This window comes from Lactuca virosa, chromosome 4, assembly GCF_052849685.1.
Source record: "Lactuca virosa cultivar CGN04683 chromosome 4, Lactuca_virosa_CGN04683_v6, whole genome shotgun sequence".
Taxonomy (NCBI): Eukaryota; Viridiplantae; Streptophyta; class Magnoliopsida; order Asterales; family Asteraceae; genus Lactuca; species Lactuca virosa.
Window position 1 is genome coordinate 110,631,391 of NC_136429.1, and position 144,179 is coordinate 110,775,569.

Here is a 144,179-nt window from a genome sequence, read left to right on the forward strand (position 1 = left end):
CATCAAAAGCCTCATTTGGGTTGGCGTTTCTCATACAAGTATAGAGCAAAAGTCCTTAAAGCATCCATAGCCTTCAAATTTGCACTTAGCCATGTTTACCATGAGTTTACGGCCGTAAACTCCCTTGGGCCATAAACCCATGGTAGTAAACTCATGTTAGTGCCATTTCACTTTCCTTTGTTGAATGACATGTGATTCCAACACTTGGTCAAAGTGTTTCCTAGTCCCGGAAGGTGTTTCCTTTCATATAGTTGTTTATAAACACTATATTCATGTCAATATGTGTCCTTATATGTCATTTAGGACCTATTGTGTCTCGGGACTTCATTCGTGTAACTTCTCATCCTTACACGCATACCCGTTTGAATCACCCACATCAGGTGAGTTCATACCCCGTAATGAATCTTTTAACTGTTTTAACTGTTTTAAGGGGGGGAATACAAGTTGAACACAATGATAATTGTGTAAATGTTTGTTATAAACATCTTTCAAAATGTTACTTATGTCAGTTATAAGTTGTCAAAACATTTCAAAAACTCTTTTAAAGTTATGTTACTTTATAGTTATACAAAACTCCGTTTTTAAAGTACAAACATAACTTAGTAGATAAATGAGTCTTTTCAGTAATAGTCCAAGTAGAACATTAGTAAACTATAATAGGTATAGTTTAGGAGAATGTTATTCATTACTTCTAGTACAATGAAGCACACAAAGAGTCAGTTCTTACATGAGTCAAACACACAGTGAAGAGAAACAAACAATACCATACAGAGAGAACACACAATTATGAGAAACAAACAGAACGTACAATATACAGTATAAAACAAACAAGTTAGGTTTCTATAGCATGAGAACACACACAGGATCTAAGTATACCAATTGATCACTAACTCATTGTTTTAAACAAAAGGTGATAGTTATATTGGGTATACATGATCATATACCAAATGTGAATTACACGGCTTGCAAGAATTTGCAGAGGTCGCGTTTGTTTCCCTTAATCTCTTGACAGGGAGAACGTTTAGTAGGGGTTCTAGCCATCACATTATGACCATATTAAAACAAACATGTTTTTAGGTCATTAGTACATCCGCATGTCATTATAAATGACAACTGTGTACTTACATTTCCCATTACTTTCATAAAGTAACAGTACCACTTGAAAGTCAAAATCAAACTATTTTCGAGTCAAGATAGTTATAAACTAGGGAAAACATACATTTTTACAAACGACAAACGGAACAGTCGAGTCTAGCATAAGAGTAGATGCCTTGGTAGAAGGCTACATTTAACAGAAGATGCCTTGGTAGAAGGCTACGTTTAAAAGAAAGGACCATAATGCTAGTCTTATGATTCCTTAATGTATACATCACAGGATATATATATACCAATAGGTTCCGTAGGTAATAGGATGTGTGCTCTCCGCTTCACTTCCTGTTCCTTGTTTGGTTGTGGGCTTGGAACGAATTCGCCCAATCTATTTTCTATCCGATTCTATATATATGTATGCTCAGTATACATTAAGTCATCATAAGGGTACCAGGTATGGGTCAGGTTACAGGACACAGAGTCAAAGCACAATTTTTCTAGTACAAAACATACTTTCCAAAATCAGTACTTTTGGTATACAAAACTAGAAACTTCCCAGTAAAGGGTTTAATCCATTTTATTAAACCAGTACAATTTAAAGGACCTTAGGTGACTAACTCTATAATACCTTAGTTTATACATCATGTTTATATATAAAACTAATACCTAATAGGTAGTTGGATGTGTGCTTTCCGCCTTACTCCCTGTTCCTCGTTTGGTTGTGGGCTTAGGGCAGATTCACTCAATTAACTTTCTATCCGATATTAGATTATATATAGCAGTATAAACTAAGCTATTATAAAAGTAGTCACTGTGGTCACCATTTTACTATAAGAAATATAGGTTTTCTTAAAGAACTTCTCATTAGATATAAAGGAACCATTACAATTAACTCCATGAGTAACAAGTGAATACACCAGGGTTATATATGACAATGATCTAACAACCAATGGGATGTGTTCTATCCGCCTTAATTTATGTTCCTCGTTTGGGGGTGAGCTTAGGGCAGATGCGCACAATCGATTTCTTGTTTACTCTGAATATTGTATAACTTGTACCCACTTAGTACCCATAGAAAGGGTTGTAGTGTCATTTTTACTTAAACTTCCATCAAAGTAGGAAATATAGGATTTTCTAGAGGAACAGGCGAACTTTTCAAAACAAAACTTACAACTTACAACATTTTACAACTACATGTTACAACTACATTTTCAACACCATTTTACATCTACATTTTCAATAACACTTTACAACTTACTCACATCACTAAAATCTTATGAACTCACCAGCTTAATTGCTGATCAACTCTTTCAAATAACTTGTATTCTCAGGAGACTATTAGACAGGTGCTCGTGCTGGGGATTCAGAAGATGGAGCATTATAGCTTCAACTCTTGTTTTGTTATTTGTGTATGAATTCTATGTTTTGTGAACACATACATTGTAAACACTTTCTTTCGAAATGAAATGGTTGTTCATTACTTGCTTACCATATACATATCTCGTGATACTAAACATGACGTCCTCCACCCCTGAACGATTCCGCCGTTCCGGTTTTGGGGTGTGACACCAAGGCCGACCCATTTTATGATATGTGGTACACTAGTTGATGTAGTGTTATGTGTCATGTTAGTTGGTATATGCTAGGTGGTATGCTAGTTGTATATGTGGTATACTTTCATGAAAGACTATGGGGGGAGTCCATGGCGCTTGGATGTAAGACAATGTGGGGGAGCCCATGGCTTTTCAGGTAAAGACCACGGGGGGAGCCCATGACACTTGGATGTCAGAACATGTGGGGAGCCCATGGCTTTCCAATTAAAGACCATAGGGGGGCCCATGACACTTAGGTGTAAGACCATGTGGGGTGCCCATGGCTTCCTGGAGCATGACCCTGGGAGGAGCCCACGACATCCCTATATGTTGTATGCATGGTTTATGTAGCTTTTATAGCTAATATGGTTTATGTGATTATGTGGATTAAAAGAACTAAACAACGAGAGTCTCCACTTCGTAGAAGAGTCAGTATAAATCACGGATAGAGAAATTAAAAGAACTAAACAAAGTCGCATGCCCATTGTGAAGGTCCGTTCAAATGCCAAGCGAGGACCTGAATACACCTGGGAGCGCGAAAGTCAGAAGAAATAATAATACCCGCATCTTTTCCCTAGTCCATAAAATACTTAATTTAGAATTAATTTCGGGACGAAATTCCCTCTAACGGGGGGATGATGTGACAACCCGATATTTCAAGACAATATAATATTCTAAAGTCAAGTATTGTAATCTATTTTTGATATAATAGAAATAGCGTCAAAAATTAAATGTTCAAGAGTCTCAATTGGGTTACATAAAATGTTAGATATCGTATCAAGGTTCACAGAAATATAAAGAACACAAAAATTCGAGTTATAACAAAGAAGTTATGACCAATCAAAGAATCGCGACAAAACCGATAAAATACTGTTAAGTATAAAAAGTGAAATTTCAATAAAATACTTTTTAGCCTTAGGTATCTAAACGAAAGTCGTAGATTATGTTAAACCGTGAACGTGCATAAAAAGAACGTCCAAATCTGACTCTGTATGAGGAAGTTATGATTTTTCTAAAGTTTCGGATACAGCAGTAGACAGCTAAAAACTCGAAATAGAGATCGAGCGACTTTTAGCCGACGCAACCTTAACGATAATCGAAGATCCCGACAATAGTAATACAACGGTAAAAAGACAGACGAAAACAGGCATCAGATGAAGAAGTTATGAATTTTTAATGGATTTTTCCTGTCCCGACCTACTAAAAATAAATATAATAAAAATTAAAGTCAAAATTAGCCAACGAAGTCTAAACGAGAGTTGTAGAGCATAAGCTCACCTACGCATCGATATAAAGAACGTCGAAACCGAAGTTCGTATGCGAAAGTGGCGCGAACCCCGACCCTATGTCAGAGTTCACGACGTGAATACAGTGTTCATGACGTGAACCCAGTATTAATGACTTCTGGAGCCTGACAGACGCAAGTTGCGATGACGCACCTGATGACGACTGAACTCACGACGTGAATATTTGAGATTCACGACGTGAATCCTGAAATTGCACCCTATAAATAGAAACTGAGGGTTTCGATTTTAGTTGCTCATTTCTATCCCCTCTCCCACTTTTACTCTGCGTTACGCACCCCGAGACGACCCCGACACTCCGGTTACATATCCAGACCCTGACGAAGGCCCGAAACTCCGAAACGCCCGAGAAACTTACCACTTTCTGGTCGAAGTACTGCCCGCGTGAAGCTCTTTTCTTCACCAGAAACCCGCGGTTACGTCAAGAAAGATCATTCCTAGAAACGACACACTGCCCGATTCACCACTTATCAAGTGAGTTCATACCCCTACATTTTCACGTATTTTTCATGTTTTAGGGGGGGGGAATACAAGTGAAACACAAGAAAAACTTACGTTGAAATACTTATAAGTTTAAATGTTTTACCTACATCTTATGTATAAATGTTAAATACATAAAATAACGTAACTACTAAAGTTAAAGACTACTTTTCATGCAAGGTTGGTAATACACCAAGGTTTTTCATCCTAACGGAACACCCTTTTTAAAACTATAATAGGTATAGTCACGAGATATTCATGATATTTTTACATACTATAAACAAAAGAGGAAATACTTATATTCACAAGGAAAATGGACTTTTCATACGTAAACCTGTGATACCAAATTTTGTGAGATATCTGAATTCATCGAACCGTTCAGTTCGCAGATTAAGTCCTGTTTTATAAGCCATAATCTCTTGTAGGGAGAGCGTTATATTTGTGTATAGATCTATATGAGACTGACAATCCCGCACCTAAACTGTTAGCTACAGTTAGACCGGCAGGTCTGGGGTGACAAACGTCATATCCTTCCTACGCCTAACGAACATTGTTACAGGCAGTCTGGGTCAATAGCACGGTTATAAAAACTCACATGGGGTATTAATACATCTCGGTTTACGGGGATGTTAAACGCCTTAGTGATTATATATATTTATATAAATCTACTTATACTGTTTCAAGTATGGAAAACACTTATACATTCAGTCTTTTGGAAATTTTTCAAACTACCACACATATATGGAAAATATTGGATTTTCTAGAAACACGCTCAGTTATTTTACACTAAAAAGGATACTATTCTTATACAAAAACGCTTATGAACTCACCAACTTAATTGTTGACACTTTTTCAAAACTACTTGTATTTCTCAAGGATTCAGTAATACAGGTAAATCATCAGCTTTTGGAGAAGGGACGCTAAGACGTCAGTCTTAAAACTTATTAAATCATCATATTGTAATTTATTTTGAGACATGTATTGTATTCAACAATTAAACTTTTAAATTATATTTATGATGGTTGTGTTTACTTTCTTTACAAATATTCAACTGTTACGATACTACATGAAGTCATCCACCCCCGAATGTTTCCGCCATTCTGGTTTGGGGGTGTGACAGTAAAGTTGCCAACTTTACGTGTTAAGTCACCATTTAGGATCAGAGAGTTTGGCATGATGGCTTAACTGATTAAGTGATTAATGGGTTGGGTTAGTCATCTTTGGAGTACGCGGTGGGTACCCAGCTCGTACGCTGTGCGTACTGGCCTTAGTAGGAGTATGCTGAGCGTAAATCTGAGTATGCCCTACGTACTTAGCAATTTGACTTTCGGTTGACTTTCACGGGTTTGGGCCATATTTTGGATTTTTAGGGTTTGGGCCTTGTTGAGCTATTGGAATTCTGACTTTGGGCCATTTCTAGGCTATGGGCTTTCTTGGAATTAGGCCCATAATGGGTTTGGGCCCAATTAGGAAGTTGGGTGATATTGGGCTTTTGATACTATTGGATTGGGCCTTATATTTTAGGCCAACTGAAGAAAGGGTAAAATGGACTTTTACCCTGAGGGATGGACTTCAGACTAGGATTTCAGTTTTGGATTATGGACCAATTATTAATTGGATATTATTTAAAGGTGTTAGCGCGGGGATTTTTCCGGATCAGCAGTCCGAGATTTTATTGAGACTCAGCAGCTTGAGGTGAGTTTCCCCACTGTGTTTGGCAGGTTGAAGGCACCAATTTTGGCCCATAGGTTATTATGAGTAGGATGCTATTTACCTGTGTGACTCTTGCATGTATGATATCTGATATGCATGTCGGGCGGGGCCTGATGATCATATTGTTTGCTATTTATCCTTGTGATTATTGCATGTGTTTATGTGTTTGTATGTATACCGGGTGGGGCCCGATGCCATGTGGGGCCTGATGACTGACAGATATGTTCTGAGCAAGGCTCGATGTCGGGGGGGGGGGGGGGTGGACTGATAACGGGCAGGCCCCATTATATGTTTGATATGTATGGTATGTGGTATTTTGGGGAAACTCACTAAGATTTGTGCTTACGGTTTTCAGTTTATGTTTCAGATACTTCTGGTTTGAATGGGAAGAGCTCGGGATGATTGCACTACACACACACACCACATTGTTATACATTTTACATGACTCTGATGTTTTTGGATGTTTATTGATATACTCCAATTTCACTATGGTTTTATAATATTGTTATGGATAATGGTTTTATTAATATAAAAGTCGAAATTTTTGGTCTTAATTTTTAGGGCGTTTCAGGCTAGTTCTGAAATCGTTCCATGTGTTAACCCCAAAGAGTTCATTTGTTTACTACCAATTGAAGGGACATTGGAATAAAAGCTGCCCAAAATACCTGAAAGATCTTAGAGATAGTAAAGTCAACTCGTGTGACTCTACTTCAGGTGCATTCATTATCTAACTCCATTGTTCTATAGGTTCCAATTCATAGACTCTTAATACATGTTGTGATGATCACATTTGATGGTATTATAGAAGCTGAGAGAAATAAAGAAGCTTGAGCAAGGTGAGCTAAATCTGATCATGAGAAATGGACTTTGGTCACATGGTTCAATGATCAGAATTTGGAGCTACTACTAAGGAGTTGAAATAATTTAATAGATTGTTATTACTCTTCGAAGATGTCTAGAAACATAGTTTTCATTTTATGCGTTGTAAGTAAAAGTTCAAACTTTTCGTTTATTTTTCAATAAAAGTGAAATTTTTGTTTATCTGGTTACCTCATTTTATATATTTCCTTGAAATGGCATTTGTGAAAGTGTTGGTTACATTTCTAATATTAGCAATATTAATTGTAGATTTGATTCTTATGATATCACTTATGGTATTGTCATAATTAACCAAGCTAAAAGAAATCTCATCACCAACTGGACAGATACTTGGTGTTATACAAGTCGTATTGTATAGTATATGAAAATCTTGTTCATTGGAAATTTATGACTAATTCATTGATCACATGTTTATGTGAGTCAAGTGAAGGAATAATGGATTTAGTACATGTTGATATGGACTATTCATATTCACCACAAAGGACGATAACTCTATTCGTTATGATTTTCTGATGTTTCAGTAAATATGTTTTGTTCATAAGATTGAACAGAATTCTACTACTTTTTAAAAGGTTTTCAAAGAATAGCAGAACGAATAGAAGAATCTATTAGGGAGAAAGATAAAAGTTTCTCCATTATGTGAAAGGAAAGGAGATTACTTTGACGTCATGTTTTATGATCATCTTAATGATTGTGGAACTATATCACAATTGATCCTCAAAGAACATCTTAGCGCAGTTGTGTGACTAAGAAGAGAAATTGGTTTTTGTTGAAAAGTAGTTCAATCAAGAGATGAGTCATACTTCGTTTCCAATCAAGTTTTAGATCCATGCTCTAGTAACTACAAATCGTATCTTGAAAATCATTTCAAACTAAGAAAGTTGGAAACACCTTGAAATAAGTGGAGTAAAAATGTTCTTCTTAGTCTAGCACATATAGCATTAGAGTTGTGATGTTTTTCGTTAATCGAGACACAAGGATAAACTGAGACCTATTCTGCGAAGTGTTTTCTTTTCGGGAATCCACACAAACTTTGGAATATTTGTTTTAGCTTGTCAAGGAATGTTCCTTGAGAGAAAAACTCATATGTTAAGAAGTCAGTGGGAGTTGTATTTATCTTGAGAGTTTCAAGATTCAAACGATAATAAACCTTTTAGTTATCACTAGCACGCGACTTGAGGTTGCTAACCTATCGTGTTTGGTTGAGACATTCTTATTTCTGTGCACTTCTAGTTGAGTTGGCAATGCTTATGAGTTCTATGTTTTTCATTTAACTACAAAAACAAAGCGTGTTGGTTAATGAAAGTGTATTGATCGTTATGGTGACTTGCAACATGGAAGCAATGGTAGGCCCTTGAGCTACCGGAGGGCAAGAAATTTAGAATAGAAAAGTTCAGTCGATGAAGGAAAGCTAAATTTGAATTTGGTTTTGTCCTAAACCTAGTCTTATGATTGTAGGTTGGAAATGATAGATTCAAATGGATGGGAACGTATACACCATAAAATCTAGGTGGCAAAGTTTTCGCTCTTATTCCTGAGAATGATCATGAGAAAAATTCTTTCGCTAGTAGATTTTAAAGGTTTTAGTAAAGATCAGCATGGATATTGGTTGTGTTAATTGCATTCTCAAATTCACAATATGATTACGACATCCTTCTTCATATTTCAAAGTGTGAGGAATGGCAAGGAAATGTTTGAACTTTCAAGACTTATAGTTATAAGCAAGGTTGTAAAAAACGCTCGACGTTAGCTAGTCGCTGGACTGGGGTTAAGGGATTATTCGATTAGGCGGGGATTAATCGAGGACCATTAATTGCTAACTCGTTAAATTTTTAAAAATTAAATATGACTAATATCATAACAAAGTTCATAAATACTAATATCTTAATAAAATAGGTTAATATGATAAATACAACATTAATCATTCCTCAAATGGTTTCTATTGAGATAGAACTTGTTCAAAGTGTTAAAATTTCATTGTTTTGTACTATTTTAGTCATTTTGTAGGCAGGGATTAATCGCTAGGCGTCCTCTAATCGGTCGGGTAGCGCCTACGGATTAATCGGAGATTAATCGGGATTTTTACAATACTGGTTATAAGTTATGAAGGGTTTAAACATACACATATGTTATCCAATGAAGGTGTATAAGCAAAAGAATTCTAGTTGGAGACTTATCGAAGCATCGTGTAACAAAAATATGTACTTCAGTAAGAAAGTCAAGAGTATTGATTTCTAGAAGTCCAGTTGATTTGTAGGTACATGTCAACGCTAGTGGGAGCATAACTGTTATGTTGGTATTACATGTTGACAATACTATTTGTCGGGAACAAAGTTTTTAATTTTCAAATTGCAAAGTTTGGGAATTGTTATGCTATAGTAAGCTTAAGGGAGAGGGCACTCATACTTTGTTTCGAATCGAAAGGATTAGATAGTATAGTTTAATAGAACTTAGTCATAGACGTATATGAATATCATGTTGAAATAGTACAACATAGGAAATTCTATATATAGAAATATTATAGCAAGAGACAGAACATATATCAGATCCTTATGTAAGACATAATGAATCGATTCTCATATACTTCGGGTATAGGATCGATTACATATGCTGTAATATTCACGTATTCTGATTTTTCCAAATTCCTTGAGCACTGAGAGGAAAAGGATTAGAATTTATTTGTGTGACTAGAGTTGTTAAACAACTATCAAGAACATTCTAAGGTTTACTAAATATTGGTTGCTTGTGGACAGTTGGAAGTATGATATTGTTTGGAAGGACCATAGTGACATGTTTTAGATTAAGATGATTCTTGGTCAGAATTGATGGTCGTATGGAAATATGGAAATGTTTCCATAATGGGAGTTGATTTTGAAATTTTAATGCAAGAGAAGTGTTCAAGGATCGTGCCTTCAATTTGAAACTTCATTACCATGGAATTGTTTCTAGTAACAAAGTCCCAATGGAACATTTTGTAATATCGTTGGCTCGGTCTCAGTGACTTTGAAGCCTCGACATCACAGAAGTTTAATTCATGTAAAGTTGAAATTCCAATACATTTTAGATAGTGACAAGAATTTTGAATTGTGAAATGAACATCATTGGAATAATGTCTAGTTAATCTCCTTACAAAGGAAGGACCATATAGAGGCATAGTGTGCATGTGCATAACATGGCATAAATGATGTTATTTAATTCAAGTGGTTATTTGATTACTCAAAACATTCTACAATGAATAAATTCGTAATTATTATGGTGATTAAAGAGATTTATTTATTTTCAATTGGTTTGAGACCATAGTTAATTAGTTTATTATTGTGTTTCACTTTGCATGTTTTACTTCCTGAATAATTTGATTATTCGAAATTCCATAGTTGCTCATACTTTTGGAAGTAAGTGGTGAATTAAGGTTGTCATGAATTGAATTTTAGATTGTCTATGTAGATTAGACATTGCAATGGTTGCTGCAATATTCATGAGTGCTTAGAAAATGGAGATTTTGAGTATTGGATAAACCCACTTTCAGAGAATTACTTCATGGATTTTAACACGAGTAATTATGAGAAAATAATATCTTATATTCTTGAAACATAGATATATGAGTTGTAATTTACAAGTCGGTTTTGCATTGGTGTTGCGAAAACGCATCAGTAACATGATGTTATAAAACACAGTGTCATGTATGATTTGGTGAGTAAAAGATACAAGCATATGAGTCAAAGTTTATTCGTTACTTTTTTTTCTAACAGGAAAAGTGATATCTTTGGGCCCCTCAATGATTTGATGTCGACATCTAAAGTGCTTGGCCGAGCCCGGACTGAATTGATATGTTCAATTAGTAGTCTGAATTCAGTCGTCATAAATCGGGAAATCGAGAAACAAAATTTTGGACAATGAGATTGATTTCAATCCATATCTCATGTCCATATGATATCTAGAAGAACGGATGAATATTTGATCACTTATCTAAAGGACAAACATTTGATAGGATCAGAGTTCGGCAATTGCTTTGGAAAGCACATTTTGCTGTTTAATTTAGAAGTTATACCTGTAATTTAGTTTTAGACTTATCCAAGTGGGAGACTGTTGGATTAGGTGTCTAAACCAATAACTAAATTAGTATAAACTTGAATTATTAGCAAAGTCCTTTTGGGTTGCCCTCAAACCTAGTAATTGACTGGATTGCTATTTGGAGAGAGAGAGAGAGAGAGAGAGAGAGACCGATTTATTAATTTATTATATAGTTAATAAATGAATTAGAAATCAAAATAAATGATTTATTAATATATTATGAGAATAATATATTAGTTAGAAATAGTATTTTTTTTTAATAAAGAATTAATTTGGGGTTAATTGGAATTAATTTTGGGGTTAATTAGATTAATTAAAAGTGGAAGGACTAAAGGTGACAATGTTCAAAAGTTGAACATTGACCAATTCTAGAACCTCCATAGGAGTAGGGATGAAATTCTAGTTGGTTATAGGGTTTCTAGATGGTTTCTAGAGATTTTCTTGAGCTCTAAGGAAACTTGGATGCCTCGGGGGGGGGGGGGGGGGGGGGAGCAAAAAGGATAATGCTTATATAAGGAAACTACATTATCCTTAGCTTCCCTATCACCTATATAAACCCTCCTAACGGTTCAAAATTTCGTTAATCCCTTCTATAAGAGGTAGAAACGAAAATCCTTCCTCTCCTCCTCTCTCTTCTTTAGCCTCCAATTTGCTAGGGTTTGGGTGTGAGCCATTAAAGGCACGAGACTTCTGGTACTTGCTTTCTGAAGACCAACAAGGAAAGATTACTAGTTTATTTGCTATAAAAAACTAAGGTAAGTATTTTTCTAATAACCCTTTAGTAATTTCAAAAATAGCAATATACTTCTAGGGTTCTTGATATTCAATAGTTGTTTGCAAATCATAGTGAGAACATAGATCATTTAAGGTGCATGTGAACTTAGGGTTTATGTTTTCTGCCAAAAAATAGTTTTTTTGTAACATATAAAACTCATCAATATATATATATATATATATATATATATATATATATATATATATATATATATATATATATATATATATATATATATATATATAATAAACTCTTGATTATTTAGAAAAACATGGTTTGAAAATAGAGAATTAATATTAAAAATAGAGTAATAATAAATTTAATGTATTAATTAGAAAAGAAGTTGAAAAGTTGGGGATTTCAAAAGAATGTGGTGATAGGAAAATGATCTTTTTTATAGACGATATTATGCACGTTGTGCAGTTATAATTAGGGTTGGCAAATATGTATCATGGAGAACCAACCAACATGTTACCAACCGAACCATTAAAATTGATAGCTAACTTGTTTTGTAGCCGATATGTTTGGTTGGTAATACCATATCAATTAAATAGTCTAGGTACGGTAACAGTATAAAATTTTGAATACCACGGTTGTACCGTACCAACCAATATATATATATATATATATATATATATATATATATATATATATAAATTCTCATATATTCATCTTTTAATTAGAATAACAACTAACAAGTCTTGAAATTACTAAACTAACACATCAATTGACAATTTTCTTAATACTTATTTTTTAAACAACGTACGATAGGTGATACTAAAAATAATTACTAGGTTAGTACATGATGCTAATGGGAATACTAACTTCTCATTGTACTGTTTCTATTTGTCTCTTCTATCAACTTGCTAGGGTTGGCCTCTTTTAATCCTTTTAGTCGTTTCCAAAAGAAAAGGAATACTAACACAAGCGAGTGAAACGACGACCACATGTCTATAAATTCAACTCACATTCACGTATTGGTATATATAATATATTTGTTAAAGTTTTTGGTATATACCAAATACCAAGATGTACCAACCAATTTTGTTGGTTGCCAAATTAGTTGATACAATACTAGTAGTTAGATTCCTTTATCAACTATAGTTGGTACGGTACACGGTTTGGATGGAAAAAACTAAGTACCGTACCAATTCCACCCCTAGTTATAAATAAAAATATACAAATATATGTTATTGAAATAAATATATTTTTGTTAGTAACTTTAAATTAATAAATCAATTTATTATAAAACATTCTACATATTTTAAATAAATGATAACATATATAAATATTAGAGTCGCATCATCTCAATAGCCGCTACCAGTAAAAATAAAAACAACTCAATTTAGACAGACATATTTTATGTGATTTTATTTTAGAGTAAATTACCCAAATGGTCCTTATGGTTTGGGGTAATTTACGCGCTTGGTCCCTAACTTATTTTTTTAACTCGGGAGGTCCCTACTATTTGTTTTTGTTATGCGTTTGGTCCCCACTGTTTGTTTTTGTTACGCGTTTGGTCCCAGTCTTACCTAAAAAGACTATTATTTAAATAGGGAAAAATGGTGGGGTAGGCAAGGTATGGTGAGGGGGGTGGGGTTGAGGGTGTGTTTATTCAAATAAATTAAAAAATCAAAAACAAAATAGTCTTTTTAGGTAAGACAGGGACCAAGTGCGTAACAAAAACAAACATTAGGGACCTTCCAAGTTAAAAAAATAAGTTAGGGACCAAACGCGCAAATTACCCTAAACCATAGGGACTATTCGTATAATTTACTCTTTATTTTAATGAAATATATTTATAGGTTGTGTGTGAATTTGAAAATTTGATTTAGGTTCTATATCTAACATTTTATTTATAGCTTTATTATTTTTAAAGAATTTTAAAACTATCTTTTGATGCATGTTTTATATTTATCATTATAATTATATTTAATATTTTAATTTATTTAAAAATATTTATTTTAAAGAAAAAAGACTTATTATGAAAAGTAATTTTTAATCAGCTTTTTGTTAATTTAACTTTTGATTTAGGTCTTGTATTTTAAATTTTTAACTATTTAGAAAAAATAGGTTTTGAATATATTATATGATTTATGTTTTGAATTTAGCATCATATTTAGATTAACAAACTAAATATATTATATTGAAAATAAAGAATTAATATTGAAATTACAGTAATAATGAACTTAATGTATTAATTAAATAAGAAATTAAAATGAATGTGGTGATAGGAAAATAGCTTCTTTTTTATAATATAATAATAATTATATAATAGATAGTTTGATTGGTTTTTAAAAGCGTTTTATGTCATCCAATTAAGTACCCGATTTTTTACTTATTTCATTTTAAATAATAAATAATAAATAACCCATCATTTACTTATTTATTCTAGTTGGTAAATAATAACTTACCATAAAAATATATTATTTATGTTAATATCCAATTTAATACTCTTAATGTGTTGTGCATATAATTAACATTTTTGAAATCTATTTGTTTCTTGTAGACTATATCTAGGAAGATGATATACTTGACATGATTGTTTCTTAAACATATTTTTAGTCTTTTTCATAAAGTCAAAAGTAAATTGGTTTGGTTAGTTACAAAACCTTAAACTTTCTATTCATTTTTGTAATGTATTTTTTATATCTGGCACACTGATAGTTAATAAAAACTGGTCGTTTAAAAAGAAAATTATATAAATTTCCTGATAATATAAAAAAATATGAAGAGGTCAATAAACCTTCCATTTTGAGCTAGGATATAACCAATTTTCCACTTGGATGCTCATGTTTCTTCAATTACACAAAACATATTTTAAAATTGTATACCATTCCACTAACATACATTTAACATACGGATATCTAAATGACACATATTGTTAAGGTTTAAGCATTTTAACAAGCGGTAGACAATTTCACATAGAGTAATAATGCAAAGAGAAAAAAACAAATACATCATCAATTTAAATTGATCACACGATCATGATGATCAACTATGTCTACGGGTGAACACGAGAGAGAGAGAGAGAGAGAGAGAGAGAGAGAGAGAGAGAGAGAGAGAGAATTGTTGTTTTAGCCAAATGAATTTCTTATACAATAGGTTATACGAATTCAAAGAGTATAAATACTCATAAGTTGACCTAAAACTGACAATAAAACCAAGCCTGGAAACTCTGACAAAAACTGGCTAATGAACGAATTTGAAGGGATCTGAGCGGGGCTCTAAGTTTGGTCCGCCTAGCAGCTATACGGTCAAACTTAACACCTACACCTACTTTTAAGAATATACTATTTAGAACGTGAATTTCTGAAATACACATTACACACACACACACACACACACATATATATATATATATATATATATATATATATATATATATATATATATATATTCTAATGTCTAACCTCAAGGCGATATCAACTATCCCTAAGCATCATATTTATATCAGATTTCATTAAATTGATACAATTAGATTTTTGGTCATTTAATGACCTGTGTTAAGAATATTTTGGTGTTTTTGAACCAAAATATTAAATTCTTCAAGCCTTGACCTCTTAAATCCTATGTAGCCTTTTCAATAATATAGTGATGGTCTTGGCCAGCATATGTCTCCTGTGGAGTACCGAACTATCCTTCGTTACCGCCTCATGATTCCCCTATTCCTAATTGACGAGATATGTCAAGTTTGCCGCAAGACATGTTTGGATACCTTTGGGGAACACGCGGTTCATTGTAGAGAGATTCCTGGTTTCAAGTACAGACATGATGTGGTTCGGGATGTTCTCTTTGATGCTTGTCGGCGTGCTGGTATTTCTGTGAAGAAAGAAGCGTCAGTGAACTTTTTGACGGACTCGCAGGATGGAAGGTCTACACTTAGACCGGCTGATATTTTGGTCTTTGGATGGATAGGAGGGAAGCATGCGTGCGTGGATCTTACTGGGGTCTCTCCTCTCGTTGGTTTGGGGAGCGGGAGTTTCACAGCGGGGCATGTCGCTTTGAAAGCCGTTGCGTGCAAAGTGATTAAGGACGATATGCATGTATAGAAAATCAACATGTGTTTGTACCTTTGGCATTCGATACATTTGGTTTTCTCGCACCAGAGGCGGTGGAGCTCCTCAATAGAGTCCATCGGGTCATGCATTTTAATGTCATATCTCCTAGATCCACAAATGTTGTTTTCAAAAGAATTGATTTTGCCATCCAGAAAGGGCTAGCGACACAGTTTGTTGTCCGTTTGCCTTCAATCGATATGTATTGAACGATAAATTGGATCCTATTAATTGATTATAGTAAATTGTTGGGAATAACATTGTACTTTATTCTCACTATCAATATAGGCAATACAGTTTTGTTATTATCAATAACAACAATGTAGATATATTTCCTTACAAATATTAGGGTATGTAACAGTAACATGTTTACACTAAAAACAATATTTTCGTTTTTTTACGGATAATAACGTATGATATGTTTTACGAGTATTGAATTTAATATAGGAAAAACGAAAGAAGACCATTGTATGAAATGATACAATTGACAATATTTTTGTCGTGTAATGGGATTTTCGCAAAGATAAAAATAAGTTGGAAGCAAGTAAATGACAGCATTGACCTTTGGGTGGGTCACGTGAGATCATCCTTGAACGCACGAGGCGGTTGAAGCAAGCGCCAATAACTTGTAGCATCTAATTTTTCACAGCTAATAATCGCTAGTCCCCATATCATTAAAGCACTCATTTAAATAATTTATTAGAAAACAATATCTTCAAAATATTTTATTAATATATAAATATGTACAATCACCTGATACAAATAATAAAACCAAAATACCATATATTATTATCATTATCACAATGTTATATTTAAAAGAAATTCTTATTAAAGTATAATATTATAAAAGTTATATTTTTTAATAGAAATGATCAATACATCATATTCTAAAAAGTCTATTCAAATAGAACAGTAAAATCATATTCTAAAAAGTCTATTCAAATATATAACAGTAAAGTTACTTTGTATTTAATGTCAATTGACAAGATTATATTCATTTTTTTATTTACAATGCATTATTGAAGAACAAAGATAATATCATGTATTCAGTGAATAAATAAAATATATTGCTATTTCTACTTAAATATATACATTTTAAAACAAAGATTACATATGATTAATATTTTTTTCTTACGAAAAATGGGTTACGTTATCTTTGGTTTATAAAGTTTTTTGTTTTATTTTTCATACAAGTTATGTATTTTGCTAATAATAAACATTATTGTTAAACTATGTATCAACCTATCAGTTAAAATATTATGCTTATATTTAGGACAAATGGGATAATGTCTACGAAAAGTATTAACATTAATATTCGATGCATCTACACTTATTAGCACCGATAAGAATGGCTTTTAGTGAGTTAAATAACTACCGTCTAATTTAAACATTTATTTAATAAAATAATGTTCTATTATCATTGTTTCTTTCTAAACAAGTATTAGCTTTTTTTTAGTATGCATCTTGTAATTACTTATACATATTGATCTGTTCTTAACCTTTTTTAAACTTGTAATAATTTAGTATTTATCATTTTAATTTTGTTTAACATTATAAAATCAAGCATTTTGAAATTAAGGTTATGCACCGTGCGCATATTAATTGCATGGAAGGAATATTCTTCTATAACTCAAATTTTATGGAGTATATCACAAGTGATTGACTGATCGGGAACATCTAAACTAAAATATAAATCACATAAAACAATAAAGCTAATAAATAATCATTGGGTCAATGTCATTGATGCTCAACAAAAATTTCTCAAATTGTTTTAAAATGTTTCTTAAGATATTTTTTGGCTTTCTAGAATGATAATGTGAAATTTATTGGGTTTAAAAGACCCTTAGTGGAAATTTGAAGGGGTAAACTGGTTACTCCTTGTCATGCCATAAAATGAATTGCCATGTAGTTGCCTTCCCGTACCACATTTGTATTGATCCTACCCCATGGTGTACATATTGCCTGAACTCAGCTCTCATACTCGATCGATTTCTTTTTTAGAATGCCTAACGAAGCTTGCAGACTTAATTACGACTTCCCCAATCATTAATTGCCAGAGCTTGAAGATTCTATGCAACAGTTTATTGAAAGAAACATTGACTTTTGAATCGATTTCACTGTTTTACGTTTTTCCACTGAGGAGATTGAGAGGGCACATGTTTCTTACCTTGCGAAGAGGAAACCCTAGTTGTCGAGGTAGAACTCTGAGGTGATTGCCCTTGATTGTAACATCCCAAAAATCATGATAAAATTTTTTATTTTTAAAACCATATCAAAATCCATAAATCATAAAAATCATAGTTTCCAAAAGTCATAATCACAAATTAGATTATCCCAAAATCATAGGTCAATATCGAGGATGATGTGCACAATCACGCCTTCGCCTTGCCCCTATCCTCAGATGTACCTGAAACCATAAAATCAAACCGTAAGCCAAAGCTTAGTGAGTTCCCCCAAAATAATCCACACAATAAAAACAAGTACAATACATGCATATAGGGTTTGTTGGCCCATGACCTCAACCCAAACGTCCAGGGTTTATTGGCATATTGCCTCAACCCAACAATCCAGAGTCTGTTGGCTTATAGCCTCAACTCAACTATCTCGGGTTTGTTGGTCTACCGCACGTAGCAGTACCACCTCAAACCACCCATCCAAGGTTTGTTGGCCTCCCGCCTCAACCCAACTACCAATATGTCGACATATACAACAGATAACAATAATCAACAGGTATAGGTAATCATATAATTCTACCAATCTAATAGGTTACTACATCATAACAACATCCTATATACCAAGATACATAACACAATCTAGTGGGCCGAAATTGGTGCCTTCAACCCACGAGTATAGTGAGGAAAACTCACCTCATAGTTTGAAAGATAGCTGAGCTGATCACTGCTCTAAACACTGTCTCTACAGATCACCTATACAATAAACAGGGACGCAGCCTCAATCTTACCATTCAAATTACCCCGACTGTCCTAATGTCAAACTTGGTTAAAGTCAATGGTCAATTATCAATGTGAAAAAGTCAAAATTCAACATTCAGACCGAGTACGCCCAACGTACCAGCTCTACGCCCCGCGTAGAGCCTTAAATGGAAAACACGGGGAAATTTAACTTTACACCCGCATAAGGGAAGTTACACCTTGCGTACTCCCAAGAACATCAACCTCATCATTAAGTACTTAATACAGGAAGATACCACATCCAACTCTCAGATCTAGTCTTAATAGACGTCCTAAGTGATAAAGCTCCAAGATTTATGTCTTTGCATGGCTTATCAAGGCTCAAGAACAAACCCTAACCTTATAACATCTTCTAAGGATCTCAAACTCATGCATGGATGGTTGAATGTGGCCAAGATACTATTTTTATGACTTCATACACTCAAATACATCTGGAAATACACTCTACATGGTCTAGAGTAGATCATACTCAAATGCATCAAGATAATGGGACAAAAAGGCATAAACTTGACATCCTAGCTGAATCTAATCAAATAAGTATAAAGTTACAAAATTTATACCTTCTAGATAATGCTTATGAGATGTAAGTTCCAGATCCACAAGGCTTGAAACTTCCCAAGTGCTCTCCAATGGAATCCTTCATTCAAACATAAACACAAAGACTCTCAAATAGCTTAAAACTCGATCTCCAAGTATCCTTTTACGCAACATGTAGACGGCTATCTAATCCGACTTCGACCTCGAAGTTTGTTGCTGCAAATAAATCTAGGTAAGGCTCATGCATCTCTGCCTCGGGTTCCCAAGTCCACTCGGAACCCTTCTGATGCTTCCATTGGACCTTGACTAAAGGTACCACCTTGTTGCGCAAGGCCTTCGTCTTCCTGTCTAGAATCGTCACCAGTGTCTCCGCATAATTCAGGCACCCATCAGCCTTAATTTCGTCCAAGGGAACCACCACCGAATCGTCAACCACACACTTCTGAAGCTGAGAAACGTGGAAGGTGTTGTGCATCTGACTAAGCTCCTCATGCAGATCCAATCAATAAGACACCTTGCCTACTATGGCGACTATTCGGAACAGCCTGATAAATCGGGGACCAAACTTGCCCCTCTTCCTGAAGCGTATAACACCATTCCAGGGTGATACCTTCAACAAAACCATATCTCCCACCTGAAACTCTATCTCGAATCGTCGTATGTCGGCATAACTCTTCTGTAGGCTCTGGGTTGTGTGCAATCTCTACCTGATCTGCTGAATAAGCTTCGTAGTCTAAAGGACCACCTATGTCCTACACATGACCCTGTGGCCGATATCTCCTTAACAAACTAGTGGACGACACTTTATTCCATAGAGAAGCACGAAAGGCAATGCATGGATACTAGAATGATAGTTGTTATTGTAAGAAAATTCAACTACGGGAAGATAGGAGTCTTAACTCCCACCAAAATCAATGACACAAGCCTTCAGCATATCCTCGAGTTTCTAAATGGTCCGCTCACTCTGTTCATAAGTCTGAGGATGATAAGCAGTGTTGAAATGCAGTCTTGTACCCAACTCCTCATGAAACTGTTGGATTAGGTGTCTAAGCTCATAACTATAATTGGTATGTACTTGAACCAAGAGTAGCATGGTCCATTCGAGTTGCATATCACCAGGACAATTTGTGGATGGATTTTTGAGAAGAGGTTATTTATGATTTATTAATATATTATAAGTTCTAATATATTAATATAAAATCATATTATTTAATTAGTATTGATCAAGAATTAATTCGGAATTAATTTCGTGATCAAAAGAGACTAATTAAATTAACGGGGACTGATTATGTAAATCAATTATATATATATTGTTTGGGCTAATGATCCATAATGGGCTAAGTTTATGTAAGTTTCCATGAAGAGTTAGCCCACATGAAATGTGGATCATAACCCAAAATGTATGGATTAGGGTTTACCCATGACTTTTGGATTCATATATATATATATATATATATATATATATATATATATATATATATATATATATATATGTACATAACCCCATGGCTAAAATCGGAGCCAACAAGTGTTCTTGGAGTTCATAACCAATTTGTGTGCCTAGTAATCTCTCTCAAGTCATCCAATTGTTCAAGGGTGTGTTGTGAACCTTTTGAGGTGCAACATTTGAGGCACTAAGTTCTTAAAGGCTAAAACTCCAAGCTACAACAAGAGGTAATTCTATAACTCATATTTACGTTGTTTATATCAATTGTATGCTAGTTGTAGACTTCATGCTTTGGAAACAATATTGCATGTATAATTAGAGAAAACATAGATCCAAAGTATTTAGGGTTGTATGTGCACCATAGGATGTTGTAGTATACTAAAACCCAACAGTTGTATCAGAGACATGGGTTGTTTTCTATTATATTTGATGCATAGCTTAATTTTTAAAGCTGAAAAAGTGTTCTGACAGCACCTACTCAACGAGTACATGACTGGAATCAACGAGTAGGTTGTTTTTTGTCTTGAACTCGACGAGTCCATAGTTGGGCTCGACGAGGTGGATGATCAGACAACAATTTTTCGGGGTTTTTGGCCTGTTTTGGATTAGGATCATCACCACAAAATGTTTTAGTTTATCAAATTTGATTTTGTTGGTATAGTAATGATTATACTCATCCAATCAAAAGATAATTGTCAAAATTTCAAGATTTGTATTAGTTTATATGAGAGGATAATTTCTTGTAAATTGTTTTTATGAATTGTCTTGCCTTATGAGTTAATTTAGAACATGAAAATTATATGATAATTTTTTTATTTGTTAAAATATTGATCTAAATGTTCTTTAAAGTCCTCCATAACTTGTCCTCTAGTCATGGAACATGAAAAGGTTTTCCATAAAAATCACATTAAACTCATAAGTATGGAAATCAAAGGTTTTTCAAGAGTTACAAAACTTGCCCTCAAGTTTTTGTATTTGAAAATTCTCAAATTAAGAAACTCTTGTGATTAAAAAGGTGTAACTCTTGGGTTCATAAATTAAAACTTTTTAATTTTGAATTTTTTTTATATTTAGAACCTTGAAGTATTTGAGTAGTTCAAATTACACCTTATGGAATTTATTAAATTAATTAAAGTGTTTAATTAAAAGAGATTAATAATTCCATAATGACATGGTTTAAGTTTAATTAAATTAAGAGTATAATTTATAAATAGATTGAACCATCTAGTATTTTAAAAGTTTAAAATACACCTTTATACTATATAAAATTAAAATTTTAATATATTATATATGTATAAGTAAAAGGTCAGTCTTACCGTTAGTAGGCCTCATTCATGAAGCCGGTCTATAAGGCGGGGTATAAGGTTACTGCCTATAAAATGGTGGTTTAATGGGTGTCCACTCTCACCCACCGCTTCCTTAACTGGTGGAGGGTCGTTAGCCGAACGGATAGGATAGGACACTAATTCTGATTAAAAGTATAATAAAAAATACCAAGTAAATAAAACACTTATAAATTCGCAATCTTAGTTACTTAGGAAAAATGTGAATTTGGTGCTAACCCATGAAATTGCACTTTGCACCTTGTTAATTCGTTAGTGGAGTGTGTGTGGTTAACCGGAACACTAACTTGGACTAACAAGGGTGGCAAAGGGTAGCTCGATGTTTGTCATAGGTCAATGGAGGTTGTGTGGTTAACCGACACATTGATTAGGTGATAAATGACATTGAGAGTACCAAGCTAATTTGCATGGTTATTCACACCTTGTTTGTGATCCTCGGTATCCCAGTCACAAACTTGAAGGGCACAATTGACATTTAACATGCCATTGAAAAGTTCAATGAATCTCAAAGGATCTAGGAATTTCAATTCATTTAAAACTTAATAATCAATTTCGTTTTTCATGGTGGAAATTGGTAAATCGTCATTTACCAACCTTCAAATATTTTGCAATTAGATTACGGCATCCCTCTTCCGAATTGTAAAATATTGTGTTGGGTTCTAGCCCTAATATTTCATTTGGGTGTTATATTAAGGACTTAAATCAACCAGCTTGAATTTTTCCCTTTTAGATGTCTAGTTCTGACAACTATGATCTTCCCGAATCTTTTGAATATTCCTTATAAAGATGATATTCCACAAGACGATCAAGGTGAAAGATTAATCCCTTCTTCGTGCTGTAGTGGAACTTCACTTCTTCCACCTTCTCCAATAATTCTCCCTGACCCACAAGTTCAAAGACTTGAAAAGTTCAAGGTCACTCAAGCCCTATTGACTAGAAAACACCAAGATGGAAGGTCGGTGTGTGCACATGTCTTGGAGATGAAGTCACACATTGACAGGCTGGGAATGTTAGGTATCGTTGTTTCAAGGAAGTTGGCTGTTGACTTGGTTCTTCAATCACTTCCTAAGTCATATACATCGACTTCTTTAAGGATTACTATATGGGAGATCACGACATGACCCTTATTGATCTAACATATTTGCTTGTTGCTGCTGAATCAGGAATGATTTGGCGCACCGGTAATGCAAATTTGATTAGAAGATCTATTTCCCAAACTTCCATGGACATTGACAATGGTAACATTGGAAGTCCAGAAAAGCTTTCTATTCCTAATGGAAAGGAATCGACCATGGTCAAGTCATTAGACCAAATGTTAAAGCGAAAGGCTAAGTCTGAGATAGTCCCATGTACCATTCCCAAAGAGTCCATATGTTTCTGTTGCCAAAAGAAGGGGCATTGGTTGCAAAGCTGCCATATTTACCTGAAAGATCGCAAGGATGGTAAAGTGAAAAAGTTTGACTCTACTTCAGGTAAGTCCACTATGTAACTCTATTAAGTTCCTATTTGGATATTCTTAATACATGATGTAATGTAATTACATTTTGATGTTTTGTAGGATCGAAGAAAAGAAAGGAAACTTAAAGGAAGAGTAAGCTGATTCTGATCGTGAAGAGATGGATTTCGATGATCAGAAATTTGAGTTGCTGCTTAAGAGTTATGATAGATTGCTTAGGAATAGATAACAACATGGTTTTCATATGTATTTGCATTGTAAGGAAAAAATTTCCGCAATTTTAATAAATAAAATTTGATTTTATTTTATTTTAAGTTTCCTTACAATGACATTTGTGAAAATTGTTGTTTATATGTTTCCATTGATAGCAATATTGGAAAATGGATTTGATTCTTTCGTTTGTGGTAGTGTCAAGATTTACCAAATAAGGAAAAATTCTTATCACCCAAGTTTCAGTTGGATAGAAACTTGGAATCATGCAAATTATATTGTGTGATGAATGAGAACCTCCGTCTTTCGGAAATTAAGACTAATTCATTGTTCACATGTATATGTGAGTCAAGTGAAGGACTAGGGGATTAGGTACACTTGGTTGTGCGCTGATCAGGTCCACCACAAAGAACGATAAGACTATTTGTTATTATTTACTAAATTTTAGTAAATATGGTTATGCTTACAAGATTAAGTGTAATTCTGAATCATTGGAAAAGTTTTAATGTATGGCAGAACGAATAAGAAGAATCAAATTAGGCAGAAAGATAAAAGTTTCTCCAATCTGAGAAGAAGGGAGAGTACTTTAGTATCGTGTTTTATGATCATCTTAGTGATTATGAAAACATATCAAAATTGATCCTCTAAGGACATCTTAGTGCACTTGTATGGCTAAGAAGAGGAATCGTGAATTGTTGAAATGGTTGAATCAAGAAGATAAATCATACTACGTTCCAAAATCAGGTCTTAGAGTCATACTCCAAGATTGTAACTTGAGTGACATGGTCTTAAGAAAGGTTTATAACACTCATTAAATGTAGAGTAAAAGGTTTCTTACTCTTGTACATTTGAAATTGGTAAGTTGTGATGTTTTGGATAAGACAAAGACCAACTAAGACCAATTGTGTGAAGTGTTTGTCTTGATAAGAAACCGCACTAACTCTTGAATATTTGTTGTTAAGTAATGTTTCTTGACAAAGAGAATCTTATATGTCAAGAGGTCAGTGGGAGTCTTAAAGATCTTGAAGAGTTTCAAGAACTAATCAAGAGTAAACTTGTTGTTAATCACTAGCACACGACTTGAGGTTTATAACCTATCGTGTTGACATACTCTTGTTTCTGTGCCCATTCCAGTTAAAGTTGACTATACATGTGAGTTCTATGAGTGCTCAATTGTTTGCATAACAACTTTGAGGCAATGGTAGGCATTTGTGCTGCCAGGTGGCAAGAAATCAAGATTGAACAAGTTTAGTCCATATGAGTTTGGATTTGTCACTACCCTTGTCTTGTGATTATGGTTTTGACAAATTCACATGGATAGGAACACATACACCATAAAATCTAAGTGTTATAAGGTTTCTCTCCAATTCATGAAAATGATTGTGAGGAAACGCTTTCACTAAGTAGATTTTAAATAGTTAGCAATTGTGATATTTGCATTCTCAAATTCGATTATGATTACGACATCCCTTTTCATAGTTTGAATTGTGAGAAATGGAAAAAGGTCTAAACATTTGAGACTTATTACTGTAAGTTCTGAAATTGTTTAGACACACATGTGAGTTATCTAAGGAAAGGTGTATGAGTTTGAGAAACTTAGATAAAGGCTTATCAAAGCATCTCGTGTCAGAAATTTGAACTTTGGTAAGAAAGTCAACAAGTATTGATTTCTAGAAGTCCAGCTGATTTTTGGATACATGTCAAAGCTAGTGGTAGCACAAGTGTTATGCTAATAGAATGTAATTATTATGCTAGTGGGAGCACAATTATTACGTTAAGTGTTGCGAGTTAGCAATGTTAATTATAGAAAACAAAAGTTTCAATTCGCAAAGTTGCAGGGTTTGAAAAGTTGTTTTGCTATAATTAAGGGAGAGGAACTTATACTTCATTTCAATTCTAAAAAGTTTGGATTGAGCCTTTAATCAAATTTAGTCAAGGATATATATGAATATTATGTTGAAAATATTCGACATAAGGAAATTCTATATATGGAAATATTATAGCAAGAGAATGGTAAAGTATCATGTCTTTATGTAAGACATGATGAATCGTATCTCATATGCTTCGGATATAGGATCGATTGTATATGCTATAATATTCATGTGTTCTGAATTTTCCAAATGACTAGGGCATTAAGAAGGAAAAAGGACCAGAACCGGATATGACTAAAGTTGCTAAACAATTGCTAAGAACAATCTAAGGTTCGCCAAAAATTGTTTGCTTGTAGGCAATTGGAAGTATTGTAATGGATGGACCATATTGACATTATTATGAATAGACAAGATTCTATTAATAATGAGTTGTCATATGGAAAATATGGAAATGTTTCCATAATGGGAGTTGGATATTAAGAATCTATCTGTAGGTTGGAAACTTTTATGCAAAAAGGATGTTCAAAGGAATGTACTTGAGACTTCGCTTCCATGGAATTGTTTTGTTGTCAATCTCCAGTGGAATACTTTGTAATTTCATTGTCCAGGTCATTGTGGCTTTGGTGCATTGACATTACAAAAGGATCATTGCATAAAGGTTAGAACCTAACACATTCTAATAGTGGCAAGTATTTGGTATTCTTACACTTGCGATAAAGATTTGGAGTTGTGAAATGAGTTTCATTGAATTTGTATTCAATTGATCTATTTCACAAAGAAAGGATCATAGGTAAACATAGTGTGCATTCTTGGAGCATGGGATAATTGTTGTTTTAATTCAAGTATAAAGTTGACAAATCGAAACTTTATACAATGAATAATGTGTAATCAATATGGTGATTAAATAATAATTGTTTTATTTATATTCATAAGTTCTGAGACCATATTGGATTCGATTATTCTTGTGTTTCACTTTGCATGTTTTGACTTCCCGAATAACTAGGTTATTCAAACCATCCACAGTCAATCATACTTTGGAGGTGGGTATTGAAGCTAGACATTCATGAATGGGTCTGTAGATTGTCTAAAGGCGTTTAGACATAGGACAAGTTTGCTGCAGTGTTCATGAGTACTCTTGTAATAAGATTTGAGTATTGGATTAAACCCACGCTCATCTGAATCACTTCATGGATTTTATCACGAGTGATTGTGAGATCATAATATCTTATATTCTTGAAACCAAGACATGTGAGTTGTAGTTTACAAGTCGGTTACACATTGACATATGTAAACGCATCAGTAACTTGGTGTTATAAAACATATTGTTGTGTGTGATTTGATGAGTAAGTACAAGCAAGCATTTGAGTCGAAGTTTATCCATTACTTTTTCATTAGAGGGATAAAAGCGATATCTATGGGCCCCACAATGATTTAGTGATGACAAACCTAAGTGTTTGGCCAAACCTGGACTGATTTGATTTGTTCAATTAGTCGGTCATCATAAATCGATAATCGGGAAACAACAGATGGACAGAGAGAATGATTATAATCCATGTCTCAGTCCATATTATATCTTGTAGAATGGAGGAATATATGATCCCTTATCTAATGGACCCGTCATTGATTAGGTTAGAGTTCGACAACGACTTTTAAGAGCTATGATTGCTATTTGGGTTGTGGAGTCGTGCTTGCAATAATATTTATTAGACTTATCCAAGTGGGAGACTGTTGGATTAGGTTTCTAAGCCCATAACTATAATTGGTATGTACTTGACCCGAGAGTAGCATGGTCCATTCGGGTTGTATATCACCAAGACAATTTGTGGATGGATATTTGAGAAGAGGTTATTTATGATTTATTAATATATTATAAGTTCTAATATATTAATATGAAATCATATTATTTAATTAGTATTGATCAATAATTAATTTGAAATTAATTTAGTGATCAAAAGAGACTAATTAAATTAACGGGGACTGATTATGTAAATCAATGATATATATATTGTTTAGGCTAATGATCCATAATGGGCTAAGTTTATGTAAGTTTCCATGAAGAGTTAGCCCACATGAAATATGGATCATAACCATAAGTGTATGGATTAGGGTTTACCCATGACTTTTGGATTCCTACATATATATACATAACTCCATGGCTAAAATCGGAGACAACAAGTGTTCTTGGAGTTCATAAATGATTTGTGTGCCTAGTAATCTCTCTCAAGTCATCCAATTGTTCAAGGGTGTGTTGTGAACCTTTTGAGGTGCAAAATTTGAGGCACTAAGTTCTTAAAGGCCAAAACTACAAGCTACAACACGAAGGGTCTAGTTTATGGTTTGGGCTAGGTTATGTGATGTATAGGTCTTAATGGGTATTTTGTCATGTAATAGTGTTGTTTGGAAGTGTTTACGGCCAGAAGTCTGTTTACGGCCGTAAACCTGTTTACGGCCAGCCTTTCCCCTATATATAGGGCTTGTCAGAGTTTGTCAGTTGTTGTTGTCGAGTGATACAATTTATGGTCCATAGTGTGTGTGTACAAGTTGTACCTGACGTTTCTTTGATATAAACGTGTGCAAAGCTTGGTTTAATCTTCTTCTACTCCATTCTAATCTTCTTTGATTGTTTTTTGTTTGATCACTGGTTCGGATCCTAGATTTCAGGGCCTTACAATTGGTATCAGAGCCAAATCAGTGTCAATTGGATCCTCGTGAGTGTACGGTTGAGCTCAGTTGAAGGTGTACAGTTGCAGGTTGAAGGTGTACGGTTAAAGGTTGAAGGTGTACGGTTGAAGGTTGAAGGTGTACGGTTGAAGGTTGAAGGTGTACGGTTAAAGGTTAAAGGTGTGCGGTTTAGTGTACGGTTAAGAGTGTGCGGTTGAGTGTACGGTTACGTGTGTGCGGTTGAGTGTACGGTTAAGAGTGTGCGGTTGTAAGTGTGCATTTGAGTGTACGATTGGGAGTATACAGCTGCAGTGTACGGTTGGAAGTATACGGTTGAAGAATGTGCGGTTGGGAGTGTACGGTCGTAAACTCCTTAGCTGCTTGAACTTCTTAATTTTAAGCATCTTTCTTGTTAAGTTTTCTATCTGTTCATTTTTGAAAAGCCAAAAACAAAATCAACAAAAATGGATTCTCAAAGCCCAACAATACATCATGAATTGGATTCAATCATGGGAACAACCACTCGCATTCCACGATTGTTATCTGCAGAAGGTTTCCCAGAATGGAAATACCAGATCGAGAAATACATCAAGATGAAAGATTTTAAGGTTTGGCGAAGCATTCTCAAAGGTCCAGTCAGAATCACTACTACTCTTACGACTGGAAAAATAATTGACAAAGTGTATGCTGATTACACTTATGAAGACTTCGAAAAGGTTGAAGAACAGGAAAGGGCGTTGGCTAGTTTAACTATGGCTTTATCTCCTGATATTGCTCAATGATTCAGAGAGTATGATTCAGCCAAGGCATTGTGGGAAGCTTTAATTGAGGTCTATGAGGGTAATGAAGACATGAAACAGAGTCGCCAAGACATGTTAAGACATAAATTCAATATGTTTAATTATGTTCTTGGAGAAACTCTACAAGCCCAGTTGCAGCGTTTTACCACACTCACCACTGAAATGAGTTTAGCTGGGATTTATGTGACTAAGTCTGAGATAAACAAAAAGCTGTTGAATTCACTTCCAAAGGCGTGGGATATGAACGTGGTTGTCATCAAGAAGACGAAAGATCTCAATCGTCTCAGTCTTGCTGAAACTATGGCAATCATCAAAGCCTGTGATCTTGATGATAAGCAAAGATAGATCAATCATGTGAATTCCTACTCGACTGCAAATCTTGGGATCTCTTCAAATAATGCTTTTTCATCTTTTACCTCCTCTCCAAGTCAAACTTTTTCCGTTCAACAACCTCAAAATCAAACCTTTGTTGCTCCATCAGTTGCACCATTTGTTGCTTCATCATCTATGTCTCATCCACAAAGTTAGTCTTTTGTTGTTCCATAAGCTGTTTCCTCATCCAAAGCACCAGTCATGGTTCCTGCTCCCAATCCCAAAGAAAGCGATGAAAACTTAGCTCTTGCCACTGGACTTGTCAATTGCTACAATGCTTTTGTAGCTGGAGAGCTTCCACCTCAACTCTCATTTGCTGAGCTGGATCAAATTCATCCAGAAGATGTGGAAGAAATGGATATAACTTGGCAGATAGCAATGACAATGTTCAGGGCAAAGCAATTTGCAAAGAAGACGGAAAAGAACAATTGGGGGATGAATGCTGACAAGAAGGTTGGGTTTAACAAGGGCAAGCTTTGATGTTACAATTGCCACGAGCCAGGTCATTTTGCTCGTGAGTGTCCGAAGCCAGACAGAAGGATAAGCAATGATAAAACAATGGTTCCAGTGGGAAATAGTGTTGGAAGTACTGCTATCAACAGTGAGACTACTAATCTGGCCGTGGTTGCTCAGTCCTTTGACTGGGAGGACTAGATTCAGGCACTGAACATTTCAGGACCTGAGAGTGCTCACGTTGCTCAAATCAATGATGCTCCAGAAGAGAAAGCTGAGGTTGATCCTGAAGAAGAGATGATGGAGTTGCAGTTTGCCTTTATGGTATCTTCTACTCCAGAACCTGAGAAGAAAGAGATAAGTCAGTCTTCCTGTTCTCAATCTTGTGAAACTACTATTAAATGTCTTCGTGAACAAATTGAGTTACTAAAAAGAGAAAAAAAGGACCTAAAATACGAAGGATATCAACTCAGGAAAGGATAGAAACCTCTAAAAGCACAATTAGAAACCAAAACAAAAGATTTTAGAAAACTTCAAGAAGAATACAGTAATAAATGTGCAAACTATAGATTTGTGACAGAACCACTTGCTGAGTTAACTGCTGAACTTGACACATTGAAAAATAAGTTTGAAAATGCAGATTTCAATTTCAGAAAATTTGATGTGTCGAGTGAAGTAGTTGCATCAATGATGGAAAATAATTTGAGATTTAAAAATAATCAGTCAAAGGGTTTAGGGTATGATAAAGTGCCTCCTCCTTTTAATCATACCTATCAGTATAACCCTTTGACAAAAGAGGAAATGGACAGAGAGCCACATCTTAAATATGGATTTGTATCAGAAGGTAGTATTAATGTTGAAAATACTAATGTTTCTACTTCCTATGCAGATCAATCTTTAAGTGAATCAAAGCAAGAAGCTGAAGGATGTGTTTCCGAAAATAAAAATGTTTCTGAACCTGCTGTTTTAATTTCAAATGATAACACTTTTGTTTCTGATGTTAAAATAAATGATGTATCTTGTGATGATTCTGCATCACAAAATGATAACTCAAACTTTTTCGATATATTTGATGATTTGTTTGACAATACCGATGTTTCTGCTTCAAGCACATCCACTTCACTAATCACACAACATGGTTCACCCTCATCAATCACACAATCTGATTCTTGCACATGTTCTTGTGGGAAAAGTAAGGGTGTCAGTAAAGAAAGTAAATCAGACAAAGGCAGTACCAGTTACAATAATAATAAGCAAATTTGTTTTAACTATGGTACTGCCGGTCACATCGCAAGGAACTGTCCTAATAGGAAATTTGTGCATTTTTCGTCTCAAAGAGGAGAGAACGAGTCTCGAGGAAGGTCTTTAACTAGAAAGTCCTCGAGATCTCGTCCTCGAGATGATGATTGGAAGGCTAATCAAAACAAGCAAAGGGTAGTTTTTCAAAAGAACAAACAGGTTTTCAATAATAAAGTCACAAATAGTTGGAAGGCATATGACAGGAGACATCTCCCAGTTGAACGACATTCAAACTTTTAATGGGGGATTCGTTTCCTTTGCGGGCAGAGAAGGCGGAAAAATCACTCAGAAAGGAACTGTGTCAAATGGAGTGCTGAGTTTCGAGAACATCAACTATGCTCCCGAGTTAAAGCATAGCCTGTTGAGCGTCTCCCAGATTTGTGACAAGGGTTATTCAACTCACTTCACTGATAAGGAATGTCTGATTCTGAAGCCAAAAATTCTCATCCCGGATGAGTGGATTCTTGTTAAATCAAAGCGGGATGGAAATGCATACATCATCGACATGAATAGCAACATTCCTGAACAAGTCACCTGCCTCTTTTCAAAAGTCTCAGAACAAAATGCTATGTTGTGGCACCGATGACTCGGTCATGCGACCGCTAAGAATCTGAATCGTCTTGCTAAAAATGAAATGGTGCGTGGCCTACCTGTCAGAGACTTCATAACATTTGAAAAATGTGTGTCATGTGCCCAGGGAAAGCATCACAAGAAACCACACCTGCCAAAACAGGTCAATTCAATCATCCAGGTGCTTCAATTATTGCACATGTATTTATTTGGTCCGGTCAATGTCCTAAGCATCAACATAAATTCATACTGTCTAGTTGTGATCGATGACTTCTCGCATTTCACGTGGGTCTTCTTCTTATCCAACAAAGTTGGGGTATCTGATCTGATCTAGAAGTTCATCGTAATGATAGAGAACCAAACCAATAACCGGGTGAAGGCGCTTCGAACTGATAATGGAACCGAATTCAAGAATGCGGTTCTTGATCACTTTTGCGCAGAAAAGGGAATCGTGCGTCAATATAGTTCCATTCGCACGCCTCAACAAAACGGTGTTTCTGAACGGAGGAATCGAACATTGCAAGACGCTGCAAGGACGATGCTGTGTGACTCAAAGTTGCCAGTTTTCTTTTGGGCTGAGGCGATCAACACAACATGTTATGTTCAAAATCGTGTTCATATCAACAAAGCTCAGATGAAGATTCCGTACGAAATTCTATATGGTCACAAGCCATCTGTCAGTCACTTCCGCGTATTTGGCTGCCCTTGTACCCTTCTTCACCTGGAGTCCAACCCGAAGTTCAATGCCAAAGCTGATGACTGCTATTTTGTGGGGTATGCTGCTCGCACTGCGTACAGGGTCTACAAAAAAAGAACAAAGGAAATCGTAGAATCCTTCGATGTGCGCTGGCTAGACGAGAATGAAACGGATGCTAGAGTGGGTCCTGATTGGCTGTTTGATTACACATCTTTGTTCCAATCGTTCAATGTGTGTTCAGATGGTTTATCTGGTTCTACTTTTGGTTCGAAGACTGTGCCTGAAGAAGAAGACGAAGAAGTTGTTTACAGACCGCTGACAGTGTCTTCTGCAATTCCTACGGTGGAGTCATCTGTTCCAATTACTTGTCCAGAATCTTCAAGTCAACAACACGCTCCAGATGCTGATGCCACACCTCTTACTCCTGTTGAAAGAGAGTTCATGTCCAAAGATGTTTCCACTGCTACTCAAACTTTTATGGAACTTCTCTTTCCTGAGCAAATTGCTAATGAGTTTGTGGCAAATCCTAACTCACGAGACAGGTTCATCTGAAGCGGATCATTCGGAAAATGATGGAGTTATCAACATTCACAATCTTCCCGTTTCATTCAATGACAGCAGCCAGGAGATACCTTCTCGTCTTCAACGCGATCATCTGATCGAAAATGTCGTTGGCCAGCTAGGTGATGGTGTTAGAACAAGAAGTCAGAATGGAGATGTTAATACATGTCTCTATTCTTGCTTTATCTCTCAAATTGAGCCAAAGAATGTTGAAATGGCTTTGAATGAGCCCAGCTGGGTAGATGTTATGCACGGAGAGTTAAATCAATTTGAAAAGCTCGGGGTTTGGACGCTGGTTGAACTACGTAAGGGAAAAAAGTCTCTTCACACACGTTGGGTATATCGCAATAAGCAGGATGATTCCTGAGTCATAGTGCGCAATAAGATGAGATTGGTGGTTTGTGGGTTTAGACAGATCGAGGGTCTTCACTACACCGAGGTTTATGCTCAGGTGGCTCGCTTGGAGGCTATCTGTATCTTCCTTGCATACGCTTCCTACATGAACTTCACGGTTTACCAGATGGATGTCAAGACAGCCTTCTTGTATGGCAAGGTGAAGGAAGAAATCTACGTTGATCAACCCCCTGGGTTTGTTAACTCGAAGTTTCCCAATCATGTCTACAAGTTGGACAAGGCGTTGTATGGGTTACATCAAGCTCCTCGAGCGTGGTATGCAACTCTCACAAAGCACTTGCTTGAGCATGTATATTCTCGTGACACTATCGATCAAACATTGTTCATCAAGCATGTGGGTAATGATCAGATTCTAGTTCAGATCTATGTTGACGACATTATCTTCGGGTCTACAAGTCCGAAGCTATGCAAGGAGTTTGAAGGCGTTATGAAAAAGAGGTTTGAGATGAGTTCGTTGGGTGAAATGACCATGTTTTTGGGGCTTCAGGTCCAACAGAAGTCAACCGGAATCTTGCTTCATCAAGCCAAGTATGTGGACGATATGCTGGAGAAGTTCGGGTTCCGAGACGCTAAACCTGCATTGACACCGATGGCCGAAAGACCCATGCTGCATCCGGATACTGATGGCGAACCCGTAGATCAGACTGACTACAGATCGATGATCGGATCGTTGATGTATCTAACTGCAAGCAGACCAGACATCATGTTTGCAGTTTGTCAATGCGCTCAATACCAGGCCAATCCTGAACTTTCACATCTTATTGCTGTCAAAAGAATCTTTCGGTATCTCAAAGGCAACCCAAAATTGGGTATTTGGTATCCGAAAAATTTTGAATTTGATTTATATGCTTTTGCTGACAGTAATTATGGAGGCTGTGAGATTGACAGGAAATCAACTTCAGGAGGGTGTCATGGCAGTGCAAGAAACAGCACACCGTCTCAACCTCAACAACAGAAGCGGAATATGTCGCTGCCTCTGCTTGTTGTTCTCAAGTTATCTGGATCCAACATCAGCTGTTGGATTACGGTTTGAACTATCTAGAAACCCCTATTTTTTGTGATAATGAGGCTGCAATTCATATTGCTAAAAATCCAGTCCAGCATTCGAAAACCAAGCACATTGATATCAAAATTCATTTTATCAAATATTGTTCTGAGCGTTCGCTCATTCGGCTGGAACAATTTCCCACTGGTAATAATGTGGTGGATCTGTTCACAAAGTTGTTTAACAAAGCTCGATTCGATGTGCTTGTGAGCTTTTTGAAAATGATACGTTTTGAGGACTAATTTTTACTTTAAGTTAGTTTAAATTTGTGCATTTTAATTTCATTCTCTCCCATGCACAAATTTAGGGGGAGAAATTAAACAAAAACCAAACAAAAATTCAAAAATTCAAAATCCAAAAACATTAGAAAATTAGAAAATCAAAAATGTGTTGCTAATAGTTTTTGTTTGTAGGTGATGTGTAGGGAAGTGATATAATCATGTGATAACAGGCAATCTGAATCTGTGTAAGGTACCAAAGTTGAATTGTCTAAGCTCTGTGTTCGATGCGCTGGTAGGCACGAAAGTTTGTAAAATGGACTTGACTAGGATCAGATGAACTTAAGGAATTTAGAGACCTGACAAATTTTGACCTAGATACTTTCCATTTGGCCTGACAATACGACGCTTGGGTAGGTTGAGCAGAGAGATATACATGGGAATCTGCGGATACATTAAATGGTCTGTATCTAGAACTATGGATTAAATTTTCCTCGATGTGCGGACTTTATCCTTAATTCCGGTATTGACGGGGCAACTGAGGAATTCCGATAATTTAGGTCTGTAGAAAGTTATTTTCTTTCTTTCTTACTGTCAGTCACATGTTACCTCCTCTGCGTGATCGAAAGATCCAACCTGGACTGCAACATATGCAATTCTGTCTCTCTGCATCTTCTTATATGCTATTCTTTCTACCTGTTAGCTATATGATGTCTCCTTTGCGTGATTAACAATCCGACCTGGTACACAGCTGGAGATCAACCCAAAGTCACCGTTACTGATCTTGAAAAGAAAAAATTTGGACACAAGTACGGTGATAGATCAGGAATTGTCTCATGGGGCTTTCATGACAGGTTAAACATGCGGATAATGAGACGCAAAAGCTCAAACGTGGAGTATTACAAAGACTTCCATGATTTCAGTTCATGGACGAGGGTTGATCTTTCAGAACTATCCAATGCTCCATTTGCAAATCCATCTGGTGATCCACGGGCAACTCATTTCAAGCTTTATTTGGAGAACCAAGTAAAGAAGGGATTTCCTAACATGAAGACTGCTGTGTCCATCATTAAAAGATTCCCTGACATAATGGATCCCAATACAAATAAGCTTTTCCAGACTACGGTGTGGCCACCGACCAACCAAGTTAGGCAGATTCCTGTGTCACAGAACTTCTGTGATGGATCTCTTGTGAATATGCTTTACTGGGTGTATGATGAAACCACTGCGACTGCTATCATTACGTTTCAAGATGGTTGCTTTCGCCTGTTCGACAAAAGAGACCTACTTCAATTCGGAAGGTGGGATTTTCATGATTTGGCTCAACATCAAATCAAAGTGGCTGAGGAGATCTTCGAGAGTGCTGCTAAAGAATACACGTCAATGGTTGTGGAGATCATCACAAAAGAGATGTGGAGTGGCGCGATGGGGGGGGGGGTGTCCGATGTGCTTATCGTTGAAAAGGACTAAGTTAAAGCTAGCCTCAAACCAAGGGGGAGATTGAAGGGTCTAGTTTATGGTTTGGGCTAGGCTATCTGATGTATAGGTCTTAATGGGTATTTTGTCATGTAATAGTGTTGTTTGGGAGTGTTTACGGCTAGAAGTCTGTTTACGGCCGTAAACAGGTTTACGGCCGTAAACCTGTTTACGGCCAGCCTTTCCCCTATATATAGGGCTTGTCAGAGTCTGTCAGTTGTTGTTGTCGAGTGATACAGTTTACGGTCCATAGTGTGTGTGTCTAATTTGTACCTAATGTTTCTTTGATATAAACGTGTGCAAAGCTTGGTTTAATCTTCTTGTAGTCCATTCTAATCTTGTTTGATTGTTGTTTGTTTGATCACTGGTTCGGATCCTAGATTTCAGGGCCTTACACAACAAGAGGTAATTCTATAACTCATATTTATGTTGTTTATATCAATTGTATGCTAGTTGTAGGCTTCATGCTTTGGAAACAATATTGCATGTATAATTAGAGAAAACATAGATCCAAAGCATTTTGGGTTGTATGTGCACCATAGGATGTTGTAGTATAATAAAACCCAACAGAAAATTCTACCAAAACCGAGAAGTAAATTGCAGATCTCGGTCGGAGATGATAGAAATCGGCACCCTGTAGCTAGCAACGATCTCATGCACATACACATCGGCCAATTTCTTGGCCGAAGAACTCTATCTGATGGCGATAAAATGGGTACTCTTGGTCAAACGATCGACAATGACCCAAATAGCATCAAATCCTTTGGATGTCCTTGGAAACTTGGTGATGAAATCCATGGTGATCTGTTCCTATTTCCATAAGGGAAAATCTAAGTGATGCAACTTTCCATGCGGCCTCTGGTACTCATCCTTGACCATCCGACATTTCAAGCATCTCTCCACGTACCATGCAATCCCCCGCTTCATTCATGGACACCAATAACTAAGTCTCAAGTCGTGATACATCTTTGTGGCTCCAGGGTGAATCAAGAACTTGGACTTATGAGTCTCCTCCAATACAATCTGTCGGACCCCGCCAGAAAATGGCACACATACCTGACCACACCAGGTCAAAGTTCTACAACTTTCGGTTGAAAATTTTTCAATCTCACCTCTGATCCTCTCTTACTTCCAATTTTCATTCTTAACTCCATCGGCATGAGCCTCCGTGATCAAATCCAGAAGTGGGGAGTCGATGGTCATCCTCAAACAGTGCTCTCGAGTAGGAGTACTAGTCTCCTTGCGGCTCAAAGAGTTGGTAACCACATTGGTCTTCCCTGGATGATAGAGAATCTCACAATCATAACCCTTGACCACGTCAAGCCATCTACGATGCCTGATGTTCATATTCGGCTGATCCATAAGATATCTCAAACTCTTGTGATCCGTGTAGATGGTACACCGGACCCCATAGAGATAATGTCGCCAAATCTCGAGGGCAAAAACCACATCCCCTAACTCCAAATCATGCATCAGATACCTAGCCTTATGAGGCTTCAACTGCATGGATACGTAAGCTATGACTATACCTCGTTGCATGAGAACCACCCATAAACATGTGATCGACACATTACAAAATACCACAAAATTCTCAACACCCTCAAGAAGGGCCAACACTGGGGCCTCACATAGCTTCCTCCTTATAGTCTCAAATGCAGCCTGTTGCTCAGGCCCCCAATGGAAATCGACACCCTTCTTCGTCAGAAGGGTCATAGGAACTGCAATCTTGGAGAAATCCTGGATGAATCTCCGATGATAATCAGCCAATCCCAGAAAACTCCTAATCTCAGACAGGGACTTCGGGACCTCCCACTACATCACAACCTTAATCTTGTCCGGGTCAACTAGAACCCCGTCCTGATTGATGAGGTGTCCCAAAAATCGGACCTCTCGTAACCAGAATTCACACTTAGAGAACTTGGCATAAAGCCTATCCTGTCTTAGTACTCCAAGTAGCTATCTAAGTTGCTCCTCAAGCTGCTCCCTAGTCTTGGAGTAAACCGGAATATCATCTATTAAAACAATAACTGACCGGTCAAGCATCGGCCTGCATACCTGGTTCATGAAATCCATGAACATTGCAGGTGTGTTAGTGAGCCCAAACAGCATCACGACGAACTCGTAATGACCCTAACAAGTCCGGAATGTTGTCTTCTCTACGTCCTCCTCTCTGACTCTCATATGGTGGTACCCCGATCTTAGATCAATCTTGAATAACCAAGATGCACCCTGCAACTACTCAAAGTGGTCATTAATCCTAAGGAGTGTGTAACTATTCTTCACTGTCAACTTTTTCAACTCCTGTTAGTCTGTGCACATGTGATGAGACCCATCCTTCTTCTTCACAAATAGAATCGGTCCTCCCTAGGTTGAACTGATCGGTATGATAAACTGCTTACCCAAAAGCTCCTAAAGCTGAGAGGACAACTCATGCATCTCTAGTGGTGCGAGGCGATATGACGCCTTAGCAATCGGAGCCACATCTAGGATCAAATCGATCCTGAACTCCACCTGCCTCACAAGAGGCACACTGGGTAAATCCACTGGAAATACATCTGGAAACTCTCTAACCACTGGCACGTCTGAAACTAAAACACTCCCCTCATCCCGAGTGTCGACAACATATGCGAGATAACCCAAACACCCATGTTGAAGATACTGCCGAGCCCTGGAAGCTGAACAAAAGGTCGAACCAACCCTGTTACCCTCGCCATAAATAGTCAGTTCTCCCCCACTTGGGTTTTGAACTACCACCACATGCCTCTCACAGATGATTATGGCACAAAATATACTCAACTAGTCCATCCTACAATCATGCACACATCTCCCATAGGGATGGGAATCAAGTCGATCGGGTAAGATACCCTATCTCCAAAGTACAATCTCGAAAAATACTCGAAGCAGAAACCTTGTGTTCGTTTGCGATGGAAACTTGCAACAGACAGTTCAAATCTCCAAGAGTCATACCAAAATTCCTACTGAAGGACTGTGATACAAAGGACCGACTCCCACCTGAGTCAAAAAGCATAAGAGCAGGCAAGGAATTCACTAAGAAGGTACCTATCAGGGATGCAAGCATAAGCATACAAGAAATAACCGAATAGAAAAAAGGAATACATAGCAAAAACGACGTCAGGCGTCACCCTGGCCTCTTCTGTTGTGAGCTGAAAAGCATGAACCCTAGCCTTTGGGGCCTCGACCCTCCCTTGGTATCCATCTATAATCCGAAGAGTCAATAGGGTCGGTGCCTGCATGGGCCTAGCAGCAAGTAAAGGACATTGGGCCTTTACATGAACCCCCTAATCAAAATGATAACACATACAAGCTCCTGGTGATGGGGCCTATTGTTGCGGCTAACAACACTCCCTAACAAAATGGCCATTCCTGCCACGATTATGGGACCCAGTCTCTGATCGACATGCACCCTCATGAACCTTTATGCACTTGCCGTAAGTGCGGCCCCTATGCCCTTCAGATCGTGAATCAGTGTGTTTGAACTGCTTCGCTGTTGGCTACGTCTGAACCGGGATCTGCCTCTTTTCTCTTGTCTGGTTTTCAATCTCAATCTCTCTCCTCCGAGCGAAAGACTGCAGCTCGCAAAGAGAGTTATACCTCTGTGTCGATACAAACTTGTGGATCTCTGTATTGAGCATGCTCAAGTAACAGGACATCTGGAACTGCTCCGAAGCAGCATACTAAGGGTAGAAAAGAGCTCCCTCGGTAAACATCTTGGTGATCTCCATCACCGACTATGTCATCTGCTTCAGCAACAGATACTCCTGAGCTAACCTCTCCCTCTCTACCAATGGAACATACTCAGTATGGAACATCTGCGTAAATTTATCCCATGTCACTGCGGCCTTCTCCGCAGGAGAATAAGCACCAGTCACCAGATGCCACCAGTTCTTTGCCCCCAGACGAAGAAGGTTCAAGGCAAACTTGACCTTATGGTCCTCTGGGCACAAGCAAGTGAAGAAACAACCTTCCACATAAGATAAACACTTCATAGCAGCGATCGGGTCCTTAACCCTGTCGAACTATGGGGGCTTCATCCTAAAGTCCCTATACTTAACCACCCCTCTCCCCTGGAGTCCTAAAGTGCAAAAACTGTAGTGGTTGTGGCAGCAGTAACCTCAGTAACAATGGTGTATTTCTCATCAAAGAGATGAATCATCGCGGTCTTAATAGACCCAAACATCTTCGAGATCACCTCTTTAACATCCATGGTCACTTGAGTGGTGATCATCTCATGAATCTCATCATCAGTCAATCATGGCCTCTCCGGGCCATCTACTCCAGATCCTAAACCTCTCGTGATCACCATACTGAAAGCAAATTGAAACATATCAGAAAAGCCACAACTCGTACTACATCAACATGGAAACATTAAATCATCATGGGCCATGACTTCCTTGATACACGTACGGGACTTGTGCTTCCAATAGTATGTGTATATACTACCTTCCACACCTACCCGTATTTGTCTCAAATATCATCACGGACCACCCGACCACCAAGCCCCAGAATACTAGGATACACATACATCCTATACTTACTCTCTAATGAGTGGCTAATCTTTCCATATACTGGACTTCTACGACTCTTACTCACTCATGGAACTTCCACTAATCCTATAGCCGCTCGTGCATGCTAATCATACATAACGTTGGATTCCATAGATAATTGAATACTTGATACTACCCTAAGCCCGCAACCAGACAAAGAACAGGAAATAAGGCTAAATCAAACATACTCAGGATATAAAATCTTAATTATGTAAAACTATGGTGCACAAACTAAGCAACCACAATAATAATGTCAATTCCATATAGCATAACGAGAGAATTCTCATGCGCTACCAGGCATCATAAATCAGGCAATTCTATCATGCAATTCCTAAATCTCTAGCCTATCAGGCAATTCTATCATGCAATTCCTAAAGATCTCTAGCCTAGCATGCAATTCCTAAGGATCATGCACACATCGCATCCTCTTTGTTGATAATTTTAGAGTTAATTTGAAAATTATTTTGCAGATCCTTAGTTTGAGTCTGGAATCACACGAGTGTTCATCCAGTTCTCTGAAACCAAGGCTCAGATACTAAATTGTAACATCCCAAAAATCGTGATAAAAATTTTCATTGGCCCATGACCTCAACCCAACCGTCCAGGGTTTTTTGGCATATTTCCTTAACCTAACAATCCAAAGTTTATTGGCTTATAGCCTCAACTCAACCATCTCGGGTTTGTTGGTCTACCGCACGAAGCCATACCACCTCAACCCACCCATCCAGGGTTTGTTGGCCTCCCGCCTCAACCCAACCACCAATATGTCGAGATATACAACAGATAACAAAAATCAGCAGGTATAGATAATCATACAGTTCTACTAATCTAACATGTTACTACAGCATAGCAACATCCTATATACCAGGATACATAACAAAACCTAGTCGGCTGGCATTGGTTCCTTTGACCCACGAGTATAGTGAGGAAAACTCACCTCACAGTCTGAAAGATAGTTGAATTGATCACTGCTCCAAACACTGTCTCAACATATCACCTATACAATAAACATGGACCCAACCTCAATCTTACTATTCAAATTACCCCAAATGACCTAAAGTCAAACTTGGTCAAAGTCAACGGTCAATGGTCAAAAAGTCAAAAGTCGAAATTCAGACCGAGTACGCCCTGCGTAGAGCCTTAGATGGCAAACACGGGGAAATTTGACTCTATGCCCTGCGTAAGGGAAGTTACGACCTGCGTACTCCCAAGAACTTCAACTTCATCATTAAGTGATTAATAAAGGATGATACCACGTTCAACTCTCAGATCTAGTCTTAATAGACGTCCTAAGTGATAAAGCTCCAAACTTTAGGCCTTTGCATGGCTTATCAAGGCTTAAGAACAATCCCTAAGCTTATAACATCTTCTAAGGATGTTAAACTCATGCATGGATGGTTGGATATAGCCAAGATATTATTTTTATGATTTAATACACTCAAATTCATCTGGAAATGTACTATACAAGGTCTAGAGTAGCTCATACTCAAATTTACCTAGATAATAGGACCAAAAAGGCATAAACTTGACATCCTAGCTAGATTTAATCAAAGAAGTATAAAGATACAAACTTTATACCTTATGGAGAATGCTTGTGAGATGTAGGTTCCTGATCCAAAAGGATTGAAGCTTCCCAAGTGCTCTCCAATGGAATCCTTCCTTCAAAGATGAACACAAAACACTTAAATATCTCAAAAACTCTCAAATAGAGATTAGGGTATCGAGGTGGCTGCTTAAAGCGAGTGAAGGCTTATAATAGAAGGCCTTAAGAGAGTTAGAGCTCTTAAATAGGGCTCAAAACTCAGAAATTATGGTTTGGGCCCTGGCCAAGTATGTGTTGCATACACAAACATATGCCTTACGTAGGTCATCAAAACCCCGTCTCGAAGTATCCTTCTATGCAGCGCGTAGAAGGTTATCTACACCTTGTGTAGATCAAAATCCATCACTTTGACTTAACAATTAAAGAAAGGAATTTACCTGCAAGGATTGGGTGTTACATTTATTCTGGTGAATACACTACCTAGATTTGTCGTAATAATTCAATGGAAATTATGAGGGTGGGGGTGGTTACAACCGTACCGAGCTGAGTTTTTATGTAATATGATGAAATAAAATGTTTTTAGGTGAAAAATAGAAATGGCCATAAATGAAAAGTGTGTGACAAACTAGTGTTCAAAATTATAATATGACACTAGATGTTTTATTGACATGTATAAAATGTATTCCAGATGTTCGGATTGGAATTTGATGCATAACGGTGCATATATATGCTAGTTGGTACCAAAAGGGTAATTTGGTCCAATTATGGAAAAAGGTATGAAATTTGGAAATATTTTAGTAAATGTCAATGAATATGTGTTATTAGATGTTAATAATCTTAGTTACATGATTTGAGCCTATGAATTATGTATTGGAGCAATAAAGGGTAAAACAGGGAATAGTGATATTTTGGATTTTTACATGTATTAATGAATTAAGTTATGTATGAATTACCTCAAAAATAATTGGATAGAATTGTGGGGTTTGTTAAGAACTTCGTGTACATATAAAGATCACTTAAAACATGCTTAGAACAAAGAAGTTATGATTGTTTGCAATTGGAATGGAAATGTGGCCAAAGCTGGAATGTAATATGTGAAATGTGACACCACGATGCGGTTAGATGGTTACCACAACACGATCATAAGGTTAATACCGGTCACCACGATTCGTTCGCGGTGACAAAAAAAATATTTAATCTATTAAACATCTTAACTCAAACTCGTTTCACAAGATTCGATCCATGGATCTGTAAGAGCGATTTGTAGGGAAAAGAAGTGTCCACGAGTGTTTGGAAAGTAAGATAACAAAGAATTAGCCTTCAAATACACCAAAAGGTATTATCTTCTTCTTTGTTTAAGCTTTTTATCTTTTATGAAAATGTTCAATTCATGTTAGAAACTCGAAATAGCTTATGAATAACTCGATTATGATGTTATTCTCAGAGTTTAGAAGCTAATTATAAGCTTTATATGATGTTTTCATGGTTGAATTCATGAATTTTGTTAGTAAGGGTTACGAACCCTAAACAATGAAAATGATGAAATTATGAAATTGAGTATAAGACTTAATGAATTAAGTAATATGGAAGCTTAGTTCATGGAGCTTAATCATTTTCTTGACAAATATTTATCAAGTTGTTAGTTTGGGACAAAATACAATTTTTGTTGAAATAGAATGTTATTAAGATCCTAAGGGATTAAGATGATTTCTAAGTAACTTTATATGTTATGTGAATAGGTATTTGGCAAGAGATTGATCACGCTGGTCTATTGGAGATTTGAAGCCAAAAGTGGTAGTTAGTCTTCACTAACTAAACATGTGAGTACACGTGAGTTTTCCCATTTATATACATGACATATGAGTAATGATTTCCATGAAATATTTGAATATGATTTATGAATATTCCTTGTTTGAAAAGAAATAAGTTTTAGCTAGTGAATAAATGAACTCTTTTGCTAAAAGAGTAAGTAAAAGGTTATGAAAGATAAATGCTTTCAAACAAATGAACTCTTTTATGAGTAATGGTTAGTTAGCTACATACCGTTAATAAATTAGATTCCTAATGAAATTGGTATAATGATTGAAGCATATATGTGTTACTAAATTTATTAAATATGATAGTATGTTACTGTAATATGGCATATGGCATGATGAATGTCTATATGTGTATCATGAAAGTACTCAATGTCAAGAAATATGAAATGGTTAGTATTAAACATATGGTTATAGTGTAAATGAAATGGAATAGTATTGGCTAAACGCATGGATATAAAACAATATTTTTTTAATGCTATAAATTTTGAATTATTAATCTATTATATTTAACTTATTAATTAAAAAATGAACTTAAATTTAAAACTATAAAAATATCAAAAATAAAAATAAAAAATTTCTAAAACTATTTTTTAAAATAGTTATACAAATTGAAATGTAGTGTTTGATCCAAAACTTAGATTGAAATAACAAATTAAATAAAATTTGAGTAACCAAAGGGCATTAAGCCTAACGATATAAAAATATGTTGAAATATATTAAATAATACAAACTTAACATTCTTACATGTACAAGATTTAAAAGGTAAATATTTTTGGATTATATTTATATGGTATTTTTTGTTTGGGTGTTTTGTGTTAATATGCAGATAGAAGTGGGTTGCGGCTCACTTTTTTGAAAGTTTTTCGGGTTAACACACATATTTTATTGATCCATTTGACCCGGATACTTGCCCTTGAGGAGCTATATTCTAGTAATTCAGACGATTTCATGTCACACACACACACTCAATATTCTTTCTTGTTAGCTCTTATTTAGGGTTTCTTCTATATATGATTAGGGTTCCATGTTCTTGTTTTCCTAGTTCATATTTTGAGTGAAAAGAGTGTTATTGTAGTGAGTTTTTTTTTCTGTATTTGTCGATGTATAATGTTGTGGTTCATTAATAATATGGACTAATCAAGCTGGGAATATCTCTTTATCGTTTTTTACATGGTATCATGTAACGAACCGAATTTTCCCAATCTGTTATTTAGGTTAGTGTTCAGTTATGTTTCCGTTAAATCATAATTTTATTTCAGTTATAGCCAAGTTATAAGGGCTAAATGTGTAGGAAAACATTCCTTGTCCATGTATATGGGTCATGGGGATGTTTTCACACTCTTGGAAGGTCTAATTTGTAACTTGTGGAGTATATATTGCTAGCTAACCCTAAAATCCGGGAAAATCATTCCATTTGCAGTCACCATCTTCTACAGTGAGTATGAGAGTGAGAGAAACCCCTCTAGGTTTTATGTTCATCCTAAAGGAGAAAGGTGGAATTTGATGAGGCTTCGAGGCTTGCTTTGTAGTGGTGATTGGGAGGCTTTTTCTCTAGAAAATCTATGAGGTATTAATCAATTTCCATAAGATATAAATACTCTCCTTAAGTTCATTTATGATATCCCTGAAACCATACACAAGAATGAAACCTTGGATGATGCAAAATCCTTGGTTTTAGGGAGTTGGTTGGTCCTATTCATGTCCTAATTGTTCTAGGCTCTTAGTTATGGTCTTGAGGGGTTAACATCATCTCAATTGAGGTTTTAATCGGACCCAAACTGAGCTGAAAAGGACAATCAATCGATTTTCAAATTTACAACTGCCATTCCCCACGACGTGGACATCTAGTTGCCACGTCGTGGTGATATGGAGTTGATCGACATAGATCACGTCTGATGGTCGGTCCACCGCATTGACATCTAAGTGCCATGGCATGGCGATGAAAACTGATCAAGCCATGATCGTGATGGACGCTTGGACCACGACATGGCACCCTGTTTGTCATGACGTGGATTCTTTATGAAAAAAACCATTTATATTGTATGTTTTGTTTCTGATAAACTCTTTGTGTAATATTTTAGGGGTGTTAGATTACTTAATTGAAGGTGCTTTTCCTCTGTTCATAACTCCACATAACTTGGACTACAATTGAGTTAATTTCTTGTAGATGTTTAGGTACAAGTATGGAAAATTGCATGTTATTGTACATATGTTAGGTCTATTTTGTTTTGTGTGATGATATAAATTGAATGTATGAGAAGTATGCAATTTGTAATTGTGAAGTATTGGCAGAAACAATTGATTTACAAGACCCTTTCTATGCTAGAACTCTTAAATTTATTAACTAATTCAAAGTGAGTGTTAAGTCCATGCTAGTAGTGAGGTTATTCATGTTGTTAAAATTTTGATGAATTGCATGTTATATTTCGGTTTTCTCAAACTTGAATAAAACTAGGAAACACATGCTAGAAATTGGTTGTTAAAAGGTGTATGTCTTTATATGCTACAATTTGATGCTATATGGTGCTTTTGAGAATATACCTTTGATGCATGATATGAGATGTAATATGCCTTGGATTATTAATAATAAACAAGAATGACTACATAATGATATTGGTGACGTGTGTGTATGCCCCATGTGAGTGGATTAATTAATTATTAAATTAATTAAAATGAAAGGGAATACATATAGCAGGGGTAAAAGTGTAGAAACCTAAAGTTAGGTACGTGACCTATGTGATATCTTGGTGGAAGGATATCGTTAGAAGAAAAGAGCTTAATCCAAGTCAATGTCGAGTGGTTTTGTAGGTAACCATTTCGAAACATGGTTCTAGTGCACTTGGAATACAGGAACTGGAGTGATGTTGGCTACTCGAAGACGTTGGATCAAGCATTACATTTGGGTGTAGGTATGTGTTTGGAAGTATCGTTTGACCACCATTAATTGAAAACACATCTTGTTTGTACAAAGTCGAAGTAGTGAAAACGGAGTACCCAGGACAATGTTACGAGTGGGAATCGCGCCTCATTTGCTGCACTGGGTCGGCAGGTCACGTTGGTAGCGAACATGGTATTTCTTTGGGGATTTTAGCGATGTTTCAAACCCATGTAGCAAGGGACATTAAAAGTAATTAAATCAATAAACATAATGATAATAATAATAATAATAATAATAATAATAATAATAATAATTATTAATATTATTATTATTATTTCGATGAAAGAAATGTCCAAATTAATATATACATTTTATATTATTAATAATCGATGTATGTTGAATTGAATGCATGACTAACCATCTTGTATGAAGTATGCTTTTTTTCCTATCCATGTGCTTGGGATTGACTCACTGTGCTGATGCTGATACTTGTTTCTTGCTTGTTGTTGTGGCTTGCATTGGTATATGGATGACTTGGTGAGGTTGGGCCTTTAGGGGTAGTTTATTTATGTTATTTAGATATGATACCAGTTTGAGACTTGTCGTGATGTTTCATATATACTTGGTTTTGGTACTTGTTTTTGTAACATCCGGTCTCAGGTACGTATTTAAATTCGAGCCAAACTTTGTATTTTACCCTTGGACTCGGCGAGTTGGAGTCCCAACTCGTCGAGTAGGATCAACTCCGGGTCGGGGGATTAAGTGACCTACTCGACGAGTCAGAAGACCGACTCGGCGAGTAAGAGCTGTCTGAGTGAAACCCTAAATTGGAGGGTTTGCACCCTATTTAAATATCTTATGAGGCTTCCACCCCAGCCTCCATCACTTTCAAACTCTGTCCTCGAAACCCTAATCCTCCATAAGTGACTTGAGCTTTCTTGGTTATTTTGAGTGTTATTTAGTGTATCTTGAAGCTAGTGGAAGAAGTGGAAGATAGAAGACTCAAGGAGGAAGGAGCAGATCCAGGAACTAGACCCCATTTGCCATCTTTTCTGGTAATCAAGCTTCCAACTTTGTCCCCATATTAAGAAAGGTTTTGGGCCAAAAACCTTGGTCCTTGGTGTTGGGACGTCCCAAGTTGTTCATATCTCAGATCTAGGTTCTAGGGAGGGTTACATGGCATAAAGATGCAAACCTTAGGGCCATAGTATCCCCATGCATCTTGTAGACCTCATTTTAGGGTCTTTTGAGCTTAGGGGCCCATGCATGGACGTAAAGTTCTTAACTTTACGTTCTATATCGACCCTAGGAGGTCATATCTACCCTTTGGATGAGATGAGCTCAACAGAAATCGAGTTTATGGACATGGACTTTAGGGGACTCGGAGAGTCGTTCTTGAGACTCGGCGAGTCGAGCATTGGTTCCCCAACATTTTTGTTTCGAAGGGATCTGGTTGAGTCTAGGAGGGGACTCAACAAGGATGCATATGATTATAGACCTAGAAATCTTGGGACTCGGCGAGTGTATGAACGGACTCGGCGAGTCCAAGGCAATCTCCCAACCCATGAGGACGGACTCGGCAAGTCACAGACTAGTCACACTCACATGATGAAGATGAACTCGGCGAGCCAGATGAAGATAGTCCCGATGCTATGTTTGAAGGGGAACTCCTCGAGTTCTTGCAAGACTCGACGAGTAGAGTCGGGGTTGGGAATAGATGGGAGAATAGGGACTCGACGAGTTGGTGAACCAACTCGGCGAGTCAGGTCAACTGGGTGTTGACTTTGAACAGGATGTTGACTTTAGCCAGGGGTAAAATGGTCATTTTACCCTAGGTGTAGTTATCAGTTTTTGACTAAGAATCTTTATGGAAATTTATAGCGGGAGAGTTGCCGGAGCAGCAGACAGAGATTCATCACCCAGAGTTGCAGCAGTCAGTCACACGAGGTGAGTTTCCTTCCAGTAGGAACGGGTCTACGACCACAATGTCGGCCCGTTTAGATGATAGTAGTTCCAGATTTTGGTCCGATGCCAGGGTGGTCCCGAGAAGTAGTTATGTATGCTTGATGTCTTCGTGATTCATGCATGTTATGATATGTGTTATATGTTCCGGACTCCGGTCCGATGCCGGGCAAGCCCGATGCAGTATATGTGATTATGTTATATGTTTATGTTTATGTTATGTTCAGTTTATACTGGACTTCGGTCCGATGCCGGGGGGGGGGCAATGCAGTGGGTGGGGCCCAAGTTATTCCGGACTTTGGTCCGATGCCGGGCTGGGCCCGATGCAGTGGGCGGGGCCCAAGTTATGCAGGACTTCGGTCCGATGCCGGGCGGGGCCCGATGTAGAGGGCAAGGCCCAATATGTGTTATATGTGTTATTGTATGGTGTGTGGTAGTTTGGGGGAGCTCACTAAGCTTCGTGCTTACAGTTTCAGTTTTGGTTTCAGGTACTTTCGCTAGCAAAGGGAAGGGCTCGGGATGATCGCATGGCACACACCACAGATTTCAGCTTGGGATTTATTGAGACTCTGATATATTTTTCTCATTTGTTTTGATCAAGTATTTAATATGAGATTCTGAGACACATGACACTTGGTTTTCTTATTGATTATGGATGATTATAGTTTCTTATAATATTTTCAAAACGAAATTTTTGGGTCATATTTTTGGGATGTTTAAAGTTGGTATCAGAGCCTTGGTATGAGGGATTCGGGCACACTTTCGGGTGTGTCTGAACTCAAACTAAGGAAGTGGTATAAAGTTTTCAAAAGAAAAACAATATTTATAAAAGGATTTTGAGAAAAGAAAACAATTTTAGAAAAATTATAAAGAAAAGGACTTTGAAAACGAGAAAAGGGTGTGGTGCATGCAATCAGACGAGCTCAAGTAAGTACTCCCAAATCACCCATACAAGTTATGTTATGATTATGAGCTTTAGTAGAACAACATGCTAGATTGGGACTAAGGCTCTAGGAAGGATGCCTTATGTGCCTGCTATATGTGTTTCAGCCTTATGAGAACTGCATGCTAGTACAGATTAGTCAGGATGATAGCCTGAGTAGTATACGCTTGATTATGTGTACTCGATGTTCGAATGCTGCTTGCTTTGTGCTTTTAGGAGTTCTAGTTGTCTTTCACTAACTAGTAAACGAATATGTTAAGTTACATATCTCAAGGACTAAATAATTTCAGAAGGTTAGCTCTAGCTCTATTTCGCAGCTCTTGTTTGAGTCCAACCGTTGTTGGGTAGGATCTCTCATTCGAAGAATTATCTAGTCTGATTAATATGTAATAGTATTCGCAAGCTAGTTAGGGAAGAAAGCAGGGACTTCTTATGCAGCTGATGGCGGAGAGTGAGTTGGTGATTACCCTAGGGCAAGCCTAGGATGAGAGTAGCAGAGAGTAGTAGCAGTAGAATGGACTTGGTGGAGTCGAGGCAGTACTTGAGGAAAGTACGGATAGATGTGGAAGGTAGTATGGGCCCATACTACTGAAAGCAGAGGATCCGTACTCGAATCAAGGAAGGCTGAGATAAGACCAGGGAACTTGTAGTGTATGTGATCCCTCTAGTTATATTAGTATTCTGACGCTTGTTATGATATGTTTTCAGAATGGTGGTTTTACGCCCTAGACCAGCAGTTGGTAGTTCAGGCGCAGGAGAGGGATCAGGCTCAGGCTCTGTAGCCGGGCAGTTAGATGAGCAGACTAGGGAGTTCATCTCCTCGGAGGTCACGTGCAGCATAGTATACCAGACTCCTGTGATCTTTGGATCGTTCAAGGAGGGTATCATAGAGCTTCTGGATGAGAAACTGAGCGCTTTCCGCACTGAGATAGCGGCCATGATGGGATCGCGCACATTGACTTTCAGGGAGTTTAGAGCTTGTGGAGCTCCCGACTACCATGGGGCTCGGGACCCCATTGTGACTACCAGATGGTTGGTAGATTTCGCCAACGCATTCCGCACCAGCAGATGTCACGAGGGGGACAAGATCAGATTAGCATTCTATCTTCTGAAGGACAGGGCACAAGATTGGTGGGAGGAGATTGGGCGAGCTATTGGGATGACTCAGTTTTGGATGCGATGACCTGGAGTGATTTCACGACCAGGTTCAGGGCCGAGTTCACACCTGTCATTGAGGTGCAGCAGCTTGCTCGAGAGTTTCAGGACATCCAGCAGACGACAGAGACTATAGCAGAGATTACCGCCAAGGTTAGGGGGAAGGCCCTTCTCTTTCCGCAGTATGTGGTGGACGAGGAGATGAAAAAGGCCCGATATCATGAGATGTTGCAGAGTGATATTCGCCAGTTTGTGAGCCGCTCCAGCTGCAAGATGCTAGAGGACATGATTGCGAGGGCTCGTGAGAGGGAGATTAATCTAGAGATGGCGAGGAAGAGGAAGCCATAGGTGGCTTCTGGCGCAGCGGGTTCATGCAAAAAGCCCAAGGTGTCTGGTCACAGCTCTAGGGGAAAATAGAGCCACAGTCGGTGTGGCAAGTGTGGCAGGTTGCACGATGGGGTGTGCAAGGCGGGGAGTTCCGGCTGCTTCAAGTGCGGTCGGAGTGAGCATATGAGCAGGGATTGTACGGCTACTTCCACTACTACCACCGCAACATCTGATCTGATTTGCTTCCATTGCAATCAGAGGGGGCACAAGAAGTCCCAGTGTCCAAGTCTAGCATCAGCAAGACATGTGGTGGCACCCACCCCTACCATACTGAGGATTATAGACGGCCGTCAGGGTCAGGCTGAGGCGCCAGTGGCAAAGAGCAGAGCTTTCCAGTTGACAGCAGAGGAGGCACGAGCGACTCCTGACGTGGTGGCTGGTATGTATTTTCTCCACCTTCTCTTTATTACTTTTGATTATTACTCATGTTTATGTGTTGTTTATAGGGTCGTTCCTAGTGAATGGCATTTCAGCTATGGTATTGTTTGATTAGGGGGCTAGTCGATCATTTGTGTCACTTGCACATAGCAAGCGATTTAGCAGAGCTCCGGGGGAGCTGGATTGCCCAATTGACGTTGAGATAGCAGATGACAGGACCGTCAGGGTCACGAGAGTTCACAGAGGATGTACACTTCGGTTATTTGATGAGCAGTTTTCAGTGGACTTGGTTCCTATTCTCCTGCGAGGGAATAAGGTTATCGTGGGTATGGATTGGTTGAGCCCCAACGGGGCAGTGATAGATTGTGAGCAGCAGTTGGTCAGGGTCCGCACTCCCGATGGGGGAGAGTTAGTGATTCAGGGCGAGAGGCCACAACGCAGACCGATTCTTTGTTCAACAGTGAGAGCGAGGCGCTACCTTCAACAAGGTTGCGCAGGATACGTCGTGTATGTCATGGATACCCAAGATAAGGGTAAGACGACAGTCGATGATGTACCGGTGGTACGAGAGTATCCGGATATGTTCCCGGAGGATTTGCCTGGGATACCTCAGGAGAGACAGGTTGAGTTCCGGATCGACCTGGTCCTTGGTGCGGCTCCGATCGCCAAGGCACCATATTGGTTGGCTCCTCCAGAGATGCAGGAGTTATCTATGTAGCTGCAGGGGCTACTAGACAAGGGTTTTATTAGGCCGAGCAGTTCATCATGGGGAGCCCCGATCCTGTTTGTGAAGAAGAAGGATGGGTCGCACCATATGTGCATAGATTACCAGGAGCTGAATAAGGTAACGGTGAAGAACCGTTACCCACTCCCAAGGATAGATGACTTGTTTGACCAGCTTCAAGGAGCATCTTGGTTCTCCAAGATTGATTTACGGTCCCGATATCACCAGATGTGGGTCAGAGATGATGATGTGCAGAAGACCGCTTTTAGGACCCACTATGGTCATTATGAGTTTATGGTGATGCCGTTTGGGCTCACCAATGCTCCAGCCGTATTCATGGACCTCATGAACCGCGTGTGCAGACCGATGCTGGATCGGTCAGTAATAGTATTCATCGACGACATATTGGTCTATTCCAAGACTCAGGAGCAGCATGAGGAGCACCTAAGAGAGGTGCTAGAGACCTTGAGGAGGGAGAGAGTTTTTTCAAAGTTCTCCAAGTGCGAGTTCTGGTTGCGCGAGGTGCAGTTTCTGGGACACCTCGTCAACCAGAGGGATATATTAGTCAATCCGGCCAAGATAGAGGCCGTGATGCAGTGGGAGGTTCCGAAGTCTCCATCCGAGATTTGGAGCTTCCTGGGATTGGCAGGGTATTACAGGAGATTCATCCTGGATTTCTCCAAGATAGCAGTTCTGCTGACCTGACTGACCAAGAAGTCGGTGGTGTTTCGCTGGGGTCCAGAGCAGCAGATAGCCTTTGAGATGCTTAGGCAGCGACTGTGCGAGGTGCCGATTCTTACCCAGCCAGAGGGAGTAGATGACTTCGTAGTCTATTGTGACGCTTCGATCACAGGTATGGGAGCAGTGTTGATGCAGCGGGGGCATGTGATGGCTTATGCCTCGAGACAGTTGAAGCCTCACGAGGCTAACTACCCGACGTATGATTTGGAGCTGGGGGCGGAGGTGTTCGCCCTCAAGATTTGGCGGAATTACCTCTACGGGGTCCAGTGTACTATCTACACGGACCACAAGAGTTTGAGGTACCTCATGGATCATCCGAATCTGAACATGAGGCAGCGTCGGTGGTTAGATGTGGTAAAGGATTACGACTGTGAGATCCTTTACCACCCGGGCAAGGCCAACGTAGTGGCCGATGCCATGAGCCGCAAGGCGGTAGTGGCTCTGATCCGAGATATCTGTCTGAGGATAACAGTGATTACTCCACTGCTAGAGCAGATTAGGGAGGCGCAGGTTGAGGGCCTGAAGGAGGACCGCCAGAAATGCGAGAGGATAGTGGGCCGAGTAGCCTCGTTTGATTACGATAGACGAGGATTGTTGACCCTACATGGGAGGGTATGGGTACCGTACTGGGGCGGAGTACGTTAGGTATTGATGGATGAGGCCCACAAGTCCCGGTTCTCCATCCATCCAGGGGCGACGAAGATGTACAGAGATCTTCGACCCGATTACCAGTGGTCCTGCATGAAGCGTGACGTAGCTTGGTACGTGGAAAGATGCCTGACCTGCAGGAAGGTCAAGGCGGAACACCAGAGGCCTCACGACAAGTTGCAGCCGTTAGACATTCCCGTGTGGAAATGGGAAGATATCACTATGGATTTCATTACTAAGCTTCCCAGGACCGCACGTGGGGTCGATTCGATATGGGTTATCGTGGATCGGTTGACCAAGAGCGCTCATTTCATACCGATCCAGGAGAGCATCTCGGACGAGAAGCTGGCCGAGATTTATGTACGAAAGATAGTGGCACGTCATGGAGTGCCTGTCTAAGTGGTGTCAGACTGAGATGTCCGTTTTACTTCCAGGTTTTGGAAGCGGTTTCACGACGAGATGGGTACTCGTCTCCACTTCAGCATCACTTTCCACCCTCAAACGGATGGTTAGAGTGAGAGGACGATTCAGACTCTCGAGGACATGCTTCGGGCATGTGTGCTAGATTTCGATGGCAGTTGGGATACATATGTTTCGTTAGCGGAATTTTCGTATAACAACAGCTATCACTCTAGTATAGACCGGCCTCCCTTCGAGATGCTCTACGGGAGAAAGTGTAGAACCCCAATCTGTTGGGGGTGAGTTCGGTCAGAGAGTCATGGGTAGTACGGAGGTAGTACTCAAGACCACGGAGAGGATTCAGCAAGTCCGGAGCAGGCTCCAGACTACTCAATGTCGGCTAAAGAGTTACGCCTACAAGCGGCATTCTGACTTGGAGTTTCAGGTGGGCGATATGGTCCTTCTGAAAGTGTCACCCTGGAAGGGTGTTATCAGGTTTCGAAAGCGGGGCAATCTGGGCCCCAGGTTCATTGGTCCATTTAGGTTTTTGGCCCGGGTGGGACGGGTTGCATATCGGTTAGATCTTCCAGCAGAGCTCAGCGAGGTCCACAACACGTTCCATGTTTCTCAGTTGCGGAAGTGCTTAGTGGATTATTTAGCAGTGGTACCCCTTGAGGAAATTCAGGTTGACGATAGCCTAAACTACATCTAGAGACTCGTGGCGATATTAGATCGCAAGACGAAGGAGTTGAGAAACAAGAGAGTGGAGTTAGCGAAGGTGCAGTGGCAGCACCGCAAGGGTTCGGAGTGGACGTGGGAGCCTGAGGAAGAAATGAGGGATCACTACCCAAAGTTTTTTTCAGAGACAACAGACTTCGAGGACGAAGTCTAAGACAAGTGGGGGAGAATTGTAACACCCGGTCTAAGGTATGTATTTAAATTCGAGCCAAACTTCATATTTTACCCTTGGACTCGGCGAGTTGGAGGCCCAACTCGTCGAGTAGGATCGACTCCGGGTCGGGGGATTAAGTGACCTAATCGACGAGTCGGAAGACCGACTCGACGAGTTGGATTTGTTTGAGTGAAACCCTAAATTGGAGGGTTTTCACACTATTTAAACATCTTATGAGGCTTCCACCCCAGCTGTGACAACCCACAACTTCTATCTTGTACAATTATTCAATTCAATCAATGCTAGACTCGTTTCTGCTACCTTTTAGCACTATTTAAGGTCTGATTGAGTATTCTAAGCTTAGTGCACTCAAGGTTTGGGTTAATGGGTGAGTTAATTTCAGTACATCGCATTGTTTTCGGGCCAAACACACCATCAAATGGTGTGTACGGCCGTACACATGGGTGTACGGCCGTACACCCATGTTGGTCGGTCACCCACCCCTATATATATGAGTAGACCTCATTTCCTTCATTTCTTTCTTCCTTTGGCCGCACACGATTCCATTCTCTCTCAAGTTTCTTCAACCGTGAACCCTCCAAGACTCCAAAAACGTAAGTATTTCATTCTTTAGCTTGTTATACTTGAAAGACCTCTTGATTCAAGCCTTGATTCATCATGTTTCAACATGAGCTTCTTCATTTGGAAGGGAGTACGGCCGTACACCTTCATAGGTTGGCCGTACACACCTTAAAAGCCCTCCAAAGTGATAGTTTAGCCCCTATCATCTAGTTGGACATGCTAAACCTTTGATTCTAGCCTTGATTCACCTTAAAATAGACCAACTTAGCATAAACATGAAGGGTGTACGGCCGCACACCCCTTATATGGCCGTACACACCTCATAGGGTCGTAAACCCTCTTTGAGGCACATTATTGGCCTTAAACATGCATTACAACTAAGCATGGGACCTATAACACTTCCTTGATGCTAGTTAGGACCTTGAAAACACCTCAAATGCACACTTCTTCATGAGTGTACGGCCGTACACTCATGGGCCGTACACTCCTTAGTGTGGCCGTACACCTCCCTCATTCAATCACATATGATTTTGACACTTAGTTTCAAGTGTTTCCAAGTCCCTAGGGTGGTTTCCTATCATAACTAGTTGTGATATACCCTAATTTGATGCATATATGTGTTATTACATGCTAAATAGGATCCGTTTGTGTTCGAGACTTCACTTAACACTCAGCTCCCCATATCGATCCTTCATTCAAACCACTCAATTCAGGTGAGTTTATACCCCTACGTCTTTTCTGTTTTTAATGTTTTCAGGGGGAATACAAGCCAAACATGAATGCTTTGTGAATCATATACAAAAGAATTTCAATAAACTTAAAACAGACGCAATTCATACAACCATACAGTTTTCTATACTTTCATAAAACATACAGACATCTCATCCCTTTTTGTACTTATGTTGAGCATAAAGGGAGTTTTTCATCATAATCACAGAACTTTCAATGTAAAACATGAATTGAACGTACAAATAAGCATATAAACTATAATAGGTATAGTTTATGGAACAATTAACATATCAATGTACAAGACAAAGATTCAATGCAACCAGACATATAAACTATTTAAGCGTAGTTTATGAACTATGTAGATAACGAACTAAATTCAATGGATTCATTTTATTCTACATGTAATCGTTAGTATAGCATTTTATGAGTGAGCATTCTTCGCGTACTTATCTAAGTACTAACAAATGCCCTGAGATTATAACCAGAGTCTCCTGGAGGGAGAACGTGAGTTTGTGTATAGATCTATACGGGATTGTCAATCCCGCACCATAACTGCTAGCTACAGTTAGGCCGGTAGGCCTGGGTGACAAAGTCATTTCAATTCCGACGCCTGAAGAACGTCGTTCAGGCAATTTAATGGTCAAGTATGGTTATAACAACTCATAAATTTTGGCTCTAAGGATATACGATTAATGTATGAATGGTAACAACTTCAATTAGTTTTATTACAAAGTAATGGAACTACTATACATATCGCAATTTTCAGAGCTTTCCGAACGTACTATACGTACTAATGAGGATCAGGGTTTTTCATGCAAACAAAGATTTTCATCAAATCAAACAATGCATAACTCATTCAATGAGTTTTAGTAACAAAATACATATGTTAGAAAATAATGGATTTTCTTGGAACATACGAACATTTTACATATTTATCAACAGATTTTCAGTACAAAAACATGCTTATGAACTCACCAGCTTTATGCTGATACTCTTTCAAAACTGTTTGTATTCTCAGGAAAACAGTAGACAGGTACCTCCTGGAGTTTTTGAGAAGACGGAGCGTATAGAGTCACGTCTTTTTCTTTTGATTATACCTTGCTTGTATAAAGTCAAGAACAAAACATATGTAATTACCTTTTTATCTATATTCAATGTAACGGTTATGTTTACTTTGATTATTGTAATGCAATGGTTGTGATACTATACATGACGTCATCCACCCCCGAACGTTTCTGCCATTCCGGTTTGGGGGTGTGACACCAGCCTCCATCACTTTCAAGCTCTGTCCTCGAAACCCTAATCCTCCATAAGTGAACTTGAGCTTTCTTGGTTATTTTGAGTGTTATTTGGTGTATCTTGAAGCTAGTGGAAGAAGTGGAAGATAGAAAACTCAGGGGGGAAGGAGTAGATCCAGGAACTACACCCCATTTGCCATCTTTTCTGGTAATCATGCTTCCAACTTGGTCTTCTTTCTCTTAGATCTATTTGTCCCCAAATTAAGAAAGGTTTTGGCCCAAAAACCTTGGTCCTTGGTGTTGGGACATCCCAAGTGGTTCATATCTCAGATCTAGGTTCTAGGGAGGGTTACATGGCATAAAGATGCAAACCTTAGGGACATAGTAGCCCCATGCATCTTGTAGACCTCATTTTAGGGTCTTTTGAGCTTAGGGACCCATGCATGGACGTAAAGTTCTAAACTTGACGTTCTATATCGACCCTAGGAGGTCAGATCTACCCTTTGGATGAGATGAGCTCAACAGAAATCGAGTTTATGAACATCGACTTTAGGGGACTCGGCGAGTCGAGCATTGGTTCCCTAACCTTTTTGTTTCGAAGGGATCTAGTTGAGTCTAGGAGGGGACTCAACAAGGATGCACGTGATTATAGACCTAGAAATCTTGGGACTCGGCAAGTGTATGAACGAACTCGGCGAGTCCAAGGCAATCTCCCAACCCATGAGGACGGACTCGGCGAGTTGTTCATACAACTCGGCGAGTCACAGACTAGTCACACTCACATGATGAAGATGAACTCGACGAGTTCAAGGATGAACTCGGCTAGCCAGATGAAGATAGTCCTGAATGCTATGTTTGAAGGGGAACTCGTCGAGTTCTTGCAAGACTCGACGAGTAGAGTCGGGGTTGGGAACAGATGGGAAAATAGGGGCTCGACGAGTTGGTGAACCAACTCGGCGAGTCAGGTCAACTGGGTGTTGACTTTGAACAAGATGTTGACTTTAGCCAAGGTTAAAATGGTCATTTTACCCTAGGTGTATTTATCAGTTTTTGACTAAGCGCCTATATGGAAATTTATAGCCGGAGAGTCACCGGAGCAGCAGACAGAGATTCCTCACCCAGAGTTGTAGCAGTCAGTCACACGAGGTGAGTTTCCTTCCAGTAGGAACGGGTCTACGGCCACAATGTCGGCCCGTTTAGATGATAGTAGTTCCGGATTTCGGTCCGATGCGGGGGTGGTCCCGAGAAATGGTTATGTATGCTTGATGTCTTCGTGATTCATGCATGTTATGATATGTGTTATATGTTTCGGACTCCGGTCCGATGTCGGGCAAGCCCGATGCAGTATATGTGATTATGTTATATGTTTATGTTTATGCTATGTTCAGTTTATACCGGACTTTGGTCCGATGTCGGGCGGGGCCCAATGCAGTGGGCGGGGCCCAAGTTAGTCCGGACTTTGGTCCTATGTCGGGCGGGGCCCGATGCAATCGGCGGGGCCCAAGTTATGCCGGACTTCGGCCCGGTGCCGGGCGGGGCCCGATGCAGAGGGCATGGCCCAGTATGTGTTATATGTGTTATTGTATGGTATGTGGTAGTTTGGGGGAGCTCCGTAAGCTTCGTGCTTACAGTTTCAGTTTTGGTTTCAGGTACTTCCACTAGCAAAGGGAAGGGCTCGGGATGATCGCATGGCATACACCACAGATTTCAGCCTGGAATTTATTGAGACTCTGATATATTTTTCTCATTTGTTTTGATACAATATTTAATATGAGATTTTGAGACACATGACACTTGGTTTTCTTATTGATTATGGATGATCATAGTTTCTTATAATATTCTCAAAACGAAATTTTTGGGTCATATTTTTGGGATGTTTCAGTTTTGGTACCAATTTGCAAGCTTGAATTTTGATGGGTTGTTTTTGAAAATAATATCGGTGATGTTTTTATTTATAATAAATAAGACTTTCGTTGCTTATGTTAAATAATGTTTTTAATATAAAAAAATGAAGTGAAAAATCACGGTGTTACATATTAGAGCCACAACGCTTCGATTATCTTCTTAGATAATCGACGGTATTTCGAACCTTCATCTAATTAAAGAGGTACAATATGTTCCTTCTTTTCTTTTTCGATCCTTGTAGATTTACATAGCTTGAGTCGATTTAGGGTTTTCTTAGTACAACTCTGTATTATTGATGTTGACTGTGTAAATCTAGGGTTTCTTGTTTTGATCTGGGGTTTTAGGTATTGTTATTCCCTAAATCGAAACGTTATTTGTTTTTTACATCTTAAAGTTATTGGTTACTATGAGGTGTTTGTGTCCATGCAGATATTACGAGCCTCTGTCTCCCTGTGTGGATCCATGATTATGGTTTTCGATCGATCAATCCATGTAGAATTTGGAATAACTCTACTAGAGAATGGATTTTATCAACGACTAACTCTAGTAGGGAATGGAACAAAAGGAGGCGGTTTGTCTCCCGCGTGTCTGCTCTTCAAAAGTGTTTATAGGACCTTTGTGAGTGTTTTTCTTGTTCCTTCCTCTATCTTCTTCTTATTTGTAGATGTGATAGATCCTGGCTTTCTTGAGTACACCGGTTAACTGTTGATATATTTCCTACCTGATTGTTGATTACTCTTGTTTTCTTCGAATCTGTGACTGACTTGTCTTGGGCCCCGACATACCGTGGTGACCATCTGGACATTATAGTCATCACAGTTGTCTGTGTTTTCTTGTTTGCTACTTTTTTCTTGTTTGAATTCATATTATAAGTTTGTTTGATTTCTTATTATTACAGCTTGTCCAACTGATGGGTCTTCTGGTAGTGGAACTAAAAACGAGTCTTCCAATTTTGATGATCGTTTGTACATACACCCTTCAGATAACATTGTAACTACTATTGTAAAATATAAACTTACTAGGACCAAAACGTTTTGTGTTTGGCGTAGCTCTGTGATCTAGGAGTCTTAAGGCTCAAAATAAGTTAGGGTTTTTTGATGGTCTGTTAAAAAGGTGACCGATGATGAAATTAAGTCCTCAAAATAGGAACGTGCTAATGTTGTTGTATGCTCTTGGATCCTTGGATCTTTATCTGAATCTATATACTCTAGTCATTCTTAATCTGAATCTGCTGAGGAATTTTGCAATGAACTTTTTGAAACATAGAATAAAGTTGATGGATTTGTTGTTTTCAACATTCACCGACGTATTAATTCTCTAAGTCAAAATGGTTCTTCTCTTTTTAAATATTTCAAAAAAAATTTGATTCCTTATGGAAAGAGTTTGATGGTCTCACTATTCTTACAGAGTATACTTGTGAGGTTTCTACAAAATATAATTATCATGCAAAACTTATGAAATTAATGCAGTTTTTAAGTGGTCTTGATGATTCCTTTAATCAAATTAAGAGTCGCATTCTTCTAATGGATCCTTTTCCCAATCTAAGTCCCTAATCTGCTTGTGTATCAATCAGATCTGTTTGATGGTGCGGAATGTCAGATCAAATAGAAGAGAATGAGAAGAAGAAGATGATGAATATTGTATGTATTGATATGAATGAAGACCCGGATACAAGATTCACACACACTAACACACACTCTCTTTTCTCTCTCTCTAGAACACCTTCAAATGCACACACTTAAGCTCCTCTAGTGTTCATCAATCTACTCCTCACCCCTTACATCTATATTTATACATAAGAAACATGGGCTTGGTGAACATGGGCCGTAAATGGGTTTACGGCCGTAAACCTGTTTACGGCCGTAAACACATATACGACCGTAAACACCAAGCTGTTTACGGTCCAAGACACAAAAATACATTTTCCTAGAAAAGCAAAGTATAAACCATATTTTTGACCAAACAATCTCCCCCTTGGTTTATAGCTTTCTTTTCTTTTCTTAAATGACCCAACAAGCTCCCCCTAAAAAGTAGCTGGCTTTCTTGATAGTCTTCATTGGGAGCTTTGGCTTCAGCTTTAATCTTCGAATTCTTCACAGCTTCAAGATGAACATGATGAATCTTCAATAATTGACTTCATCTTGATCAGTTGGGCATTTCTTCAGAATTTGGCATTGAACGCACATTAGGTGAGGAGGCTTGACGTACTGATTCTTGAAAGATAGCGCTTTCAGCTTGAGAATATTCAGAGAGAACATCAGAAAGAACAAATCTTCTGGATCACTTCAGCAGGTTTAAGATAACAGCAGACTGATTGAGGAGGCTTCAATGCAATATGTCACATAATCTTCAATTTCAGCTTCACCTTGCTTCTGGGGTTGAAAGATTGAACGTCAAAAGAATAATCTTCATTTCTTGCTCCTTCGAATGAGAATTCTTCGATGATCACGGATGAAGCCTTGGCTCAGAAATCTTCGACACAAACTCCATGAGTTTCATCTTCACCTGAATTCACTTTTCAAGACAAAACAAAACTAAAAGAAAATTTTAGCACACAATATTTTTGGAATTTTCATATTTTCTGAAAAAGAAATAAAACAGAAATAACACTATTTTTGGATTTTTAATTTTCTGATTTTTGTTTGGTTTTTAAAATTTTTAATTCTCCCCTAATATTTAAATTAGAATAAAACTATGAACAAATTTAACAAAAATAAAATGATATCTAACTTTAAGAGTGATTTGGGATCAAAGTTTTTAGACAACCTTTATCCGTTTATCAGTACCTCTCCCTTCATGAATAGATCTGGTCAATCGCCGGTATTATGGTCCACTTAAACACGAGAAATTGTGACAAAATTAGGACATACTATAAGTGACAAGACAATGTGATCCTAAGTTCCTAGATAATATTCCTTAAGGACCATTCAGCTGACGACGACCAAAGATATTGTTGTCCACCTAAATTGAGCAGCGAGATCTACAGACAACCTAGTGATTGTTCAATTTTAAATGTACTAGAACATGTTTTCCGCTTCCTGACATACCCCAATAATCAGGAACTTCCAAAGTACTCCTTACTTTACGTGAGCAGACAATTATTATGAGAGAAGTCAGATTTAGAATGCATATGCTATACACCCAGGTCAGATCTCTTCCAATCACGAAGAGGGTGAAACATATGACTAACCAGATTTAGAGGGATTGAGAAGTAGAATGGTGCATATGCTGTGTACCAGGTCGGATGGTTAATCACACAAAGGAGACAGCATATGGCTAACAGGTAGGAAGAATTGCATAGATAGAAGATGCATAGAAATACAGTTGCATATGTTGCAGTCCAGGTCGGATGTATTTCAATCACGCGGAGGAGGCAACATATGACTAACAAAACGAAAGCAAGAAAATAATTTCCTACAGACCTACTTTATCAGAATTCCCCAGTCGTCCCATCAATACCGGAATTAAGGACAGAGTCCGTAATCGAGGAAGAGTTAAACCACAGTTCTAGATACGGATTACTTTAATGTGACCGGTGGATTATCATGTATATCTCCCTGCTCAACCTATCTGAGCGTCGTATTGTCAGGCTAAATGGATCTATCTAGGTCAAGATTTTTCAAGTCTCTAGATTCCTTAAGTTCATTAAGCCTAGTCAAGTCCATTTGAATCTTTCGTGCCTACCAACGCATCGAACCCAGAGCATAGACAATTCAGATTCAGTCCCTTACACAGATTCAGATTGCCTATTATCACATGATTATATCACGTCCCAAAACATCTCCCTCAAGCACATTTCATTAACACCATATTTTTGGATTTTCTGATTTTTTTAATGTTTTTGGATTTTTAAAACTTTCTAATTTTTGTTTTGTTTTTATTTCTCCCCCTAAATTTGTGCATAGGAGAGAAACGAAAGTAAATGCGCAAATTTAAACTATCCTAAAACAAAAATTAGTCTTTAAAGCGAATCAGCTTAAGAAAAACTCAGGAGTATAGAGAAGAAAACTCAAACTGTAAGTCACCGATTGAATTTGCATCCAGAAGGTCTGAGAACAGCACGTGTAATCTCAGAACAGATCCGAAACTTCTTCATGTCATTAAGCACTAACCCCATTTGTGATCTCTTCCTTTCCTCCTTTCCCGCAAAAGGACACATAGTCTCAAACAAAGGTCTGAATGTTGTACAATTGAGAGATGTCCCCTATCATGTGCCTGGAACAGCCACTACCAACAAACTGAAGTCTGATGATATGCCTCCATAGCTGCTCCGACACAGAGCGGGATCAGTTGGTCTTTGGAACCCAGTCCATTTTGAAACTGGGTCGACCATTGTCATCCTTGCACAGTACTCTCTCCCATGACATATCCTGTTTATCACAAACAGAAGATGAAGAAATATTAGACTCATTAGTTGATTTGGGAGAGTGAGCCTTTGGAACCCATTTGTAGTTGGGTTTAACCCATTTCTTTTTCGATCCGATGGGTGGCTCAGTACTTGCTTTTGATCTTGATGTCGGCCGTTGAGATGACTTTGACCTAACCGGTCTTTGTTTCATTGGAGCATCTCTTGGATTGGGCTTCTTGGCCGGCATTTCCTTCTTGCCCTTGGGAGTTAGATTCCTGGCCTTGTGGGTTTGATTCTTGGCCTTCTGCGCGTTCCAGTCACCATTATCTGAACATGACCTTGAGGGGTTTCTTTTGGAGTATCTCCCTCTTGGTGCGTTCTGCCACCCTTATGTATAGTAGCGAACGTATGCGCGATTAGGACAATTTCTGGCAATGTGTCCAGGTGTTCCACAGTGAAAACATGTCTTTTTCTTCATTGTGAAGTTGTTTCTTCCTGCCCCTTGTGGCGTATCCTTGCCTTGTCTCTTATTGTTCCCACAAGCACAATTACAACAGGCACTCTGTTTCACTGGAATTGGTGGCCTGTATTTCTGAACAGCAGGTTGATCAGAAGCAGCTGAGTTCGAAGCAACCGATTCAGAGTTCAAGGAGATGTTGGTTTGTTCAATAGTGTTCTCCTTGTTCTCATCTTCTGCTACTTTACCTGCACATGAAGTAGATGTGCTAGAAACAGGAACATCAGTATTTTCAAACAAATAATCAAATATGTCAAAAAATTTAACTCAACATGATCCGATGCAAAAGCATCAAAAGCATCACAAGATGTATCATCAACTTTAATATCAGAAACAGAAGGTTTTTCATTGGAAACAGAAACATCAGGTTCAGGCTCAGTTTTGTTATCAAAAACAGATCCTTCAACTTTGTGCTTTGACTGATCTAAGGATTGATCTGCAGGGGAAGTAGAAACGTTAGTATTTTCAACATTAGTAAATCCTCCTGAAACAAAACCAGATGGCTTGCCATAAACCATAAATGGTTCGTTGGCAATCTCATCCTTGGATAGGGGTTGATACTGATATGTATGATTATAAGGAGGAGGTACACTATCATATCCTAGACCCTTTTGTTGGTTTCGTTTAAACTGCATGCAGTGATCAATCATGTTGGCCACTACCTCGCTTGATCCATCAAATTTTCTAAAATCAAAAGTTGCAGTTTCAAATTGTCTTTTTAATGTATCAAGCTCGGTAATTAACTCATCATTTTGTCTCTTAACATAATCATAAAGCTCACATTTTCACTGTATTCTGTCTGAATTCTTTTAAAATCTTTTATTTTTGTTTCTAATTGGGCCTTAAGGGGTTTTGTCCTTTCCTGAGTTGATATCCTTCATATCTCAGGTCCTCAACTTCTCTTTTTAATAAATCAATTTGTTCCCGAAGAAAGTTAATCGTAGTTTCACAAGATGGAGTACATGAAACTTTATTGACTGGAACGTTTGAAGAACTCATTGTTTTTAAAAAAAATGCCCTTTGACTAAAAACTCAAAAGTCAACCTCAAAAGTCAAATTTGAAAAGTCAAACTCAAAAGTCAAACTTGAAAAGTCAAACTTAAAAGTCAAACCGAAAAGCTAAATTTGAAAATTTAAAAGTCAAACGAGAAAGTCAAAGTTTATAGTCAAAGGTCAAACTTTAAAAGTCTAAGTCAAAATATTAAGTAAAAAAATCAAAAATAAAATTCAAAATTTAAAAACTAAATTTTTTTGGTTGAAAAAGGAATTTAAAATTAAAAGAAAATCAATTTTGGGCTGAAATTGACAAAAATGCGAAAGTAGGTGCGAAAGAGAGTCTTTATGAATAAAATCCTGAAGTAATGGAACAAGATGCAGCCTAGAGCAAATGGTAAGACGCTGGGGTGTTGAACTGAAGCACCCGGGTTCGAATCCCGGCATCTCCAATTCGCCTCCTATTTTTGTTGAACGCTGCTGCAAGCCGTAGACCAAGCCGCTGTTACAAGCCGTAGACCAAGCCGCTGTTGCAAGCCGTAGACCAAGCCGCGTTGCCGAGCCGTCCTCCAAGTCGCGATCCGCCAAGCCGAATTCCAAGCCGAGGCCGCAAACTCCAGCGACCGTAAACCGCCGACCGTAAACTCCGGCGACCGTAAACACGTTTACGGCCCTAAACTCCGGACCGTAAACCCTTCAAAGACCGTAAACACAGCTTCAGATCGCAAAAAAACGACGTTTTTCACCATTTTTGCTCCAAAACTAGATCAAAAACTCGTTTTTATCAAAAACGCGAAGAACAAACCCCCCCCCCCATAATTTTCAGAGATCTATCCAAAAACACAGGAATTTTTCAAAAATAAGATCAAATATGCTCCAGATCTGACAAAAATGACTGATACAATCTAAGATCTGATACCAATTGTAAGTTCCTAATCTGCTTGTGTATCAATCAGATCCGTTTGATGGTGCGGAATCCCAATCAAATGGATGATGTCAGATCAAATAGAAGAGAATGAGAAGAAGAAGATGATGAATCTTGTATGTATTGATATGAATGAAGACCCGGATACAAGATTCACACACACTAACACACTCTCTCTTTTCTCTCTCTCTAGAACACCTTCAAATGCACACACTTAAGCTCCTCTAGTGTTCATCAATCTACTCCTCACCCCTTACACCTATATTTATACATAAGAAACATGGGCTTGATGAACATGGGCCGTAAATGGGTTTACGGCCGTAAACCTGTTTACGGCCGTAAACACAACCGTAAACACGTATACGACCGTAAACACCAAGCTGTTTACAGTCCAAGACACAAAAATACATTTTCCTAGAAAAGCAAAGTATAAACCATATTTTTGACCCAACACCCAATGTAAAAGTTGTTTTCTCTATTGTTTCAAGGAATGAATCCCATCAGAAAAATGGGACTCTAGATTCTTCTTCAGTGTGTCTAAGACTCAATCATCTGCATTTAATAGTAATTTAATGATAGGAAAAATCAAGGTTCAAATCAAAATAGAGGAAGAAATCAAAACTTACAATGTAAAATTATGGTCTTAAGGGTCATCTTATTGAAGAATGCTAAAGATGTTAAACCTGGAAATGAGTATAATAATCAAAATAATCAAAATAAATATTTCTCTGTGAATTCATCATTTGTTCCCTCTTGTAGTTCTTCTTCTGTATCCTCAGAGTCTACTGGAACTGGTGATACACATTATCTTACAAGTTACAAATATAATAAGTTCTTACGTCTTATCAATGAAAAATCTTATGTTGCTGATGATGGATCTGCCGATGCTAACATGGTAGCTACATCTTTGTTTAAGGCTTTTAATTATACCATTAATCATCATAAATGGATAGTTGACTCAGGAGAAAATCATCATATGACTTCTGCTGAGTCACTTCTTCATGATATTGTTGATGTTTAATAATTAAACCTTCCCGTAAATCATCCTAATGGTTCATCTGCTAAAATCAACAACCAGACCAGTGAGACACATATGTCTTCATCTGGTAGGACTATGCCAATTTCATCTGTTATATCTGGGGAAAGTAATTCCTTTATTCTCTTAGTCAGTCATTAGGGTCGTCAAGGTCTAGGAGGGAGTCATGTATGCCTTTTAAATTGAATAACTATGTGGTTGACGGAAAATAAAGATATGAAATTAAAAATACAATTAACTATTATTTTATTAATAATGAAAATAAATGCTTTGTTTCAAACTTAAACAAAACAATTGAACCAAATAATTTCGATGAATCTTTTTTTTATCCAAATTGGATAAAGGAATTTCGTAATCATATTTGGGATATAATAGAGTTACCGAGAAATATAAAACCAACAGGATGTAAATAGGTTTATAGAATTAAATATAAACCTAATGGGGAAGTAGAAAGATATAAAGCTCGTCTTGTTGCTGAAGGGTATAATTAGAGAGAATGTATCGATTATCAAGAAACCTTCTCCCCAGTAGCAAAAATAGTTATTGTATGAATATTAATTTATTTGTCTGTTAATAATTCTTGGCCTCTATATCAATTAGATAAAAATAATGTATTTTATTTATGGTGATCTGTAACATCCTGTTTCGGATCGTTTTGCGATTCAAGGCACGTGGACCGTAATCCGAGTATGAGGAGGTTTTGAGGCTTTGAAGGAGAAAGGTTTAGGCCCTTTTTTGGATATGGATAAGCTGGGTTGTGTGATAAAAGGGTTCATGATTGTACTTTAGAGCCCAAGAGTGTCGGTAAAGGCGTTGGCTCGGTCTTTTATGAATTTTTGGTTTTTGTTCGTGTAGTTTTAAGGCTGTGATGAGTTGCTAGAAGCGTAGGGATTCTCGCCACCTTTCCGTGGATATAAGGTTCTATGGAAATGGATTTATAACGAAGAAGTTATGATAGTTTGAAGTTTTGGCAAGTTTAGCCCTTATTGAGAAATGGGTGGCAATTGAGTACGCGAGGCGTAAGCATGTGTACGCTCAGCGTACTCATGTGCGTAGCATGAACGCGGAGGCCACCGAGTACGCTGGGCGTACCAGAGGGTACGTTGGGAGTACTAGGCTCAGAGTGTAAACCCTAATGACTTGTGTACCCCTATTTAAGGACACATGATGGCCTCATTTCCAACCACCATTTCTAGCCTCCAACTCCCATCAAACCCTAAATTTCGTTTCCATAGCTTGTGTGAGTGTGGTGGCACATTTGAGTGTCTTTGGTGAAGCTTTTGGTGAAGAAGGAGTCTTGAAGGAGGATAGTCGGTGCTTTTAGCTTTTGGATCTGAGTTCTACTCTAGTTGATGCATCTTCCAGAGGTTTCAAGCTCGAAACTTGCTCATTGTTGTGCTAGTTCTTGTTTTGAGTGCATTTTAGTGTTTTATGTCCCAAGATTGGAACTTTGTGAGTTTGGTGAACTCCGGAGCAAATCTCCTGTCCTTTTAAGTGTATTGGGTTGCCTTGATTCATAAAAATGAGAACTTGGTCTCCTAGACCTCTTTATGCATGTGTTAAGATGATTTAAGAGAGTCTTAATGGTTATTTTTGGAATTTGGGTCCCATTAAGACATGAAAACTGATAAAGTTGCCAACTTTATTAGTTAGGAGCTTGTAATGAAGCTTCCCTCAGGATTGGATGCTTTAGGCTGAAGTGGTTAAGTTGAAAATAGAGTTTTTGGACCTGATCCGTACGCCCCGCGTACTGGTCTAGTTTCCCCGATCAGGAGTCGCGTGTACGCTGAGCGTACCAGGGGAGGTACGCCCCGCGTAGTCTCACAGTGGGCTTGTTACATTTTGGGCTTCGCATCCTTGGACCGTTTTGTTTGGATTTTCTGTTTGGGCCTCTAGGCCATCTGAGATTATTGTTGGGCTAAGAGAAGACTTGGGATTAGGATAAGGCGAATATGGGGGTTGGGCTCAATTTGGAAAATTGGCCATTAGTGGGCCTTTTGTGGATCTCTAGGTTGGGCCTTGGTGGGCCCATTGGGTTTGGGTCATTGTGAGCCTTTTGGGCGGGGCCATCTTTGGGGCGTAGTGTTGGGGTATAGCCTTGCATCGTTTTTGATTATGGTGTTGGGTTGTTTTGGCCCAGTTCAGGAGCTAGTTCGCAGCGGCAGCAGCAGTGTAGGATTTCTCGTGTAGCGGTTGAGGTGAGTCTTCTCACTATTCTTACCTGAGTGGTAATTTATGTGTGACCGTAGGGTCTTGATCGTGTTACTGACCGGAGGGTCTTATTCGTGTTATTGACCGGAGGGTCTTATTTGCTTATACTGAGTTATGTGTTATTATGGATCTTGTCTTTGTGACTTATGCTGTTATATTATTCTGTATATGTGTTGAGCTATGACCGGAGGGTCCATACCGAGCCGTGAGACCGGAGGGTCTTCAGTGAGACACATGACCGTAGGGTCCATATCGAGACATAGCCATGAGAGGCTTATTATTTATGTATGTGGTATTTTGGGGAACTCACTAAGCTTCATGCTTACAGTGTTAGTCTAAAATGTGTTTCAGGGTCGCGGGAAGGCGGAGACATGATTGTACACATCCGTCGGCTTATGGAGATTCGAGGATTTTGGGATACTCTGATATTGTTTTGATAATAATTTACAATATATGCGATGACTTGAATTTATGAGTAATATTTTGAGAATTAAAAATGAAAAATTTTGTCTTGAAATTTGAGGTGTTACATGATCTATCTGAGGATGTGTATATGACACTTCCTCAGGGATATCACACAAAAGGGGATACAAAGGTTTGTAAATTAGTAAAATATTTGTATTGTTTAAAGCAACCTCCTAGAAAGTGGAATGAAAAGTCATTTTCTGCTCTTTTTAGCTATAGTTTTTTTTCAAAGTGTAAGTGATTATTCTCTATTTGTTCGAACTAAAAATAAATCAACTGTTGTTTTTCTTGTTTATATCGATGATGTTATTCTAACAGGAGATAATGAGGATGAACTTAAAAATGTAAAATTGTTTCTCAATACAAAAGTTTTAATAAAAGATTTGGGAAAGTTAAGTTATTTTCTTGATATTGAGGTTCTTAGCATAGACAAAGGTATTTGTTTAAATTAAAGGAAATATAGTCTTGAGCTACATCATGAATTTGGAATGCTTGGTTGTAAGCATGTTTTTACCCCTTTAGAGGTTAAGTTTGTCCCAAAAAAGAGAATGTGATAACAATAATGATCCATGTCTTGAAAATGTTACAGAGTTTCAAAAGTTAATTGGAAAGTTGATTTATCTTACTATAACTAGACCTAATATATCTTATTGTGTCCAGATTTTAAGTCAATTCATGCACAAACCTCATGAGACTCACTTGAATATAGCCTTTATACTACTTAGATATCTTAAAGGTAGTCCAGTTTAAAGGTATTTCTATAGTCTTGATAGTTTTGACTTAATGGGTTTTGTGGATGCTGACTGGGATAAGTGTCTTTCTTCCAGCAGGTTTGTTATTGGTTACGTTGTATATGTTGGAAGTTCATTAGTTTCCTGGAAGAGTAAGAAACGAGTAACTATTTCTAGGTCTTTGATATAATCTGAATACATAACTTTAGGCTCTGTAACTTGTGAATTATCTGGATTTTGAAAGTGTAATTTGATGTGAGAATTAAAAATTGAACTCCTATAAAAGTATTTTGTGACAATGAATTTTCTATCAAACTAGCATTAAATCCAGTTTTTCATGAAAAAACTAAGCACTTTGAAATATATTTACACTTTATATGGGAAAAAAATTACAAATGGAATTTTAAAGATTAAGAAAATTACTTATTCTAATCAAAATGCTGGCATTTTAACCAAGTCATTAGTTTTATCTTAGCATAATTTTATTTTAAATTGAATTGGTTTAAAAAATCCATTTAATAAATATTAAAAAAAAATGATTGTTAAGTTTTTGGAGGGGTGTTGAAATATATGAAATAATACAAACTTAACATCCTTACATGTCCAAGGTTTTGAAAGGTAAATATTGTTGGATTATATTTGCATGGTATTTTGTTGTTTGGGTGTTTTGTGTTAATATGAAGATAGAAGTGGGTTACGACTCACTTTTGTGAAAGTTTGTCGAGTTAACGCGCAGATCTTATTGATCCATTTGACCATGATACGTAAGGCCTTGAGGAGCTGCATTCCGCTTACCACTTATTTTTATAAACATGGCATTTTCTTATTGGTTCGTTTAATATTTATACGATCAAACTTATCATGTAAAAAAATCTAACATCATCTTAATATTTTTTTTTAATATCAAAATCATTTTTTCTCCATAAATAAGTATAATATTGAAATACTTCATATTCAATCTTAACTTTTTCTTTCTAATATCCTTTTGGAGTTATACAAGCTCATTTTGCATTTATTCAACACTCATGTCTTGTGTGGGACGAAGATACGATGGGACAAATTATGATTTTTTGTATCTTCATTCATAATATATTTGTTGAGTATGAACAATGCATACATTCACCGTTATAAACCACCCTACTTTTTGAAGTTTTGGAAAGTCAAAATTAGAAATCACAAACAACCTCTTAGATTACTGATTTGATTAAATTAATGGTGTTATAGTATTATTAAAACATGTTTGAATAAAGCTTCGAACTCTATCAATCTATCTTAAGACATTAGAATTATAATTATAAGTGTTGGAGTCAATATGGACAAGTTATTACAATATTTTAGGGGATATTATTCGTTTAGTGCATGTTTAGAAAATTACAAGACCGAATCAATCATAAGAGAAAATTTGCGCGAATGCGAAAATTATAATGTACACAATTTGTAGTGTTGTAATTTTCTTTTATCTATTTTAGCCCTAATTGTTTCCATTGTTCTCTTATGGGCATATAAATTAAGGAATTTAAGGTAAACCATATTAATTTAGATAATTATAGGGCTAACTAGTGATCAGATACTTAATTAATTATGCCATTTAGGTGTTAAACATCTACTTTTCATTGAGAGTGGAATATAAGAACTTATACACTAAGATAGTAAGCTAATTATAAATAACACATGTATCCTAATATACATGGAACATTCTTAGTTTAATTTACTATATATATATATATATATATATATATATATATATATATATATATATATATATATATATATATAGCGCATTCATGTAATGATTTTCACGAGTTTTTAAATTGAGGACAAAACTTATTGTTTTAATCATAATCATGTGCATCAACTCTAGGATTGATTAAGATTTATGTAACGTCCTAAAAGATACAATAATTTTTTCATTATATAAATATAATTAAACCATTCAAGTACAATCCCTTTAAATGATAATCAAAGTATAAGTTCAAAGTTCCAATCAAAATATCATGAGTAGGTCATAAAAATGGATAGTGCGGAATCTCCAGTGGATGCAATGCAATCAAGTCGGTCTCTTCTATTTGCTACCATAAATACTTGAAACATTTAAATTTAAAATAGTAAGCACAAAGTTTAGTGAGTTCTCCAAGATACCACATACATCACTGGATAATGGTCCCTGCCCTAAATAGTGGACTTGTCCTGAATAATGGGCCACACCCGAAATAAGTGGAGCTCGTCCTGAATAATGGGCCCCATCCTGAATAATTTTACCATGTCCATCATACATACAAAAATATAAGCATGCACCACAAAGACAACAAGAATACAAGGTTGCCTCATGTCTAACACGGTATAGTGAGAAAACTCACTTCACAGACAAAGCAGACAATCAACACAACTCACATAAAATGTGAAGACTGGTACTACAAACTACCTAATATTAATCAAAAGGTCAAACTTTAGTCTATGACCTAAAACCCTAAAGTTTGACCCAATGTCAAACTTAGTAAAAAAAGTCAATAAGTCAATATGTTGATAAAATAGGCACCCCGCACCTACTAAATGAAAAAATAGTTAGGATTTTAGACTTAAACATACGCATATCTGGAAAACCCTAAAAGCGTGTCACGCCTAGGAAAAGCATGTCGCGTCCATACTAATTTCAAAAGGTAAAATGACTTAATCCATTAAGTAAATCCCCTAAACTTCCAGATCCGATTCTTTATAGTTTATTAATGTATAAAGTTTCCAACTTTATCCATTAAGACACTTGAATCCAACTAGATCTAAACTTTAGTCCGAAAAATGACCTAAAATTCTAACACGACTAGCATATCTTAATGAACATGCACAAGATACCAACTTTCCAGGTCCAAATGGTCCATAAAACAAGTCTAAGTGTTCAAAAAGAGTTGGATTCATCTCAACTCCAAGCTCACCACCAAAATGGGACCAAAAGTGCATAAAATAGACAATAAGCAAAATCTAACAAACAACAAGGAAATCTTGAAGATTTATACTCACAAAGGTCCAAGAAAAGTGCAAACTTGTTGGATCTACACTTGTTCTTCACTCCAATTCTCTAAATGATATCTTGATCTTCAAGCTTCGTGCACAAATTAAAGAAGTATAAGATCTCAAGATGAAACTAAGCTCCAAAATGGGATGAGAGGGGCTAGGGTTTCTAGAAACACTCTATAAGGGTGATAGAGGTTGTAAATGATCCAACCCTAGAGGCTTAAGTGTTTTTAAATAGCCCCAAAACCCTAAAATATCATTCAGCCCATGGCCCTAGGCGCACTACGCCGTTTAAATAGGTGCCCCACACCTTCAGAAAATCCTCGGATTTTTAGTTTTTCAAATTTCAGAGAACTGAAACAGTAAAAAGCCAAAATAAATTACGTATAGTGAATACAGATGTTACGATTCTCCCCCACTTGAATCGGCTTTCTCCTTGAAATATGTTGTGTCAAATAACTTTGGGTAATGCTCATGCATCTCCACCTCAGGCTCCCAAGTGCACTCGGAGCCCTGTCGGTGCTACAATTGCACCTTTACCAACTCTACCACCTTCTTACATAAGGTTTTCGTCTTACTGTCTAAAAATGTGATCGACTGTCAACATAGTTCAGGCTCTCATCAACTTGAATGTCATCTAATGGATCTATCGCAGACTCATCAGCTAAACACTTTCGCTACTGAGAAACAAGAAAGGTATTGTGGATCTGAATAAGCTCCTCAGGAAGATCTAACTGGTAGGCAACCTTTCCCACCCAAGTAACAACTCTAAATTGACCAATGTATCTGGGGCCCAACTTCCTCACTTCCTGAAGCGGATGACACCCTTCAAACGTGACACCTTTAGAAGTACAAAATCCTAATCATGAAACTCGAGATCGGAATGACACTGATCTACATAATTCTTCTGACGACTTTGAGTGCTTTGTAGCCTCCTACACACCTTTTGTACTAACTTTGTAGTCATGAGCATAACTTTCATGCTCCTCATAACTTGTTGGCCGACCTCACCCCAACAAATCAGGGTCTAACACTTCCTCTCATAAAGTAACTTAAAGGGAAGCATACTAATGCTGGAGTGGAAATTGTTGTTGGAGGAGAATTATGCTAACGGAAAGTAAATATCTTAGCTCCCATAAAAGTCTAGAATGCATGCCCTAATTATATCCTCCAAATCTTGGATAGTCATTTTGCTTTGTCCGTCGATCTACGGATGATAAGTAGTACTGAAGTGTAACCAAGTACCTAACTGATAGATTTTATGTACTATAACACTCCTATGGTGCACATATAACCCTAATGCTTTGGATCTAAGTTTTCTCTAGTTATACATGCAACAAAAATTATCCAAAGCATGAAACCTACAACTGACATACAATTTGATATTTGAAACATAAAATCAAGTTAGATGAATACCTATATATTGTAGCTTGTAGAATTTTTGCCTTTCAAGAGCTTAGCACCCCAAGTGTGATGACTCAAACGGTTCACAACACACCATGAAAAAATGGAGGACTTAAGAGAGAGGTTTTGACACCAAAAATCGGCTAGGCTCAACTAGGAGTCCACTTCTAACGATTTTAGGGTTTAGGGAATACATATATAGTGTAGAATTCCAAGATCATATGAAAACCCTAATTCTTATACTTAGGCTTATGATCCAATAACTCATATGGACTAACTCTTCATGGAACTTACATAAAGTTAGTCCATTATGGATCAATAGATCAAACCATATGTATCACTGATTTACACAATTAGTCACTGTTAATTTAATTAGTCTCTTTTGATCACTAGATTAATTCCAAATTAATTCTTGATCGATACTAATTAAATAATATGATTTCTCAATTAATATATTATAATTATTATATATTAATAAATCACAAATAACCTCTTTCTCAAACATCTGTCCTATCAAATTGCCATCGTGAATGCAACCCGAAATGGACCATGTTACTCTCGGGTCAAGTGCATACCAATTATAGTTATGGGCTTAGACACCTAATCCAACATTCTCCCACCTGGATAAGTCTAATAACTATAACTGCAAGTACGCCTTAAAACCAACTAGCACTCGTAGCTCTTAAAAGCCGCTGTCAAAATCTGACGCGTCCATCAGATAAGGGATCATATATTCCTCCATTCTAGATATCGTATGGACATGAGACATGGATTATAATCATTCTCTCTGTCCATGTGTTGTTTCCTGATTTCCGATTTATGACGACCGACTAATTAAACAAATCAAATCAGTCCAGGCTTGGCCAAGCGCTTAGGGGTATCATCACTAAATCATCTAGGGGCCCACAAATATCGCTTTTATCCTCTTAGGATAAAAGGAACGGATAAACTTCGACTGATATGCTTTCTCTATCTACTCATCAAGTCACACAAAATGATATGTTTTATAACACCAAGTTACTGGTGCGTTTACACATCATCAATGTGCAACCGACTTGTAAACTGCAACTATATGTCTCTGTTTCAAGAATATAAGATATTATCGTCTCACAATCACTCGTGATAAAATCTATGAAGTGATTCAGATGAGCGTGAATTTAATCCAATACTCAAATCTTACTACAGGAGTACTCATGAACACTGCAACAAACTTGTGCTATGTCTAAAACACTTAGACATTCTACAGTCGGATTCATGACAGTCTTGCCTCGATACCTACTTCCAAAGTATGATCGACTGTGGATAGTTTAAATATCATATTATTCGGGAAGTCAAAACATGCGAAGTGAAACACAAGAATAATCGAATCCAATATGGTCTCAAAACTTTTGAATATAAATAAAATACCTTTTATTTAATCACCATATTGATTACACATTATTCATTGTATAATGTTTTGATTAATCAACTTAATACTTGAATTAAAACAATAGTTATCCCATGCTCCAAGCATGCACACTATGTTTACCTATGGTATTTTCTTTGTGAAATAGGTCAATTGTAAACATTTCCAATGACTCTCATTTCACAATTCCAAATCCTTATCACAAGTGTAAGAATACCAATGCTTGTCACTATTAGAATGTGTTAGATTCTAAACCATCATGCAATGTCAATGCACCAAAGTCACAGAGACTTGGACAATGATATTACAAAGTGCTCTACTGGAGATTGTTACAAGGCAATTCCACAGATACGAAGTCTCACATTCAAAGTACATTCCTTTGAACATCCTTCTTGCATGAAAGTTTCTAACTTACACATAGATTCTTAATATCCAACTCCCATTATGGAAACATTTCCATATTTTCCATATGACAATGCATTATAAATAGAATTCTGTATATTCATAATAATGTCAATATGGTCAATCCATTACTATACTTCCAATTGTCCTTAAGCAACAAATCCTTAGCGAACCTTATATTATCCTTGACAATTGTTTAACCACTTTAGTCATATTCGGTTCTAGTCCTTTTTCCCTCTTAATGCCCTAGGCATTATGCAAAATTAGAACACGTGAATATTATAGAATATGCAATCGATCCTATATCTGAAGCATATGGGACACGATCCATAATGTCTTACATAAATACATGATACTTGACCAGTCTTTTGCTATAATATTTCCATATATAGAATTTCCAATGTTGAAATATTTCAACATGGTATTCATATGTATCCATGACTAAGTTTGATTAATACTTTAATCTAAATTTTTAGATTCGAAATAAAGTGTAAGTATCCTCTCCCTTACTATAGCGAAACAACTTTTCAACCTTAACTTTTCAAATTAGAACTTTGTTTCCTATAAATAGTATTGCTAACTCGCAACACTTACCATAATAACAATGCTCCCACTAGCATAACGATTATTTTGTTACTAGCATAACATTTATGCTCCCACTAGCTTTGATATGTATCCAAAATCAGTTGGACTTCCAGAAATCAATACGTTATTGAATTTCTTACCAAAGTTCAGATTTCTGATACGAGATGCTTCGATAAGCCTTTATCTAAGCTCATACACCTTTTATTAGAATTACCATATATGTGTCTAAACTATTTCAGAACTTACGGCAGTAAGTCCCGAATGTTCAAACTTTTTTCCATTTCTCACAATTCGAACTATGAAGAGGGATGCCGAAATCATAATCGAATTTGAGAATGCAATTAACACAACTGTGATCTCTTTAAAATCTACTTAGTGAAAGCGTTTCCTCACAATCATTTTCATGAATTGGAGAGAAACCTTATGACACTTAGATTTTATGGTGTATGTGTTCTTATCCATGTGAATTTGTCATTTCCAACCATTACCATAAGATAAGGTCTCTAACAAACTCAACCTCATATGGACTGAACTTGTTCAATCCTAATTTCTTGCCACTTGGCAGCACAAGGGCCTACCATGGTTTCCAAGTTGCTTAGCAGCTCACCCTTACTGATCAATGAACTTTCACTGATCAAGGTGCATTGCCTTATGCAAACAACTGAGAACTCATAGAACTCACATGCATAGTCAACTTTAACTGGAATGGGTACAGAAACAAGAATATGTCAATACGATAGGTTACAACCTCAAGTCGTGTGCTAGTGATAAACAATAGGTTTATTTTTTATTAGTTCTTGAAACTAATCAAGATCTTTAAGACTCCCACTGACTTCTTGACATATAAGATTCTCTTTTTAAGAACCATTCCTTGACAAACAAATATTCAAGAGTTAGTGTGGATTCTTATCAAGACAAACACTTCACACAATTGGTCTTAGTTGGTCTTTGTAATATCCAAAACATCACAACTACCAATTTAAAATATGCAAGAGTAAGAAAACATTTTTCTACTCCACATTTCATGATGTGTTATAAACCTTCTTAAGATTATGTCACTCAAGTCACAATCTTGGAGTATGACTCTAAGACTTGATTTTGGAACGAAGTATGACTCATCTTCTTGGTTTAACCATTTCAACAATTCACGGTTACTCTTCTCAGCCCTACAAAGGCACTAAGATGTCCTTAGAGGATCAATTATGATACAGTTCCATAATCACAAAGATGATCATAAAACACGATATTCAAGTATTCTCCTTTCCTTTCAGATTAGAGAAACTTTTATCTTTCTGCCTAATTTGATTCTTCTTATTCGTTTTTCCATACATTGAAACTTTTTCAATGATTCAGAATTACACTTAATCTTGTAAGCATAACCATATTTACTAAACTTTAGTAAATCATGACGAACAGTCTTATCTTTCTTTGTGGTGCACCTGACCAGTACAGAACCAAGTGTACTCGATCCCTTAGTCCTTCACTTGACTCACATATATGTAAACAAGAAATTAGTCTTAATTTCCCAAAGACGAAGGTTCTTATTCATCATACAATACAAGTTGCATGATTCCAAGTTTCCGTCCAATTGAAACTTGGTGATGAGAATCTTTCCTTATTTGTTAAATTTAGACACTACCACAAACGAAAGAATCAAATCCATATTGCTAAAAAATAGAAACATACAAACATCAATTTTCACAAATGCCATTGCAAGGAAATTTTAAAAATAAGATAAAATCAAGTTTTTCTTTGTTTATAAAATGTGCGGAAAACTTGTCCTTACAATGCAAGTACATATGAAAACTTTGTTTCTAAATGTTCCTAAGCAATCTATCATAACTCCTAAGCGGTACCTCAAAAATCTGATCATCGAACCATGCGATCGAAATCCATTTCTTCGCGATAAGACTTAGCTCTCTCTTCCTTTAAGCTTCCTTGTATTCTACAAAACATCAAAATGTAATCTTATCACATCATGTATTAAGAATCTACAAATAGGAACTTAATAGAGTTAGATAGTGGACTTACCTGAAGCATAGTCAAATACTTTGACTTTACCCTCTCTTAGATCTTTCAGGTAGTCAGGACAGCTTCACTTCCGATGTCCCTTCAAATGGCAGTAGAAACAAGTGGACTTTTGGCATTTGCACATGGAACTATCTCAGAACTGGATTTTCTCTTATGGTCAAATCCTTTGATCATAGCCAATTCCCTTCCCATAGGCGAAGGGATCATTTCTGGACTATCTATGTCGTCGCTTATGTCCATGGCATCTTGGGAAGTAGATCTTCCAATCAAATTTGCTTGACCAGTGTGCCAAATCATTGCTGATCCAACATCAATTAGCAAATAGGTAAGATCGATAAGGGTCACGTCATGATCTGTCATATAGTAGTCTTTAACAAACTGACTATACGACTCGAGAAGTGACTGAAGAACCTAGTCAACAGTCAACTTCCTTGGGAAAATGACACCCAACATTCCCAACCTGTCAATATGCAACTTCATCTCTAAGACGTGAGCACATACAGACCTTCCATCTTTGTGTTTTCTTGCCAATAGGGCTTGAGTGACCTTGAACTTTTCAAGTCTACGAACATGTGAGTCAGGGAGAATAATTGGAGGAGGTGGAGGAAGAGAAGTTCCACTACAGCACGAAGAAGGGATTAATCTTTCACCTTAATCATTTCGTGGAATATCATCTTTATAAGGAAAGCCTTTTCAAAAAGGATAAGGTAGACCATAGTTGTCAGTAATAGACATATACAAGGGAGAAATTCAAGTTAATTGATTTAATTCCTTAATACAACATCCAAATAAAATATTAAGGCTAGGACCCAACACAATATTATGCAATTCGGAAGAGGGATGCCGTAATCCAATTGCAAAATATTTGAAGGTAGGTAAATGACGATTTACCAATTTCCACCATGAAAAATGAAAATGAATATTAGGTTTTAAATAAATTGAAATTCCTAGATTCTTTTGAGATTCATTGAACTTTTCAATGGCATGTTTAATCTCGATTATGCCCTTCAAGTTTGTGATTGGGATACCGAGGATCACAAACAAGGTGTGAATAACCATGCAAATGTGCTTGGTACACTCGATGTCATTTATCACCTAATCAATGTGCCGGTAAACCACACACGCTCCATTGATCTATGAAAAACATCGAGCTACCCTTTGCCACGCTTACTAGTCCAAGTTAGTGTGCCGGTTAACCACACATGCTCCACTAACGACTTGGCAAGGTGCAAAGTGCAATTTCGTGGAATAGCATCATTTTCATATTTTTTCCTAAAGTAACTAAGATTGAGAATTTAATAAAGCATTTAGTTACTTTGTATTTCATTATACTTTTAATGAGGATTTAAATGTCCTATCAAACCTGTTCGGCTAACGACCCTCCACTAGTCAAGGGTGCGGTGGGTAAGAGTGGATACCCAATGACGGTCATTTTACAGGCCACTTCCTTAAACACCCCTTATAAACCAGCTTCGTGAATGAGACCTACTAACGGTAAGACTGACTTTTTAACTTATACATATATAATATATTAAACTTTTAATTTTATATAGTATAAGGGTGTATTTTAAACTTTTAAAATACTTGATGGTTTAATCTATTAATAAATTATACTCTTAATTTAATTAAACTTAAACCATGTTATTATGGATTTATTAATCTTCTCTTTTAATTAAACATTTACTCAACTTAATAAAATCCATAAGAGTGTAATTGAACTATTCAAAAAATATCAAGGTTCAAAATATAAAAATTCAAAATTAAAATCTATTTAATTAATTTATAAGTTACGAACCCAAGAGTTGCACCTTTTGAAACCTTTCATTTACAAGAGTTTTAGAAGTCAATGTTTTTTAATTTGAGACTTTTCAAATACCAAAATTTGAGGGCAAGTTTTGTAACTCTCTTAAAACCTTTGAATTCCAAACTTGATGACAAATTTTGTAACTTCTTCAAAAACCTTTTGAGTTCCAAAACTTGATGGCAAGTTTGTTACTCTTCAAAATGAATTCCAAAACTTAAAGACAAGTTTTGTAACTCTTCAAAATATTTAGATCAAATTTTAAACTAATAAAAATTATCATATTTTTTATCTCTTAGAAATTTGACCTAATGCAACTCTTATAGCTAGATAGTTTCAAACTCACAATTATCTTAAAAATTTTGACAACTATATTTTAATTGGATGGGATAACCATTACCATATCAGAAAAATAGATTTTTATGATACAAAACAGTTTAAGGTAATGATCCAAATCCAATTCTGGCCAAAAACCCCGAAAAATTGCAAACAGACTATCCGACTCGTCGGGTCAAATTATGGACTCGTCGAGTTCACTATGACCTCGTCGAGTTCATGTATGGACTCGTTGAGTCCCTCTTTCAGAGTGCAGTTTTTTTGACTTTTTCCAGCTTTGAACAATTAATCAATGCATCTATATAACAGAAAACACCCATGTCTCTGATACCAATGATGGGTTTTATGTACTATAACACTCATACGGTGCACATACTACCCTAATGCTTTGGATCTACGTTTTCTCTAGTTATACATGCAACAAAAAATTATCCAAAGCATTAAACCTACAACTAGCATACAATTTGATATTTGAAACATAAAATCAAGTTAGATAAATACCTCTATATTGTAGCTTGTAGAATTTTGGCCTTTCAAGAGCTTAGCACACCAAGTGTGATGCCTCAAATGGTTCACAACACACCATGAACAAATGGAGGACTTGAGAGAGAGGTTTTGACACCAAAAATCGGCTAGGCTCAACTAGGAGTTCACTTCTAACGATTTTAGGGTTTAGGGAATACATCTATAGTGTAGAATTCCAAGAGTCATATGAAAACCCTATTCTTACACTTAGGCTTTTGATCCAATAACTCATATGGACTAACTCTTTATGGAACTTACATAAACTTAGTCCATTATGGATCAATAGCCCAAACCATATGTATCACTGATTTACATAATCAGTCCATGTTAATTTAATTAGTCTCTTTTGATCACTAGATTAATTCCAAATTAACTCTTGATCGATACTAGTTAAATAATATGATTTCTCAATTAATATATTATACTTATAATATATTATAAATAAAAAATAACCTTTTTCGCAAACATCCATCCTATCAAATTGCCCTGGTGAATGCAACCCGAAATGGACCATGCTACTCTCGGGTCAAGTACATACCAAGTATGGTTATGGGCTTTGACACCTAATCCAACACTAACTCCTCAGGAAACTTCTTCCAAAACCTGGAAGTAAAATAGACATCTCAATCGGAAACCACAAAAACTGACACCCCATGGTGTGCCACCACCTCTCTGACATAGATATCTGCCAACTTCTCCGCCGAAAACCACTCCTGAATGGGAATAAGTTGAGTGCTCTTGGTTAACCTGTCTAATATAACCCAAATCGCATCAACCCCTCATGTTGTTCTTAGTAGCTCGGTGATAAAATCCATGGTAATCAACTTCTATCTCCACATGAGAATATCCAATGGTTTCATCTTTCCCTGAGGCCTCTGATGCTCGACCTTGACTTTTGGAGAAGTTAAACAACTCTCAACATACCACGCAGAATCATTCTTCATGCAGGGCCACCACTAGTCATACTTCAAATCTCTATACATCTTGGTAGCACCCTGGGTGAATCAAAAAGTTCGATTTATGAGCCTCATCCAACAAAACTAATCGAGCTCCACCTGAATATGAAAACCATACCTTGTCGTGAAATGTCAACAATCAAAGATTATCATAATAAAAAGAGGAAATCCATCCCATAATCCTCTCACTCTTTCGGTTCTCCTCTTCAAGCGCTTCAGTCCGAGCTTCCTTAATTAATTCAAGCAGTGGAGTAACAACAGTTAAACATATACACAACATTTTGGATCATTGCACTAGTTGTCTTTGTGACTCAATGCATCGACCACCATATTCGCCTTCCCCAGATGATATAAAATCTCATATTAATAATCCTTGACCACATCGTGCCACCTACGTTCTAACATATTTATATTCAGCTGATCCATCAAATATCTTAGACTCTGGTGGTCCGTGTACATGGTACACCGAACCTCATACAAATAATGACGCCAAATCTGGAGGGAAAAAACCATTGCTCCTAGATCTAAATCATGAGTAGGATAATTTGCCTCACAAAATCAATGCATCACAATAAACCAAAAATCATCCACACCCTCAGGAAGAGTCAATATCGGTGTCTCGCACAACTTCTTTCTTAGAACCTAAAATGTTGCTTGCTTCTCAGTCCTTCACTAAAGAGTAATATTATTTTTCATTAACCAAGTCAAAAGGAATCACGATTTTGGAAAAATCAAGGATAAATCTCCTATAATAGCCTGCTAACCCGAGAAAACTGTGAATCTCATATGCAGACATCAGAACCTCCCACTACATCACGACCTCAATCTTATCTGGATCGACCAAGATACCATTTTGGTTGATGAGGTGACCCAAGAAATACACCTCACGCAACCAAAACTCACATTTGAATAATCTTGCATAAAGCCTCTCCCTCCGTAGAGTCTCAATAACCTCCCTCAAATGCTACGCGTGCTGCTTCTTGGTCTTAGAGTAGACCAAGATATCATCTATAAATACAATCATATATCGATCCAAAATCAGCCTGCATACCCGGTTCATGAGGTCCATGAACGTTGTCGGTGTGTTAGTGAGTCCAAAGGGCATCATCACGAACTCGTAATGTAGAGTCCAAAGGGCATCATCCCTGAACCTCATCTGGTGGTATCCCGACCTCAAATCAATTTTGGAAAACCAAGACACACCATGCAATTGATCAAATAAGTCATCAATCCTCATGAATAGATAATGGTTCTTCACTGTAAGCTTATTCAACTCCCTATAATTGATGCATATCTGGTGTGGTCCGTTATTCTTCTTCACAAACAAAATAGGTGCTCCCCAAGGCGAACTACTCGGCCTGATAAACTCTTTGTCCAATAAATCCTAAAGTTGTGTGGAAAACTCTGGCATCTCTGGAGGTGCATGTTGGTAAGGTATCTTGGCTATTGGAGCCGCACCTGGAACTAGGTCAATCCTGAACTCAACCTTCTGCTCGGGAGGCACTCATGGAAAATACTCAACGGATATGGTAGGAAACTGTCGTACGATAGGCATGTCTGTAATGGTCTTTTTTTGCTTAACCTAAGTTTCCACCATATAAGCTAAGAACTCTGAACACCCGTGTTGTAAGTACCTCCTAGTCCTCATGCTTGAACAAATTATTAGGCCACTTCGTGCACCCTTGCCATGAATAATCAGTTCTCCCCTACTTGGAGTTCGAACTTGCACCAACTGACACTCATAATCAATCATAGCTCCAAACTGACTGAGCCAATCCATACCCACAATCACCTTTATCTCTCTCCAAAGGAATGAGAATGAGATCGATTGAAAACCTCACCCAGAATATCTCCAGAACACGACCATGATAAACCCTCGAAGGACGTATAGTATGATCATCGACAATCTCCACTACCAAAGAGTAATCTAACTCTCCTAGATCAACATCGAACTTCTTGCTGAACGCAAGATATACAAAGGATCGGTTGGCCCCCGAATTAAACAATACAAGAGTAGACATATCATTGAATAGGAACGTCCCTAATCAACATAAAAAAACAATAAGAAGAAAATAAGAAAATAAGAAATAAATAAAGCGGGAATACATACCAGTAACGATATCTGGTGCTGCTATGGCCTCCTCAGCTGTTAACTAGAAAGCTTGGCTCCTCACCATAGGGGCCTCCACCTTTCAATTGAAGCCATCAGTGATCCTCAAGATGGATGGATCGGGTGCCTTCACTGCTCTAAAAGTCAAACTTAGACAATCATCCTTCTTGTAGCCAATCTGGTTATAGTGAAAACATATCAACATGCCCTTCTTGTAGTCTCAGCTAAAAATCCCTATCTGGACGCAAGTGAAAAAACCAGACCCATTCATATCACAAGCTTCCTTGTGACACTTAAAATACCTACCAAAATAATGTCGGCCCTGCTGGACCTTAGAATGCGCATCAGAAGTCTTAGACTTCTTATCCGAAACAATGGCAGTCTAAACCTGAGGTGCCTTCTCCTTATTCTAAAGCTCCAAATCAATCTCCTGCTCCCAAACTCTATGAATCATTTGTTTCAGCGTCTAGAAGCTCGAAACACTGAAGAAATCCCTAAGTTTCTACCTCAGCCACGATGACATCCGCTCCCATAAGCCGAACCACCTCACACCACTAGTCCTTAGCTCCATCACGAAGAAGACATGCATAAAACCTAGCCTTTGCTCCATCTGAGCAGAAGCTGGTCAGAAAATTGTTCTCGACGTATGTAATCTATCGCATACTGACAATAGGCTCCTTCTTCCCAAAAAACTTAAAAGTCCCATAAGCACGAAAGTCATGAAAAGTGAGATTGTGTGCGCCAAACTGAACAACTGTCACCTCAGTCCAAAGGATCCACATACGCTCATCCATAATTGTTATCCACTCATCCTTGATTATGCCAAACATGCCAGGAAGATCCTCCAGAATGACCCTTGAAACCTCTGCAGCGATCAAGTTGCACAACTCAGCATCACACGATCCAGCACCAGATCCTGAACTGGAACCAGAGCCCACTCCCTGACGAGTCATCACCATTATGAAAAATGTAACAGAAAATTTCAAAACATATATATAGTGTCATACAAACTACACGCTCCTTAGAATTTCTATGTTTTTCTTGATTTAAGTACAGATCATGTGCTTCTAGTAGTATGGACCTATACTACCTTCCACACATATTCATACTTTCCTCAAGAATCATACCAAAACTCCTAAGTCGCTTTCTTATGACCACACACAGACTCTCTTGCATAACAGCTTACTCCCACACTAAGATACTTCTTAGGAATTCATAGGACTCTACCTCTCACACATGCCGAAAGGTTTCTACTGACGTTGGTAAATCAACCCACCAATATAGGTCATAAATAGTCAAAATAAAATAGACGTTCAGATAGATGTCTTTACCATAAGGCCTTTATCAAACAAGAACATGTAATAAGGTTGAACCAAGCATTCCAAGGCTATCTAGTATTAATTATGTACCACTCTAATGTATTTATCAAACTATTTTCCATTAGCTGCATAAACCCTAGAAGCACCTAATCAATACACAAAACAAGCATAAAAAGGCATCTCTCCTAAGCAAGCGTTCTAACATGAAATCCTGAGCAGACCCCTAACCTAAATTCTAGCATGCAACTCATATCAAATCATACTTAACATAACATTCATGTATGAGTATTTTGGGAATTACTTACTTGAGTTTCAAATGATTGCATACAACATACCCCTTTCTTTAATAAAAACCTTTTTAGAAAAACATTTTCTTGTAAAAGATTTTATTATTCCTCAGTTTGAGTTCAAACGCACCCCCTGTGAGCCTGAATCTCTCAAACCAAAGGATATGATACCAACTTGTAACGTTTCAAAATATAGAGTAAAATTTTCGTTTTTAAATATAATAAAACCATTCAAGTACAATCCCCTCAAAATATAATCAGAGTATAAGTTTGAAGTTCCAATTGAAATGTCATGAGTAAGTTATAAAAACACATAGTGTGGAATCTCCGGTGGATGCGATGCAATCAAGTGGGCTGAATAATTAGGTCGTGTCCTGAATAATAGGCCCCCAATGAATAATTGGGCCCCGCCCAACATACATACAAATATATAAGCATGAGTCACAAAGACAAAAAGCATATAAGGATACCATGTGCCAACACAATATAGTTAGAAAATTCACTTCACGGACAAAGCAAGCAATCACCACAACTCACAGGAAATGAGAAGGATGGTATTATAAACCACTTAACATTAATCAAAAGATCACACCTCAGTCTATGACCTAAAACCCTAAAGTTTGAGCTAAGGCCAAACTTAGTCAAAAAGTCAATATTATGGTTAAACAGGCACCCTACATCTCATAAGGACACCCAATAGTCAGGATTTTAGACTTAAACGGAGATGTATCTAGATAAACCTAAAAGTGCATCGCGCCCAAGAAAAGTACGCCGCGTCCAAACCAAATTTAAAAGGTAAAATGATTTCATTCATTAAGTCAATCCCCTAAACTTCCATATCTTATTCTTTACAATGTATTAATGGATAAAGTTTCCAACGTTATCCATTAAGACACTCCCCTAAACTTTAGTCCCAAAAAATAACATAAAATGTTAACATAACTTGCATGACTTAATGAAGATGCACAAGATACCAACTTTCAAGGTCCAAATGGTCAAACAACTCTAATTGTTGAAAATGAGTTAGATTCATCTCAACTCCAAGCTCACCACAAAAATGGAACCAAAAGTGCATAAAATGGACAATAAGAAAAATATAACAAATAACAAGGAAAGATCGAAACTTTATACTCACAAAGGTTGAAAAAAGGTGCAAACTTGTTGTATCTACACTTTCTTTTCACTCAAATTCTCTAAAGGGAATCTTGATCTTCAAGTTTCATGCACAAATCAAAGAAGGATAAGCTCTCAAGGTGAAGCTAAGATCCAAAATGGGAGGATAGGGGCTAGAGTAGAAACACTCTCTAGGGGTGATGGACGTTGTAAATGATCCAACCCTAGAGGCGTAAATGTGTTTAAATAACCACAAATCCGTAAAAAAACCGTTCAGCCCATGGTCCTAGGCATTAGGTCTTTCAATATCAATAGGTTGATTGTTTCACTCATGTATCTTCCAAAAGGAAAAAAAGATCTATGATAGTTCTTTCCAGAATCCGAAAGAGAGTTCTTGGGTTCTCTCAATCACCAAAAAGTGTAGCATGCCTGAATCTAACTGGGGTTCGCGGTGGTGGAGGGACTGGATCAGAAAAAGGGATTCTAGTTGTAATATATCTAATGAAACCATCGCTGGAATTGAGATCTTATTCAAAGAGAAAGATCCATCTTGTCATTTAAATAGGTTCCCCACACCTTTCAGAAAATCCTAAGTTTTTTAGTTTTTTAGATTTCATCGAATTGAAGAGTTAAAAGTCAAAATAAATTACGTATTGAGAATATAGATGTTACAATTTATGTGTCTATTTATGACTTGCGTACCCAATTTGAGATGTTATTGATACTGTGATGTGATTCTAGACGACTTAACGTACGTATGGATTAGCTAGCTATCGTGTGGTTCTTGTGTGATGGTCACATGTTACTAGCCTTTGGATCATTCAAGTGTTTAGTATGATATGTGATAACTATACACACGTGAAAGATCTTGTATGCTCAAGAGTCATATGAAAATGATATTGTTATTGAACATATGATCCGAAGAGTCACACTAACAACAACTTGATATAATTGATATCTTATAAAGAGTTATAAGGATTTTATAAACCTTTCTTCTCTTTTTATACAAAAAAAATGAGTTAGTTTCTAGGAAACAAGACATGGTATTTTAAATATAATAAGGGAAAGTAAGCATGGCTTTAGGGTATGGCGTGTTTAAAGTGTTAAGAACTCATGGGTAATGATTTAGCTTTATGAAGGCTTTCATCCGTTTATTTTTTTGATAGAAAAACTGTGACATCCTTTCTCTCTCTTGTTTAGAAGATTAGAGTTCAAGTTACTTTCATCCTTTTTCTCTCTTTGAACCATACTTGGGTTTGGTTCAAATCTTAAGAGTTTTACTTACTAGACTAGCATCTTTTATCAAGTTGACAACTTGTTAGTGTCTTAAAGGTTGATCCATCTCCATCAACTTCCAAGCCTCCCCTAGAGGACCCCAAATATCATCGAAGGTTGTTATCATCTTCCTCCTTCTATGTTTGTTCTTTTATCTTTCCATTACTTGAAAGATGATCTTTGGTTGGTTGTAACAGGTTTATTAAGATCGAAAATTTAAGACTTCTGTTTTCCATTTTCATGAGTTTTTGAAACTATTTTTTAACTAAAACCCAACAATTGGTATCAAGAGCCACCTTGCAAGTTTGGTTAGATTTTATGATTTTTGGAAATCTTAGTTTTTGGAGAATATGAATAAATTGGTTTTGTAAAAAAAAACAATTCCATACATATTTTATTTGACAACTTATTAATTGTTATTTTTATGTGAAAAAAACTTACATGCATTTTTGTCACTTAAAGTTGTCTTAGAAAAACAAAGGTTGTTTTATGTTTATATGTATTTTAGAGTGCATAAACAAGCCTTGGATCATTTGTGTTGTTATTTGTGTGATTTAGATAAAAAAATGGTTTATAATATTCTTTTATTCACAAAGTATGTAATAAAAATAGCTAATTTTTATTCTTGTTATTTTTATGTAATAGATAGATTAGTTTTATATTAGATTTATTTTATGAAAAATGTAACAAGATGAAGATGGAGACCATTTTTGAAAATATCAAGAGGAGGCCACGGTTTTATAAAGATTTTATAAAAGCCCATAACTTTTATAAAGTTTTTATAAAATTGCAACAAAGTTGGTTGTCATTGCAAGTGGGAGCTTGAAGTCACATGAAGAACAAGTTGTAATATTTGGTCCCTTTGTCCCTTAGGAAGGACTTAACACGTTTGTGTTGGCTCACAAAAGTGTTATCTAGTTTAAGGCTTGTTTATATCAAATGCATGCTTGTGTTGTTTATTTTTATGCAAAGATTTTATGTGGTTGATAAATTAGATTTTCACAAACTCAAACTATTTTTTGGATAAAATAAACATCACATGGAGTTTGTTTTTCAATTTTCAAAATGAGAACATAAGATGATACAAGTTATAATTTTAAAATAAAAACCGGTGTTATTAAATCGTTAATAACGACAAATTTTGATATTGTAAAAATAAGTCTAAAATCGAGATTATATAACTTATTCAAACTCCAAAATACTAATCATAAAAGGAAGTTTTATTAAGTAATATAATAAGGTTCTACATGGATCAAACTCAAACTTAATATTGGATATTATCGTTAAAACTGAACCGCATCAAAATATAAAAACCGAATTTTTTCGAAAATTGATACCATGATTAATTGGATGGATGAAATTATCCTGATATCACATGTTTTAAAATAGAATAATAAAACATACAAATCACTTTTCAAAAGGAAAGTCTATGTCATCCAACGTTAGAAACATTTGCACACCATTTGTATAATGCTTGGAGGATAAAGGATACGTAACCATTTGTGTTACCTTTTGGTGGCCAACGTATTTTTGCGATTTCTATTACCAAGTTATAGGCCAATTATACAAGTTTCTCTGCTTCTATGACTTGATTGGAAACCTCTTGTGATAAAGGTCACCTAAGCAAAAGTGTTCCAAGGCATAGATGAGACAAAACATGTCAGATTAACAAATGGACTGTTAAGGGTCTCATACATCTAGGAATTTCAAGATGTGTAATTAATAAAATCTATTTACCTTGTTAAAATTGATTAAGTGGGATCAATACCTGACAAAGAAAAACTGGTCCACTCCAACTTTTTGGATTGGTACAGAAATTTAAGAATCATTTTAAAGAAAGAAAAGAAAGACTATGTCCTTGAATCAGAGGTCCCGGAAGAACCACCTTCTATCCCAAATGTTGCACATGATGCTTGGCTTAAGCATGTGGATGATTCACTTGATGTTTCATGTCTTATGCTTGCCACAGTGATTCCTGATCTTCAGCGGGATCTGTAACTCTTCACCGCCTTTGACATGATTGAACATCTCAAGCAGATGTTTGGTCGGCAAGCTAGGACTAACATATTTGAAACTGTTCGAGCCCTCCATGCCTATAAGATGGACAAAACTGGGAATGTGAGCAATCATTTTCTAAAGATGAAAAGCCATATGGATCAATTGGAGAAAATGGACTCTCCATATCCATTGGACTTAGCCATATACATAATTCTAAATTCATTGCCCAAGTGCTATGATACTTTCATCATGAACTACAAAATGAATGGGTGGGATAAACCTATCTCTGAGTTACACGGGATTCTCAAAACTTTATAGAAAAATATCCTAAGGAAAACCCCCAAAGTGCTCATGCTCCGGGAAGGACAAGTCAAAAAGAAGAAACAAGGAAAGAACTCCAAAGGGAAGCCACAAGCTGGAAAGGGCAAGGGGAAGAAAGCTCCCCAAAACACACCACCCAAGAAGAAGGAAAATGTTGCTAATGATGACAAATGCTTTGAGTGTGATGTTGTGGGACAATGGAAAAGGAATTGTCCTAAGTGCCTTGTTGAGTTGAAGAACAAGAAGGGCGGGGAGGGCACTTCAGGTATATCCATTTTCATGATTGAAATGGGATTATTTAATTTTGCTTCAAATACTTTGGAACTTGATACTGGTTATGGAACTCATATATGTAACTCAATGCAGAGGTTTCGAACGAGTAGGGAACTGAAGACAGATGTGATGGTTTTGCATGTTGGTAATGTAGCAATGTTGAAATCCAAGCATTAGGATATTTTGATTTATTCTTACCATGTGGTCTGTAATTAACATTAAATAATGTGTGTTTGATTACTTTTATCACTACAAACATTATTTTAGTTTCACTTTTATGGAAATCTGCTATGACTTCAAATTTGTTGATGATAATATTCATTCTATCTTGAATGGAATATTTTATTTTGAGGCTAGACCAATAAATGGAATTTATGAATTGAACCTATATGACACTTCAAACAATAAGTCCATTTATCATGTTAACACCAAAAGGATCAAACAAGGTTTGAAACAAACATATCTATGGCATTGTCTCCTTGGACACATAAACAAGAAACGTATATCACAACTCCAAAAGAGTGTACTTTCGGGGGCAAACGAAACTGATTCATTTGACATATGTGAGTCTTTCTTATGTGGAAAGATGACAAAGTCCCCTTTCTCTAGCACTAGTGAATGGGCAAGTGTTTTATTAGGCATCATCCATACTGATGTATGTGGTCCTTTCAAAACAATGTCTAGATATGGTTAGAGATATTACATCACCTTCACTGACTACTTCAGTCGTTTTGGTTATGTGTATTTGATGAAACATAAACATGAAACATTTGAAAAGTTTAAATTGTTTCAAAGTGAAGTTGAGAATAAACTCGAAAAAACAATCAAAATCCTTCGTTCGGATAAAGGTGGTGAGTACTTGAGCCAAGAGTTCCAAGATCATCGTAGAAGTTGTGGAATTATCTCACAACTTACTCCACCCAGAACACCACAACTTAATGGATTATCTGAGAGGAGAAATCGAACTTTACTTGATATGGTTCGATCCATGATGAGAAGGAGTACTCTTCCTTTATATTTTTTGAATTATGCCTTACTCACTGCAGCCCGTATCTTGAATATGACACCAACTAAGAAAGTAGAAAAGACACCTTATGAGATGTGGTATGGAAAAGTTCCATCCCTATCTTATATGGAATTTTGGGGTTGTGAAGCCTATATTAGACAAGAGGCTTCCAACAAACTCAAGCCTAGGTCTACCAAGTGCATCTTTGTAGGATATCCTAAAGATTGTTTAGGATATTACTTCTGCAGACCTAGTGAGAATAAGATCTTTATTTCATGAAAAGTTGAATTCTTGGAAAGCAAGTTTCTAATGGATGAAGCAAGTGGAAGGCGTGTGGAATTTGAAGAAGATCAAGAACCACAGTCTGATGCAACTCAAGTTGGCACTAGTACTGAACAAGAGGCTGTTGAAGATGAAGAGATCATTACTCTTCAACTCGTTGAAACACAAGGCGTTCGCAGATCCGGTAGAATTCGTCAAGAACCTAAGAGATATGGATTATCATTGATGAATGCTTCATGATGATGAATGCTGATGAGCCCGTCACCTACCGAAATCCAATTGCATATCCTGAATATGACCAATGGCTTGAAACATGAACGCAGAGATGCAATCGATGAGAGAAAACCAAGTCTGGGATTTGGTTGAACTTCTTCCCCAATGTAAGACTGTAGGGAGTAAGTGGGTCTTCAATACAAAGACTAACATGGATGGCAATTTACATACATTCAAAGCAAGACTTGTTGCTAAAGGATTAACTCAAACCCAATGGGTTGATTATGATGAAACCTTTTCACCAGTTTCTATGATTAAATCTATTAGGATACTACTTGCTATAGTTTCATATTATGACTATGAGATATGGAAAATAGATGTCAAAACCGTTTTTCTAAATGGACACTTAGAAGAAGATGTCTATATGGTTCAACCCGAAGGTTTTGTCGACCAAAAGTATCGTAATAAAGTGTGTAAGATCAAGATATGCATTTACGGGTTAAAGAAAGCATCTCAAAACTGGAATCAATGTTTTGATGATGCAATCACAAAGTATGGTTTTGTTAGAAACGAAGATGAATCTTGTGTTTACATGGAAACTAGTGGGAGATCGGTGACCTTCTTGGTCCGATATGTGGATGGCATACTTATCATGGGAAATCACATTCCAACTTTACGAGATGTAAAGGCTTGGCTTGGGAAGTGCTTCTGAATGAAGGATCTTGGTGAGGCTCAATATATTTTTGGAATCAAAATCTATAAAAATAGTTCAAAACGATTAATAGGTTTAAGCCAAAGTACATATATTGATAAAGTCTTGAGACGGTATCCTAATGTCCTAGCACAAAGGTTGAGTTGGACAAGATGAAAGACGTTCCATATGTTTCGTCAGTTGGGTCCATCATATATGCTATGAATTGCACTAGACTTAATCTTGCTTATGTTATGAGCATGACAAGAAAATACCAACAAAATCCAGGGGAAAGTCATTGGATAGTTGTGAAGAACATCCTTAAGTACTTGCATAGAACTAAGGATATGTTCCTTGTCTATTGAGGCATGGAAGAAAGCTTAAGTGTAAAGTGCTACACTGATGCTTCCTTCACAACAGATCGAGATGATTGCAAGTCACAATCAGGATATGTGTTCATTGTCAATAGGGGTGCAGTGTCTTGGAAAAGCTCTAAATAAAGTGTTGTTGCACAATCTACTCAGAGTCAGAATACATCGCTGCTTCAGAAGCTGCACAAGAGGCTACTTGGATGTAGGAATTCATTGGAGATTTAGGCGTGCTTCCTTCCATTTGTGACAATAAGGGTGCAATTTCTTTGGTAAAAGAACCCAGATCACATAAGAAGACCAATCATATTAGCCAGAGATTCAACTTCATTGGGTATAAAGTTGAAGATGGTGAAATCAGTATTTGCGAAGTTCACACTGATCAAAATTTGGCGAACCCTTTCACGAAGCCCCTTCCTCAAGCTAAGTTTGAAGGCATGCTCGAGGAATTGGAATTCGCGATTCTAGTGATTGGCTTTGATCTATATATTAGTATTGATTCTTGAACATTTTTTAGCATCATCTATTGTAATGACTATGATATATATGGCATATGATATTTTCATTAAATATTTGTTGAGTTCTTTTTTAACATGTTTTATCCTTGAGTAAATTTATTCACTCTAAAATCCATAGTCGGTTATTATTATGGGAGCAATAATGATATAAGACTAATATGAATTGGAATCGTTGACAAAGTGTTGTAACCAAATTCATAGGTACTTGATAGAGAACAAGTATTAGATTGACACGTTGAAGATCACTTCATGGATCGATGTCATGAGTGATACTTGATAAAAGGTAATATTTGTATATCCTTAACACTTGAGATACATATATGGGTCTTGATTATGGGGAGTGTTATTCTTTGATATAGTCAAATGTTGTTCTTTAATCAGATAGTTATAAAATCTATTATCAGGTATGATATGAACCATGCAAGAGGCATATGTAGTCAAGATAGGATTTGTTCCTTTTATTCGGTGATAGTTAGATATCTAAGGCTTGATGTAAAGTTGAACACTTATATGAGATTGACCGCGATCTATATCTTATGTTCAACATGATGTCTGTAGCAAAGGGATAACTGATAAACTTACCTTGTACACCCGTTGTAGCCTTGGGCTTCTGGGGAATTGAGTGTTGATAAAATGCCACAAAGTCGTATGTTGATGGGGGCAGTGAAATGTTGTTAGACGTTCACCACTGTCTATATCAATCTAATATGAGTCTTGCTCAAGTGGGAGATTGAAAGATCTTGTATGCTCAAGAGTCATATTAAAATGATATTGCTAATTAACATATGATCTGAAGGGTCACACTAACAACAACTTAATATAATTGATTATTTATTAAAAATTGATTTTAATAAATATTCATAAAGTCTTATAATAAATTGGGAAAATATTTATTTCGTGGAAATAATTATTTTAAAGTAAAAAGTAACATATTATTTCATATGGTATGAATTAATAAGTAATGTACATTATTTTGGACTAGAAAGACTCTTTTGTCTTTTTGCTAAAAGTTAAATTTTATATATTATAAAGAGTTATAAGAATTTTATAAACTTTTCTTCTCTTTTTATACAAAAAAGATGAGCTAGTTTCTAAGAAAACAACACATGGTCTTTTGAATATAATAAAGGAAAGTAAGAATGACTTAAAAGGCATGGGAAACATGTAGGCTTTAGGGTATGGACTGTTTAAAGTGTTAAGAACTATTGAGTAATGATTTAGCTTTATGAATTCTTTCATCCCTTCATTTTTTGATAGAAAAAAATGACCTCCTTGTTCTCTCTCATTCTATCTTGTTTAGAAGATTAAAGTTTAATTTACTTTCATCCTTTTGCTCTCTTTGAACCATACTTAGGTTTGGTTCAAAGCTGAAGAGTTTTACTTAAAATATTAACATATTTTATCAAGTTGACAACTTGTTGGTGTCTCAAAGGTTCATCCATCTCCATCAACTTCGAAGCCTCCCCTAGAGGACCCAATGATCATCAAAGGTTGTTATCATCTTCATCCTATAGTTGTCCTTCTATCTTTTCATTACTTTAAAGATGACCCTTGGTAGGTTGTAACAAGCTTATTGAGTTCGACAATTTAAGACTTTCGTTTGCCATTTTCATGAGTTTTTGAAACTATTTTTGAACTAAAACCCAATAACACGCTCTTCACATCACTTGCGAGAAGTTTTGGAATTTGAGATGACGTGGTAAAAAGGGTTAAAACATATTATATTACATTCTATTTTATAGTTTTGTTTTAATATTTTTGAAAGTTTGTTAATGTTGCTAACACTATACTTACATTTGACATGTTTTCTCCAAATATTAAATTTTTTGGGAAATTGAGTAATCTAACAGTTATAACAACCATGTTAATGAAAATAACCGACAATTTTTTTTAGAAAAATGACTACTTGATCCGGAATACCATATTCCGGAGCACGATGTTTTGTTCAGGAGGAGTGCCCCGGAATACGATATTCTGGAGTATTTATGATCTTGTTCAGGAGTGGGTGTCGGTTGGTGGGGATAAGGTTTGGAATCTAACACTCCGTACCTTCCGGACTGGAAAAGTGTATTCCGGACTGATGTCCGGAACGGCCGTACATTCCATAATGGTATTCCGGAGAGGTAGAATTAGGGTTTTTCTATGTTTTCTTCCAAATATACAATATATTTTTGTTTTTAATATATTTGTATGTTCGATACTTTCCATAAACGTTCCAGAATGAGTATGTATACAGGTTTTTTTCCCGAGTTCCAGTTTCCAGTGGAGGGAAATGGCAGCGTATCGAGAGATGTATACAGTATCTTGCTCTGGATTACATATGCTTTGGTATAGATATAAGCAATGTTATCAACTTTGTTGGGTTACTTACGTTGGTTGTTTCCAAGTCCATGTTACACACTAATCAAAATTGTCTATCTTTTCAATGTTCTAAATCAAATATAGTTATGCAGATTCTTTACGATAGTGATGTTAGATATTTTCCTAGTCTTGTTACTATTGTGCCTCCTAACACACTACAATTTTTTTGTTGTTAAAAAAGTTATAGAAAGTGGTACTAATCTATTTCTCGGGGAAAATCTGTATGGAAATGGTTCTTCCGGAGCTGGAAGTAACCAAATTTGTAATTTATTACCTATGACAACCAACCATGTTCCTTCTTACACTGACCCTATACATGGGGGTGATTATAGGTCTAAAGGTAAGGTAGTTGTTTACGTTGACATTCCTGTTGATGTGGATGAATCTGCAAATGATGAGGCAAAACTAATGATGTTGGTTGATGATGGTAATATAATTCCACATGGAAGGCCAGTTGAACATTTTCAGAGTTATATTGAATTTGATGGGGAATGATAATGAAGATGGAGTAACGCTCGTTTCAGGTATCATTTATTTCTCAAGATTTAGGGTTTTGGACTGGAACTCGACGAGTTGGGGAGCTCCAACTCGTCGAGTAGAAATCATTTTGGATGCGGGACTTAGGGTCTACTTGACGAGTTGGAAGGCCCCAACTCCACGAGTAGGCGTTGTAAAGGGAAACCCTAATTTTCCGGGTTTTGTACCCTTTTTAAAGAACTTAACCATTAGGGTTGGCCTCCTTACCAGCCTCCTTACTTAGAGAAACCCTATAACCGCCTCCCCCTCTTGTTCATTGAAGTTTTGAGTATTGTGGTGTGATTCTTGAAGGAAGCCTTGAAGAAAGAAGTAGCAATCTTGGTGGAGTGATCTTGGATCCATAAACTCTACATCAAGGACTTTGAAGGTATAAAGCCATAATCATGACATGTAGTGAACTAGATCTCATCCTTTGGTAGTTTAGGGATTGCTTTGGGACTTTGGGTTGGATATCCCAAGATAAGAGGTTTCCAGAAGTTAGGAGTGTAGATCTGGCCTCTATAAGACCTCTAGAGGATTAAAGTTGCAAAGTTTATTAGCCTCTATGTCCCATTCATGCATTATGTCCACAATGAAGACTAAAATGGACCTTGGAGAGTATTTCACGCATGCATAGACGTAAAGTTAGAAACTTTACTTGATTTGTCCACCCTTGGACATCAGATCTGTGCTTTGGGTCGATGGGATGAGAGTTTAAGGGCTTAATGAGTCAAGACCTTCCTCAAAGGAGTTAGGGTTTGAGTCTAAGGCATATTAGATGGTCTTTGAGGGTAAAGTTGGAAACTTTACCCTTCTAGACGCCTCTATGGTTAAGGATATGTTGTATGGGGCTTTAGATTCGACTGGAAAGGGCTGAATGTGTTAAGACAGGGGAAACTCGACGAGTTGCCCTGACAACTCGATGAGTTGGGACGGGTTTCCCCGATTTTGGATGCTAAGAAACTCGACGATTTGATAAGATAACTCGGTGAGTTGGCTAGGGTTTTCCATGGTTTTCTGAACACCGAAGGAACTCGACGAGTTGCTAGATGCACTCGAAGATTTGGGTCAACATGGATTGTTGACCTTGACTATTGACTTTGACTTTGACCATGGTTGACCAAGTTTGACCCTTAAGGGTTTGAAGGGTTGAGTTGTATACTAAGGAGTTGTTTATGATTAGGGAGTTGGCAGAGCTGATACTCGGAGCTTGGACCTATTCAGCTATAGTTTGCATTTGAGGTGAGTCTTCTGACCATAACAATGGGCAATGGGTCTAAGGCACTAAGGCCGGCCCGTTTTATGATATATGGATTGTTGATTAATTATGCGTTATGTTGGTATGACATTTGCATGGAAGGCCCTGGGGGTTCCCGTGGCAGTAGATTAAGACCATTTGGGGGTTCCCATGGCATCTGGTGTAAGACCTTGGAGGGTTTCCATGGCATCCTAGTATATTTGCATGTTTAGCTTGTATCATATTTTCTTGGTAGTGAAGACCATGTGGGGGTTCCCATGACAGTTACTAAAGACCATGTGGGGGTTCCCATGGCAGGAAGACCATGTGGCAGTTCCCATGGCAGGAAGACCACGTGGGGGTTCCAGTGGCACTAGGTATAAGACATTGGAGGTTTTCCATGGCATCCTTATATGTTGTATGCATGGCTTATGTGGTTATGTAGCTTTTATAGCTACTATGGATTTTGTGATTATGTGGATTATGTGGGGTATGCTCTGGGGAACTCACTAAGCATTAGCTTACAGTTTATTGATTTGTTTCAAGTACTTCTGAACCTAAGGGCAAGGGCAAGGCTTGATGGTGCGGCATGCACTCTCCGACCACTTATTTTAGGACACTCTGATTTGATGAATAAAATGTTGATGTTATGGATTTTGAAAACAATTGTCATTTGAATTTCATGTTTTGTGGGAATGTTTTGATTAATTAAAAATGAAAATTTTATTTGAAAATTTGGGTCGTTACATATGGAGAGGAGGAAATCGATCCCTTACAACCCCGAAAAACACAACAGGAAAAGTTTCCTTTTATTTTTCTGATTCTGAAGAAACACAACCCACCCATTGGGGTATACCTGAACCTTTACCATTGCCCAAATTAGCTCAACAAGATCGTAAAGGGGCCACAACGTACAACTATAATTCCCATCTGAAGTTATTCCAACTCTTCAAAAACAAAGAAGCACTTAAGCTTAAATTAGGAATGAAAAGTGTTAGTGAAGGTTTCCAATATAAAGTGAAAAAGTCTACAAAAGACAGGTTTGAAGCTATTTGTTATATGGATAATTATGAATGGCAGATTAGGGAAACAAAACATAGTACTACTGATACATTTCAAGTGGTTAAACAATTGGAGAAACATACTTGCTCAAACACATATCTATATCCCCATCACCGACAAGCCAACAAAAATATATTGGATCACTTCTTGAATGGCATATTAGCTAATAGTACCGGTAATATGTTGTGGGGGAAACATATACAACGAAATTTAAATGACCGTCTTTGTGTACATATTTCATACTGGCAAGCATGGAATGCTAAAATGTATGCTCTAAATCTATTGAGAGGGACCCCTGAAGAAAGATTTCAAAGACTACCTTTATACTATTACAACTTGGAGAAGAAGAATCTAGGGACAGTTACACATATACTTTTTCATGGCTATCAGTTGTGCGGTAATATATTTTATATACTTACTTATTTATATTTAATGTCCATACTCATGCGTTCGCTTTAATTAGATTATTAATTACATTTTAGGTTCGAGCGTTTCAAAGATGTTTGCGTCCTATTATTATCGTTGATGGCGCACACCTTAAAGGGAAATACTTGGGAACCATGTTGCTAGAAGTAGGCATGGATGGTAATAACCAAGTCCTCCCTATTGAATTTGGTGTTGGGAAAACTAAAAGTGGAGAGTCATGTATTTTTTTATCAAGACTCCAATAATGTATTGGGGACATGCCATCTTTGGCTATCATATCAGATAGAGCCAATTCAATTGAAATGGCCATTCAAGTCGAGTTCCCGAATGCATATCACGGACTCTGATGTCGCCATTTGTTGATGAATATGAGATCAAAGATTGAAAAGCAAGAGAGAACAAATATTTTGTTTTGCAAGGTTGCAAAGGCATACCGAGAGTCTGATTTCAAAGAAAGCTTGAGTAGGCAACATCGTGCACTAAATAATGATTGCCAGACATGGCTAAACAGAATCGGTAACGAGATATGGGAAAGGTCGTGTTTCCCTGTGGTTCGGTACAATATTATGACATTAAACAATGTTGGGTCCGTCAATGCATTATCAAGAGACGCAAGGAAACTACCGATAACAATGCCGATCAATTTCTTTTGAGCAACTATGCAACAATGGTGGTTCCAGTGACGTAATGTGGGAGGTAAGTGTTTCCCTATATTATAATAGTTCAATGATAATGTAAGAGTCGAAGTATGTTGTAAGGTGTCGAAGGTTATTTTGTATTCGTTAGTGCTGTAATGTTATTACAAAGGCATAGTGATTTCGAAGTTGTAATGATTTAGTCCTTTGTATTTTTTGTATGCTTTCTTTTTCCTATAAATAGGGAAGGATACATAAGGTAGATAGAACTTTTGCAACTCTTCTGTCTAGAACTCTTTGTATCGTGAAAGCATAATATGAGCTGAAACAAGATTATATTTACTCTCGGTGTTCATACTTCATTTCAATTCTGATCTCGTTTCATTACGCGATTAATCAAACCTCTTCAATTGGTATCAGAGCAGGAATCATACTGCAATGATCTGATTTTCATCCTGTCTCAATCGTATTTTGAATCTTGTTTTGGATTCAAAAGTTTCCGCACTTATGATACTGAAAATCATCTTTGATCTTCAGTTGTGATTCGATTCTGCAACTAGTTTGTTTAATCGAGTGTTTTACTTGCTATTTCCATTCAATTCATCCATTAATTCTCAAGGTTCTGAAGTTTTTCTGAGAATTCGTCCGTACATCAATGGCGAATTTCAATATGAACACAATGACGTCTTTTTCTCATCTGCTAGGATCTTCAACAAAGATTCCTATGCTTATTCCAGAGGATTATGATCAATGGGCTGACCGCATGGAAGATTATCTGAATGGACTCGATAAGGAGCTTTGGGATTGTATTTCTGGAAATGTTCTTCCTCCAACGAATGTTGAAAATATTCGTTCATCTGCTTCAACTCAAAGTGTTACTGATTAATCTACAAGACTGGAGAAGAATGAGAAAAGGTGTATGAGAGAGCTTCGTGGTTCTCTTCCACCGGTTGTTTATAACTACGTTCGTAGTTGTAAATCTGCAAAAGAGATCTGGAATACTCTCAAGGAGAAGTTCCAAGGGAGTGAAAAGACGAAAATAAATTTTGTGAAGCATTGTTTGGTGGAATTGAAAGAGTTCAAACAAAAGGAAGGTGAATCTATTCAACTTTACTATGATTGTTTCAACGAACTCATCTACAAATGTAATCATAATGGAATAACCAGGTTAACCATGGAGTTTAATCTCACTTTTGTTATGGGATTACGAAAAGAATGGCGAAATGTGACTCTAATGGTGAAGACTCAACAGAGTTTCGATACATCAACTCTGAATGATCTTTACAATTTGCTGAAAACTCATGGGCCAGAAGTTATTGAGATGGCAGAAGAATCGAAGATAAGCTTAGGAGGTCCACTAGCTTTAGTCTCGAAAGTGTCTGAGAAAGAAGAAAATGAAAAGGAAAGTTCTGATGATGAAGGCTTGATAGTTAACTCGGATGACGAAGCCATTGCTTTTTACTCCAATAACAAAGTGAAGAAATTTTATAAAAAGCCTTTTGGTTCGAAAGTAAGAACTAGTGAAGCAAAAGTGAGTTTTGCTGGAAAGGTGAATGAGGAGAAGAAGTTCGAAAAGAAAGAATCAAAGTCCGAAGATTCAAAAGTAGAAAAGAAGATCAAAGGTGACTCTGGTGTCGACTGTCACTGTTGTCATGGCGCAAATCACATGGCAAGTGATTGTATGCTTCGAAAGAAAGAGGAGAAGAAAAGTAAGATCAAAGACGAAGCGTATTATGTCGAACGACCAGAAGAAGTGAGAGCAAAAGCTAAGGCGTTATCTTTGGTGACGAGAGGAGATGATGATGATGAAGGAACGCATCAAGTGTGGTCATCAGGCTCTGATGATGACGAAATGTGTAATCCTACGCATAGGGCAATGTATGCAAAGTTTGAGGAAGAAGATAGAGAGAACGCAACTGGTTGCTGTTTTATGACAAAAAGCGGAGACAAATCACCAATGACCACGAAGGTACGTTCTATACTTTAATCTTTTAATATTCCTTTGAATGCTTACGATTCTGAATTAACTGCTTTTGTTGATACTGTTGCTTATTTTGATAATTTGGTTATCTCTGTTAGCAATGAGGCTAAGAAATCTAGTACGCAATTAGTAGAGACACAAAAGCAGTTGGATTCCAAGAAAATGAAAGTATAATATCTAGAATTGCAAATTACTAATCTCATGTGTGATAGGGACAATTTGAATAATGATGTTCGAATGTTGTTAGCACAACGAAACATTTATTGTAATTCAGCTAAGAGACTATATGCAAAGTTGACTGCTTTACATCATACTTCTGATATAAGCAAAGAGCACATAAGAAGTTATTACCATTCTTAGCTTTTGAAAGAGAAAAGATTGATTATGTTTCCTATGATTGTGAAAAGACTATAGTTAAGTTTGATAAAGTTCCTGATAATAGGTTTGCTTATGGAATTATGAAAATAGAGGAATATTTGGATGCTAATGAATTAGTTGACATTGTGAATGAAACCTTAACCAAGAATGAACAAATAAAGATTTTGAAAAGAACTAAGAATTCGAAATCTGATTCTCAATCTAATTTTGCTGATATCGAAGATAATTCAGATAATGTTAGCGAAATTAGTTCAATTGAGGAAGAAGAATCTATCGATTGTTCTCAGTTGTCTATCATTAATGTCACATCTTTGAATAAAAGCAAAGAAAAATATAATGATTCGTTAGTTAAGACTGACACTGATCAAGCCTCAACTTTGAAAGTTTGTGATTTTGATCATGTAAGTGTTAGAGATAGTCAAACTGACAGTAGTGATGATAAGAAGGATGATGATGAAATTTCGAAAGAAACAACCACAACAAATGATGTTTCGAAAGTAAATGAAATTCCAAGAGTTGCAGTTGGTCAAGTGTATGATGAAACAGAACATTTCGACAAAGTGCTGAAAGAAAAAGGTGCTCATTATCTCGAAACAAATATGGTTGTGTATCCAAATTTCAAGTGCTCAGATGATGTCATCTTTCCAAATCAAGTATTTGTTACTACTGGGAATGTTGATAACATCAAACCTGAATTTAACAAATTGGTAGAAGAAGATAATAAGCAAACATCGAATGAAGGTTTTTTCTCTAACCAAAGTACTGTAGAAAATAATCTATCAAAGAATTCATATACTTTTCAAAGACAAAAACCTCAACGAACACGGGTAGAAAAATCAAAAATTTCTAAAGAAGTTGAAAAGAAATTGGAAGTTGAGTCACAAAATGTGAAAATAAATTCACAAAATTTAAAGATCAAATGGACAATTTTTCGAAAGAAAATGGAATTTCAAAGAGACAAACACGAAAGAAAGTCTTTTGGAAAATTGTTGAGTCTCGAAAGAAACAAAATGATTTGAAAAAGAAAAAGACTGAAAAGACAATGTTTGAAAAGGTTAAGAGAATGTCTTCATCAAGTTCAATTAATAAGAAAAATCCCGCTCTGTCTAAAAAGCATTTGTCTCAATCAACTTCACAAAATGACTTTTCAAAAATCAAAAATCAAGAAACAAAGTTTTTGTCACAAAATCATAGTCAAACATCTCATGAAAAGAAGTTTTCAAATTCACAATCTTTGAAGAGGTTTCATTATACTAATCAAACAAGGTTTTCCAATGATGGTTTTTCAAAATCATTTCAATCAAAGAACAACTCATCATCTTTTCAACATCGAAGAATTCCACAACAACGTTTTGAGTCAAAGACTGAAAATAAAAAGGTTGATCAATTTCTTTCAAAAAGAAATGTCAAATTCATAACTCAACAACCAAAGTTTCCTAATCCTCTAGCGAAACAAGCTTTCAAAGTTTCGTATATCAAGGGTAGATCAAATGTGAACAATATAGATCATTGGCTTGAAGGCAAAGGGAAGTCTTATCAAACAGGAAAATACTCTCAACAACAAATCAAAAATTCTTATGAAAAGTATTTGAACAAAATGTTGAATGTCAGTTCATCATCAAAAGATTCGACATCTTCAGTCAAGGCATGGCGCCCTGTTTCGAAAGAAAAGGCAACAAAGCCACAATCTGAGAAGAAAAAGGTGAAATTTAGTGAAAGTCCTAAACTTTCAAAATGTTATATTTCTAAGCCTTTAACAAATGAAGTGGACTTAATTGATAATGTCAAATCTAAAGTTCATAATTGGATTTTAGGATCTTCATTTCATAATGTGTTTCAAACTAATCATAAAGGACCCAAACAGCCTTGGGTACCTAAATTCTTCCACTGATTGCAGGTTTTGTGTGACGAACAATATGACGAGCAATGGTATATCGATAGTGGTTGTTCTCGTCACATGACAGGTAGAAAGGAGAATTTATGTGATTATCGAAGTTTGAAAAATGTTGGGGTCGTGAAGATTGGTAACAATCAAAAGTGTCAAGTCAATGGATATGGTAAAGTAACAAATGGGAAGTTCACTATTAATCGAGTTTCTTAAGTCGAAGGTCTTCAACATAATTTGATTAGTGTCTCGCAACTTGTTGTGGGCACTGGAAATCAAGTGGTGTTTAATGAAGAAGGAAGCATTATTTCGAATGTCAATACAAACAAAGTTTTTCTCAAATCCAAAAGAAAATGAGACATGTTCAATCTAGACATAAAGCCAATTGTTAGTGTTCCTTTTGTGTGCTTACTTTCGAAAGCTTCATCAGATGTTATCTGGCTTTGGCATCGACGTCTTTCTCACTTGAAGTTTCGAAATCTTAACAAATTGGTGGTAAATGATCTTGTTCGAGGCTTACCTGTATTAAAATTTGAGAATGATACTTTGTGTGCAGCTTGCGAACAAGGGAAACAACATCTTCAAGGACATCCAATTGTCATCGATTAAAAAATTATTGAACCAGTGGAACTTCTTCATATTGATCTTTGTGGACCATCGACTGTTGAAACTCTTAACAAGAAACGGTACATTTTAGTTATTGTTGATGATTTTTCTCGATTTATTTGGGTTTATTTTCTCAGGTTAAAATCTGAATTTGCTCAAGTAATGATTGATTTTATCAAGAAAATTGAAACAAGTTTGAAGAAGAAAGTTCGAAAAATCAAGAGTGACAATGGCTCAGAATTTAAGAACAATGTTCTTGATTCATTTTTAACAGAAAAAGGAATTTCGCATAATTTTTCTTCACCTTACACACCTCAGCGGAATGGTGTTGTTGAAAGGCGCAATCGTTCTCTTTAAGAAGCAGCAAGAACGATGCTCACATATGCGAATCTTCCTCAATATCTTTGGGCTGAAGCAGTCTCTACTGCATGTTTTACACAAAATAGATCGTTTATTCATCGAAGATTCAACATTACTCCTTATAAAATTATCAATAACCAAAAACCTAATGTCAAATTCTTTCATGTTTTTGGATGTAGGTGCTTTATCATGAATCTCAAGGATAATCTTTCGAAATTTCAGTCAAAAGCTGATGAAGGAATTTTCTTGGGATATTCTCATAATTCAGTGACATATCGAGTATTGAATAAACGAACTCAGAAAATCGAAGAAACATTCAATCTTATCTTCGATGATTATTATATCAAACAAGTTGAAAAGTGTTTTGAACAAAAACCAGTTATTAATGAATCAAAAGATGAATCTGAAAGTGTTAATTCATCTGATTTTGATTATGATTTAATTTTTGGTGTACCAGATAGGGCTGCTGATGTTGAAGTCAATGCTGAGGACAATCAACTTCCTGAATCATCAAAGCATTCTGATATTTCTACACTTACTCAAGATGCTGTTGATTTAAACTCGACATCTCATTCTACTGGAAATAGCGAAAGTATGCAAAATGATCAAGTGGAGGGGGAGCACTTGCATTCGAATTATCATGTTGAGGGGGAGCATTCTTTCGAGGGGGAGAATAGGAGAATGAATGATAATGTTGAGGGGGGGCAACCTGAAAATGAAATTGACGATGGGGAGCTTAATATGTCGAATAATAATCTAAATGAAAATTTTCATGATTTAAATGATAATTTTTCTGTTGCAGGTTCATAGAATGATGAAATGTTCGAAGATGCACCATTGGATTTTGATCCAGCATATCCACCATTGGACAAATGGACTAAAAATGATCCAAATGAACAAGTTCTTGGTGATCCTCAAGATGGAGTTCTTACAAGAGCTCAACTTCGTGCTAAAAATGAGGTACTCAATATGCATCAAGAATTTTGTATGTTCAATGTCTTTATTTCGAAAATTGAACCAAAAATCAGTCAACGCTGCTATGGAACATCCTGATTGGGTTGTTTCCATGCAATCAGAACTTGCTGAATTTGAACGAAACAAAGTTTGGCATTTAATTCCTAAACCAAAAGATGTTTCGATTGTGGGCTTAAAGTGGATTTTCAAAAATAAAACTGATAAAGATGGCAATGTGGTACGAAACAAATCTAGGCTTGTAGTTAAAGGTTATTCACAACAAGAAGGTATAGACTATGAGGACTCGAGGCTGTTCGAATATTTTTGGCCTATGCAGCACACAAGGATTTTGATGTCTATCAGATGGATGTCAAATGTGATTTTCTCAATGGAGAACCTGAAGAAACAATATATGTTGAACAACCTTCAGGTTTTATTAACAAAGAATTCCCTAATCATTTTTATATCTTAGATAAAGCTGTATATGGGTTAAAACAAGCACCAAGAGCATGGTATGCACTTCTTATCTCTTTCTTAAAACAATCGAAATTTAAACAAGGATCAGTTGATCCCACACTCTTTCAAAAGAAAGTTGGGGATCATCTTATGCTTGTTCAAATATATGTCGGTGATATTATTTTTGGCTCTACTGACCCTGCTTTGTCTAGAGATTTCGAAAATCTGATGAAAAGCTAGTTTGAGATGAGCGAGATAGGGAAGATAAATAATTTTCTGGATTGAATATTTGTCAGAGCAGAGCATGAATTTTTAAGAAAAATACACAAAGAATCTGCTTGAAAATTTTGGGTTGACGAATAGCACGAAGTTACGAGTACCAATGACGGTTGGAACAAGGCTCACTCCTTCGTTAGATAAACCTGCTGTTGATCTTACTTTATACAGAAGCATGATAGGTTCCTTACTTTACCTTACGACAAGTCGACCTGACATTATGTTTTCTGTTTGTTATTGTGCTAGATATCAATCGAATCCCCGAGAACCATACTTAACAGCACTGAAGAATATTTTTCGATATCTCAAAGGCACAATTTCATTAGGATTGTGGCATCCTTCGAAAACTGGATTCTTCATACAAGCATTTTCAGATGCTGATATAACAGGTTGCAATCTTGACAGAAAAAGCACTAGTAGCGGATGTCAACTGCTAGATGGGAAGTTAGTAAGCTGGCAATTGGAAAAGCAAACATGTGTTTCAATTTCCACAGCAGAAGCAGATAATGTTGCTGCTGCAGCTTACACTTCACAAATCATATGGATTCAAAGCCAACTGTGTGATTATGAAATCAACATGAAGAAAATTCTGTTGTATTGTGATTCACAAAGTGCCATACCCATTTGTCACAATCCTGTGCAACATTCGAAAACCAAGCACATTGCTCTTCGCTATCACTTTATAAAAGATCATGTTGAGGATGGAAATATCGAAGTTCACTTTGTAAAAACCACTGATCAACTTCCTGATATTTTCACAAAGCCATTAGATGAAAAGTCATCCGTGAGAATTTTGGGGGGTCTAGGAATGATCGAAGGAAATTCAGTTCTAAAACAAGTTTCGAAAGAATGAAAAGGAAATGTGGAAGACAGTTGTCGAGTCAAAGGTTACAGTTCACAGTCAAACCTTCGATATGCTTCGCATTCGACATCTTGTTCAATCTACTTACTCACAAATTTTCGTTAGTTTGGTTCAATTTTTTTTATTACTTTGATGTCGAAAAATCAACAACACCAAAAATATTTTTGTTTTGTTTTTCTATTTTGAAAATTCAAAAATACCAAAAAGTTTTTATTATTTTTGTTATTTTCATCTTCTTAAACAAAAATCCAAAAATATTTTCTTCTTTTTGTTGGCTTTTCATTTGTTGTGTAGATGTAGCGAAGATTTTTCTTCACACAACAGAAAATGAAGGTTCTCCGTGGTACATGCTTAATGCTTTGAGGTAAGGTATATTTTTAACAACTATGTACTAGTTAAGATGTCCCTAGAAGCATGTTGCAGCATGTTGACCCAAGTCTCGATAATGCTATGAGTTTCGAAGCCTTAATGGTTTTCTCATTCCGAGAATTCCTTCCCAATTAGGCTATATTCTCATTCATTCATGAGCTACCTTACTCTTCTCATTTGTTTAAGATTTTACTGCTTGGTCCAATCATAGCAAAGGTATATTCGTTTTCTTCAAAAGCACTCTTTTTCATCCCAAAATTCTATCACATGCACACACAATGATATATGTCCAAGAGATTTCTGGTATAAACCAATCAGGATCTAGACACATCAAATCTCTGTGTTTATGATTAGACATCATGAGGCTGTTATGAAAGTGAAACCCAAACATTCGAAACTTAAGGCATTGACGGGGAATTTTATTCCAGGATTTATCGAAACTTTTGTTTCAGTACCTAATTTCGATACTTAAAATCATATTCTTTCTTTCATAGTAATCTCGATCAAATGTTCGAAACCCACGACGTTTGTTAACTAACAAGATTTAGGACTAATTTTTTTTCAAGAATATGATTTCTGTCTGAGTATCATTCTAATTCGTTACTTCATATCTTTTCCAAAGCCTACTTGTCACTTACTACACTGGTCAAACATGTACTTTTGTTTACAACTTGTCACTCTTATGTTTAGACGTGCATTATAACGAAATTTTTAAGCTACCTTCGAAACCATGATAAAAGAAGCCCTTCGATTCTTCTCTACAAGTAGTCGATTGTAATTCATAGGAAACCACACAAGCAGTTTAACTTCTCTTTTGAAGTTAAATGAAGTGATCTTTGCCTGGGATCTAACTGTCTTTGTGTCAAAAAAAATTTGACATCACAGGTCCAGAATTTTCTTAAATTTCTTCTTATCTTATTCATTGGAACACATTGCACTCACAAAATCTTTGAGGTTCTGAGTAATACCAACTCATGCTGATGATTTCGACAGTCTGACATATGACTTCGCTTTTCAACCCAAAAGTGAAAGAGGCTTACCTCCATTCCGAAGGTTTCCAATGGTTATCATTTTTTTGGGGGCATGTTAAAATAATGAGTGATGTAACGTTTTGTATTCCAACCCGGGTTTCAAGGAAAAGTGATGATTACTTTCTCAGACGTGACTACTTTATCGGCGGACTGGTACGACTTTCAAGGAGACACGTCAGCAGTAATTAATGATGAAACCGCTTCAAATTCAAATTTCTGGTCAACTATATAAAGGGGTTTTTGGGGATCATTCCAATTTTACAATTTCTGAAATCCCTAAATCTTCAGAACTCCTTGTCTTCTTCATTTTTCTTCAAACTCTAACAATGGTTGCTCCGAACACCACAGTTGATCCATCCCAAACCACCGATGATGCCACCTCGCAACCATTGATGAAGATCCATAGCACTAATTTTCAAGTTCAAAGTGACGTTTCTGTGTATCATGAGGAGTTGCGGATTCTTATTCTTGCTCTTCTACATTATGTTTTATCCAAGGCGGTGTTTGATGCCTTTCCTGTACCTGTTTCATGGCTATCTCTTGTTGGGTCTACTGCAACATATAGCAAGACTTTGAACACGGTTACTTTTTCCCTGTTGAATGAGAAGAAGTTTCGTTTGTCGAAGAAGATATTTGCTCAAATTCTTGGTATCCCTAATGCTGAACCTTTCTACAAGGTAACCAATGAGCAAATTCTTTACATCTTTAATGAAATGGGTTATCAGCCTCCTATTACCAAAATTAGTAAATTCAAGAAGTCAGGTTTACCAAGTTTATGGAATTTTTTCTTTGGTATCTACCTTCGTTGTCTAACTGGAAGAATTGTGGGGTTAGACAAGGGTAGATTGGAGGTTTATGCAATGGTAGCAGGGTTGTACTACGACTTACAGGTGGATTATGCAACTCAATTGTGGAATGAGTTTTTCAAAAGTATTGGGAATACTAATGATGTAGATGGAATATTGTGTGCTCGATACTTGAGCATTATCTGAAGGTTTGTTTATGAGAAGGAGGGGAGCGTTGTTCCTGAGAATGAGGAGACTGCAACATTTTCACTGGTTCATGTTCCTAAAACAGTTGTGGATGATGTTGATGTTTTCCCACGGTTTCTCGCATTCCTGATGCGATGCTTCGAAAAATCGATCCAGCTCATCTAGTGTTGGTAAACTACTTGAATTCTGTTAACCCAGTTGTCGAAACTGGGGTGTTGCTATATCCTACTATTGGTCCTTCGAATATGAAGAGAGGATCAAAGAAGAATACTGCTGAGAGTCCTTCGAAACCATCACCTACCAAAGCTACAAAGGTTGTTAAACCTAACAAGAAAGATCATAGTGAGCCACCTCCAGTTGTTGTCAAGAAACCTAAAGTATCTCAATCAGAGACTACTACTTTACCTTCGAAGTCTGGGGTCTTGAAGAAATTGAAAAATATGTCTTACAAATCATCTCGGTTATCTGAATGTCACGAAGTTTTTCTCCTACGTTCAAAGTCAAACCTCAGATTAATCGAAAAAGTGTTATTTTTTGAGAAGTTCCTGTTCCAGGTTCTCCTACCTCAAAGAAAAGAAGGGCAGAAGACATGGCAAAACATATCTCGAAACAGCAGAAGAAGAAAAGTCGAAAGTTGATCATTCATGAAGATTCTATGGAAGAGGATGTTAATCTCAATTCACCTATGTCGAATTCTCCGGGTAGATCGAATGCCGAGAATATTGGACCTTCTCCTGATCCTATCAAACCATCTGATGATTCAACAAAAGTTTCTACACCAGAGCAGATAGTTGTTACCCTACCTCAGGTGTCAAATTTCGAAACTTTTCCAGATCAAGGTAATTCTACTCTTTTTATATCCTCTACCCTCAAAACTTCAACAATCGGCACTTCTATTTCTTTACCTCCACCAGTTTCTATTACTCCTATTGTTACCCACTCACCCACATTTGATCCATCTATCATTCATGAAGAAGAGGAAGCTCATAATGATGATGATAATGAGTTTGATGGTACTTTTGAACATATCGAATTTGATCAGGACGAAGAAAACATTTCGGATAACATGTTACTTACTGGGAAGCAGTTTAAAATCCTTAACAGAAAGTTGAATTCACTTTTGCAAACTCAAGCTGATGGAGGGGATAAACACTTTGTGTCAAGTCTCGAAGTTGATATTATGTTAAAGCGTCAGGAAACCAGACTTCATGAAGCTATTTCCGATGTTGATCGAAATAATGAGAAAAGGGTGAAGGCACTATCGTCGAATTTTGCTTCTGATTTGAAAGACTTAACGTCTGTGGCAAAGGAGAGACATATCTTGTTTGTTCAAGATGTGAAGAAAGTTCGTGAAGATGTCAATTTCAAACTTCAAGAACTAAGGGAAGATATGGGAAATGAGGTTGTTGTATTACAACAAGATTATTCATCTCTTAATCAGAAGGTTGATATCATCGCAGATGTTGTTACAAAGTATGTCAAGTTATTTGACACTCTTGTTCCGAAGGTTGATAAGCTGGTAGTTGATGATGTTCAAAGCTTTTCGAATAAAAATCAATTGTTGGTTTGGTCACTTGCCAAGATTGTTCGGGTGTTGAGCATAAGGAAGGATGTGCTATTCGAAAATATGCTGCAAAATTTTTGATACCATGTTGTGAGGGAAAATAATGTTACTTTCGATTTCTCAATTGATGATTTTCCGTTGATGAACTTGAATGACCTTATTCAAGTTGCGAACATTCTCAAAACCATGGATGCTTCGAAACTTCAAGGAACCAGTAAAGATGTGTTACATTTGGGGTTAGGGCATATCAAACTTTTCATAGACAATTACTATGATTGTCTAGCATTGACAGATGTTGAATTAGCTTTGTCAATGGGAAAAGAAATTACTGTTCCTCAGTCTGTGTTGAAGAGTCAACCTGATTTGAAGAATTATGTTGATGGGGAGATATGCTTGAAGCCGTTGGGGATTGTGTTCGTTGGAAAAAGAAAAAAGGGAAAATCAACGAAGTTTTTATTCCAATCATGTGATGTTGAAAGATATACAACTGCTCAATATACAAACTTAATTGTGCGTAGGAATAGTTGGAAGAAGAATAATGATGTGGATAAAGCAGAGCTGAAGAAGGTCATCAAATGGTATGAGGAGATAAGAAGAACGTTGCATATGGATGCTCAAGTTTTGATAACCTGATTTCGACACTGCTTACAAAGGGGGAGAATGTAAGAGTCGAAGTATGTTGTAAGGTGTCGAATGTTATTTTGTATTCGTTGGTGTTGTAATGTTATTACAAAGGGATAGTGATTTCGAAGCTGTAATGATTTAGTCCTTTGTATTTTTTGTATGCTTTCTTTTTCCTATAAATAGGGAAGGATACATAAGGTGGATAGAACTTTTGCAACTCTTCTGTCTAGAACTCTTTGTATCGTGAAAGCATAATATGAGCTGAAACAAGATTATATTTACTTTCGTTGTTCATACTTCATTTCAATTCTGATCTCGTTTCATTACTCGATTAATCAAATCTCTTCAAATAATTGTAGTGTAATTTACTGTGCATGAAACCATATACGTAAATGTTTGTTATAACCGAAAGAAAAAAAAAGATGTTACCAAGTATGATGAGAAGGTCATCGATATGAGGATCAACAATTCCTCTGCTTTTGGGGTATACCAGATTGATCAAAGCGGATATGAGGTGACTAACCAAATGAAAAATGGTATTGTAAACTTGGAAACATATCGATCAACATATGTAGAGGTTGTGTTTCCTATGCCAGTTCCAGCTGAATACGAAGAACTGGATGAAGTCATGGTTGTTTTGCCAACATTGATGGAGAAACGACAAGCCGGACGACCTAAAAACCATAACCATATCCCATCCCAAAGTGAAGGTCCGATTGCGTAAACTAAATATTTAAAATTCACAGAAAACCCTATAATACCTATATAACTGCGTAAACTAAATATTTATTAACGTATAATAAAAAATAAATGTATTTATTTAGAAACAAATTTGAAACTTACAAATAAAAACTGCATTTATTCACTGCTATCAAAAGACATTTTTAGTTGTAGAGGTGTCCGGAATGGGATGTCGAAGTGTAGTCCGGAACGAGGGATGTCGAAATATAGTCCGAAACGGGTTAAATGGTATTTATAGGAGAACCAGATTACCGGGTCGAAATTATCTACCTGTTTAACCGAATTTGAAATCGGGTCCGAAACAACCCATTCTGAACCAAGTAGTCTTTTTGCATATATATATATATATATATATATATATATATATATATATATATATATATATATATATATATATATATATATATATTAAAAACAACAAAAAAAATGGTTAGATTACTCAATTTTCCTAATTTTTTTTCTTTTCAACACACCAAGGTGTTAACATCTTTGATTCTTTGTAGCTTTCAGCACACCAAGTCTTCAGAGGCAACAAATTAATTTTCAATGCTCATAACCACTTTAGATTTGTTATTGAATGTTGCAACTCTTCGGTAAGAGGCCTAATACTGAATTTGATTCATTTAGTACTAAACATTCTTCCAAAAAAACATTTAAGGAGTATTGAATAGATCTTTAGTACTAGAAACAAGGAATATGTTACAAATAGAAATAATCAAAGTACTTTTTTTTCGGTTTTTGTTTTCTGTTGTTTCTGTAGTATGTCATCAACAAAACCTAAATTGGTTTCCTAGCAAATGTCCGACGGACATCCACACCAACATCAAACGGACATTGGACGGACATCTGGATCCCACGTATATTCGGAGGCTATAGAGAAAACTTTTCATATTTATACAAACTTTTTGCACATGGCACCATAAATCAGTTTTTATATAGAACACAAATAATGTAAATTGCTGAAATTTGAATTCAAGGTGATTTGAAATATTTTGACTTTGACCACTCAGTGAAATAAAATGAGTATTTTTAATATAAAAAATACCTTACTTCTATAAAAACATCTCATCCAGCATTGACAAAAACAATTTATTCAAACCAAATAATATTTTTGTATGACAACATATTCCTTAAGTTTCAAATTTTTACTATTCATTTGATTTACTTACAATCCTTAGAAAATCCATAGTTTTTTTATAAAATCAAACAATCGTTGAATAACGGTAACTGTTTAATGTTTTTATAGTAAAATATAAATACAAAAGTAAAATCAATTGCAATTTCTTGTATTCTTTAAATGGAAAATTATCTGTTGAATCATGAAAAGTGATCATCTTGAACTTCAGCTACCGCAGTCCACAGTGATCCGCAGTCTAGGCCTCATCATCAGCACCCGGAGTCATCATCAACCGCAATCACTTTTACTAGATTACTTTACTTTGTCTATTTTTTGTAATACTCTCTATTGTCCCGTATGTCTTGCATGGCTACTCTTAGAGACGTAATCTAGTGTATTTCTTGAGACTCTATAAATAGAGCTCATTCGTTCTTATTCAATATAACTCTTAAGCTATCTTTTCTATCTCTCTATCTGATTACGCATCTCTTCTTACTCTCAAATCTTACTAGAATATAACTGATTACAATCTCTCTTCGGAGCAAGTCTCTTGTGACTTAATCACTAAGTTTGATCTGCCTTATTAACTTGGTTTGAATGCATTCCTTGTTATGAATCAACTTATGTGTATACTTGATATAACAATTGTTGTCATTTCCATTTCTTTACTTTTCCGCAACTAACTCTCTAACTATCTAACTCTAACTTATTAATATTATTGTTGAGCTTTTAGATCCTTCGAGATTAACTATTCCGCAACTATACTTGTTCTAACGTTTGTTCAAGTGTGTCTCAAAGTTTTTCTCTCAACAATTGGTATCAGAGCCATAGTGGTTGCTTTTTGAAAACAAAACTCTGATTTTCAAAGGGCCTTCTATACCACTGAAGCTCATTTAAAAAAAAAGAACTTAAAAAAAAAACAAATGGCACAATCGTTTTCTCTGAATGTTTCCAACAGTGTTGGTGGTTCTAATCGAGCCCCAATACTGGTAGCAAATGAATATCATCACTGGTCACAAAGAATGGAAAGATACTTAAGGAGACTTGGTAGAGATGTATGGCGATCCGTAGAACAAGGACCACATGTCCAAGTTCTTACACCAGTCCAAACTGACGGCGCTACAGCCAGACTAGGAGGAGGTTAACCAGTCATGAGCCTTCCCACCAAGGATGATCTCGATAAAATGGAAAATGATGCTATTGCGTTTTATGAAATCTCTTGTGGAGTTGCTCTTGACAACTTCGACATTATCATAAATTGTCAATCCGCAAAAGAGATCTGGGAAGTTCTCAAGAACTTGTACGAAGGCTCAGAACAAGCACAAGACAAGAAGCTGACAACCGCACTCAATGAGTTCAACAATTTCAAAGCTCACACTGGCGAAAGCTTAGAAGACTCCTTTAAGAGGTTCAACCTAATAGTCACCAAGTTATCAAACGCTGGCACCATCCGCAGCAACCATGAAACCAATCTTCAGTTTCTTAATGGCTTGGGAAGACACTAGACTACGGCCAAGATGATAGTCCAATGCGATAGAAAGATTCACTATTTGTCTCTCTACAAGCTCTATGGAGAACTGCAAGCACAAGAATCCACCGTACTCAAAGACTGTGCTGACTTCGGAGGACCACTTGCTCTCAAAGCACAAGCTCCACCCAATCAATCCTACTCTCCCTCGTATGACACTGCACCGCAGTTATACGAAGCTGATTCAGAGTATGATGATGAAGAAGAATTTCAGAAGGCTATTGCTCTGGTTATCCAACAGTTCAACCGTCTACCACCTCCTTCCTTCCGCAAGAATCAACAGTTCAACAAACCTCCATTCAATCGCAACTTCAACCCTTAGAATAACCATCCTCGATATCCCAAAAGTTCTCATCCACCACCGCAATCTCAGAATACTCAACCAAAGGATGTACCGCAGTCCACCCAAATCATTGACTCCGGTACTCCATCAGAAAACAAAAGTGATATTGTAATTTGTCATAAGTGCAACAAAGAGAATCACTTTGCAAAGGATTGCAAGGCCAATGTAGTGAAAGACAGAGCATTCTACCTCAGAATGGCTCAAGAACTGGAAGATAAGGAAAAGGCAAGGGCATACGTAGCCCATGTCAAAAGAGACCATCAAGTTTGGTCATCCGGAGATGAAGATGAAGCCATCAGCAGTATCAAAGGAAAAGGGAAAATCTGCATGCTGGCAACTGCGGATGATGATGAGTCTACAAAGCTTGAAAAGAACTACTGCTACATGGCAAAAGATGGAACTCTAAGCATCGTCGAACAGGTAAAACTCATGATCCAAACTCTAAACTATAGCATGCATGATTGTCAACCTTTCATAGATAATCTTAATGACACATGTGCTGCCATCCTTACAGACTATAACAAAGCCTTAGATGAGAAGAACATTGCGTCCCAAGAGATGGTCCATGTAAGAGGACGACTGGATAACAAAATACTCAAAATGGCTATGTTAGAAAAGGACCTAGAGTTAGAAAAAGATTCAAGAATGTTGAGTGAAACACAATTAGAAATAGCTTTAAACCAGAGAGATTTAGCTCAGAGTGAAATTGTACGCTTAAATCTTTTAATCGAAAAATTGTTCAATGAAAGTGAAGCTATTGAAAATTTGGTAAATAATGGAACCGTGGACAACACATACAATTGGGGTTGGTCAAATGGATATCCTACCGCAATGGATTCCTCACCCCGGTTTAACAAAGATAGACTGTATGTCCCTCCAGACCGAGAATTTCATTTCCCAGTGAATGACAAGACTTTTCCCGAAGACATCAGAACACACTTCGGTAGACTTCATAATCTAAGCAATAATTGTGTCATTGAGGCAATTGTGCCTGAGGTTTCGGGTCACACATGTGATCAAATTCCTATCTGTGGCACCATTCACCCAAATTCTCAAACCTCATCCGAAGTTGATGAATAAATTGTTGTTGAGGGTCCGGAAGTCTCGCAAAACTTTCCATCTCTGCCCTTAGACCGCAGTGTCTCTCACTGTAGTCAAAAGTCCCACTGAAGTCCCAACTAAGACTTACTCTGCGGTAGTCAAATCATCCCTACCGTAGTCCTCGAACAAAAGTTCCGCGACTCTTCAACCAATTCATCACGAATTACCCATAGAAAACTTTGAAGTGGGTCAATGTTCTCAAATCCCTGAATCTTCAAGTTCTGATGACTCAAGCCTTCGTTTTCATAAATTTTCAAAAGGTTCCAGGAAACCGCAGTTGAACAACAAAGACTGTGGTTCCCCAAAATCCTTAGCTAAAAAGGCTTTCAAAGAGGAAATTCGATCCCGAAGCACAAATAGACAAATTTTTTCAAAAAACAAGAAACATGTCAGATTTCCAAAGTCCAAGAGTCCAGAAAAATTTGTTTTCTCACACTACTTTTCGAAAAACTCTCCCATCAAGAAAACATACAAAAAGGAATGTCCAGTTTCAACAGTCATTTCTAATTCATCTGACACAACCCAAAAGAGTGTCAAGTATTTTCGAAACAATGGTTTTCAAGTCTATTCCTCAAATGATCCAAAATGGAAAGGTATCTTACCCACTCCAACACTTTTAAAGTTACGTCAAAATTTTAACAAGTGGAAGGGTATTCTACCAAATCCAACAAAAAGGACTCAAAGATCTGCAACTGCTAAACCTGTTTCAAAACAAACATTTTCAAAGTCCAACAACCCTCATGTCAGATATTACCAACCTCGGACCGGTCACAAGTCCAACTCATCCTCTAGACCGCTGACCAAACATGGTGTTAGCACAAAGGACAAAATCTCAACCTGTAAATGTCAGTGTAGTTGCCAAAAAGATTCATCCTATGTCAAATCTAGTCGGAGTCAGAAACCTCGTAATTTTTCAAAAAAACACAACACTCCAAAACTGCACAAACACCCAGGACTAGGATTAAGAGTTGACAAGAAACCCGTCCCTGCAACCTCGGTTCATGCATCAATCAGAAATTCACCTTTTGCCCCAGGCTCCAAACTAGTTTGGATGCCTAAACTAACCGTGTAATTCTCAGGCTTTGTGCAAGGAGGAATAAGAAGATGAATGGTTAATTGACAGTGTCTGCTCCTTGCACATGACCGGAAGGTTAGAATACCTTCGGGATTCAGGCCAATTTGCAACGGTGGAAATGTCACATTCGGCAACAATGTGAATGGGGTCATCCGAGGTTATGGTGTTCTCACTACGGGGAACTTCTCTATTCAAAAGGTTGCTTATGTAGAAAGCCTTAAACACAATCTCATCAGTGTTTGCCAACTATGTAAGGCAGGCCATCGAGTTGAATTTGATGATCAATTTTGCTATGTAATGACAAGTGATAGGAACACGTGTCTGATCAAATCCCGATCTGAAGGTACCATGTATCCTCTGGATGTCTCTCTGATCATAGGCAGACCGCAGTTGTGTTTCCTATCCAAAGCCGTATCCGAAGTCAGCCGGCTATGGCACCGCGAACTAGCTCATCTCAACTTCAGGTACATCAACAATTTGGTCACCGGAGAACTAGTCAGAGGACTCCCTATTCTTAAATTCAGCAATGATACTCTGTATCCAGCTTGTGAATATGGAAAGCAATCCAAAGCAAGTCACCCTATGGTGATTAATTCTTCAATTTCTGAACCACTGGAGCTCTTGCACATTGATCTCTGCGGTCCATCCACCGTAGCCAGTCTCCATCACAAGAAATACATACTGGTTATAGTAGATGACTTCACACGCTTCACATGGGTTTTCTTCCTTAGAATCAAGTTAGAAACACCGTAGATTCTCATCAATTTCATCAAGGAAATAGAGCTTCAGATCAAGTCACCAGTGCGACGTATCCGCAGTGATAATGGAACTGAGTTTACTAATCATCTCCTCAATAGTTTTTTGGTTTCCAAGGGCATTACTCACAACTTCTCAGCTCCCTACACACCGCAAAAAATGGGGTAGTAGAGAGAAGGAATCGCACTCTAGTAGAGGCAGCAAGATCCATGCTCAACTTCGCATACCTTCCTCTCTACTTCTGGGCTGAAGCAGTAGACACCGCATGTTTTGTTCAAAACCGAAGCATTGTGTGCAAACGTCTCAACAAAACACCATATGAGGGCCTTAACAACCGAAAGCCAAATGTCCGCTTCTTTCATATCTTTGGGTGTAGATGTTTTGTGATCAACAACCACGATCATCTTAACAAGTTTGCACCGAAGTCTGATGAAGGCATTTTCCTTGGCTATTCCACTAACAAAGTTGCTTACAGGGTTCTCATCAGACGTACAAGGCTAATCATTGAAAGCTTCGATGTGAAATTTGATGATTATCACATCCGCAACACCCCTCCATCCATTGAAACCACAACAATCATGGGAAGCGATATTCCTGCCTCTTCAGGTCCATTAAATCTAGTTGAAGTCAACTATGACGATCTCTTCGATCCTGTTGAAACGGCGAAATTATCCGAAGTTCTTGTGTCTCCGGAAGCTCAACAGCAGCACGCTGATGTATCTGGTCCATCACTATCCGAAGTAGCATCTCTCAATACTTCCACCTCGCCGGTTGAGGGGGAAAACTCTACTCCGGAACAAGCAACAACCATCGAGGTTCCAGTACTTGATGTTGCTCAAGCTCCCATCCGCAGAGAATCATTACCATCAAACGTATCTTCGGATTCGGATGATGAACACATAGAGAACATTGACACAAGAACCGACTCAAGGATTATCACTCTCCCATCTGCAATCCAGGGGGAACCTTCTCAGGTTCCAGAGGGACTCCCATCAGCAATCCAGGGGGAACCTCTTCCATCTGCTCCAAAAAATCCAATTCTCGCTCCAACAATCCAAGATGATTCCGCAGGATGTTCTCAAATCCAAGGGGAACTGCCATCTCCAACCGCAGAGTCTTCTGATATAGAAGACATTCCCTCTACTGCAGCTGCTGATTATATGCAACCCCGTCTACTCATATGGACGAAGGACCACCCACCAGGTCAAATCATTGGCAACCCATCCGCAGGTATCCAGACTCGATCTTCCAAGGACTTATCTGATCATTGCCACTACGCAGCATTTATGTCCTCAGTCGAGCCCCAAACGATCAAAGAAGCATTACTTGAACCTGACTGGATATCCGCAATGCAAGAAGAGCTAGAAGAATTCAAAAGAAACAAAGTGTGGCAGCTCGTCCCGAAGCCACGTGGTCACACCATTGTTGGTACTAGATGGGTGTTCAAAAACAAGCTGGATGAATCTAGTGCGGTAGTTAAAAACAAGTCAAGGTTAGTTGCAAAGGGATATAGTCAACTTTCAGGCATTGACTACGATGAAACGTATGCTCCGGTAGCACGCATGGAAGCTATCCGAATCTTCCTAGCATACGCAGCCCACAAGAATATCAAGGTTCATCAAATGGATGTAAAAAGTGCCTTTCTCAATGGGGAACTAAAAGAGGAGGTTTATCTTCAGCAACCTCCGGGCTTTGAAAGTGTTGAATTCCCAGACCACTGCTACAAGCTTGAAAAAGCAGTCTACGGTCTGAAGCAAGCCCCAAGAGCATGGTACGAGACTCTTTCTGAATTTGTTGTCTCGTCCGGGTACAAGAGAGGAGTGATTGACCCCACTTTATTTAGAAAAGAAAATGGTAATCACCTTATGCTCGTACAAATATATGTGGACGATATCATCTTTGGATCAACTGATCAAGGAATGGTGAATGAATTTGCTAAGCTCATGACCAACAAGTTCCAAATGAGCATGAATAGAGAGATTAACTTCTTTCTAGGACTTCAAGTGAAACAAATTCCTCAAGGAATATTCATTCATCAGGAAAAATACACCACAGAACTGCTAAAGAAATATTCTATGGATAACTGTTCTTCGGCTAAGGTCCCCATGGCCTTCGGATATAAAATCTCTACTGATCCCTCAGGCGAATCTGCGGATCACAAGACTTATAGAGGTATCATAGGCTCTTTGATGTACCTCACCGCAAGCCGACCAGACATTGTATTTACAACTGGTGTATGTGCAAGGTATCAGGATGACCCAAAAGTGTCTCACATGACCGCAGCCAAACAAATTCTAAGATACCTGAAAGGAAGCAAAACTCTCGGTTTATGGTACCCCGCAGGCAATGAATTCAGCCTTCAAGCATTCACAGATGCGGATCACGCCAGATGCAGATTAGATCGCAAAAGTACCTCAAGAGGATGTTAATTTCTTGGAGGAAGACTCGTCAGCTGGCCATCAAGGAAACAAAGTTGTGTTTCTCTGTCTACCGCAGAAGCTGAATATGTGGCCGCAGCCAGCTGTTGTTCTCAAGTTCTTTGGATGAAAACTCAACTCATGGACTACGAATACAGAATGTTGCGGATACCGATCTATTGTGACTCTGAAAGTGCTATAGCTATTTCTCACAATCCAATTCAGCATTCCAAGACTAAGCATATTGAACTACGTTATCACTTCATCAAAGACCACATCCTGAAAGGTAACATTGAACTCATATTTGTCCATACTCATGAAGAGATTGCTGATGTGTTCACAAAGGCGCTTGACTCTACAAAACTTAACACCTTCCTGCAAATGTTAGGAATGATGAATCCGGACCCACAATTCTTTTTGAATTGATAGGTACCGCAGACCATCCTTGGTCTCTGTTGCGGTCCTAACTGAAAGTTACTTATGATAGATGGTTTTCGTATATCCTGTGTACCGCAGTCTATGTACCGCAACCATATATCATATTTATCCTTCACTGGTCCTTATTGTTTGTTATTACTAACTTCTTGTACAAGTGTTCTCCTCAGTTCTTCTACTGCAGACATCCATCTGTTCATCCGCAATGACATCCGTTCATCCGCAATGACATCTGTTCATCTGCAATAACAAAGAATACATCCGCAATGAAGTCTCCATCCGCAACCACCTTGATAGTTTCTCAACTGTTTCATTAATCTTTGATTCATGGTGTGCTATTTAATGATCCTTCATTAAATAAAAAACATTCCTTGAGAAACTGTTCTCTCTCTTTTTTTTTAATAAACCTTGTGTCAGACCTATTTTAGGTATGATGACAAAAAGAACGTTTTTCCATAAACAAATCCTTTAATCTGTCTTTTCCTCTTACCCAGCACGTCCAATCCGTTACAACTTCTCTTTGCACAACGGATTAAACCAACCCCCACCACACGATCACCTGACGTGATGTTGTACGTCTGACATTTCATTAAATGGAAATCCCTTTTTGGTAAATCTCAAAAAAAAAAATTTAACCGTTTCATATTATGTGGCCGAGATTTCACCTCCCAAATCAAAAGAACCCCCAAACGTCCTTTTTACCTTATCCTTTTTCACCTAGGGTAAAAATCATTTACTGTTCAAATCCATCCCTATAAAACCCTTTCTTCTTCCCCAAGAACAGTTTACGCTCTCTGAACAATCTCTCTCAAACACTCTTACTTGCACTCTACTTCTTGTCACACCCCCAAACCAACGATGGCGGAAACGTCCGGGAGTGGAGGACTTCATGTATAGTATCACAACAACGAGTATAATAGTGCTCAAAGTAAATACAACCATCATAAATATAATTGAAAACGTTACACCAAAGTATATGTTTACATGTTTCAAATCAATTACATTATGATGACAAAATAAACTGTTCGACGATTTAACGTCCCATCCTCAAAATGTTGTTGACTTCCTGTTTCACTGATTTCCTGAGAATACAAGTAGGTTTGAAAAAGTGTCAACAATTAAGTTGGTGAGTTCATAAGAGTTTTGTTTGAGGAAGAAACCGTTTTCCTTGTAAAAGCGATAGAGTTTGATTTCCAGAAAATCCAATATTTTCTTAGTTAAGTGTGAGAAGAATGTTCCTATGTTATGTGATAATGAACCCTAGAACGAACCATAGATCCCTTCTATAATCACTTAGCGTATATAAGTTATATAAAATTTAAGTTAAATAAACCGTTGAATATAATGGGTATGCCCTAAGTCCACAACCAAACAAGGAACAGGAGATAAGGCGGGCCCACCAATTCTAAGTCGATTGTGACTAGATTCTTATATAACTCTAACATATACACTTAGCAATTATAGCTGAAGCCTAACAATTCTAGACGTAATGTAGTTTTAATAGAGATATGTTTCCAAAGAAAATCCGATATTTTCCTTAAAGCGTGAATCGTAAGTTTCTATATTAATAATTAGCGCATCCTAGAATTTCCTATAGTTTCCTTCTATAATCTCTAAGTGTATATAAGTTATATAAAATTTAAGTTAAATAGACCGTCGAATGTAATGGGTCTGCCCTAGGTCCACAACCAAACAAGGAACAGGAAATAAAGCGGACCCACCAATTCTAAGTCGATCACGACTAAATTCTATATAACTCTAGCATATACACTTAGTAATTATGGCTGAAAACTAACAATTCTAGATAGAATGCAGTCTTAAAAACCAAAGACCGAGACTATGCTTATCATAATTCATCAAGTAGTGGTAGTGGACATAAACTATACATATCATAATTCACCAAATAGTGGTAGTGGTAGTGATAGTGAACATGAATTATGCATATTATAGTTTATCAAATAGTGGGCCTAGGGCATGTAAAATATGAAATCTTCTAATATTAACACTTTGCTCAACAAGTTACAAAGTGTGATGAAAGTTATAAGCTGTTATCTAGATTTTTACCTTTCTACACTGTTTTAGAAAAACCATAGAAAAATCATACGAAGTCAAACACTGATCCCGTAAATTCTGAGAGTTCACAAAATGTGTCTAGTTTATTCATAATTTTTATTATGATTTTTACAAGTCTTTACCTTGTGTTAAAATGTTCATATTCACAGACTGGTCCGAATTTGTTTCTGAAATGATAGGCAGTTTTGTAAAAATCACCATAAATCGTAGAAAAATCGTATGGAGATGTGCAAATATTCATTTTAAAGGTATGAACCTGAACGATTTGCACCTAATACAGTTTGGAAAACTAAAATGTTTACGTTGACCAAAACAGTCCGTGAATGGAGTTGAACTTTTCTGATGAAGGCTGTTAAATGAGTTTAGTTGTGTTCTTGGTGTTTTAACTTGTATTCCCCCCCTTAAAACTTAAGAAAAACATGAAAAGATAGGGGTATGAACTCACCTTGTGTGTTCTTAGTGGATGGATGTGGAAGAAAAGAAGTGTTCTACTCAAGAACACTAAGAAGATGCCTTGAAGATTTCGAGAATCTAACACAAATATGATGGAGTTTGTGTAAGAAAAACTATGATTGGAGTAGAAGGAAGTGAAATAATTATATGGAGGATGAATATACTTACCAAAAGTGAAAGAAAAGCTTGGAAGAAAGCCCTTGAATCTCGAATTTTAGTGAGAGAATTTAGAGAGAAAATGTGTTTGATCTTTGGTGGAAGAATGAGATAATGAGAGAAAGTGTTAGGACCGAAGTTCCTCGCATGGGGGACCGAAGGTGCGAGGGTTCGCTCCTTTAGAGGGTGGGACCGAAGCTCGGTTGTAAGGATAGGACCGAAGGTGCATGAAGCGAAATGGCCCGAAGGCGAGATGAGGCGAAGGCGAAAGGAGGGTTCGGTCCGAGATGACCTTCGGGTTCGGCTCTTCCAGCTTTGGTTCTTAGCAGGTTCGGTCCCTATAGGGGACCTTCGGTTCCAAGAGGGTTCGCCCCATAAAGAGGGGTTTCGGTTCCTTAAGGCTATTTTGCCCATTTTTACCCCGTTTTAAGTGGTTTTTGACCCGATTAAGGGTCGGGATGACCCGAAAGATTATAAAAAGTTAAAAGAGATTTTGAGAGAGATTTGGGAGAGATTTCGCACACTTGGAAAGATTTCTCATACAGAGAGAGATTTGGGAGAGATTTCACACACTTGGAGAGATTTCTCATACTTGGAGAGATTTGAGAGAGATTTCACATTCTTGGAGAGATTTCTCCTACAGAGAGAGATTTGGGAGAGATTTCACGTACTTGGAGAGATTTCTCCTACTTAGAGAGTTTTGGGAGAGTTAGAGTGAAAGAGATTTGGAGAGACTTCTTTTGTGACCTTTTTGAGTGTTTGGCTTGGTAACGCAAGGTTCTTACACTCTGTTAAGCCTTGTTATAAATGTTATACGCTCTCGAGGGGTATGGAATAATGTTTTATCGAGTAGATTCATCACTTACCCTGATTAGGGTTAGAATTTCCGAACACGTGAAAACTCTAAGTGATACTTTATATTAAGATTGCGAGTTGTTCAATAAGAAATATAGTGGAAACCCCAATGTACAAGGGTTAGATGAGTTGACCGGTTTGACTTGTTGACTTTAGTTGACTTTGACTTGGCCAAAAATTGACGGTTGTCACATCATCCCCCCGTTAGAAAGAATTTTGTCCCGAAATTTGCGTTTTGACTGGGACTTCAAGAATTTGGAGGAAAGATGGGGGAAACTTTTCGTAGTACAAGAAATTGATATGGCGGGGACCAATCCGCCTGATGTCACATGACAACCTTGGAATTTCTTATTGTAACTTGAGCTGAGTCAATTTAAAAGGAGTTTATTGTTTTGGAATGATAGAGTATTCTATGTGTGCTTTGCTCCCTGTTTTATCCTTGGTATTACCACTATGAATATTTTATAACGTAGTTAGCGAGTTCCATCATTACGAATGTTTCAACAAATTGTGACGAAATTTTCATTATAAGTCCTACCAGTTCTTTTATAATCGCTTGGTGTAAACTAGTCGTATATCATTAAGATTGCAAGGGCATTCGGATGGGTGACCCCGCCTTAAGCCCACAACCAAACAAGGAACAGGACCTAAGGCGGACTTACCATTTCTAAGCCGATCGTCTCTTAATTACACATAACCTTGAGGTATACATTAAGTAATCTTAGAGTTATCATAAGCAAATCGTTTGTAATAACATGTTATGAAATATGTGGTAACTCCCACTGAAATAAAATGCATGCCAATTTTTATTGTTATACTTTAGTTATATCCTTACCATTTATATACACACGTATAATTTCGCACTTTAGTGAACTATTCTCGGTGTTTCTGCTAGCGTCCTAGAGACGGAGTTAGGGTAGTGGGTAGAAGTAGGTTTTGTACGGGCGTTAAGATTTACCCATCATGTTGCTCGTGCGAGAATAGGGGTAGAAGAGATAATTAATAGACGCCTAATCCTATAATTACTTATAGGGGTGATCCTTATTAGTCACGTCTATAATCACGTAGTGCATACCAGTTATACATAATCTGAGATAGAATAGACCTTCGAATAAATGACTCTACTCTAAGTCCACAATCAAACAAGGAACAGGAAGTAGAGCAATAGTCATAGATTCTGAGTCTATAATATCTTTAATTATGTATAACCTTGGCGTATGCACTCAGTTATCATAGGCCTACTAATAGGGGTCTTTAGTTTTCACATAAGTTGGTTATAGTATCACCAAATACTCCTATAGTATTTTAATGTTTGACTTATATTTTTCAATGTTTATTTGTAGATAGAGTTGGTAAGTTTTTAGACTTGTTGCAACAACACAACCATTCCCGGGCATATGCTAATCACTTCTGGGTTAGACATAGTTGATCAGGCTATGTCATTCCCAGACCGGACCATACATCCCCAAGCCTACTCGTATCATTCAACAATCACAACTTTTGTTTTATCCTAGTATGATGCTGACCTTAGTATGTATGCATGCATGTATACTTTTAACAAGAAACTATTTATTTCTAAAAGTATAGTTATTTGAAAATGTTACATTAGAGACCTTAATCCCAATGCATTTATAGTTTGTATATCTTATGTGGTTCGATATACTTAGTTCACTATAAACAATGCTCTAATACCAATCTGTCACACCCCCAAACCAAGGATGGCGGAAACATCCGGGGGTGGAGGACTTCATGTATAGTATCACAACAACGAGTATAATAGTGCTCAAAGTAAATACAACCATCATAAATATAATTGAAAAAGTTACACCAAAGTATATGTTTACATGTTTCAAATCAATTACATTATGATGACAAAATAAACTGTTTGACGATTTAACGTCCCATCCTCAAAATGCTGTTGACTTCCTGTTTCACTGATTTCCTGAGAATACAAGTAGGTTTGAAAAAGTGTCAACAATTAAGTTGGTGAGTTCATAAGAGTTTTGTTTGAGGAAGAAACCGTTTTCCTTGTAAAAGCGATAGAGTTTGATTTCCAGAAAATCCAATATTTTCTTAGTTAAGTGTGAGAAGAATGTTCCTATGTTATGTGATAATGAACCCTAGAACGAACCATAGATCCCTTCTATAATCACTTAGCGTATATAAGTTATATAAAATTTAAGTTAAATAAACCGTTGAATATAATGGGTCTGCCCTAGGTCCACAACCAAACAAGGAACATGAGATAAGGCGGGCCCACCAATTCTAAGTCGATTGTGACTAGATTCTTATATAACTCTAACATATACACTTAGCAATTATAGCTTAAGCCTAACAATTCTAGACGTAATGTAGTTTTAATAGAGATATGTTTCCAAAGAAAATCTGATATTTTCCTTAAAGCGTGAATCGTAAGTTTCTATATTAATAATTAGCGCATCCTAGAATTTCCTATAGTTTCCTTCTATAACCTCTAAGTGTATATAAGTTATATAAAATTTAAGTTAAATAGACCGTCGAATGTAATGGGTCTGCCCTAGGCCCACAACCAAACAAGGAACATGAAATAAAGCAGACCCACCAATTCTAAGTTGATCACGACTAAATTCTATATAACTCTAGCATATACACTTAGTAATTATGGCTGAAAACTAACAATTCTAGATAGAATGCAGTCTTAAAAACCAAAGACCGAGACTATGCTTATCATAATTCATCAAGTAGTGGTAGTGGACATAAACTATACATATCATAATTCACCAAATAGTGGTAGTGGTAGTGATAGTGAACATGAATTATGCATATTATAATTTATCAAATAGTGGTAGTGGTAGTGAACATAAACTATACATATCATAATTCACCAAATAGTGGTAGTGATAGTGAACATGAATTATGCATATTATAGTTTATCAAATAGTGGTAGTGGTAGTGAACATAAACTATACATATCATAATTCACCAAATAGTGTTAGTGATAGTGAACATGAATTATACATATTATAGTTTATCAAATAGTGGTAGTGGTAGTGAACATAAACTATACCTATTATAGTTCTAGCATGTTTGTTTGTGATGTATAAGGACCCTTTTCTATGTAAGTCGAATGTATAGCAAAAATATAACTATGTGTTATCATGCCTTATTTTTGTACTAATGGTAATAATAGAGGATTCTTACAATTCAGTGAGTATTTTCTGTTATATAATTATACCAACAAGAAACACATGTAAAATATGAAATCTTCAAATATTAACACTTTGCTCAACAAGTTACAAAGTGTGATGAAAGTTATAAGCTGTTATCTAGATTTTTACCTTTCTACACTGTTTTAGAAAAATCATAGAAAAATCATACGAAGTCAAAAACTGATCCCGTAAATTCTGAAAGTTCACAAAATGTGTCTAGTTTATTCATAATTTTTATTATGATTTTTAGAAGTCTTTAACTTGTGTTAAAATGTTCATATTCACAGACTGGTCCGAATTTGTTTCTGAAATGATAGGCAGTTTTGTAAAAATCACCATAAATCGTAGAAAAATCGTATGGAGATGTGCAAATATTCATTTTAAAGGTATGAACCTGAACGATTTGCACCTAATACAGTTTTGAAAACTAAAATGTTTACGTTGACCAAAACAGTCCGTGAATGGAGTTGAACTTTTCTGATGAAGGCTGTTAAATGAGTTTAGTTGTGTTCTTGGTGTTTTAACTTGTATTCCCCCCCTTAAAACTTAAGAAAAACATGAAAAGATAGGGGTATGAACTCACCTTGTGTGCTCTTAGTGGATGGATGTGGAAGAAAAGAAGTGTTCTACTCAAGAACACTAAGAAGATGCCTTGAAGATTTCGAGAATCTAACACAAATGTGATGGAGTTTGTGTAAGAAAAACTATGATTGGAGTAGAAGGAAGTGAAATAATTATATGGAGGATGAATATACTTACCAAAAGTGAAAGAAAAGCTTGGAAGAAAGCCCTTGAATCTCGAATTTTAGTGAGAGAATTTAGAGAGAAAATGTGTTTGATCTTTGGTGGAAGAATGAGATAATGAGAGAAAGTGTTAGGAGAGAGGATAGATTTCAGCCTTAGACAAGGAATGGGGTTGGGAAATGATGGGAAAAGGACTATGAATGACCAGGTATGGTGGGGGGTGTGGGCTGGTCATGGAGTGGGTGTGGGTGGTTGCTTGTGTCATAAACTAAAGCAAAGTCAACACTCCACCAATAATATCCCACCCAGTCTTCTTGGATAAGTATTATGCCCCAAAACGTGATTAATTATGAAATAAGGGGTTTTATATGTAAAAATATGATTTTGGGTGAAAACCCCACGCTAAAATAATTAAAATCGGGCTTAGAACGCAAAACTAGTCGAAAACCGGGAAGAAAGGCGAAGTCTGCGAAGCTTCTCGCATGGGTGACCGAATGTGCGAGGGTTCGCTCCTTTAGAGGGTGGGACCGAAGCTCGGTTGTAAGGATAGGACCGAAGGTGCATGAAGCGAAATGGCCCGAAGGCGAGATGAGGCGAAGGCGAAAGGAGGGTTCGGTCCGAGAGGACCTTCGGGTTAGGCTCTTCCAGCTTCGGTTCTTAGCAGGTTCAGTCCCTATAGGGGACCTTCGGTTCCAAGAGGGTTCACCCCATAAAGAGGGGTTTCGGTTCCTTAAGGCTATTTTGCCCATTTTTACCCCGTTTTAAGTGGTTTTTGACCCGATTAAGGGTCGGGATGACCCGAAAGATTATAAAAAGTTAAAAGAGATTTTGAGAGAGATTTGGGAGAGATTTCGCACACTTGGAAAGATTTCTCATACAGAGAGAGATTTGGGAGAGATTTCACACACTTGGAGAGATTTCTCATACTTGGAGAGATTTGAGAGAGATTTCACATTCTTGGAGAGATTTCTCCTACAGAGAGAGATTTGGGAGAGATTTCACGTACTTGGAGAGATTTCTCCTACTTAGAGAGTTTTGGGAGAGTTAGAGTGAAAGAGATTTGGAGAGACTTTTTTTGTGACCTTTTTGAGTGTTTGGCTTGGTAACGCAAGGTTCTTACACTCTGTTAAGCCTTGTTATAAATGTTATACGCTCTCGAGGGGTATGGAATAATGTTTTATCGAGTAGATTCATCACTTACCCTGATTAGGGTTAGAATTTCCGAACACGTGAAAACTCTAAGTGATACTTTATATTAAGATTGCGAGTTGTTCAATAAGAAATATAGTGGAAACCCCAATGTGCAAGGGTTAGATGAGTTGACCGGTTTGACTTGTTGACTTTAGTTGACTTTGACTTGGCCAAAAATTGACGGTTGTCACATCATCCCCCCGTTAGAAAGAATTTTGTCCCGAAATTTGCGTTTTGACTGGGACTTCAAGAATTTGGAGGAAAGATGGGGGAAACTTTTCGTAGTACAAGAAATTGATATGGCGGGGACCAATCCGCCTGATGTCACATGACAACCTTGGAATTTCTTATTGTAACTTGAGCTGAGTCAATTTAAAAGGAGTTTATTGTTTTGGAATGATAGAGTATTCTATGTGTGCTTTGCTCCCTGTTTTATCCTTGGTATTACCACTATGAATATTTTATAACGTAGTTAGCGAGTTCCATCATTACGAATGTTTCAACAAATTGTGACGAAATTTTCATTATAAGTCCTACCAGTTCTTTTATAATCGCTTGGTGTAAACTAGTCGTATATCATTAAGATTGCAAGGGCATTCGGATGGGTGACCCCGCCTTAAGCCCACAACCAAACAAGGAACAGGACCTAAGGCGGACTTACCATTTCTAAGCCGATCGTCTCTTAATTACACATAACCTTGAGGTATACATTAAGTAATCTTAGAGTTATCATAAGCAAATCGTTTGTAATAACAGGTTATGAAATATGTGGTAACTCCCACTGAAATAAAATGCATGCCAATTTTTATTGTTATACTTTAGTTATATCCTTACCATTTATATACACACGTATAATTTCGCACTTTAGTGAACTATTCTCGGTGTTTCTGCTAGCGTCCTAGAGACGGAGTTAGGGTAGTGGGTAGAAGTAGGTTTTGTACGGGCGTTAAGATTTACCCATCATGTTGCTCGTGCGCGAATAGGGGTAGAAGAGATAATTAATAGACGCCTAATCCTATAATTACTTATAGGGGTGATCCTTATTAGTCACGTCTATAATCACGTAGTGCATACCAGTTATACATAATCTGAGATAGAATAGACCTTCGAATAAATGACTCTACTCTAAGTCCACAATCAAACAAGGAACAGGAAGTAGAGCAATAGTCATAGATTATGAGTCTATAATATCTTTAATTATGTATAACATTGGCGTATGCACTCAGTTATCATAGGCCTACTAATAGGGGTCTTTAGTTTTCACATAAGTTGGTTATAGTATCACCAAATACTCCTATAGTATTTTAATGTTTGACTTATGTTTTTCAATGTTTATTTGTAGATAGAGTTGGTAAGCTTTTAGACTTGTTGCAACAACACAACCATTCCCGGGCATATGCTAATCACTTATGGGTTAGACATAGTTGATCAGGCTATGTCATTCCCAGACCGGACCATACATCCCCAAGCCTACTCGTACCATTCAACAATCACAACTTTTGTTTTGTCCTAGTATGATGCTGACCTTAGTATGTATGCATGCATGTATACTTTTAACAAGAAACTATTTATTTCTAAAAGTATAGTTATTTGAAAATGTTACATTAGAGACCTTAGTCCCAATGCATTTATAGTTTGTATATCTTATGTGGTTCGATATACTTAGTTCACTATAAACAATGCTCTAATACCAATCTGTCACACCCCCAAACCAAGGATGGCGGAAACGTCCGGGGGTGGAGGACTTCATGTATAGTATCACAACAACGAGTATAATAGTGCTCAAAGTAAATACAACCATCATAAATATAATTGAAAAAGTTACACCAAAGTATATGTTTACATGTTTCAAATCAATTACATTATGATGACAAAATAAACTGTTTGACGATTTAACGTCCCATCCTCAAAATGCTGTTGACTTCATGTTTCACCGATTTCCTGAGAATACAAGTAGGTTTGAAAAAGTGTCAACAATTAAGTTGGTGAGTTCATAAGAGTTTTGTTTGAGGAAGAAACCGTTTTCCTTGTAAAAGCGATAGAGTTTGATTTCCAGAAAATCCAATATTTTCTTAGTTAAGTGTGAGAAGAATGTTCTTATGTTATGTGATAATGAACCCTAGAACGAACCATAGATCCCTTCTATAATCACTTAGCGTATATAAGTTATATAAAATTTAAGTTAAATAAACCGTTGAATATAATGGGTCTGCCCTAGGTCCACAACCAAACAAGGAACAGGAGATAAGGCGGGCCCACCAATTCTAAGTCGATTGTGACTAGATTCTTATATAACTTTAACATATACACTTAGCAATTATAGCTTAAGCCTAACAATTCTAGACGTAATGTAGTTTTAATAGAGATATGTTTCCAAAGAAAATCCGATATTTTCCTTAAAGCGTGAATCGTAAGTTTCTATATTAATAATTAGCGCATCCTAGAATTTCCTATAGTTTCCTTCTATAACCTCTAAGTGTATATAAGTTATATAAAATTTAAGTTAAATAGACCGTCGAATGTAATGGGTCTGCCCTAGGCCCACAACCAAACAAGGAACAGGAAATAAAGCAGACCCACCAATTCTAAGTTGATCACGACTAAATTCTATATAACTCTAGCATATACACTTAGTAATTATGGCTGAAAACTAACAATTCTAGATAGAATGCAGTCTTAAAAACCAAAGACCGAGACTATGCTTATCATAATTCATCAAGTAGTGGTAGTGGACGTAAACTATACATATCATAATTCACCAAATAGTGGTAGTGGTAGTGATAGTGAACATGAATTATGCATATTATAATTTATCAAATAGTGGTAGTGGTAGTGAACATAAACTATACATATCATAATTCACCAAATAGTGGTAGTGATAGTGAACATGAATTATGCATATTATAGTTTATCAAATAGTGGTAGTGGTAGTGAACATAAACTATACATATCATAATTCACCAAATAGTGTTAGTGATAGTGAACATGAATTATGCATATTATAGTTTATCAAATAGTGGTAGTGGTAGTGAACATAAACTATACCTATTATAGTTCTAGCATGTTTGTTTGTGATGTATAAGGACCCTTTTCTATGTAAGTCGAATGTATAGCAAAAATATAACTATGTGTTATCATGCCTTATTTTTGTACTAATGGTAATAATGGAGGATTCTTACAATTCAGTGAGTATTTTCTGTTATATAATTATACCAACAAGAAACACATGTAAAATATGAAATCTTCAAATATTAACACTTTGCTCAACAAGTTACAAAGTGTGATGAAAGTTATAAGCTGTTATCTAGATTTTTACCTTTCTACACTGTTTTAGAAAAATCATACGAAGTCAAAAACTGATCCCGTAAATTCTGAAAGTTCACAAAATGTGTCTAGTTTATTCATAATTTTTATTATGATTTTTAGAAGTCTTTAACTTGTGTTAAAATGTTCATATTCACAGACTGGTCCGAATTTGTTTATGAAATGATAGGCAGTTTTGTAAAAATCACCATAAATCGTAGAAAAATCGTATGGAGATGTGCAAATATTCATTTTAAAGGTATGAACCTGAACGATTTGCACCTAATACAGTTTTGAAAACTAAAATGTTTAAGTTGACCAAAACAGTCCGTGAATGGAGTTGAACTTTTCTGATGAAGGCTGTTAAATGAGTTTAGTTGTGTTCTTGGTGTTTTAACTTGTATTCCCCCCCTTAAAACTTAAGAAAAACATGAAAAGATAGGGGTATGAACTCACCTTGTGTGTTCTTAGTGGATGGATGTGGAAGAAAAGAAGTGTTCTACTCAAGAACACTAAGAAGATGCCTTGAAGATTTCGAGAATCTAACACAAATATGATGGAGTTTGTGTAAGAAAAACTATGATTGGAGTAGAAGGAAGTGAAATAATTATATGGAGGATGAATATACTTACCAAAAGTGAAAGAAAAGCTTGGAAGAAAGCCCTTGAATCTCGAATTTTAGTGAGAGAATTTAGAGAGAAAATGTGTTTGATCTTTGGTGGAAGAATGAGATAATGAGAGAAAGTGTTAGGAGAGAGGATAGATTTCAGCCTTAGACAAGGAATGGGGTTGGGAAATGATGGGAAAAGGACTATGAATGACCAGGTATGGTGGGGGGTGTGGGCTGGTCATGGAGTAGGTGTGGGTGGTTGCTTGTGTCATAAACTAAAGCAAAGTCAACACTCCACCAATAATATCCCACCCAGTCTTCTTGGATAAGTATTATGCCCCAAAACGTGATTAATTATGAAATAAGGGGTTTTATATGTAAAAATATGATTTTGGGTGAAAACCCCACGCTAAAATAGAGAGAAAATGTGTTTGATCTTTGGTGGAAGAATGAGATAATGAGAGAAAGTGTTAGGACCGAAGCTCCTCGCATGGGGGACCGAAGGTGCGATGGTTCGCTCCTTTAGAGGGTGGGACCGAAGCTCGGTTGTAAGCATAGGACCGAAGGTGCATGAAGCGAATGGCCCGAAGGCGAGATGAGGCGAAGGCGAAAGGAGGGTTCGGTCCGAGAGGACCTTCGGGTTCGGCTCTTCCAGCTTCGGTTCTTAGCAGGTTCGGTCCCTATAGGGGACCTTCGGTTCCAAGAGGGTTCGCCCCATAAAGAGGGGTTTCGGTTCCTTAAGGCTATTTTGCCCATTTTTACCCCGTTTTAAGTGGTTTTTGACCCGATTAAGGGTCGGGATGACCCGAAAGATTATAAAAAGTTAAAAGAGATTTTGAGAGAGATTTGGGAGAGATTTCGCACACTTGGAAAGATTTCTCATACAGAGAGAGATTTGGGAGAGATTTCACACACTTGGAGAGATTTCTCATACTTGGAGAGATTTGAGAGAGATTTCACATTCTTGGAGAGATTTCTCCTACAGAGAGAGATTTGGGAGAGATTTCACGTACTTGGAGAGATTTCTCCTACTTAGAGAGTTTTGGGAGAGTTAGAGTGAAAGAGATTTGGAGAGACTTCTTTTGTGACCTTTTTGAGTGTTTGGCTTGGTAACGCAAGGTTCTTACACTCTGTTAAGCCTTGTTATAAATGTTATACGCTCTCGAGGGGTATGGAATAATGTTTTATCGAGTAGATTCATCACTTACCCTGATTAGGGTTAGAATTTCCGAACACGTGAAAACTCTAAGTGATACTTTATATTAAGATTGCGAGTTGTTCAATAAGAAATATAGTGGAAACCCCAATGTACAAGGGTTAGATGAGTTGACCGGTTTGACTTGTTGACTTTAGTTGACTTTGACTTGGCCAAAAATTGACGGTTGTCACATCATCCCCCCGTTAGAAAGAATTTTGTCCCGAAATTTGCGTTTTGACTGGGACTTCAAGAATTTGGAGGAAAGATGGGGGAAACTTTTCGTAGTACAAGAAATTGATATGGCGGGGACCAATCCACCTGATGTCACATGACAACCTTGGAATTTCTTATTGTAACTTGAGATGAGTCAATGTAAAAGGAGTTTATTGTTTTGGAATGATAGAGTATTCTATGTGTGCTTTGCTCCCTGTTTTATCCTTGGTATTACCACTATGAATATTTTATAACGTAGTTAGCGAGTTCCATCCTTACGAATGTTTCAACAAATTGTGACGAAATTTTCATTATAAGTCCTACCAGTTCTTTTATAATCGCTTGGTGTAAACTAGTCGTATATCATTAAGATTGCAAGGGCATTCGGATGGGTGACCCCGCCTTAAGCCCACAACCAAACAAGGAACAGGACCTAAGGCGGACTTACCATTTCTAAGCCGATCGTCTCTTAATTACACATAACCTTGAGGTATACATTAAGTAATCTTAGAGTTATCATAAGCAAATCGTTTGTAATAACAGGTTATGAAATATGTGGTAACTCCCACTGAAATAAAATGCATGCCAATTTTTATTGTTATATTTTAGTTATATCCTTACCATTTATATACACACGTATAATTTCGCACTTTAGTGAACTATTCTCGGTGTTTCTGCTAGCGTCCTAGAGACGGAGTTAGGGTAGTGGGTAGAAGTAGGTTTTGTACGGGCGTTAAGATTTACCCATCATGTTGCTCGTGCGAGAATAGGGGTAGAAGAGATAATTAATAGACGCCTAATCCTATAATTACTTATAGGGGTGATCCTTATTAGTCACGTCTATAATCACGTAGTGCATACCAGTTATACATAATCTGAGATAGAATAGACCTTCGAATAAATGACTCTACTCTAAGTCCACAATCAAACAAGGAACAGGAAGTAGAGCAATAGTCATAGATTCTAAGTCTATAATATCTTTAATTATGTATAACCTTGGCGTATGCACTCAGTTATCATAGGCCTACTAATAGGGGTCTTTAGTTTTCACATAAGTTGGTTATAGTATCACCAAATACTCCTATAGTATTTTAATGTTTGACTTATGTTTTTCAATGTTTATTTGTAGATAGAGTTGGTAAGCTTTTAGACTTGTTGCAACAACACAACCATTCCCGGGCATATGCTAATCACTTATGGGTTAGACATAGTTGATCAGGCTATGTCATTCCCAGACCGGACCATACATCCCCAAGCCTACTCGTACCATTCAACAATCACAACTTTTGTTTTGTCCTAGTATGATGCTGACCTTAGTATGTATGCATGCATGTATACTTTTAACAAGAAACTATTTATTTCTAAAAGTATAGTTATTTGAAAATGTTACATTAGAGACCTTAGTCCCAATGCATTTATAGTTTGTATATCTTATGTGGTTCGATATACTTAGTTCACTATAAACAATGCTCTAATACCAATCTGTCACACCCCCAAACCAAGGATGGCGGAAACGTCCGGGGGTGGAGGACTTCATGTATAGTATCACAACAACGAGTATAATAGTGCTCAAAGTAAATACAACCATCATAAATATAATTGAAAAAGTTACACCAAAGTATATGTTTACATGTTTCAAATCAATTACATTATGATGACAAAATAAACTGTTTGACGATTTAACGTCCCATCCTCAAAATGCTGTTGACTTCCTGTTTCACTGATTTCCTGAGAATACAAGTAGGTTTGAAAAAGTGTCAACAATTAAGTTGGTGAGTTCATAAGAGTTTTGTTTGAGGAAGAAACCGTTTTCCTTGTAAAAGCGATAGAGTTTGATTTCCAGAAAATCCAATATTTTCTTAGTTAAGTGTGAGAAGAATGTTCCTATGTTATGTGATAATGAACCCTAGAACGAACCATAGATCCCTTCTATAATCACTTAGCGTATATAAGTTATATAAAATTTAAGTTAAATAAACCGTTGAATATAATGGGTCTGCCCTAGGTCCACAACCAAACAAGGAACAGGAGATAAGGCGGGCCCACCAATTCTAAGTCGATTGTGACTAGATTCTTATATAACTCTAACATATACACTTAGCAATTATAGCTTAAGCCTAACAATTCTAGACGTAATGTAGTTTTAATAGAGATATATTTCCAAAGAAAATCCGATATTTTCCTTAAAGCGTGAATCGTAAGTTTCTATATTAATAATTAGCGCATCCTAGAATTTCCTATAGTTTCCTTCTATAACCTCTAAGTGTATATAAGTTATATAAAATTTAAGTTAAATAGACCGTCGAATGTAATGGGTCTGCCCTAGGCCCACAACCAAACAAGGAACAGGAAATAAAGCAGACCCACCAATTCTAAGTTGATCACGACTAAAATCTATATAACTCTAGCATATACACTTAATAATTATGGCTGAAAACTAACAATTCTAGATAGAATGCAGTCTTAAAAACCAAAGACCGAGACTATGCTTATCATAATTCATCAAGTAGTGGTAGTGGACGTAAACTATACATATCATAATTCACCAAATAGTGGTAGTGGTAGTGATAGTGAACATGAATTATGCATATTATAATTTATCAAATAGTGGTAGTGGTAGTGAACATAAACTATACATATCATAATTCACCAAATAGTGGTAGTGATAGTGAACATGAATTATGCATATTATAGTTTATCAAATAGTGGTAGTGGTAGTGAACATAAACTATACATATCATAATTCACCAAATAGTGTTAGTGATAGTGAACATGAATTATGCATATTATAGTTTATCAAATAGTGGTAGTGGTAGTGAACATAAACTATACCTATTATAGTTCTAGCATGTTTGTTTGTGATGTATAAGGACCCTTTTCTATGTAAGTCGAATGTATAGCAAAAATATAACTATGTGTTATCATGCCTTATTTTTGTACTAATGGTAATAATGGAGGATTCTTACAATTCAGTGAGTATTTTCTGTTATATAATTATACCAACAAGAAACACATGTAAAATATGAAATCTTCAAATATTAACACTTTGCTCAACAAGTTACAAAGTGTGATGAAAGTTATAAGCTGTTATCTAGATTTTTACCTTTCTACACTGTTTTAGAAAAATCATAGAAAAATCATACGAAGTCAAAAACTGATCCCGTAAATTCTGAAAGTTCACAAAATGTGTCTAGTTTATACATAATTTTTATTATGATTTTTAGAAGTCTTTAACTTGTGTTAAAATGTTCATATTCACAGACTGGTCCGAATTTGTTTATGAAATGATAGGCAGTTTTGTAAAAATCACCATAAATCGTAGAAAAATCGTATGGAGATGTGCAAATATTCATTTTAAAGGTATGAACCTGAACGATTTGCACCTAATACAGTTTTGAAAACTAAAATGTTTAAGTTGACCAAAACAGTCCGTGAATGGAGTTGAACTTTTCTGATGAAGGCTGTTAAATGAGTTTAGTTGTGTTCTTGGTGTTTTAACTTGTATTCCCCCCCTTAAAACTTAAGAAAAACATGAAAAGATAGGGGTATGAACTCACCTTGTGTGTTCTTAGTGGATGGATGTGGAAGAAAAGAAGTGTTCTACTCAAGAACACTAAGAAGATGCCTTGAAGATTTCGAGAATCTAACACAAATATGATGGAGTTTGTGTAAGAAAAACTATGATTGGAGTAGAAGGAAGTGAAATAATTATATGGAGGATGAATATACTTACCAAAAGTGAAAGAAAAGCTTGGAAGAAAGCCCTTGAATCTCGAATTTTAGTGAGAGAATTTAGAGAGAAAATGTGTTTGATCTTTGGTGGAAGAATGAGATAATGAGAGAAAGTGTTAGGACCGAAGCTCCTCGCATGGGGGACCGAAGGTGCGAGGGTTCGCTCCTTTAGAGGGTGGGACCGAAGCTCGGTTGTAAGGATAGGACCGAAGGTGCATGAAGCGAAATGGCCCGAAGGCGAGATGAGGCGAAGGCGAAAGGAGGGTTCGGTCCGAGAGGACCTTCGGGTTCGGCTCTTCCAGCTTCGGTTCTTAGCAGGTTCGGTCCCTATAGGGGACCTTCGGTTCCAAGAGGGTTCGCCCCATAAAGAGGGGTTTCGGTTCCTTAAGGCTATTTTGCCCATTTTTACCCCGTTTTAAGTGGTTTTTGACCCGATTAAGGGTCGGGATGACCCGAAAGATTATAAAAAGTTAAAAGAGATTTTGAGAGAGATTTGGGAGAGATTTCGCACACTTGGAAAGATTTCTCATACAGAGAGAGATTTGGGAGAGATTTCACACACTTGGAGAGATTTCTCATACTTGGAGAGATTTGAGAGAGATTTCACATTCTTGGAGAGATTTCTCCTACAGAGAGAGATTTGGGAGAGATTTCACGTACTTGGAGAGATTTCTCCTACTTAGAGAGTTTTGGGAGAGTTAGAGTGAAAGAGATTTGGAGAGACTTTTTTTGTGACCTTTTTGAGTGTTTGGCTTGGTAACGCAAGGTTCTTACACTATGTTAAGCCTTGTTATAAATGTTATACGCTCTCGAGGGGTATGGAATAATGTTTTATCGAGTAGATTCATCACTTACCCTGATTAGGGTTAGAATTTCCGAACACGTGAAAACTCTAAGTGATACTTTATACTAAGATTGCGAGTTGTTCAATAAGAAATATAGTGGAAACCCCAATGTACAAGGGTTAGATGAGTTGACCGGTTTGACTTGTTGACTTTAGTTGACTTTGACTTGGCCAAAAATTGACGGTTGTCACATCATCCCCCCGTTAGAAAGAATTTTGTCCCGAAATTTGTGTTTTGACTGGGACTTCAAGAATTTGGAGGAAAGATGGGGGAAACTTTTCGTAGTACAAGAAATTGATATGGCGGGGACCAATCCGCCTGATGTCACATGACAACCTTGGAATTTCTTATTGTAACTTGAGATGAGTCAATTTAAAAGGAGTTTATTGTTTTGGAATGATAGAGTATTCTATGTGTGCTTTGCTCCCTGTTTTATCCTTGGTATTACCACTATGAATATTTTATAACGTAGTTAGCGAGTTCCATCATTACGAATGTTTCAACAAATTGTGACGAAATTTTCATTATAAGTCCTACCAGTTCTTTTATAATCGCTTGGTGTAAACTAGTCGTATATCATTAAGATTGCAAGGGCATTCGGATGGGTGACCCCGCCTTAAGCCCACAACCAAACAAGGAACAGGACCTAAGGCGGACTTACCATTTCTAAGCCGATCGTCTCTTAATTACACATAACCTTGAGGTATACATTAAGTAATCTTAGAGTTATCATAAGCAAATCGTTTGTAATAACAGGTTATGAAATATGTGGTAACTCCCACTGAAATAAAATGCATGCCAATTTTTATTGTTATACTTTAGTTATATCCTTACCATTTATATACACACGTATAATTTCGCACTTTAGTGAACTATTCTCGGTGTTTCTGCTAGCGTCCTAGAGACGGAGTTAGGGTAGTGGGTAGAAGTAGGTTTTGTACGGGCGTTAAGATTTACCCATCATGTTGTTCGTGCGAGAATAGGGGTAGAAGAGATAATTAATAGACGCCTAATCCTATAATTACTTATAGGGGTGATCCTTATTAGTCACGTCTATAATCACGTAGTGCATACCAGTTATACATAATCTGAGATAGAATAGACCTTCGAATAAATGACTCTACTCTAAGTCCACAATCAAACAAGGAACAGGAAGTAGAGCAATAGTCATAGATTCTGAGTCTATAATATCTTTAATTATGTATAACCTTGGCGTATGCACTCAGTTATCATAGGCCTACTAATAGGGGTCTTTAGTTTTCACATAAGTTGGTTATAGTATCACCAAATACTCCTATAGTATTTTAATGTTTGACTTATGTTTTTCAATGTTTATTTGTAGATAGAGTTGGTAAGTTTTTAGACTTGTTGCAACAACACAACCATTCCCGGGCATATGCTAATCACTTCTGGGTTAGACATAGTTGATCAGGCTATGTCATTCCCAGACCGGACCATACATCCCCAAGCCTACTTGTACCATTCAACAATCACAACTTTTGTTTTGTCCTAGTATGATGCTGACCTTAGTATGTATGCATGCATGTATACTTTTAACAAGAAACTATTTATTTCTAAAAGTATAGTTATTTGAAAATGTTACATTAGAGACCTTAGTCCCAATGCATTTATAGTTTGTATATCTTATGTGGTTCGATATACTTAGTTCACTATAAACAATGCTCTAATACCAATCTGTCACACCCCCAAACCAAGGATGGCGGAAACGTCCGGGGGTGGAGGACTTCATGTATAGTATCACAACAACGAGTATAATAGTGCTCAAAGTAAATACAACCATCATAAATATAATTGAAAAAGTTACACCAAAGTATATGTTTACATGTTTCAAATCAATTACATTATGATGACAAAATAAACTGTTTGACGATTTAACGTCCCATCCTCAAAATGCTGTTGACTTCCTGTTTCACTGATTTCCTGAGAATACAAGTAGGTTTGAAAAAGTGTCAACAATTAAGTTGGTGAGTTCATAAGAGTTTTGTTTGAGGAAGAAACCGTTTTCCTTGTAAAAGCGATAGAGTTTGATTTCCAGAAAATCCAATATTTTCTTAGTTAAGTGTGAGAAGAATGTTCCTATGTTATGTGATAATGAACCCTAGAACGAACCATAGATCCCTTCTATAATCACTTAGCGTATATAAGTTATATAAAATTTAAGTTAAATAAACCGTTGAATATAATGGGTCTGCCCTAGGTCCACAACCAA